The sequence below is a fragment of the Dasypus novemcinctus genome, chromosome 11 (genome assembly GCF_030445035.2).
Source record: "Dasypus novemcinctus isolate mDasNov1 chromosome 11, mDasNov1.1.hap2, whole genome shotgun sequence".
NCBI classification, from domain to species: domain Eukaryota; kingdom Metazoa; phylum Chordata; class Mammalia; order Cingulata; family Dasypodidae; genus Dasypus; species Dasypus novemcinctus.
In genome coordinates this window covers 37658768-37802946 of record NC_080683.1, presented here as the reverse complement: position 1 = coordinate 37802946, position 144179 = coordinate 37658768, and the positions used below count along the sequence as shown (strand labels likewise).

The window sequence follows — 144179 nt, the reverse complement described above, 5'->3', positions numbered from 1 at the left end:
GTTTTTTAAAATGTGTTGTTTTACCCATTATTTAAGACCATGTTAATTTTATTTGGCTACCTCACCTATATGTAAATAACTTCATAGTTAGAAAAAGCATAAGGTTATCCTTACATGCCTTTTTGAGATTATAAATTTTGTGACTGTACAGATTCATTTCCAAGAAGTATGGTGAAATAAGTTTTCCTTGACAAGTGAGAAATCTATTCATAATTTCTGGGTCTATATTCAAACCAAACATCTTAAATTGCTGACAATACTGTCAAACACTTCCTGCCATTCCATATGAATGATAGTTATGAGTTAGGATATTTATTAAATGTAATGAATAATTTATTAAATGTAATGAATAAGCAAAGAAATCTACTAAAGGTCAAACTAGATGAATGCCTTAAGTCATTCATGAATAAGGCAGATATGGAGAAAACTTGGAAATGATTACAAATAATTTAAACTGCCATGCCATTTTGAAACTAGTAATAGTCATTGTTTTCAACAATTATATTTCATTTTTACAACTGCAACACTGTTACTGTATTTTCAATTTATATGAAATGTATGGTCTGTTTTTGTATCAAATCCCTGGTAGTCCTTGAGGTTTGCTGAAATTTGGGAAATAATAGAATATATAGGTCAAGAATTGACTATGAAAAAAATGAAGGTTAAATCGACATAAACATATGAACAGGTTGAGAGAAACTTCAGTGAAGGGTGGGGATGTGGTTAAGATAAAGATTAAGTGAGAGGAGTGTTGGGACAATCCTAAAATGGCCAGGAGGCTTTATTGTCAATGATTGGGCTAATTTTCCAAAATCAATATGCATCATAGACATGGATGGAAATGTGATTGTTTTTAAGAGGTTTTCTTGTCAATTCAATATTCAATTCAATATGTTTTGGTCTGTGCTGGGAAAGTCACAGACTTGCCTAGCAGACACACCTAGAGGTCATCCCCCAGTCCTTGCCTGCCACCCCATCCTTTTCTATTGTGAAAAGATGTTTTAATATGCTTCCACTTCATAGCCCAGGGAGACACTAAGTCTAATTGAACTTCAGCAACTGGACCTTGAATTCAAAACCAAGAATAAGGAATTCTAGCTACTTAGTGTGGGAACTCTCATTGGCAGGCCCCCTCTTCCTTTGGTGTACAAATACTCAGCTCTCAGGCACAGCAGAAGCATCTTTCCTCTATGATGACACCAAGTGGAGCCTGAGCTTGTGTATCTGTCATGCACCATATAAGAACACACTCCACAGTCTGAACTAGGGATAAGGATTAGGATAGAGCAATGTAGGAGAGTTGTGTATATTTGGAAAAAACTTCAAGACTGAGATTGAGAATTGTTTAAGAACAAGAAGGAGTAGCTGGGTTAAAGGCCCAGGGGAGTTAAAGATATTCTCAAACATCCACCAGTTGTCAGGAGGAGGACAAAGTCAGACAGGTTCAGCATTTAGGAAAGTCTTTGAACACTCAAATTAAATTGTGATTTATCTGCCATATATAATTTTTTGTAGTTTTGTTCCTCATAGTCAATGGTTTTTAATATAGTGCAACAGAGGACAGATTGAATATCAACTATTAAGTCAAATGAACTGCCTATATCAACTGTTTTTTTTTGGTGTTCATGTTCCATTGACAGAAAATATGGACATATGTATTAAAGGTAACTCATTAAAAAACAACCCTATCAAGTATAGTTTAGTGGGTCTATGATCAGCAACATTTGATAAAATACTATATAAGCATCTATGTTGTATAACCATGAGTCAAGACTTTGAGTGTTATTATATACAAAGAAGAAAATTTGCTTCAAAAAGTATTTACTTAGTGAAAACTGTGAATATTTTTAAGTAATTTTAAAAAGGAGAAGCTGATTTTAGCTGACTGATAGGTTTTTTTTACTAGGTACCAAAATAGAGTCATATAGAAATAGGCGGAGTGGAAGTGTTTAGGGAAAAAAAAAATGTTGAATTATATCTCGATAAAGATGTTAACAAAATAGTGTCATACAATTGGTAATATTTATTCCTACAATGTCAGTTAATACCATTAAATAATTGTGTTGAATAGTATTTGGGTGTATTTTTTTTTTTTTGACTCACTATATACAAACAAGTTGTGAAGCAGTCAAATACATGACACTCAGCTGATTCTGTCATTAAGATATTAAATTAGAGATTTTGAAATAAATTCATAGTTATTAGTAATCTCAGATGATGCAAATTATCTAAAGGGTTATTATTGATATCCTGAGCTCAGGAGAATTTTTATTTTTTAATAGTTCATGACCAAAATTAATTCTATTAGGTTATAAATTCTTTGAGAGAAAGGATTGACTGTATAGCTCTCTTATCTACTTGAAGTCATCATGATAATGCCCTGCATATAGGCATTGGTAAAAAATTAAGGGAATAAAAAGTCATATTATCACCTTCATTGCCACTTTTGATACATGTACATTACTAAAAATTAATAGTAATAATGATAAAAATGTAACCATTTCTTCTGGGTCAACTTGTTGCGCACATTGGAAATCACTTCCTTAGGTATTTTACCCCTAAAATAAGGTATGAGAAAGATTCCGAAGAGAAAATATATGTTTATGTGTTTCCCTATACCTGATACTGAAACCAGTTTTATTATATTTTTAAAGGAGCCTCTGACTCACTCAGACAACTGAACCGCCTCAGATAAATTAATATTGCTTAGGGTCTCCTCATTTCTATAACATGTATTCGCTCACCTATTATACCTTTAGAGCTGCTGCTGCTTCTGTTGGAAATCCACCAAGTGGGAAATATTCAGCATGTATTGGAAATAACCCATACATTTTCTCTTCAAAACTGAAAGGATGGTAAAAGGATTTGGATAAAGATGCACCATGAGAGGAATGAGATAAGATGCATCAAAAATTCACTGTGCTAAGGTAACAAAACATCCAGTGTGTCAATAATTCAAGAAAGCAGAGTTTAGATGTGACCGAAATGATTGTGAATTTCCTATTAAAACCTGAAAAAGTTAGTTGGTAATGTTGTGAACTATGATTATACTGAAAAACAAATAGGAAAATCTGATTCTAGTTATTCAGGTATCATATGAGTTCAGAGTTAATGTCACATCTCAGTATTTGTCTGTATCCCCAATGTCTAGCTGACATTGTCCAACACAGAGCAGGTTTTCAGAAAATAATGCTGCAGCAATACAAGATTTAATCATGCCAGCATCACTCCCTAGTAGGTACTGGCATTTTGCAAGATGCTAGCAATATAAGTGTTAGTAAGATAAAATTTACTTTAAGAAGGACAGACTGGGCAATTTTCTAGGGCTCAAAACTGACATACATATTCACTGCCTTATTGATATGGAACCGTTAAGTTCCATGGAAATATCAGACTATCTAGCCTATCCCTATATTTAAAATTTCTAAGTAATTCAAGATAAGAACATTTAAGTAACTTAGTGTGCAGTCATCAGGATAGTCATGTGCTAGTTATTTTCCACATCTAAATAGTTCCACACTGAAAAATGAAGAGCACAAGTGGAAATAGTACTTGAAAGTGAAATGTACATCACTTTTGTCTCAGCAAAAGGAAAACTCACACCAAATTTGAATGGAAAGCCTGCAAATAGGTAACATCTATTTCAATACAAAACCAAACTTGATAATGATCGGCCTATGAGAGCTGCTAAATAATGACTTGGCAAGTGAAATAAAATGTGAAGTAATAAAAAATGTCAAAACTGAAAGTACTAGTAAAAGACCAGAGTAATCAGTAACAATGAGCACTTTAAAAATCTATCTATGATTTCAATATGAAATAAGCAGAAGATACTTGCAGTGTTACCATAAACAGCAATTAAATATTTTAAACTGTCCAAAATGGAAAGTCAACTAGTCACTGGATAGGTATTTCCAGGTATGGAGAACTCACTATTGCAATATATTCATCATATCAAACATGTATTGGTCTCTATTAAGTACCAGGATTTGTTCAAAGCTGTATAATTTCAGAATCATACAGGCTAGAAAACAGCTCTCTTGGAATTCACATAATAATGAGAAGAGACAAACATTAAGAACATAAAAATAAATAAGATAATTTTGGATTGTGTGCTATGAAATGATAGGGAGAAATCAGTGGTTAAGTTTAAGGCAGTGGTTCATATAGGGCTCTCTGAGAAAGTGACAGTTGAGCTGAGAACTAAAGAAGAAACCAGCCACGATCAATTTAGGTAAGAAAAGAGTCAAATTGAAAGTAAGTACAAATGCCTTGAAGCTGGAATATACCCAATATGTTCCAGGAATAACAACGAATACCTAGTATACCTAGAGCAAAATGGGCATAGAAAAATTTGTTGAACTTGAACTTGAGTTAGATTTAGACTGTAGCTAGATCCAGTGCCATGCTGAGCCTTATTGAAGACCAACGCAAAAAGGAAAAAATCGACAACACTGATTCAGTATTGAAATTTGGCATTTTGTTTATCATGTATATTTTTCATAAATTTTGATTTTTAAAAGTAACAAATACTCTATCTTGATTACTCTTTTTTTTTTTTTTTGGTGCACCTATAAATACTGTACCCAAGAAAAGTACCTCACTTAACTTTACCTAGTCCTGCCCCTACTTGATTCTTGTCAACATTCATAACTCTTTTCAGATGTTACCTCCTGAGTTTATTCTTCCCCAACAAGCCTATTCACAATTGCCACCCCACCTACAGTTCCTGAAATTGGTTATCTACTAACTAACTAGTTGAATTTTTGTTTCTAACAGATAGCATTTTATTTGCATTATATGACTCAAGATTTTTTATATTATTATGGAAGTTGTAATTTAGAGTGAAGATTTTTTTAAAATATATAATCATAGTATATTTACTTGCTTAAATTTAATTTCAAGAGGGTTTCCTAGATACAGGGAAATATATTTTTTGAAAAGGCTTTAGGATATTCTAATTTAACATGGTATATCAGCAGGGTCAAATACAGGTTTGAGGGAACTGAAGCTTTTACATCTTGTAGGCCTTCTTTCAGGAAAAAAAAATCAAATTATAAAAAAAAATTCATCATAAAAGTACGTATTTTTTTCATGAGGAGAAAAAAAAAAACAATTATTTTAGCTTTGGAGATATGGGTCTCTTCTGAAATTTCTTTAGGCCATTTTTCATAAGTTTTACAAAGCAATGTTTTCTCATTGCAATTTGCCTTCATCTCCCCACCTAGAATATTTTACATATTACAGTAACTAACTGCAGTGCTCACAAGGGCTTGTACAAGTGATGCCCTTGAAGCTTAGGCATTGTTAACTAGTTTGTCAGTAAATCTGTATCTGGGTCTCAAACAGGTCCCAGCACAAAACACAGATGAAAATAATTTAATATTACCATAACAGAGGTGTAGGCAGCCTGAGAGCCCCAGAAAAGACCATCAAGTCACCCAGGGATTTGGTGAAATAGGAAGCTATCACCATCACCACTGTCTAAGGGATGAGGAAGGGAAGAGTGCTACAGATACTTAACATGGGCTGGGGCAGAAGCTGAGAGCAGGAGGATCAGCCTCTCTGGTCCAAGTTGTTGCTTTCTCTCAGATTACCCCAAAAGAAATCAGAGGTCAAGGGAATCTGGGTGATGAAATGCAAAGAGATCAGTTTTCTTGCCCACAAAAGGGCAGAGAAGGGCAGAGAAGGGTGACAAATGGTTCTGGAAGGGCAAACAAAGAACATCCAACACACACATACATTGATTACTTTCTGGCCCATCAAAGTTGATTTCCATTTTTATTATATGAAGCATAGCTTTTAGTATTTTACCACTAATCTGGGAAGACATGCTCTGAACATAGATGATTTTAAAGTAAATTTTCAGAGAGAATCTAAAATCACTGGATCATATTTCCTGTCTTCTAGAAGACAATGGATTATGGGAGTTTGATTAAAGGCTTAGTATAGAATAAATGTAATTAGAAAACACTGTAATAAAATTTGAAAGAATGAATGTTTTTTACATGTAAACCACATTTTTTTTTCTACTCCTGCTATTTTTCAGAGGGAGTTGGTGATTGTTAGGGTTTGACTCATATACCCCACAAAAGATATACTTTGTGCCTTAATCCACATTCTTCTGGGTGTGAACCCATTTTTAAATAGGCCCTTTGAAGGTAGTATTATTTAAGATATGGACTCATTTGTGAATAGGTTATTGAAAATCTTATTTATGTGTGGTCAAACTGAATTAAGGTGGACCTTAATGTGTATGACTGGAACCTTTTAAAGAGAGGATATTCAGACGCAATCAGTCAGAAGGAGCTACAAGTCAAAAGAACCCAGAGAAAGAAAGAGTAAATTCACCATATAAAAGGACTGCCAGCACAAGAATGCTACTGACCCCAAGAGAAACCACGGGCTTGCTGACATCTTGGTCTGAGACTTTTAGCTTTCAAAACTGTGGGACAATATACGATTTTTTTCTTTTTTAAAAAATGTATGTAATTTTTAAAACAATACTTATATTAGATTTTAAAAAAAGGGGGAGGATTCCCGTATGCCCCACTCCCTACACCTCCCACATTTTTCCACATTAACAGCATCCTTCATTAGTGTGCTACATTCATTATAATTGATGAACACATTTTGGAGCATTGCCATTAAGCATTGATTATGGTTTACATTGTAGTTTATACTCTAACCCACAAAATTTTATAGGTTATGGCAAGATATGAATTGGCCTGTATCTGTCATTGCAATGTCATTCAGGACAATTCCCGAGTCCTGAAAATGCCCTCATATTACACCTGTTTTTCCTTCTCCCTGCCCTCATAACCTCCAGTGGCCACTGACTCCACATCAGTGATACAAGTTCTTCCCTTGTTAGAATCACAATAAGTCTATAGTAGAATACCAGTAAGTCTACTTTGGTCCATAGTTCATCCCCTGGTCCTGAAGATTCTGGGATAGTGATGGCCACTCTACCTGTAATTAAGAGGGAGCTTCAATTCCATGGGCAGATGGATGGGACTCTCTTGCCTGCAGTTGTAGATTCTCAGTTCCTTGGGATGGTCATTGTCCATCATCATCTCCTTGTTAGTTGTGCTGGTTGAGTCCAATGCACTGAGAGTAGGTGTTGCAACTCCATTAAGATTCAGGGCCAGCTGGCACATGGACAGCCCAAAAATCTAAGTCTCTTGGACAAACACCTATCAACTCTAGTATTAATTATAGTTTCAGATAGAAGGGTCAGAAGAGCCATGTGTAGTGTAACCACAACTGAGTCCAACGCTCACACTGGGGAGCATAAATTCTAAAGTAAGGCCCACTGACAAGGCACCAAACTCCTGGGCTATCTACCCTGGCTATAGTGTCTAGATGTCTCCAGAGCCCTCAGGAGTCATGCTAATTGAGGTAGTATTAACTTTGGCAGTCAGTGAAAGCCTACTGAGACATGAATAAGCTTAACTGCAGGAATGATGTTCCAACTCACTTTGAAGTCTCTTAGCCTTATAAACTCATTTGTCTTTACCTTTATCCCCTTTGGTCAAGGATTTTTTCCAGTTACATTGCTAGTTGGTGCTTGGTTGTAATCTCTCAGTGCCAGGGAGGTTCTTCCTCCAGAGTCATGTCCCACACTGGGGGAAAGGCAATGCATTTATATGTTGAATTTGGCTTAGAGAGAGGCCACACTTGAGCAACAAGAAGACTCTCAGGAGGTAACTCATAGGCAAGTTATAATAGTAGGCTAATTTTCAATTTCAAAAGTAAAGGTCCTGTATTTTAATCCAACCCATTGTATTGTATTTGTCATAGCAATCTGAATAAAGACAGATGTTACATGACACATTTTAATTTGACCTTTTTTCCCACAAAACAAGTTTAATAAAATTCTGTTTCTTTATTTCCTTATTTTCACTGTGATTCTAAAGAAAGATCCTCAACTACATGAAAGATGTAAATGATGGGTTGGGCTATTCAAGTCATTTAGTCATTGTTCCAGTTATTTTTTATTAACCTTTAAAAAGTTCTCATAAAAGCAGAGTATTAATCCCTACTCCACCAAAATTTACAATAGAAAAGCAAACATGCATTTTTCAAAAAAAAATTTCCAAAAGATGATAATAATTTGCCACATTATTGAATTTAACAAAATTCATTTTTCTTGGCTACAAAAGAAGGCCATTTAATAACTACATACAATATATATATAAGTAAGTGGAAATAGGTGGTGGGTTAGTTTGTTTTGATGTTGTTGTATTTTTTCTCCTTGATCACATGGAGTCAGCAGAGGATATTTCGGTATCTAGCCTCAATTGTAAGAATCAGCAAAAGTTAAAACAGTCAATTAACACATCCTAATCAAACGAAAATGAGCAATTAGAGCAGGGACTCTTAACCTTTTAGTTTGATGGACCCCTTCACCAGTCAGGTGAAAACCATGGACCCCTTACTAAGTCCACACTATTATTAATAAATATATCACACCTGCACAAAATTTCCCTACAAGAATAATGATTTTTTAAATTTCAATTCAAGCTCATGGACCCCTGGTTAAGAAGATCTGAGTTAGAGGGATAAGACTCAACTCTAGAGAGCATTTGATTCAAATTAGAAGGACATGGAAGTACAAGGAGATATATCTGGGGAAAATTAAGGGAAATTTTATACAACCATTTAAAATATGAGAGAGAAACAAGAGTAGATAAAGTAGAGAATGTCAATGAAAAAGTAAATTTAAAAATTTAGGGAGTTGGGGGAAGGATGGCATTGGATTAAGTACACACACACAATGTCTCCTACAAAAAAATGACTGAGTGGGGGCAAAATCCTGCCTGAGTGAGCTGTTTTAGGAACCCACAAAACAGGAGGCTACAGTGCATTGATCTGCAGAGAATGTGACAAAAAAAGTAATTGCTCAAGGTAAAACCATAAGTTTCTGGCACTTCAGGTGGGAGCTGTAGGATGGCTAAACTCCTCCCTCAAGGCAGGAAGCAGCAGCAATCCCCAACTCTCACCAGACACCCAGCTGGAGGAAACTAACTCCAAGAGTGGGAGGGTTCTGGTGAAGGGTGGAGAGAGGTACCCTGAGTGAGGGTTCATTTGTCTGGATCCCCTTTTTTGAGCTTTGAGGAGCATACCAGCTAGCTTGAGGAGAAATCAGGAAGAGGGGAGAGGTGAATCTGCTGAAGCAGCCTTATTTATTTAACCTCCCTGGGATGGGGAAAATCGGTCTGGAAGAAGGTGGAGTCAGGCAATTAACTAGTCCTATGTAACTCTCTTAAGGGAGCCAGGCACTGAGAAGTGCTTAACAAGCTTCCAAGAGCATATTTAGGATTCCTGGTAAGGTGTGGCTGCTCTCTTTCAAAGAGACTGAGAGTCATTTTTTTCTGTGGTGAGTTAAGTCACTAGGGTACCATCTGAATTTCAAAAGGGAAATCTCACATAATTGCTTCCTGCTACCCTGGGAGAGAAAGCAGTTAGAAAAAAAGCTGGGTGGGAAGGACACATTTGTAATCAGCAGTTTATCCAATTGCAAAGAGTCAATCCTGCCCCAAGGAAAGGGACTTTATCTGAAGAGATAATCAACCAAACAAGAAAGTTTAGTTCAGTGGAGGAGTTTCAGCCTTGAATATGCAAATTCTCTAGTTCAATTCCTGCCCCTTTTAGAGTAGTGACCCACTGGGATATTAAACATCTAGCTGATACTTCGGGACAGCAAAAACATAGACATTATCCTTGTATTAGCTTCCATTAGGTCTCTTATTTTTCCTAAAGAAAAAAATAAAGGCTTCTTCTTTTACATAACTTAACTTAGTGTACTTAATAAAACCCAATTCAAAATCTGTAGTGAGAAAACTGCAGGTTATTGATTGATAAACACCAACAGTCTGACAAGCACTCCAGGGGCTTAAAGGAAAGTCTGTTTATTCTTAGTATTTGGTTAACTCCCTTGCTTGTGGGTTTGTCTGTTTTTTTGTTTTTTTTTGTCTCTCCTTCCTCTTTATCCAACCCCCCCCCTTTTTTTAATTAGGAGCTGCCAGCTTGTTTCTTACTCACTGTATTTCCCCTTCCTCAATTTCCTCTTTTCTGTGTGTACTACTTTGTCTACCAATGCTATCTGTTTTCCTTTCTACATCTTTCTATCTTCCATCTTCTGTTGTTACTCTTACATTCCACCTCTTTTTGTTTAGCCCCAACTTTTCTGGCTTTTTTATTTCTAACACTTCTATTCTGTTTTCTATCTTTTATTAACACTTTCTGTTTTTGTCCTTTCTTTTCTTTTTCCCTCTCTCCTCATCATACTGGTCTTTTAATTCACACTATAGTCTTCTCCATATTCAGTTTCCCATTTCATTGTAGGTACTCCACTTTTTTATTCCTATAACTCTACACTGCTTTTATGAGTTTACTATTCATTCTCCTAGGTCTTATACATTTCTTCTGCTAACTTTTACTATCAATATTCCTATTATATTTTTTCTTTTCTTACCTCTTTTACTTTCCCAGGCCCTAATCATTTTCCTTCAAGGGAACTTAGACAACAACAAGGAAATAGAATCAGAAGAACAAAGTGTCAAAGAGAAAACTTAACACACCTACAAAAACATCAACTAAATAAAACCAGAGACTAGAGGAAGAAATTAATCAACTGAACAAACCAATCAGGATAAAATGATGACCAGACAGCAACAAAAAATTACAAACCATATCAATAACCTGGAAGACATGGCACTGTCCAATGACCAAACTAAAAACCAGGAAGAGAAGCAGAACATCAAACAACTAATCAAAGCTCTCCAAACAAATATCATGGACTACCTTAATGAAGTGAAGGAAGAGATTAAGGCTATTAAGAAAACAATTAGGGAACATACTGAAGAAATTGTAAACGTATGCAAAGAGAAAACAAATATTATGGTGATCAATGGCACAATCCAAGAAATCAAAAATACACTCTCAGCAAATAACAGCAGATTTGAAAAGGCAGAGGAAAGAATTAGTGATGTGGAAGACAATACAACTGAAATCAAACAGATAGTAGGACAGATAGATAAAAAGATTAAAAAATCCTGCAGGGACTTCGGCATTTGAATGACAGCACAAAATGCACAAACATATGCATTATAGATATTCCAGAAGGAGAAGAGAAGGAAAAGGGGATAAAAGGGCATTGGAGAAAATAATGGCCGAAAATTTCTCAAACCTGTAGAGGGAGTTGGATGCACATGTCCAGGAAATGCTGTGCACCCCAAACAGTATAAATTCCAGTATAAATGCCTACTCCAGGACATATACTTGTCAAATTACCCAATGCACACAACAAAGAGAAAATACTGAAGGCAGCAAGAGAAAAGAGAACCCATCACATACAAGGGAAGCTCAAAAAGATTGAGTGCTGCTTTCTCATCTAAAACCATGGAGGCAAGAAGACAGTGGTAAGACATATTCAAGGTACTAAAAGAAAAAAAATTTCCAGCCAAGAATACTCTAGCCAACACAGTTGGCATTCAAAAATGATGGCGCATTCAAAATATCCACAGATAAACAGAAACTATGAGAGTATGCCAATAATAAACCTACCCTTCAAGAAATACTAAAGGGAGTTCTGCAGACTGAAACAAAAAAAAAAAAAACAGGAGGGAAAGTTGGTGGAGATTGTAAGAAGAACTAAAAAGACAAAAATAAATAAAAACAATATATGACATACACAAATCCAAAGAAAATATGGCTAATGTACTTAATTCCTTGAGAGTAATAACACTGAATGTTAATGGATTAAACTCACCAGTCAAGAGACACAGATTAGTAGAATGGGTAAGGAAATATTACCCATCTATATTCTGTCTACAAGAAACCCATGTTAGACTCAGGGAATCAAGGACTGTGAAAATGAATAGCTGGAAAACAATTTTACAAGCCAACACTAACCAAAAAGGGCAGGAGTAGCTATACTAATATCAGACAAAATAGAGTTTAAATACAAAACTATTGTGAGAGACAAAAATGTATACATATATTAGTAAAAGGGGTAAACTTTCAAGAAGAAAGACAAATCATAAGCATTTATGAACCTAACCAGGATGCCTCAAAATCCATGAGGCAAACACTGGAAAAACTAAATGCAGAAATAGATGCCTCTGCAATTATAGTGGGGGAATTTAATACACCATTGTCACTATTAGACACAACATCTCAACAGCGAATCAATAAGGAAACAAAAACTTTGAATAATATATATATATATATATTATTTCTCTGTGGTAAGTGGGGATATCCTCTTTCTAATTTCTTATTTTGTGTGTTTGCATCTTCACTTTTCTTTTCTTTGTTAGCTAGCTAAGAGTTTGTCAATTTTATTGATCTTCTCAAAGAACCAGTTCTTTGTTTTATTTTTTTGCAGTGCTTTCTTATTTTCTATTTCATTTAGTTCTGTTCTTACCTTTGTTATTTCTTTCTTTCTTGTTCCTTTGGAATTAGTCTGTTGTTGTTTTTGTTTTTTTTTTACTAATTCCTCCACTTGCGCAGTTAGGTCTTTGATTTTAGTTCCTTCCTTTTTTTGAATATATGAATTTATGGCTATGAATTTCCCTCTCAGTATATCTTTTGCCAAATTCCATAAGTTTTGATATGTTCTGTTGTCATTTTCATTAGTTTCAAGGTAGATACTGATTTCCTTTGAGATTTCCTCCTTGACCCACTGTTTGTCTAAGAGTGTGTTGCTTAATTTCCATATCTTGGTGCCTAAACTGGTTGTCTGCCCTTTCAGAATTCCAGCTTTATTCCAAGAAATTATTTTGGAATAATAAAATAATTATTTTATTATTATTTTAATAAATAAAATATGGTCCAAGAAATTATTTTGTATGATTTCAAAACTCCAGCATCAAAAACTCCAGCTCTGTTCTTTGCCATGCCTTTTATCTGTGAGTCCCCACCCAGCAAGGGTCAGGGACACAACACCTTACTGACATAGCTCAATCAAAGCCCCAAACATAATTTAATCACGCCCAGGTACAGACCAGTTTACAAACAATCTAATATCTATTTTTTGGAATTCATAACTGTATCAAACTGCTACACCTTCTAAATATCATTAAGATGTCAATTCTACCCTAATTGATTACAGAATCAATGCAATCCCAATAAAAATCCATGAGCATTTTTAAACAAATGGCAAATACAATTATCAAATTTATCTGGAAGGGTAAGAGGCCTTGCATAGCCAGAAACATCTTAATAAGGAAACGTGAAGTGGGAGGACTCTCACTTCAGTACTTTAAAGCATATTAACTAGCTACAGTGGTAAAAAGTGTTGATGGAGAGGTGTTGGAGAATTCTGCACATGTGCATGATTGTTTTATAAGTTTACAACTTCTGTCATTAAAAAATATATATTAAAAAATGATAATAGTGTGGGTTGGGGAAAAACACACCAAATGTAAGATAAGGACTATGATTAATAGTAATATTTTGACAGTGTTCTTTCATAGTTTGTAACAAATGCCTCATGACAATGCAAGGTGTTGATGTATGGAGGGTTGATGCATGGAACTCCAGTGAAGGCAGAGGTAGATGAGAATTGTAGTTGATAGTACAGATGCAAGAATGTCCTGTGAGCTAGAGTAGATGTACATCACTATTGCAGGGTGGTGGGAATGTGGAGAAGCATGGGGAAAATAAAATAGGTATGAGCTGTGGACTGTGGTTAACAGCAATAATATAATACTCTTGCATGAATGCCAAAGTTGTACTATGGTGATAATGGGGGTTTTGAAAAAAAAGTGCCAAATGAATGCCTTGAACCATTGTTAGTTGTAATAATCTGATGATATTATCTCAAAATCTGTAACAAATATTCCACCACAGTGTGGTATGTTGGTGAAGTGGTGTTGTATGGGATTTCTACATATGTGCATGATTGTTTTATAAGTTCACAACCTCTGTAATAATAATATATTTTTTAAAATCAAGGTAAGTTGGGGGAAAAGTACACCAAATTTAAGATAGGGACTAAAGTAAGTGGCAATATTTTGATTATATGCTTGCACATTTTGCAACAAATGTTTCACAACAATGCAGGGTATTGATGGAGGGGTGATATATGGGACCCTTGTATGATGTTACACATGTTTATTTTGTATCACAACCTTTACTGCACACTTATTGTTTATGCATGTTCATGTATTAATGATATACTTCAATAAAAAATATATTAAAAATAACACAAAAAAGCAGGCTCACCTTTCTTCTAGTTTGCAATGATATATTCATCATTTCTATCTAAGACATCATTGGGAGAATATTTAGCATCCATATTTCTACCAACAATCTCTTCATAGCAATCTAGGTTTTTTCTATCAAGCACTTCACAATCATTCCAGCCTCTACCCATCAAAAGCAGTTTCCACATTTTTGGTATTTGCAATAGCAACACTCTATTTTCCTGTACCCCAATCTGTTTTAGTTTGCTAAGCTGCTGAAAGAAGATACCATGAAATGGGTTGACTTAACAGTTTGTCTTTGTTGTTTTACAATTTTGAGGCTGACAAACAAGTCTAAAATCAACATCTCAATAGGCAATATTTTCTGCCTGAAGACTAGCTGCTAGCAATCTTTTGCTCTCTGCCACATGGCAAGGCACAAAGAGGCATCTGGGGGTCTCTCCTTCCCTTTCGGTTTTCTTTGCTTTCAGTTTCTTGCTTCCATGGCTTTTTTTTCTCTGTATATATTCATTCTGTTTATAAAGGACCCAATAAGAAGGTTAAGACCCATCCTGAATGAGCTGAGCACATATTAACTCATATTGCCTCTCCAAAGTCCCTACTTAAACTGGATTCACACTCCCTGGAATGGATTAGCTTTAATATATTTTGGAGGTATATATACAGTTCTAAACCACCAAGCTATCTTAGAAGTTGCTTCTTTCTTCTGTCAATTACCAACATAACATAAGATCCAAGAATTAGGTAAAATATAGGTCAAAGGAAAATGAGAATTCTACCTCTATATCTTGAGCCAGTAAAAACTTAAGCATGTTGATTATAAAATTAATTACATTTTTATATGCTTATTTTTCTTAGAGGTTTATTTGGGGGATTCTGAAATAATTCTGTCATTTCTAAAAGTCTGAGTACAAGAACTTCTGTAAGTATTATAAAACAGATATGTTTCCATTAACTGAACCCAACAAATTACATGATTATGATCTTTGGTATTATATAGGAGCAAAATCTATTTTAAGTTTATCACATTAAAATTGATATACTAAGACAAAGCCTAATTAAATGTCACCATGTGATGATATTTAGATACATAGCATGTGGCATTTCAAAATTTTTTTACAATACTTTGAATGAATATACCTATTTCCTCCCTTCCTCCATCCCTTCCTTCCTCCCTTCCTCCCTTCTTTCCTTCCTTCCTTCCATCTTTCCTTCCATGTTTTGATAAATATTTTTATTTTCACTTACATATTTTAAGAAAATATAGTTTCTCGTCTATGGAATTTATTTTAATAATATATTAAAATAGTGTCTGAATAATAATTAAATTTAAAATTACCTTCATTGCCAGTCTTATTGTAATCTTGGTTGGAGGAGATATTTATTAAAACCGACTTCATTATACATCAAAAAATTACCTGATTTCATTTTGTCCTATAACATAGATTTTTGTATAACATGTGGCATACCACAGAACAGTAAGCTTTGACTAGATATGCCAGGAAACTAAAAAAGTATTCATATCTGACAAATACATGGAAAGATTTGCTAGTGTTTTAAATATTTTTTATGCTTACATTTTTTTTCAGTAGTCAAGATTTTTTAACCAATTTCAGAATGCCTTCTGGTGTCTTTTATAAAATTAATAAACACATGTACATTGAAGTAAATTTGCATAGATAATGAAAAGCATTATTTTAATGTATTAAAAATGCAGGATGTAAAGAAATTTTCAACTATTCTTTGATAAAATTTGATGACTAGGAAGTGGATGTGGCTCAATCACTTGGGCTCCTGCCTACTACATGGGAGGTCCAGGGTTTAGGTCCCAGTGTCTCCTAAAAGAAGACTAGCAGATGCTGTCTCACACCACAACAGAGCTAGATACCACCACAATGAGGTAGACACTGCCCCCATCTCAATAAACAGAGGCCATAAGCCAGCAGATGTCATGGTCCACAGGTAGTAGATGTGGCTCAGTCCTTTGGGCACTCACCTCTTATGTGGGAGGTCCTGTGTTCAGTTCCTGGTGCCTTCTGAAGAAGGCAAACAAACAATGAGCAGACAGACAAGTGAACCATCTGGGGGAAGGGGGGATAAATAAAGGAAAAAAATGTTGATGACTGCGGCGGCTTGCTCGGTTGGTAGAGGTGGGGTCTGGCTGCGGACGAGGGGTCGGTCCAGCTCAGGACGAGGGGTCGGTCCCGCTTGGGATGAGGGATTGGTCCTGCTTGGGACGAGGGGTCGGTCCGGCAGCAGACGAGGGGTCGGTCTCACAGGGGTTGCGTGGTTCGGCTGACGGGGTCGCCCAGCGAAGCCGGCGACGAGGGGGTCGCCCGGAGAAGCAGGCGATGAACTGGGGACAAGGGAGGCCAGGCCCTTGTCGGGGGCTCTCAGGACTGGAGGGCGCACGGCAGAAGAACTACTGCGGAGATGAGGTAAACATGTAGGTTCACTTTATTGAGGGAGAGGCAACAGTTTTATAGGGGCTGGGGAAGGCTGATTGGTCGAAGCCACACCCTGTTCTGATTGGTTGCCGGAGAAAGGTCAGTGGGCAGTACTGGATGGGGGAGGGGTGGTGATTAGGGATTGGCTGTTGCTGTTGCTGGGGGAAGTGGCAGGGTTTAGTGATTGGTGGCTGCTGTTGCTGGGGTAGAGGGCAGACTGGAGTTTCCCACCCACGCCTGGCTGTTGCTGCTGTCAGGGGGAGGGAAAAGGGCAGACTGGATTTTTCCGCCCATCCCTGGCTGTTGCTGCTGTCGGGGGGAGGGAAAAGGGCAGACTGGATTTTTCCGCCCTGCGCCTGCACAGGGAGAAAGAAGAAGGGTGCTGCCCCACAAGGCATCGTGTGGCGCCATCTGGGAGGAGGGGCAGCCGCGGAAGCATGGCTGCCGAGAAGGGGAGACCCGAGGGCACTCTGCGCCCATGCCGAGCTTCCTTCAGGGGTGGCGGTGGGCCCGACCAACCACCCTATTATGGGGGCAGTGGTATGGAATAGGCCTACCGTGGCCGCCACCCCTCACCAGGCCAGCAAACCACACTTCAGCCTGAGGGGTGACCGCAGATGACTAAAATGCCAAGCTGTGTTGATACTGATCATTTCAGAAGATAACTAGTCCTTTGAAGCCTCAAAAACATCATGATGCAAAACATGTAAATGAGTTATTTCTGTGTCTAGAATTACCAAAAAATTTGAAGTTTTAAAATATTTTTATACTTGAAAATAATTATTTTATTGTTTAATTGTAACTTTCTGATACAATTACATATATACATACAATCTGATGTATTTTAATGTAGACAGTTTCCTATACTGACCTTTACATATTAAGCAAGAATGCCAACATCCATACAATAATGTTTTGAGTACTTCAGATCACAATGCAATGCAGTTATTAGTAAAGTTTTCTATTTCTCTACTTTTACCTGTTTATTTCTGCCCATTGTGTGTCTTAGAATTTAAGCCCAAATTATAAGCTATAGAGGGTAGCTATAAGAAAGAACATGTTAGCTGTTCACCAAATTGTGTTTCCTCTTCTCCCTGGGCACAACATTTGATGCCATTTTTCAGTCTCCTATATGAAATCATCTCTGACTGTGAGTGGAAGTGAGGCATGATTCCTCTAGACCAAGGCTTTTAAGAAAATGAATGACCCAGGAAGCGGACTTGGCCCAAAATGGATAGGGTGTCTGTGTACCACATGGGAGGTCCACAATTCAAACCCTGGACCTCCTTTACCCATGTGGAGCTGGCCCATGTGCAGGGCTGATGCGCACAAAAAGTGCCGTGCCATGCGGGGGTGTCCCCTGCATAGGGGATCCCCATGCTGAAGGAGTGTGCCCCATAAGGAGAGCTGCCCTGTGCAAAAGAAAGTGCAGCCTGCTCAACAATGGTGCCGCACACATGGAGAGCTGACACAATAAGATGACGCAACAAAAAGAAACAGATTCTCGGTGCTGCTAATAAGGATAGAAGTAGTCACAGAAGAACACACAGCAAATGGACACAGAGAGCAGACCACTGGGGGGGGGGGGAAGGGGAGAGAAATAAATAAAAAATAAATCTTTAAAAAAAAAAGAAAATGAATGACCTCAACTAATAGCCGTTCCTTTTCTGTATGCTATATATGGAAGGCAAGGGAGCACCAGGTGACTGTGAATCTATAAGGTACAAAAATAGTCTGGGTCTTTGAATCCCCATGCACCAATGAAGAACATACTCTTTCATCGAGTACCTGAATGAGGAATAAATCTGTATTCTATGTGAACCATTTTACATTTGTGTATCTCTTTTTAAATTTTATAAATGTGAATTTTTTTTTAACCCTTTAATATACCCTGAGACAGACATAAACCTAAATTGGTCAATTTTGAATTATTTTGGCATTATTGAAAAAAATTATAAGTGAAATAATCTGAAAAGACTTTAGGATAATTGTTGATTTAATTTTCCATCTACATCCCCTCCTGATACTATTAGAAATAGGGAAATTTGAAACATTTTTTTCAAAAAAAGATGACATTTTTGAAGATCTATTTTTACAAAATAACTTAAAATGTAGAAAACTGAAAAAAGCATGTTATTAACACTAGTAAAGCAGTTTTCACCAAATTCTCCCTTGTGAGAAATTGTTCTTACCACTCTACATATACATTTATGACTTACAAATAATAAGTCTAAGAGCCCTGGTGAAATAACAGAAAAACAAACTCTTTTATTTAAGTGACAGATTAACAAGAAATGCATTACACAGGATGCATTATCATTTCTTGTGTTGGCTAGCTGAGGTTCACTTTTCTAAAATAAATATTCTTGGTAAACAAAAGAAAAGTGAACTTTAGCATTTGTGGCTGACAGGGAAGAAATTGACATAACAGGAACTGTTTTTCTGAAGACTCATAACTGATAATATAGCATAGGTAAATACTGCAAGAACATAATTGCTTCTGTTTATTGATAATCTTAGGAAAGTTAGAAAGGGAAAAGAACAATTAGAAAGAAAAATGTGAAATAAATAATTCGGTAGAGAAATATAAAATTTAAATATTATTTTTAATAAAAAGAAAGGGAGTAAGAGATTTTGATTGAACATTTTACAATTTAAACTACTAATGGTGCTTTGTCAATATAGCATTACTGAGCATTGAAATGTGAAAGCAGTACCTCTATACCTTTACTTTAAAATCAAAACTATCACATTTCACTTTGTTATAATTAAAAGAAAGTGAAATTAAAGGACTAGAAGACTTCTCAATTGACTTCCACAGATCCAATGATTGAAATGTAATCAACTGAAATTTTATAGCAAAAATTATATTTGTTTACAAAACTGTTTATCCAATCTGTAAATTGCAATACTTTTTGAATGTTAATTAAAAAAAAAAGAGTCAGAGAATTGAATATGGAATTGATTTGATATAAAAATAAACACAGAGACTGGGAAGATGGGATTGGTGTAGATAAACAGGGCTCAACTCTCAATGGAGAAAGCCAAAAACTGTTTGAGGGAACTGCTTTGGGGGTTAGTAGACCAGGATAGTGCTGCACAATTACCAGGAGGGCAAGTGACAGAGAGATGAAGAGCCCAAAACAACACATGCGAGTTACCAAATCCCCATGATGGCTGGGAAGGGCTCCACCTCCAAAACTTAACACATTAAGGCTGGATAAAACCCCTGGGCAACTGCATGTGACTGATAAGGGAACAGATGTCTTCCTCCTTGTCAGTTGTTACAAGGGAAGAGGGAGGGTGCATCCAGTGAGGAGAATGGTTCTTCAGTGAGCTCAGCCAGCAGAGCCACTTTGAATCTTGGCTATAGCCAGACCTGAAACAAGGGAAAGAGGAGGGTGAAGAAAACACCTCCCTGGAAAGTTACACCCACAACAGCAATCTGTTGGCCAACCAGAAATTGCAAGGAAAAAACTGCTTTTAGGTATCTCTTTAACCCCTACTCCTGGGAGAAAATATGCACCCCATTAGTGAGTCCTGGCCCTATTTTGATAACTTAAGCTGGGCAATTCAAAAGACTCAGAATAAGTTGAACTAAAAATCAAAGAAGAGCTGTGAAAAAAAAAAAAAGGCAAGAGAGAAATTAATCATCAGTGTAAATTTAACATCATATTCAGATGCTTAATCAGACAAAGGATTTAGGGCAAGTAATCAATGAAAATCACATAAATCTCCTAAATCAATTCAAATAATTGAAGGAAAATATGACTCAAAAGATGAAGGATATTAAGAAGACAATGAGTGAATATAAAGAACAATTTGAAAGACTCCAAGGAAAAGTAACTGTTTATGGGGATGAAAGACATGAAGGGTATGACTAAAAACACATTAGAGGAATATAACAGCAGATTTAAATTGCTCAATGACAGAATTAGTGATTTCAAAGACAGAACATTTGAACCAGAAAAGACAGAAAAAAGAAATGGAAAATTGGGACAGAGTCTCTGGGGATTGAATAACAACACAAACTGCAGAAACATACATTATCAGTGTCCCAGAAGGAGAAGAAAATGGAAAAGAGGCAGAAAGAATATATGAGGAAATAATGACTGAAAACTTCCCAACCCCTATGAAAAACATCAATATCCATACCCATGAAAGACAATGCACTCCAAATGTAATAAATCCAAATATACCTACAATGAGACATCTACTATTCAGAATAAAAGCTATCAAAGAGGGAGTATTCTGAAACAGCAAGAGGAAAGCAAAGGATCATATCCAAGGGAACCTTAGTTGTCTCCATTTCTCTCACCTCTTGTCCCCCAATTCCCACTCCCTCTTTCAGGTGCAGGTTTGTTTGACCTGTGGGCCGGACCAATTGGCGCCCGAACACAGGGACCTGAAAACGAGGGATCCAGTGAGGAACACCAACAGACAGTCCGGCCGGACCAAGTGTAACGCCCAGAAATCAAAAAGGAGAATCAGAGAGTAATAAGAGGACGCCGCAAGGGAACCTGCCTCCGGGTTGCGAAGCCTTGGTAAGTGATCGGCGAATATGGGACAAGCAATGAGTGAGCATGAACTTTTTATTAAGAGCCTCGGAGAGGCGTTAAAGGCAAGAGGAATAAATGTTAAATTTAAGGAGCTAATAGAATTCTTTAGATTTTTGAGAGAAGTCTGTCCGTGGCTTCCTCAGGAAGGGACCATAAATGAAAGGTGGTGGAGTAGAGCTGGGGACGCTCTACAAGACTTTTATAAAACCTTTGGATCAATGACCTTTTCGCGATCCACCACACCAACATATTGGTTGCACAAGTAGTTGCTAAAGGCGAGGAACTCCTAGCACAGGACAGGTCTAAATCCCCCCCAGCAAAAAGTCCTGCTAAATACCACCCCCCCATTCAGACTCGGTGTCTATTAAAATAGATAGGGATGATGAGAGTGCCCCTTCCCCTTGCTCTAAGGGAAGAGCTGGCCCTAATCAGAGGAGGAGAGTTATTAGTAATCCAAGCCCTAACACCCCGTGTACGGATTCGATAACTCCAACCCTGAGGCTGAAGAACACTCTGTTGGTTTCCGCCCACCCCCATATGCACCCCCCACTTCCGCCCCCGCTAGCCTAGACCCCAATGCAGATCTAAAGTTATGTCTCTCTCTTTTTAAAGAGAGAAAGGATCTACAATCTCAATACGCAACTCTGCAGCGTCAGCTCAACTTAACCCCTCCTCTAAAAAATCTCCTAACTGCCAACTTCCACAAACCACCCCTTTTTTCATTCCCTGTTATCGAGAGGCCTGGGAGCCCTAATGAGGCTGGTGAGGGGAGCGAGGTTGCTGTTGAACCTGAGCCTGAGCGCATCTATAACCCTTTCCCTTTCAAAACCTTGAAGGAGCTTAAGTCCACTGTCACCACCTATGGCCCTACTGCTCCATACACCCTCTCTCTGTTAGAACACATTGCTGATGGGTGGCTCACCCCCCATGACTGGCACACCCTTGCCCGCTCTGCTCTCAGTGCAGGAGATTATCTCCTCTGGAAGTCAGAATATTGTGAGTTTTGCAAGGAAACCGCACAGCGGAATCTCAGAACTGAGAATGGGTGGACCGAGGACATGCTTCTCGGTGCAGGAGATTTTAAGCAGAACTCAAATCAGTTGCATTATGATGCCAGACTTTTCGAACAAGTCCGAGCTTCAGCCCTTAAGGCCTGGAAAAGACTGCCTACCAAGGGACAATCCCTTACCTCCTTAACTTCTATCCATCAGGGCCCCGAGGAACTATTCTGGGACTTCATAGGTAGACTTTGCACCGCAGCTGAGAGAATGTTTGGTGATGCAAATACTGATGCTGACTATGTAAAACAACTTGCCTTTGAAAATGCTAATGAGCCTGCCAAGCGGCTATTCAGCCCTATAGAAAAAGGGAAAATCTCTCTGGCTACATTAAGCTTTGCTCAGATATAGGCCCCACAAAGCAGCAGGGCCTGGCTATAGCTGCCGCCATAAGGGAGGCCACCTCTGAACAGGCCCAAGCCTTCGCCGTGACCTTGAGAGAAGTGCTTCCCTCCCTGGTGCCCCGTGCACCTAGGGCCTGCTTCTCTTGTGGCAACCCTGGTCATCTAGCCAGAGATTGTCATCGCCGCCCCCCTGCTAGCCAAAAGCCATACCCCCTTCCCAACTCCTGCCTCCTGTTGCCTCAGGGGCAGACACTGGGCTAACAAATGCAAATCAAGAACCAATTCTTCAGGTCGCCCACTCCCTCCTTATCAGGGAAATGGGAGGAGGGGCCAGCCCAGGCCCCGACAAACAATCAGGCTTATGGGGCAATCAGCTTTGTTCCCCCCAGCTGCAATCCATTTCCAACCTCTGTAGAGCCACCTCAGGGAGCACAGGATTGGACCTCTGTACCTCCTCCCACACAGTACTAACACCACCTATGGGAGTTCAAGCCCTGCCTACAGGCGTGTTTGGCCCACTACCAAAAGGCACTTTTGGCCTCATCATTGGGCGAGGTAGCTCCCTTATTAGTAGCCTCCACATTTCCCCTGGAGTTGTGGATAGTGATTTCACCGGAGAAATAAAAATTATGGCTTCTGCTCCAAAAAGCATTATTTCCTTCCCTGCCGGACAGCAGGTCACTCAACTATTAATACTCCCCCTAATACCCACCAACAACACTGCCATTGATAGTGACCGCAGGGATAGAGCATTCGGCTCCTCTGATGCATACTGGGTACACCCCATCACCACCCACAAACCTACTATGTCTCTTTGGCTTGACAGTAAACAATTCGAAGGCCTAATAGATACAGGGGCAGACATTACCATCTTAAAAAAAGGCTGATTGGCCATCCACCTGGCCCCTTTCTCCCTCCTTAACCAACTTACAGGGCATTGGGCAAACCCGAAACCCTGAAAGAAGTTCCAAACTCTTGACTTGGAAAGATAGGGAGGGAAATCAAGGAACTATACAACCCTATGTCCTCCAAGGGCTCCCTGTCAATCTGTGGGGATGAGAATTACTTGCCCAAATGGGACTCTGTATGGGTAGCCCCAATGATATAGTCTCAGCTCAAATGCTTTCCCAGGGATTTAAGCCAGAAAAAGGCTTAGGAAAGCTTGAAACAGGCATTACTCAACCCATACCAGCCACAGGACACACCCACAAAAAAGGCCTGGGAAACTGGAGAAAGGGGAAGAAGAAGGCGGAAGCACAGGGGTGGAGTAGGCGTACTTACGAAAACCGCCATGTTGCTGAAGACCGCAAATGCACGTAGCTCCAGGCGGCTCCCCACACTCAGTAAGATTAAGTACAGACCTCTCATTAAAAACCATGGATGCAAGAAGAAAATGGTATGATGTATTTAAGGTACTGAAAGAGAAAACTTGCCTGTCAAGAATTCTGTATCTGGCAAAACCATCCTTCAAATATGAGGGTGACTTTATACTCTTAACATACAAACAAAAACTGTGAGAGTATGTTACCAAAAGATATAAGAGATACTAATGGTAGTACTGCAGTCTGAAGGAAAAAACAAGGTTCAGAGGCTTGGAAAAGAGTATAGAAATGAACATAATTATTATTAGGAAGGACAAATTAAAGGGTAAAAAGCCTGATGATAATAAGATATGAAAATTGAAAGCTGAAGGATGAAATGGATGAAATAAAGTATTTACAGTAATAAAATTGAATGTTAATGAATTGAGATCCCCAATCAAAAGATATGGACCAATAGATTGGATAAAAAAAAAGAACCATCTATGCTGTCAACAGAAGACTCACCTCAGACATAAGGAAGCAACCAGGTTCAAAGTGAGAGGTTGGGTAACCAATCTGAACAGAGACCCTTTGCTAATATAAGGAAAGGGGAGGAAGCAAGGTCTTAAAAGTGCTAATCTAGGGAACTATGTGTGCAACGCATCTGTACCATGCCTGTAATCCATGTCTCAGATTGAGTACTTATCTCTTCTCTTGTTTCTTAATAAATTCTTTGCTTGCTTGCCTAAAAAAAACAAAGGAAAGTTTGGAAAAAGGTATTCCATGTAAAGAATAATGAAAAAAGAGATGGAAAAGCAATATAAATTAATATTGGACAAAATATATTTTCAATGCAAAACTGTTATACAGGGTGAAGAATGTCATTATAGACTAAGAAAAGGGTAGCACACCAAGAAGAAATAACTGTAATAAATATTTATGCACCTAACCTGGGTACCCTAAGATATGTGAGGTGCTCACTAGTAAAACTGGAGGAAATAGATGTCTCTACATAACTGGAGACTTTAATACATCACTCTCAGAATTGGATACACTATCTGGACAGTGGATAATTAAGCAACAGAGAGCTTGAATAATTTCATAAATGAACTAGACCTAACAGACATCTATAGAGAATTGTACTCAAAACAGGATACGTATTCTTTTCAAGAGTTCATGGATCCTTCTCAAGGAGAAACCATATGTTGGGTAACAAGACAGGTTTGAGTAATTTTAAAAAGACTGAAATTATACAAAAACACTTCTCTGAGTGTCATGGAATGAAGCTGGAAATCAATAATGCATGGAAAAAATGGAAAGTTCTTAAATATATGGAGACTAAAAAACACACTCTTAAATAATCAATGAATCAAAGAAGAAATTTAAAGGGAATTCAGTAAATATCTTGAGATGGATGAAAATGAAAATTCAATATATGGGAGGGGATGAATGTACCTCAAGTGGTTGAGTACTTGCATCCCTTGTACAAAGTCCTGGGTTCAATCTCTGGTACCTCCTAAAAAAAGAAAACAACAACTGTGAAGCTATGAGACACTACAAGTGCAATACTGAGAGGCAAATTTATAGTCCTTAATGTGTACATTACAAAAGAAGAAAGAGATAAATTAAAGGTTTAACTGCACACTTGGAAGAGCTAGAAAAAGGATAGCAAACTAATCCCAAACCAGCAGAAGGAAAGAAATAGCAAAATCAGAGCCCAAATAAATGAAATCTAGGACAAAAAAAAAAAAAAAGAATGAATCAACAAAACCAAAGTTGGGGGAAACGGACTTTGGCCCAGTGGTTAGGGCGTCCATCTACCATATGGGAGGTCCGCGGTTCAAACCCCGGGCCTCCTCGACCCGTGTGGAGCTGGCCATGCGCAGTGCTGATGTGCGCAAGGAGTGCCGTGCCACGCAAGGGTGTCCCCTGTGTGGGGGAGCCCCCACGCGCAGGGAGTGCGCCCGTGAGGAGAGCCGCCCAGCGTGAAAAGAAAGTGCAGCCTGCCCAGGAATGGCGCTGCCCACACTTCCTGTGCCGCTGACGACAACAGAAGCGGACAAAGAAACAAAAAAAAAGCAGACAAAAAAAACCAAAGTTGGTTCTTTGAGAAGATCAATAAAGTCAACAAATCTTTAGCTGGATTGAACAACAGAAAAAGGGGAGAAGATGCAAATAAATAAAATTGGTAATTAGAGGGAGGGCATTACCACTAACCCCACAAAAATAAGAGAGATTATAAGAAGACACAAAGAACAGTATGCCAAAAATTAACTAGACAATATAGACTAGAACATAGTCTGTATTTGCTGAATATAGCCCAGTTCAGCAAAGTGGCAGGAGATAAGATTAATATGGAGAAATCAATAGAGTTTCTATATACTACTGATGAGCAATCTGAGGAGGAAATCAGGGAAAATTCATTGATAACAGCAATTAAAAGAATCAAATAAACTTTAGGAATAAAGCTACCCAACTACTCAGAAATCTAGAAAAAAAAATTACTAAAAGAAACCAAAGAAATTTTAAATAAATAGAAGGGCATTCCGTGTTCATGAACTGGAAGACTAAATATCATTAAGATGTCAAGTCTACCAAATTGATGTACAGGTTCAACACAATCCCAATAAATATCAATAGCCCTTAGCAGAAATGGAAAAGACAATAATCAAATTTATTTGGAAGGGTACAGGGCCCTGAATAGCCAAATTTATCTCTAAAAGGAATGAAGTTGGAGGACTCTTAACTTCCTGACCTTAAAGCAAGTTAGTTAGCCTCAGTGGTAAAAAAAAAAAAAAGCATGGTAGTGGCATAAAGACATATTGACCAATGGAACAGAATTGAAAATAATGCCTTCACATCTAGAGTCAAGTGGTTTTTGACCAGACTGTTAACCCCACCCAGCTGGGCCAGAACAGTCTATTCAACAGATATTCCCAGGAGAAATGTTTACCCATATCCCAAAAAAAGAAAGAGAATCCCTACATCACATTTTATACAAAAATTAACTCAAAATGGATAAAGGACTGAAACATAAAATATAAAAGCTATAACCATAAAACTCCTAGAAGAAAATTTGGAAATTATATTCAAGATCTTGTGGTAGATGTAGTTTCTTAAAACTTACATGAGTGACAAAAGAAAAATTAGATAAATGTGAGCTTCTCAAAATTTAAAAACTTTTGCACCTCAAAGGACTTTGTCAAAAGGGTGAAAAGGTAGCCAACTTAATGGGAGGAAATATTGGCAGCCACATATCTGATAAAGGTTTAATATTCATGATATGTGAAGAGATACTACAACTTAACAATAAAAAGACAAACTACCCAATGGGGGAGAGTATAAACTACAATGTAAACTATAATCCATGCAGTGTAGCAGTGCTCCAAAATGTATTCACCAAATGCAATGAATGTGCCACAATGATGAAAAAGGTTGATGATGTGGGGGGAGTGGGGGGGCGGTTGGGATGTGGAATACATAGGAACCTCTTATATTTTTTAATGTAACATTCTTTTTGTGATCTGTGTATCTTTAAAAAAAAGACAAAAATTAAAATTAAAAAGGGCAAAAGTCTTGAATAGATATTTGTGCAAAGCAGAAACACAAATGGCAAAAAAAAAAAAAACACATGAAAAAAATGTTCCCTATCACTAGTGATTAGGGAGATGTAAATCAAACTACAATGAGATATCATTTCACACTTATTAGGATGACCACTATTAAAACGTCAGAAAACTATAAGTTTTGAAGAGGATGTGGAAAGATAAGAATGTTTATTCACTATTGTTGGGAATGAAGAATGGAACAGACTTAGTGGGGTACTGTTCGGCAGTTCCTAAGGAAGTTGAATATACACTTACCATATGACCCAGTAGAACTGAGAGCTGTGATATGAACAGACATCTGCACACCAATGTTTATAATGGTGTTATTCATAATTGCCAAAAGATAAAAGCAACCCAAGTGTCCATCAACCAATCAATGGATAAACAAACTGGTGTACACACAAGATGGAATATTCTGAAACTGTAAGAAGAAATGAAGCTGTGAAGCCTGAACAACATGAATGGACCTGGAGAACATGTCAAGTGATGCAAGCCAGACACAAAAGGACAAATACCTATGATTGTTCTACTATGAACTAAATATATTGTTTAAACTCATGTAGTTGATAATTAGAATATAGATCACCATTAAATAGAATGAAGGTAGAGAATGGAAAGCTGAAGCTTAATCTGTATAGAACTGGTGAAAATCTTGTTTGTAAATCTTTGGAAATTAATAGAAATGTTGAAAACACATGATAGTGTTTGTACCTAGGAGAATATTATATAGGTATGATAGTGGTTGAAAAGGAAAGTCTAAAGTCATGTATATTGCTGGAAGGAAAGCTAAAAAATGTGGCATGGAATTGTATAACATAGTGAAACCTCATGTGAAATATGAATATGGGTAATATTGCATATATATAAAAGACTTTTCAAAATATAAGTATAAATAAACTAGAGAGACAGAAACAGAACAGTAGCTATGTATGGCAGGGAAAGCACAGAAAGACTGAGAGGTGATGAGCTTTTGTTTTTCTGTTTATTATTGTTATTATCATTATTATTATTATTTTTTAAAGATTTATTTCTTTATTTATTTAATTTCCCCCCTTCCCCCGCTGGTTGTCTGTTCTCTGTGTCTATTTGCTGCGTCTTATTTCTTTGTCCACTTCTGTTGTCGTCAGCTGCACGGGAAGTGTGGGCGGCGCCATTCCTGGGCAGGCTGCACTCTCTTTCCCGCTGGGCGGCTCTCCTTACCAGGTGCACTCCTTGCGCGTGGGGCTCCGACACGCGGGGGACACCCCTGCGTGGCGCGGTACTCCTTGTGAGCATCAGCACTGCGCATGGGCCAGCTCCACACGGGTCAAGGAGGCCCGGGCTTTGAACTGTGGACCTCCCATGTGGTAGACGGACGCCCTAACCACTGGGCCAAGTCGGTTTCCCCATTATTATTATTGTAATAATGAAAATTCTCTAAAATGATTAATTGATGAATGCAGAACTATGTGATTTATACCAAATACCATTGTACACCTTTGATGTATTTATGGTATTAATATGTATCAATAAAATTGATTTGTTAAAAAAATTAAAAAGTAAATAAATAAACAGAAAATTTCATCATCAGTGACATGTCATAGGCAGTACTTTTAAGCTAGCATGACAATTACATAGAAGCTATAAATTTAAAATAGTTTAACCCAAAATTTCTAACATATCTTTATATATGTTTATTTTATTTACAAAAAGTGAATATGGTAATTGAGATTTTGTAATATCCAAATAATAAAAATTCCTGTTAAGCATAATTTTTCCTAGAAAATCTGATGCACAGTTAGATTCATTTATGTTGACTGTATTAACTAGATTGAATATTCATATTCTGTAGGCTGTAGATTTAACCTTGGAATCAAAGTGGAGTCACTCTTTGTACTTTCAAATGTTTTGTGTGGCTCTATTTCTGATACACAAAAACATAACTAGGCAAACATATATTAAATACCATTTTACAAGGTAAATTGAAATAAAGAGCTTTCCAGTGAAAACATCTATATCCTTATGGTGGTAATACTACTATCCTAATTTTAGTTATTCTCCAGAGGATCTCATTCTATGCTTACTTCAAAATCCAAGCAAATTATTTCAAGACCCGGAGGCATGTCCATGTGCAAGGAGAAGAGCATGAAATAAGTTCTTACATTTCATTGTAATTTTAAAAATCAGATATGGCATCACCTTAGTACCTGTTTCTCAATTTGGAATGTCGTAGGATAAGAAAAATCAGGAAAGGGAAAAGATGGTGTTCTTAGAGTGGATAAACAAATACATTATATTTAAAAATTGATGAGCTAATATTCAATTTAGTCAAAATATTTTGTGGCTAGCAGTAAGTCTGAAAGTCAGTTCAGAGTAGTAACCTACTACATACAAGCTGTATTTTTCAAAACTTATTCACATGCTGTTTGGTTTCAACAATCATTTGTAGATTTAGGTAAATTTTATTTGTTTAATAACCTTGATCTCAAGACAGCTTACAGTTTAAAGTTGCAGGAGGAATTATAGATACAAAAATAGAGAAATGCTTTGTTTTCACCATTCTCCTATCCCCAACTTTAATTTGTAACATTAGAAAAGTTATAGATAAATGTGAGATTCATTTTCTAAAACAAATGAAATATATATGTGTGTGTTCCTTCAGGGGTTCAGAGGCTTACCTTAGTGGCAGTGGGGAGGAGGCTTACAAGGCAACCATAAAAACCAGGTGTTATGGTGATCTCCACATGCGATTTTCATCACCCAGTTTCAAGTTACAAAGGAGTCATGTATTTGTACTGGTCCTAAGTCAGAACCTCAGGATAAAGGGGTTTAAATCTTTCCTCTTCCCTATACCACTCAAAGGAAAGTATGTGTATGCACACGCATACATGAATATGAGAATTCACCTGTGCATGCACACACACATTAGCTTATAGAGGATCTTTAGGCAAATTTGAAAACTCTGATCCTTCTGAGTAGATACAGCCCTGCTGGATAACGCCTTAAGGAACAGCTTAATTCCTTTGTAAAGAACAAAAGTACCCTCGGCCACATTAACATAGTGCTGCACTATATTTCAGCCTTATATCATTCTTCAGGTGGGGGCCTTTACAAGGTGCATAAATACACCATCATTACTGGCAGACACACATACAACAGTGCAATAATTTTACAGTTTCTTATTTCAGGATAAATGATAGAGTAGCAAATACAATTCCAGGAGGGAATGGGGTAGAGAACTGTGAAGTCAGGCCATGTGTGTACTCCAGCTAACTCGCATTTTTCACACAGGAGAAAATTATTACCCAAACACATTAATAGTATTCATATATGTATATTTCCACAGCTAGCAGTGAGGCCTTGCCTGCTCTTTTTCAAAGTTCACCTCCCCATGTACTCTTGACTCTAAAATGGTACTCTTTTTGTTAATTGTCCATCCAGTTCTTCTCATTATTCCCCACCATAGTTGTTGTTTTTTTTCCCCCTATTTTAACTTCCCTATGTTAAGTAGAGGAGAATTTTGATCATGATGTTGGAGAGAATAGAATCATCAAGGTGATCTGTTCCTAGTTGGCATTTGCTTTTTATTTGGTAGAGAGAGTCACTCTAAGATATAGATATTGCTGTAACTATTGATATAGCTGTAGCTGTGATTATAGCTATAGACATCTTATTTAGAGAATTTGAACTGTTAAGGAATTAATTTGCCAATGCTATCATTATGCTAAAACTGTCTCTATCCTTAACTTGTGTTTCTCAATAAAGGTCTACTTTTTAATAGCCTTCAGAGGAACTAGGCTGTTGCATGTTCTCATTTGGTTATTGTTTGCTTTGGGATGAAGTATTCACTTCAATTTTGTAATGGACCCCTTGACTATCTTAAGAGGGATATTCTCGTTCAAGCCAGTTCCACTGAGTGCTGCATTCATGTGGGCACTAACTAGCCATAGGGGAGGTGGCCTATTTAGAATACTGACCAACCTTAAGGTAAATAACTAAATGGACAAAGCTTCCATTGCTTGTTACCTGTACATATTAGGATTTTTTACCTCAAAAACTGAGCATTCTCCCTGAGATTATTTCACTTTTTACATCAGACAATTTCAATAATATGTGATAATGTTTGCCAGTACCAGAGCTGGATTCTTGCACCTTGGAAAACATTCCTCTTCCAAGGATACTATTTCCCTCTTCAGCATATATTGGATCCTCAGCTTTCATTTAGTTTTCTTTCAACTCTCAACTCTAGGAAGGGAATTGGTTCAGAAGTACATTTGTGTCATGAATGTTTCTGGAGTATAATCACAACCTCATAATTAAAAAATTTAAAGCCCTATTTTATACCAAAGTTTGTACAGACATCCAAAGTTAAGTTTATAATGTATATCTCCTTTCCTTAATTCCCCATTACATGATGCAATAAGGCATACAGAGTGGCCATTTAATCTCAGACCACCACCTAGGCATCTGCAGCCTGTCACACATGCACTGAGCACAGAGAATCCAAAAGGTGAAGATACCAAGGGACTTCCAAATATCTGGTCTGGCTGGGTTCTAATTGGAGTTTACTTACCACATAGGAATAAGTTTAAGAATGGAATGGAAATCGTGTAGTCTAGCTGGCAAAGAGAAATAAATAAGCAATAAAAGTGTCCATGAGTGTCTTAGTTTCCTGGTTACTATGATAAATACCACACAAAAGCTTGTCTTAAATAATTTATTGAATCATCATTTTGAATGTAGTGGAAGCCCAAACTTGGGGTATCATCAAGGCAATGATTTCTCTCCAAGGTCTATCCCATCCTGGTGCTGGCTGTGAGCAATCCTCAGAGTTCCTTGGCAATGTCCTCTCTTTTCTCTTCTGGGTTTCTTTTAGTTCCAACTTCCAACTCCTTCCTATGTTTCTCTCTCTCTCTCTCTCTCTCTCTCTCTCTCTCTCTCTCTCTCTCTCTCTCTCTCTCTCTCTCTCTCTCTCTCTCTCTCTAAATTTCTTCTGTAATCCAGACTAAGGCCCAATCTCATTCAGCTGGGCCACACCTTATCTAGAATAACATCTTCAAGAGATCCTGTATACAATGGATTCACAACCATAGGGATGTAGATCAAGATTAAGGACATGTATTTTGAGGGGTATATAAGCAACCTACAACAATGGGTATCCACTACCCTATTGCGAGGTCTTGACTGAAAATAGGTGTTGAAATTATAAACAAAGAGTTGTACCACTCAGTGGTTCCCTGTGACATCCATCAATACCAGGAAGCACATTGAATGAGTTATAATCAAATAACACACACTATCATACAATAGAAATGCATACTTTACATTTATCAGAGATAAACCTTTAATAACTGAATATTTGGTTTATGAATGGTATAACAGATCAATTAAAATTATCAAGTGCAGTATTTCCTATAATTCTTTTCTGTCCTGCTGCCTAAATGGGGATGATCTATAATATAAAAGGGTCACTGGGTCAGCAAAATTCAATATAGAGGTGGTGGAAAACCTATCCCTGAGGTTAGCATGACTTCTCATAGTTTCCTCCAATATAATCTCTTTGCTTGGAGAGCTATGGTGTGATAGATTCTCTTGTATTGGAAAGATCGTCCCTCTATGCAGCATCTTAGATATGAGTTGATAAAATCCATTAGAGTTAGTCAAAGTTGTGACAATCTGATTGTATTACACATTGAACCATGAAACATAGATCCTTAAAATAAACTAGATGAAGGGATTGCTTTAGGAACTTTTCTGAGACTGCAGTTATCTCTTGTTGAAAAAATAGTTGTCAATAATCCCTTGATACTTGATGGGTTGAAACCTCTCAGTGGACAGCTTTTGACCAGTCTTTGGAGGTGGCATTATACCTCAAGTCAATGATTTCAAAATTGTGGTACAAATATCCCTGGAAATCTCTAAGATCAACATTATTTTAATAAAAATACCAAAAGTATATTTTCCTTTCTCATATGTTGATATTTAGACTGATTGTGTAAAAGCAATTTTGGTAAAACTGCTGGCAATACTAGAGAGGGTGGGAATGCCAATATTTTATTGTAGATAATTAAACTATATTGAAGTAATTTAATATAACTTGAAGATTGATCATGATAAGTTAAAGGTGTTGTGATGGTTAAGTTCATATGTTAACTTGGCCAGGTTTTGGTATCCAGTTATTTGGTCAAACAAGCATTGGCCTGATTGTTATTTTGAGGACATTTCTGAGACTTAAATCATCAGTTAGTTGATTGCATTTATGGCTGATAACATCTACAGTCAACTGAGGAGATTGCCTCCAACAATGAGAGAAGTGTCGGCAAATCAGTTGAAAGCTTTGAAAGGAGTAGAGATTATTTTAGCAGTCAGAGGAGAAGATTTCCATCTCGATTTCAGCCAGCCAGCTTTTCCTGGGCATTTCAACAAAAACTGTCTGTCATCAGATTTCTCAGCTTGCTGCCTGCCCAATGGACTTCGTACTTGCCCATCCCCACAGTCACATGACACAGTTCTTACAAAAATCTCATATTTATGGATATCTCCTATCTGTTCTGTTTCCTTAGAGAACCCTGAAAAACTTAGATGTCTTACTATGAACCCTAACACAACTGCTAAAATAAATTAATAAATTCAAAGAGTTAAAGCTAATAAGTTAACAAACCAGAGAAAATAGAGCCCTAAAAAATAATCCAAAAGAGGTAGCAAAAGAAGAACCAGGAGAGAATAAAGATTTGACGGAACATACAAAACACATAGGAAGATGATAAATTTAAACCTAACTGTGTCAATTAGCAACTGATAGTCTAAACAGCTCAATTTAGAGCAGAGATTTTCAGATCAGGTAATAGCAGGAGCAAACTATGGACTGTCTATATGAAATGCACTTTAAATCTAAAGGCACAAATAAGTTTAAGGTAAAAGTACCATAAATAATTACCAGGGCAACATTATTCAAAAGAAAGCTGGATTAGCTATATTAATATAAGTAAATTTTAGATCAAAAGATATTATCAGGGTTTAAAAACATTCATTTCATAATGATAAATTAGTAAATTCATAAAGAGGACACAAAGGCCAAAATTGTTTATGTGCCAATTAATAAGCCTTCAAAATAAATAATACAAAAACTTGTAGTAGTTCAAGGGAAAATAGGCAAATCTTTGATTATAGTTGGAGATCTGTAATGAACTCTTGCAAAAAATGCAGTACAAAAAGACAGAAAATCACAAAGGTAATGTAGATTTGACAAAACTATCACCCACTATACCTAATTAAACATTTATAGAATATTATACTCCAAAACTTCAGATTAAACATTCTTTTCAAGTACATACAGTACATCTACCAGATAAATCGGGTATTGGTTTATCAAAGAAGTCAATAAATTATAAATTATTTGATTAATACAAAATATGTCCTATGTGCAGAGTATGAACAAATTAGAAATCGATAACAGAAAGATATCTGGAATACCTCCAAATACTGGAAGCAAAATAATACATTTCTAAATAAATCTTTTGGATAAAGGTGAAAGCTAAAGGGAAATTAATTTTTTTTTTTAAGCTGGATAATAGTTACCTGGATGCTTGCCATAGATGTGAGACCTCTGGGTCACAGATAATGGACTTTATTACTCATTGCACAGAAAGCAGATGACCTTCATGTTTGCTCCTGTTCTTCAGATGGAAGCCTGCCCTAACTCTTGTTATATTAGCTGGGTATTTACCACTTGCACAGGTTGCTACTAGGAAAAAGATATTGAAAATAGCATTTCTAATGCCTCAAAAATGACATTCCCATTGGAACCTCCCAAAATTTTAAAAGTGATACTGCTTCCCATTGTTAATTGCATTCATATAAAATAAAACCTATAGCAGGAAAAACATTCTATATCAGACTACAGAAGGATAGCTCCCACTTTTATGTTGTGCCTTACTACTTTTCTTCCAAATCAGAAGACCTAGTCTGAGAAATAAGGGAAAAGTGGTGGGAAACAATTTCCACCGGATCTCTTGCATTTCTGCTTATCTTACAGGCAGGACACTGACTGCTTTTTGTTCCTAACTATCTTTACAAGATTGTAATCATTGCAGATACTTTTCAAGATAAAGGTAGTATTTTCCTCCAGAGGAAAGGACAGGTATGCTTACTGTCTATTATAAAAGATAGGGATTCCCTGATCTCAGGGAATTCACTTTATGTGCAGATGTTATTTGGTCCTTGTTGGAGAAAATACAGTGCTTACTGGGACACAGAGACTGAAATGACTATAGACAAAGAAAGATTTACTGAGTAGCTCTCCCAATGGAGGGAGCCTGAAAAGAGACTTCAGCATCCCCACCAGCATGGCAGAGGTCTGAAGAGAGACTTCATCCCACTCCTGGAAGGGGGGGTGGGGGGGACTTGAATTTATGCAGAACTTTCCTAGACCGGGGAATGATAGTTGGTGGGAGGGGGTTGAGGGTCCAAGTGAAGTGCAGGGACCAATAGGAAGTCGTGGAGATGAAAACTTTCCCTGAGAGTGACTGAGAAGATAGTGGGTTAGGGAGTTATGGTTTCTTGGAATGCTGCAGGAGCAGATGTTTCTTTGTTGTGCAGGAATTTTATCTCCCTCTGATATGCAGGTAGGGAAGGTATCCATTTCTGTTTACTCCTATCTCTATGTGGTTTCTTTATTTAACCTGTGGGGAAGTGCAGTGCCCTTGGACATGTAGGCTTATGGTGGGTGGGGTTAGCCTTTCCCCAGTGCATATCAGGGGAAACTGAGCTACAGCTTGTTAATTATTGTAAACCTCTAACAGTCCTCTTCATATTATTTGGTGGGAATTGGGGCTTGGGAAACAAGCATGAATAGCTGATATTCTAGCTATGGCTGTTGCTATTAATATGATGCTGCTCTTTGTCTTTGACCTAGAAGTCCCTGACTTCTCCCAGCAATCCCTGAAACCGTGGCAGACTTTCTTATTAGCTTGCAGGGAAGAAAATACTTGTGACCTTTGACAGAACTCTGTGCAGAGTAAGAAGACCCATGAAGTTAGGGCTCCAATTGAAATATATATATGAGTTAAAAATTTTTTTCACCTTAGGTATTAGCAAAAGACTAACTCCAAAATAAAATTTTTAGCTTTCTTCACTTTGAAAATTTTGTCATTGCCAGAAAAACAGGTTGAAGGGGAAAATCTAAGCCTAGGGAAGAAGGTCTTAAATGGTTTTAACCTATTAAGCATTCTCTGCGTTCAAGTAACCACAGCAAAAAGAAGCAGACCTTATGTGATTTTACTAACCGCAACTGGGAAATACTTCTTTTTTTTTTAATCTTTTATTTATTTATTTATTTTTAAATTACATTATGAAAAATATGAGGTCCCATTCAACCCCACCGCCCCCGCCCCCCACTCCCCCCACAGCAACACTCTCTCCCATCATCATGACACATCCATTGCACCTGGTAAGTTCATCTCTGAGCATCACTGCACCCCATAGTCAATGGTCCACATCATAGCCCAGACTCTCTCACGTTCCATCCAGTGGGCCCTGGGGGATCTATAATGTCCCGTAATTGTCCGTGAAGCACTATCCAGGACAACTCCACGTCCCGAAAACGCCTCCACATCTCATCTCTTCCTCCCGTTCCCCACACCCAGCAGCCACCATGGCTACCGTTCCCACACCCATTCCACATTTTCTCTGTGGACATTGGATTGGTTGTGTCCATTGCACATCTATGTCAAGTGAGGGCTTAGATTCCATATGGGTACTGGATGCACTCCTCCCGCTTCCAGTTGTAGACACTCTAGGCTCCATGTTGTGGTGGTTGGGGAAATACTTCTAAATGCTCATCTCAGAAGTATCCCTGAAAGAAAATGAAAACTAAAAAGTTCCTCCCAGTAGGAAAAACCTAGGATAGTAATTTGTTTATTGGTAAAATCACTTGGCAAATGGTGAAATGAGTTAACAAAAGATGCCCATTGTATTTTCTCTTGTTATAATAGTATTTCCTTTGTTTTCATTCATTGAACAGTACTATTCAGCATATGCTCTGGAGCAACAGCCAATTTGGGGTGTCTTTATCCTCCTTTATATCTTTGTATGTGGAATGTGTTGGAGTTGTATACATTTACATTTGGACTGTTGTTAAATTAGCTTCTGAAGGGCTATACCTGTACATGTTCTAGACCTCACTAGGGGAATAATGAGTACCACAGAGAACATAGATCAGAAGAAAGGAGTTCCATTTATCAAATCTGGATGACAGTAGTTTTAGCAGATTTATGAGAGGACCTTGATTTGGGGAAACAACGATTATATGACTGGAAAGCTGGGAGCCTCTATTGAACTGGGTAATGATATTTATACACCTGGTATTTTCTAGAAATGGTCTCATACCATATTTCCTCACTTGTCCATGATTGAGTTAAAAATAATGACATCATTCACTTCAGCCATAGTGCTTATCCAAATAGATACAATTGTGTATTCTTCAATTGGGTACCTGTCACATGTTTGATGAATCAAAATTCTTTCCTAGGGATTTTGGAACTAGAGCTAGTGGTTCTAGATTATAAATTATAAACTCTTGACAGTAGCTATTTAGCCTGTCTTGTGGATGATGGAAGTCAAAGAAACTTGGTTGGAGTTAAAAGACGAGAAGAATGAAGAGAAGAAGAAAATTAAGAGACAGAAGGATTCTGATTGGGTTTATATCCTGGATTGAGGAGTTTTTGATGCCCATCTGCATTTTTGTCCACTGAATTTATAATGCCATATTTTACACTACTACCTCCACTTTTTCCCCTTAAATTGAGTTTGTATTTTATCATTAACTTCCACGTTATTATGTATTATCTCATTTAAGCCTAATGCAGTCCCATTAGTCCCATTATTATTTTTCACATACATAGAAACCTATGCAAAATATTGAAGTTTGTCAATCTCCTTATACTTGTTTTATAGAACTATGCTGTAATTATTCAGAACAGAAATAAAAAGAGAGTAAAAGCACATTGCTAAATAGTTCATTTGTCACTAAAAGTTTGAAACATGAAGTCTCAACTGATCCTTTTTGGATGAGAACCTTGAGACTTCTATAAAATTTTCATAAAGTTAATATTATTAGGACAAAAGTCTTTTGCCATTGACCAAAGAGGAATATAGAAATACAAAATGAAGGTCTTCAATGAAGGTTGAACATTCAGGGAAAAAAGAGAGTGCTATGGGCACATTGTGGGAAGAAACTGTAGACAGATAAGTGGGGAAGGTGGTAAAATAAGGAGGATCAGGGAAAAGTATGTAGAATAATAGAGATGGACAATAGAACTTTACAAACCTCTAAAATGTCCACCTATTCACTAATGGAAGACTATTACATTTCATAGGCTAGAATCTTTATTCAGGATAGATTTACATAGTCAATGGAATAACTTATTTTCAGACATTTCTCCTATTCTGCTCTGCCCCACCTCTTTAATGTTTATTCTAATGCCTACTATCATAAATTTTCCATCTAAATGAAGAAGTGGAAATATTCCAGCTTTACAGAGGTTATTAAAACTAAAAACAAAAAACAAAAAACCAAAGTGGTAGGATAAAGACAGCATTTTGGGGTTGGGGCAAGATGGTGACTGAGTGAACTTGCCTGGTAGTGTCTCTGCAGGGGGCGGCTGGGCAATGTTGAAGGCTCTTTGGGACCGCGCTGTTTCGGGGATTTTTGCTGGTTGGAAGGTGTCTGGACGTCGATTTGGTGGGAAGGTAACAGAGAGGATACGTCTATAATATATAAATGGAGGTCCCAGCTGGGCGCGGAAAGTTCCCTCCTTGGGTGGGCGGAGCCGTGGTATCGGGCGCTGCTGCAGCTCGGGGAGCCGCCGCCGCCAGGGTTTTTTTTTTTTTTTTCCTTTTTCTGGAGGCTCTGCGGTGCTGAGGAATTCGTGGGTCCTGGGTGGGCTGGTGAGGGGTTGATGGGACAGGACTCCTTTGCAGATCAATTTGGGGAGACAGACGGTGTTTTATTGTGAAGCGGGCGACGTTTTGGTTGCGGACAGGGGTGGTAGCACTTCCGCCTGGAGCCCCATCCCCACAGGTCCGGCTGCTGATCTGCAATGGAATTGGATTTTTGGCAATACGGGGACACAATTGGGAGATTGTTGCAGAGTGCAGTGAGGGAGGGGGACACGTCTAGAAGCCGATTGGGGAATATTTTGCGAAGTTTGGGACTTCCGGTTTTGGAGTCTGTTTTTGGCGTTTCCAGCTGAAGCCCAGCCCACCCGGTGGGGTTTGGGATCTGGGTCATTGAACTGGCTGTGGTGTAGAGGCACCTTCAAGTGACCATTGTGTGGGAGCACAGGGAGGGAGCTGTCCAAAGGCTGAAACCCTGAGGAGTAGGTGAATTGCAGGGTTCAGACATTAAATATAGAGTTTGCGTATCTGGCTTCCCCCATGGGGCTGGCACCCAGCTACGGGGATCCCTGAGGGCTGTGTTGCACTGCGGGGCTCCTAAGCTTCCTGTTGACCAGATTTGAGGTTGCCAGGTCTGGGTCCCCTGGACTCTGGTGGTCCACACCCCAGACTCACACCTCTTGAGTCTTCAGTGTCTCAGACTTTCCACCCCTGAATCCATCACGCCCTGGGGTCTACTTGGGGTCCTTGAGTGCCCTGGACCTTAACGTTTGTGTTTTATCTTTATTGGTTCATATTGTTTTGTTTTTATTTTCATTTTATCTTATTTTTTACACTTTTTGATGCCCTAATTGCTAATATTGCATTATCCCCTAGTCTTTTCTCCCAGCGTGTCCCCCAAAGTCCTTTTTTTATACAGTTATTTAGGGGTTTTTTCGTTGTTGTTTTAGATAGTGTTGCAATTGTGGCTTGTATATACCTGTATCTCTCTTCCCCCTACCTGTTCCCCACCGTTTGCCCACCCTCTTTTTCTTTCTTCCTTTCTTCTCATCTTTCTTTTTTTCTTTATTATTATTAGTTTTTCTTTTTTGGTTTTCTCTCTCTCTCTTGTCCTTCATTTTCCACTTATTTTATTTTAATTCAAGTATACAATAGGTGCTACAGGGAACACCTCACATTTGCTGGGTTTTCCCTTCCTCCACTGCCTCATTTCTGTGTGAACTGACTTAGGCTACCTACACTATCCCCCTTCCCCTGCATCTTGATATCCGCTATCATCTACTGTCTCTCCTATATTCCACCACCCACCTCCCGTTCTTTGATCCACAAAGTGTCTAACTCTTAATTTCTAATACCTTTGTTTTGTTTTCTGTCTGGTATCCACTCTTGAAACTATTAACTTTCTTTTCTTTTTCCCTCTCTCACGAAAACAATAGCTTTGTAGCTCATACCATATTCCTCCCATATTCAGTCATCTACCTCATAATAGGTATTCTATCTACAGCTATAACTCTACACAATCTACATGAATCTAACCTCCATCCTCCCAGATCTCATATTCTTGCTTTGTTAACATATATCACCAATACTACTCTACACTTTTTCCTTGCTTACACAATTGCCTTTCCCCGGCACTAATACTTTCCTTTAAAGTGAACTTAACCAGCAACAAGAAATTAGAATAAGAAGAACAAAGTGACAAAAAGAAGATATAACACTTATGCAAAAATAACAGCTAATTAATCTCCAAGACTAGACAAAGAAGCTAAGGAACTGATTAAACCCGTCAAGATAAAAGGATGACCAGAAAGCAATAAAAATCGAAAAACCAAATCAGTAATCAGGAAAACATGGCTGAATCCAATTAACAAACTAAAAATCAGGAAGGGGAGCAGAACTTCGCACAAGCAATGAAAGATCTCAGAACATTTATGACCAACAAATTTGATGAAGTAATGAAAGAGGTTAACAACATGAAGACAACACTGGGAGGGGAAATTGCAGACATACGCAAAAACATAACAGACATGATTGGAATGAACACCACAGTTCAAGAAATCAAAAATACACTTGCAGCAAATATCAACAGACTAGAAGAGGCAGAGCAGAGAATTAGTGATGTGGAAGACAGTACATCAGAAATCAAACAGATAGTAGAAGGGGTCAATAAAAAGATAGAAAAAATCCAGCTAGGATTTAGGGACCTGAATGACAATGCAAAACACTCAAATATACGTATTATAGGTATTCCAGAAGGAGAAGAGAAGGGAAAAGGGTCAGAAGGAGTGTTGCAGGAAATAATGGCAGAAAACTTCCCAAATCTACTGAAAGAGACAAACATACATATCTAAGAAGCACAGTGCACTCCACTGGTCATAAACCCCAACAGGCCCACCCCAAGACATATACTCATCAAATTATCCAATGCTCAACACAAAGAGAAAATCCTAAAAGCAGCAAGAGAAAAGAAAACCATCACATACAAGGGAAGCTCCATAAGATTAAGTGCTGGTTTCTCATCTGAAACCATGGAGGCAAGGAGGCAGTGGTATGATATAGTCAAGGTACTAAAGGAAAAAAATTTCCAACCAAGAATACTATTTCCAGCTAAACTAACATTCAAACATGATGGAGAGTTCAAAATATTCGCAGATAAACAGAAACTGAAAGAGTATACCAACAAGAAACCTCCCCTTCAAGAAGTTCTAAAGGGAGTTCTGCAGGAAGAAAGGAAAAAACAGGACAGGCAGAGTTGGAGGAGAGTATAAGAGCAACAAAAAAAGACAAACTAGAAGGGGGAAAAAAATACAAACAAAATATGACAAACACAAATCCAATAAAAATATGGCTAACACAAATAATTCCTTGAAAGTAATAACACTGAATGTCAACGGATTAAACTCACCTATCAAAAGATTCAGACTGAGACATTGGATAAGGAAATATGACCCATCTGTATGCTGTCTACAAGAGACACATCTTAGACCCAGAGACGCATGGAGATTGAAAGTGAATGGCTGGAAAACAATCATACAAGCAGACAATAACCAAAAAAAGGCAGGAGTAGCTATATTAATATCAGACAAAATAGACTTTAAATGTGAAACAATTGTGAGAGACAAAGAAGGATACTACATTTTAGTGAAAGGGAAAATCGGTCAAGAAGATCGAACAATCATAAATATTTATGCTCCTAACAAGGGTGACTCTCTAAGTACGTGAGACAAACGCTAGAAAAACTAACTGAAACAATAGATGCATCTACAATCATAGTGGGGGATTTTAATACACCACTATCTACCTTGGACAGAACATCTCAAAAGAGAATCACTAAAGAAACAAAACATTTGAACAGTTTATTAGAGGAGCTGGAACTAATAGACATATATAGATCATTATACCCAAACACAGCAGGATATACATTTTTCTCAAGCGCACATGGATCATTCTCCAAGATAGACCATATGCTAGGCCACAAAGAAAGGCTGAATGAATTCAGAAAGATTGAAATCATACAAAACATTATCTCTGACCACAGTGGAGTCAAGCTGGAAATTTGCAAGGGACAGAGGCCCAGGTTTCACACCAAGATTTGGAAATTAAACAGCACACTCTTAGAAAAACAGTGGGTCAAAGAGGAAATCTCAAAAGAAATCAATGACTACCTTGAAACAAATAATAATGATAACACAACATACCAAAATTTATGGGATACAGCAAAAGCAGTACTGAGAGGGAAATTTATAGCCATAAATTCATATATCAAAAAAGAAGAAAGAGCAAAAATTGAAGAACTAACTGCACATTTGAAGGAATTAGAAAAACAACAACAAAGTAACCCAACAGGAAGAAGAAGGAAGGAAATAACAAAGATAAGAGCAGAACTAAATGAAATAGAAAATAAGAAAGCACTTGAAAAGATAAACAAGACCAAGAGCTGGTTTTTTGAGAAGATCAACAAAATTGGCAAACCTTTAGCGAGACTAACAAAGAAAAAAAGAGAGAAGATGCAAATACACAAAATAAGAAATGAGAAAGGCGATATCACCACTGACCCCACAGAAATAAAGACTATCATAAGAGGATACTTTGAAAAACTATATTCCAACAAAAATGACAATTTAGAGGAAATGGACAAATTCCTAGAAACACATAAGCAACCCATATTGACGAAAGAAGAAATTGATGATCTTAACAAACCAATCACAAGCAGAGAGATAGAATCAGTCGTTAAAAATCTCCCAACTAAGAAGAGCCCAGGGCCAGACGGCTTCACAGGTGAATTCTACAAAACATTCCGGAAAGAACTAACACCAATCCTGCTGAAACTATTCCAAAAAATCGAAACAGATGGAACATTGCCGAACTCCTTCTATGACGCCAACATTACCCTAGTACCAAAGCCAAACAAAGACACTACAAAAAAGGAAAATTACAGACCAATTTCTCTAATGAACCTAGATGCAAAAATACTTAACAAAATACTTGCTAACCGTATTCAACAACACATTAAACGAATTATACACCACGACCAAGTGGGATTTATTCCAGGTATGCAAGGATGGTTCAACATAAGAAAATCAAACAACGTAATACACCATATAAACAGATTGAAGGAAAAAAATCACATGATTATATCTATAGATGCAGAAAAAGCATTTGACAAAATACAGCACCCTTTCTTGATAAAAACACTCCAAAAGATTGGAATACAAGGAAATTTTTTGAACATGATAAAGAGTATATACGAAAAACCTACAGCCAACATTGTTTACAATGGAGAAATCCTAATATCCTTCCCTCTAAACTCAGGAACAAGACAAGGATGCCCATTGTCTCCCTTCCTATTTAACATTGTCTTAGAAGTACTTGCTCGAGCACTGAGGCAAGAACCAGAAATAAAAGGCATTCAAATTGGAAAGGAAGAAGTCAAAATTTCATTATTTGCAGATGACATGATCCTATACATAGAAAACCCTGAGAGATCTACAACAAAGCTTCTAGAACTCATAAATGAGTTTAGTAAAGATGCAGGTTATAAGATCAATGCGCAAAAATCAGTAGCATTTCTGTACACCAATAATGAGCAAGATCAGGAGGAAATCAAGAAACAAATACCATTCACAATAGAAAATAAAAAAATCAAATACTTAGGAATAAATTTAACTAAAGAGGTAAAAAACTTATACACCGAGAACTATACAAGACTGTTCAAGGAAATCAAAGAAGACCTAAATAAATGGAAGAATATTCCTTGTTCATGGATAGGAAGACTGAATATTATCAAGATGTCTATCCTACCAAAACTGATCTACACATTCAATGCAATCCCAATATAAATCAACACAGCCTTCTTTAAGGAACTAGAAAAACTAACTATGAAATTTATTTGGAAAGGAAAGAGACCCCGAATAGCCAAAGACATACTGAAAAAGAAAAACGAAATTGGAGGAATCACACTACCTGACTTCAAAACATATTACAAAGCTACAGTAGTGAAAACAGCATGGTATTGGCATAAGGAGAGACACACAGACCAATGGAATCGAATTGAAAGCTCTGATATAGAACCTCACATATATAGCCATATAATATTCAATAAAGCCACCAAACCCTCTCAATTGGGAGAGAGTGGCCTATTCAACAAATGGTGCCTGGAGAACTGGATAGCCATATGTAGAAGAATGAAAGAGGATTACCATCTCACACCTTATACAAAGATCAACTCAAGATGGATCAAAGACCTAAATATAAGAGCCAAGACCATAAAAACCTTGGAAAGCAGTGTAGGGAAACATCTACAGGACCTTGTAATAGGAAATGGCTTCATGAATATCACACCAAAAGCACGAGCAGCAAAAGAACTAATAGATAAATGGGACTTCCTCAAAATTAAAGCCTTCTGCACCTCAAAGGAGTTTGTTAAGAAAGTAAAAAGGGAGCCCACACAGTGGGAGAAAATATTTGGCAACCATATATCTGATAAGAAACTTATAACTTGCATATATAAAGAACTCATATATCTTGAAAATAAAAAGATAAACAACCCATTTAAAAAATGGGAAAAAGATTTAAACAGACACTTCTCCAAAGAAGAAATACAAATGGCTAAAAAGCACATGAAAAAATGCTCCAAATCTCTAGCTATCAGAGAAATGCAAATCAAAACTACAATGAGATACCATCTTACTCCCATAAGATTGGCAGCTATAAAAAAACAGAAGAATACAAATGCTGGAGAGGATGTGAAGAAAGGGGAACACTCATCCACTGCTGGTGGGAATGCAGAAGGATCCAACCATTCTGGAGGACAGTTTGGTGGTTTCTCAAAAAGCTAACCATAGATTTGCCATATGATCCAGCAATACCACTGCTGGGTATATACCCAGTGGAACTGAAAACAAGGACACAAACCGATATATGTACACCAATGTTCATAGCAGCATTGTTCACTATTGCCAAAAGTTGGAATCAACCCAAATGCCCATCAACAGATAAGTGGATCAATAAAATGTGGTATATACACACAATGGAATACTACACGGCTCTAAGAACAAATACACTACAAACACACGTGATAACATGGATGAATCTTGAGAACCTTATGTTGAGTGAAGCAACCCAGGCATTGAAGGACAAATACTACATGACCTCAATGATATGAAATAAACAAGCTGCCTCAGAGAGCTAGAGACTGAACGATAGGCTTACAGGAAATCGGGGGGTGGAGGAAGGATGTGAGCTGACGTCTGCAGGGGTGGAATTTATGATGAGCTGGCGGTAAGTATGAACACAAAGAAGAGATAAAATGGGGGCAAGGGGTTGCCTTTGGGTGGGGCTTTGCGGGTTTGAGGGGGGCTGGGGATGGGCAGATGGGTAATATTGCCCAAAAAGTGGGGGGAGGGAGTGGTAGCATATGAACACAGGAGAGTGTCAGGTGTTGGTTGAGAGTAAAATGCTGAGAAAATCGTATCAAAATATAATTAAGAGGGTTACCTGTTTAGGATGCTCGGAAGGGATGGTCCGATGTGGGACGGGCTCCTGGGGAATGTCTGAATGCTCATTTTGCCAGAGTGGGTGATACCATTGGGTAGAGACCCAAGTAGTGAGAGTGGGGGTGGACCCACATCCTGGGGAGGACTAATGCCATCAAATAGAGGGAACTGTATCTCTCGAGAGAAGGGATGGCTCCCAGGGCATTGGGGCAGCTGAGCAAGTTAGGACCTGAACACTGTTGCAAGTATCTCTGGATGTGGCTCCTCGGGAAACGGAGGTTGGCTGTCACTGTGGGCACCAAGGGGATGGGAAAATGGATGTTAAATGTGTGAAACCAAGGTAAATGTGGGGTAAGAGAGGAGTTTCGTGAGAGTACACAAGGATGGATATAAAATATGTAATATTACATCATAAACATATGGGGGATGACAGAATGATAATGTAAACCATAATGTAAAACATAGGATAACTAAAAATGTTAGAAAACTGCGTGTCCTAAAGTATGCACCACAGTGTAAGCACAGATGTCACCTGGTTTGAAAGCTATTGTCTCAGACTCTGTACATCACTTTAAGTAAATATGTTGTGAATAGGTTGTAAGAGTATCGCTGTGGAAGGGAAAAGGTTTTGTGGTGGATGTGTGGGAGTGCTGTATATTGCATACATGAATTGCTGTGGTCTAGGGCTCTTGTGAAGAGTAGTTCAATAATTAGGGGGGAAAAAAAAGGAAAAGAAAAAGATAGGATGTAGAATTTTTCCAACATGTATTCTATATCTAACCTTTAAACCCATCGCTATATCCCATTTTGCTAGTAAGAGATCCTGACATGATATTGGGGCTTCAATATTCAGGAAGTTCTGGATCCCAGAGAGGTCCAACAATGGCAGCGGTGGAATACTGGTATAGAATACTATTGACAGGGGATATATGGCTGACAGGGAGCTATACAGGGCATATGTCCAGGGTGCATGGTAATGTTTGGATATACTCATAGTGGCAACAATTAAAAACTAAAGCTGGGGGGGTACTGGGTCCCTGGCCGGGGGTGCTGTGCCGTGGTCCCTAGGGGAGCAACGGCAGTCCCCCAAGTGCAGCGGCAAGGAACGAGAAGGAATGAGGGTCCAACAGTGAGCCCCTGATACTAATGACTATGCTTGTGACCCTATATGCCTGAAATAAGAACAAGGCCTAGAGCAGCACTGTGCCTGGGAATTTCCTCCTGACAGCCTTCATGTTACTCAAATGTGGCCAGTCTCGAAGCCTAACTCAGCATCTAAATGCAATGCCTTCCCCCCAGCATGGGACATGACACCCGGGGATGAGCCTCCCTGGCACCGAGGGATCGCTATCAACTAACAACTGATAATGCAACTGGAAAATGACCTTGAATTGAAGGTTCGATGTGGATCAGTAGAATATCCCTGTGTACATAGAATAATATGATTTTAAAATGCTGCTTGATCTAATGTAAGGGGGAAATAGAAAGGAGAAATGAGTTTATATGGCTATGAGTCTCTAAAAAAAAAAGAGTCTGGAGGCTGTCAGGATTGCCCTTATGCACAACTGAGCAGAGTCTAAGAGACAGATAAAGTAGATACAATCCCCAGGTATTGGTTCCTTTGAGGGCTAAAGGGACCCACGGGTTCTATGGTCATGGCAGATAGGGTTCACTGCCATGTCAGATGGCCCTTCTTTGGAGCTGGTGTTTCTGCGTGATGAAACTGGACCCAGAGAGGATCTCTTTTCATAAGACTATCATGCTACTTTACTGGAATTGTAGTTGGTATTGGGGTTTAAGATATATTTAGGGGATTGAATCTTTTTACTGACAATATGATAGCCAGGCCCTGAGGCTCAACAGACTCCAGCTCCTACAATCTGATTTATTGGACTCACCTCACTCAGCTAAGATGGAGTTGGAGAAGAACAACCACCACACCATGGAGCCTATAGTGCCTACAACTGAAAGCAGGAGGATTGCATCCAGTAACCATGTGGAATCTGAGCCTCCTCTTGACATAGAAGTGCAATGGACACAACCAATCCAAGGACCACAGAGAAAAGGTGGCATTGGAGTGGGAAAAGTGGACATGGTGGCTGATGGGTATGGGGAATGGCAGGAAGAGATGAGATGTGGAGGCACCTTTGGGACTTGGAGCTGCCCTGGATGGTGCTTCAGGGGCAATCACCGGACATTGTAAATCCTCCCAGGGCTCACTGGATGGAATGGGGGAGAGTGTGGGCCATGATGTGGACCAATGACCATGAGGGGCAGAGATACCCAGAGATGTACTTACCAAATGCAATGGATGTGTCATGATGATGGGAGTGAGTGTTGCTGGGGGGGGGAGGGGTGCGGTGGGGGTGGTGGGGTTGAATGGGACCTCATATTTTTTTAATGTAATATTTTTACAAAATCAATAAAAAAATAAATAAAGACAGCATTTTAAAAAGGAATGTCATGTGCAAAGCACTAGAAAGACATATGTAACCATATTATTTCTGTAGAAAAAAGCCTTAGTTATATTATTGAAATTTATTATATATGGTTCATGTTGATTTATTGTAGCAATCAACTGTTGCTCAGATAATGTGACAATTAATTTATATTTTCTTAAAACCCATTAACTGACAGTAGAAGACATTTATCAGAAGCATATTGGGTGAGATCTTAAGGATCGATTGTGAGCTTAAGTATTTATTATGAAAAGTGTGTATATAGCTATTTGTATATATATTTATATAAAACATAAGATGATTGCATGTAGGTCTACCTTAGTACCCGTGAAAATATTTTAAATTATTTTTTAAAAGATTCATTCATGACGTTCTCCCTTAGGCTCACATATTTAGGGAGAGCTTGCATAGCTGGAAAATGAAAGAACAGGATAAGTAGCAAAGAGGATTACATTCAATATGCATGTAAGTCAGATAGATTTATTTTAAGAATCTACTCTCATAAGTAATATTCCTTGACATCACTATCATTCTACTCTCCTGAGCTCTGTACATTAGAATCAACTTTGTCTTTTTTTTTCATTTGTGCTTTCCCCTATTTGCTATTTCCTATTTCCCATCTCCCTTCACTTCACAACTTTCACCAGTACGATTAGATTACCTAGTCATTTTTCTTCTAACCACATGTCTCCACAATTGTTCCCATAGTCCAGGCTCTCAATACTATACAAATAGGCAATTATTTTCATTCCAACTAGTACCCATGTTGCCAAACGCTCTTCTTTTAAAAATCTGGCCTTCGGATAACCTTTTCAGTTGTATCCCCTATGGTTTCTTCCTCAGTAAATCTGAAAACTTGATATACATGGCAAATTATTTAACCTTTCTATATTTCAACTTCTTCTCCATAAAATAAATATTATTATAACATTAATTTCATGGGTGAACTATAAGGATAAATGATTTAATATGTATTAAAACCTGAATAGAGACCCAGAAATCATATATGATAAATATTCAAAGTTATTAATCATAATTTCATGTCTATTCATTATTTGTAAATACCAAAAGCATGTTTACACATTTCCTTATCCATTCCTGCGTTCCCAAGTTTTCTGAAGTGACCAAAGATTATTTTCACTTTCACTTGTTATAATTATTATTTTTAGATCTTGTTCATTTATAAAATAAATACTATTATTTTATTTATTCCTTTTATTTATTCATTTTATAGATGAATAAACTGGACAAACAGAAGGTTAGAATTGCCAAATTATTAGTTCAAAGATACATGTGAAGGAATTCACTCAATGAGGACTGGAAGTTTACAAGGTCTTTATCTAAAGCCTAAGTTTTTCTTTCTTTGTCATTTGGCTTTACCAAAGTTGGGCAGGAGAGAAAAATAAAACAAATGTAAGCTTAAAACTAGGGCTAAAAAATATTCCATCTGTGAAATTTAAAATTTGTATATTTTATTCTCAGATGTATCTTTTTAAATCACTGTTAAAATACTTCCAGATTTTTTTTTAAAGAAAGTCTTGTGATATCATGTTGCCACTACCATCTCAAGACCTTTCAGCAGTACCACCTCCCTTTTCTAATTTTTTCAAATTAGATTATTTGAAAAATAATTATAATTTACTCTAATGAAAATGCTATGAGCTATTTCAACCCTCATGGTCAAACCCAACCTCAGATAAAACTTTTATTTTCTCTGGGCCTGCAAATAAAGAGCTTATGAATGCTGGCAAAAATTCATATACTTGGCCAAAATGGTTTCATTCTAAAATTTATGATATCATACTTAAAGGAACACTCCACTTTGCTAACACTGCCACTATATTTTTCTTTCAGTATTCTAACGAATCTGCAAACTTGATTCTAATTTAACTCCTTCCCTTTTTGCTGTTCTGCTTCAGATTATGGCAGTTGTTGAGAATATACTTCCCATGGCTGTGGCAGCTCTGCTCTACATATTTCTCCTTTCCCTTAGACCAATGGGCTAGTTCGGTGTTCTCTTCTCAAGATGTTGGTGAAGACTCAAGAGGGCAAAGAGAAAAACACAAGTCCCCTTATGGTCCAGGTTCAGAAACAGCCTACTACTCTCCTTTTGCCCAAATTCGATTGACCATTACAAGCCATGTAACCAAGCCCAAAGTAAAGTGTCAGGGCGCACAGTCACCCCACACCTGAGCCACTACAAGGTTTAATGCAAGAAAGGGTGAAGACAGGGGGTCAATAGTTCAACGTATTGAATATGGGTATTTAACAGGATTAATTTTAGACCTACTGGAAAAAGTTTGTTTCGGAGGCTACAGGAAAAAATTCAGTCAAGAAAATTACAGTATTTCATAGTACGTTTTCAAGAGATTAGCACATTTTTAATCATCATTTAAATGCTATACCCCATATCTAACTCATGGTATTTTTTTACTTTTTATATTCACATTTTTTATGAGATGAATGAATTAGGCTTTAGACTATTTTCCAGATTTGATTCCCTATCTCAATAATCTATAAGCAAATCTTGGTAAGAAAAACATAGCAATACTCATATTCAGGCATTGAATAATGTAACACTAACTTCATTGCATTACGCCGTTAGTGCACCTATTTAACATAACTGTGGGGCATTAAGTATTTCAGTCTGAAGCAGTAGATGGCGAAAAAGATTTCGTCACAAGTTCTCTACCAAAACAAGCACGATGGCCTAATTTTTCTTCTTTGGTTAATCCTGATGAAACCACCTTCCGTTCCATTGTTTTTTATCTGTGAATAGTCATTTCTTACTACAAAGTCAGATTTAAAGGCTAATATAGCTAAGGTTACTCCTTAAATGTTACTCCTCCTTCCCAATGCTCAGGAGCAAAGTCTCAACAAAATCTCTATAGTATATGTAACAAAGGATACAGAAAAGGATGAATACTAAGGAAAGTTATTGTTGTTACTTTTTATTCCGTAATGATTTTATTTACTTATTTTATTTAAAAACTGTTGAAAAAAATAAGCCACCTGTATTGTTACTGCCTATACTGACCTTTTATTTTCGTAACTTTTATCCATTAAGAAATCTAAACTGAAAAAAATATTTTAAATTTTAAAGTCACAACAAGAATTCTCTTTGTCCCCAATTTATTTTCTCTATATTATAAAGAGAACCTGGACTAAAACTCACATCTGTCTAATTTTAATCTGCTGAGGGTTTGAAGCAATTAAACAGTTGAGGCTGTCATAGAAGTAGACAAAGAGAAAAATAACAGATTAAAAGAGGATATTGCTGAAGCAGAAGAAAATATTTTAGCAAAAGTCTACTTTTAGAACATGGAATAATTACATCATACTCTGCTAAGATAGAATAGAGACATGGAAAATAAAGAAAAAATGCAATTATTTTATATGTTCTGAATTTTGCTAACATGTCACTGATAAAATTTGACCAAATGCCAAAAAAAGTTAGCATCTGGGTAGATCATTTTTATAACAATCCCACAAATATATGCTGGGTCATTTGCACCATCTGCTGTATAAGCTTCTGCAAAGTAAAGGACAATAGACACTTCTGGACATCTGTGTTAAAATGCAATTCAAGAGGATATACCTTATCAAAGAGAAAGGGACCTAAATAAATAAAGTGGAAAGAAGGTTATAGTTCAGAACAGGATAGAAAAAAACTAAAGCTGAATCATTTTACCATACCTTGTTTTCAATGTATTGAGAAATATTTATATAGAAACCTAACATTCTTTCCTGATAGCAAGTGAAATAAATTTTCAGTGAACTATTCTTGGGAATAAAAAATATATTTAAAAATATATTGCTGGGCCACATTCATTAATTACATGTATTATTAATATTTCTACATTGCAGGGAATGAAAACTGATAAAAAATTTGTTAATTTAAATATTTGTAGAAAACAAAATTGAAGATGTTTATAAAATATGTGCTATATTCTGTAAACAGGTATTTTGTTACCAAGTTATTTGTGGCATGAGTCTAAGGATGATTTTGATCAATGTGTGGCAAATAATAACATTCTAGTTTTAGATGACTGTCTCCCTTCTAATGAACTGAATGCTGTTTTTTAGGAATAAGTCTATTTCTATTTTGGTAATGATACATACTTTTCCTTCAAAAGGAAGAAGAAGACTCATTCTTTCTTCTTACTATCCAAGAAAGTGCTTTTTCTTTAACTAGTCCTTAGCTAGGCTCAGTCTGTGACTGTGAAACTCATTATCTGGAAGAGTTACAGGATATCTGAGAAAACTGGTCAATTCTTACTCTGGTCTTATAATTTCCAGTGTTCTCACATTTAACTGGAAATTAATTTCTTCAATCATTTATTTAGCTTTTTTAATTTAAGAAAATAAAGTAAATGTGAATTTCTTTTGCCATATAATAAAAAGCCTAAAACAATTGCAATAATCCATATCAAAGAATTCTTGCTTTCAGCATCCAGTTATTTGTATTGCCTGCTTTAATTATTCTATAAACTAGTTCCAACATTGTTTATTTTTAACTCTGAATATTTGTACAGGAAAACATGCATGTATTCTCAGAAAAAAATTTAGATTATGAAATTTTCACACATTTGGAAATAGTTCAGTAGGAATAAAGAACAGAAGGGCACTGAACTGTTGAACAATTAGTATTTGCAAGTCAGAAACATTTATTGAACAGATAGTGTTACCAAATTTTGTTTAGATTCTTGACTTTGCTGGAGAAATGAATTTCAAGAGCACACTGGGTGAGTTAGGCCAGTAATTTATTCAGGTAGGGAGGGAAGAAAAATGGGAGAAAATAACAGATCAGGGGTCCCAGGAAGAGAAGAAGGGGTTTAAAAGTGGTAAAGGGGGCTGATTTACAGACTACAATTCCCCATTATAGATTATAAATGCCCAGGTTTACTTGCGTGGCCACGTGGCAGAGGAAAAATGGTGAGAGCTGTGCACAGAGAGTAGGAACAGGTCCAGAGGCAAGAGAGCGGAGCGAGACCATGCTCAGGCCTCACAGTCTGCTTTCTAAACTATTAATTATTCCATCCCTTCGCTAATGGCAGGGAAGGCATTCCAGCTGTTTGCTGTTTTGATTGATTACTCCATCCATCAATCCCCCAGTAAGGACCCAATGATAAAGTCCTTGGGGAATATCTGGGGCTTTTCCTTATTCCCAGAAGAAGTCTTTGTTGTGGATAGCAGAATCCTGGGGGTGGGGGTTTTCCAGCAACCATCTTGGGGGTTACTGATGTCCATGTGGACTCTCTGCCAGGTTTCAGACCTGTCAATTTATTCCCTATGTTACTAGCCTGCTTCAATAGTATGTTCGAAGCTCTGTGATCTCTCAGAATAAGCATTATCTCTCCTCTTCAGTATCTCACAATGTAGTAACATGATCCATCCATAACTTTGAAAATTTTTTTTAAAAAACCACAGAAGGCCAAGATTTGAGCTTTAATGAGATAAGAAGTAAAGAGAATTATAGGCAAAGCCTCTGTAATGGCCGTCGTAGCAGTGTAGTGTGATGTAAAAAGCACGGAGTTCAAATCCAAGCTCTCCCATTATATACTGATGTGACCATCTTAAGAAACTAAGGTTTTTGAACCTCTGTATCCTTATTTGTAAAATGACTCAAATAGTTCTTACGTTATAAGCTAGGGGGCAGTATAAGTGTGTTAATATATATAATCCAAATATTTTTTACCTCAACAGCCCTTTTCATATAATACCAGACCGATGTAATTCCTACTTGCCAAACTCTGAAATGGTTACCTTTTTTATTGGGTGACCAACTCAGTTTTCCAGAAATCTCCCATTTAATTTTGAAAGTCCCATGTCCAGAGAACCTCTTCAGTCCCGGGAAAAATAAAATGACTGGTCACTGTATTTTTTATGGCACTAAAATTCTGGCCCTTAATCAATGATGTTTCTGGTATTCACACACTTGTATAGTCCTCACTGAATCTGGATTAGCAATTGTCGTGGTTCACCAATAGAAATCAGGTAAAGAAATGATCTGAGGGTTTTAACTGAAGCCTTTAGAGATTGACAACATTTGGATATGTGTTTTCTAGAAACAATCACCTGCCATTCAAGAAGTCTAGTTACCCTGCTAGAGAAACTATATGGGGAGACATGATCAGGAGAGGCATTGAGACTATAAGAAAATTCCAGTCAATTCAGTATTCCAGTTGAGGTTTCCAAATGATTCTGTGCTGAGCCACAATCGGACAGCAAGCACCTAAGAAATCTCAAGAGAGATCAACAGAAAGACTGCTCAGATGAGTCCAATCAACTCCCAGAACTGTTAGAAATAATGGTTGTTTTAAGCCACTAAATTGAGGGATTTTTTTATTATGCAGCAACAGATAACTGAAACACTCAACAGAAGTTTGTCTTTCACTTTCCCACAAGCAAACCACCTATGGCAATTCTCCTGTAGCACTGGCTGTTATTTTTTCTTTTGTACTGGCTTCCCCACTGACCGGAAACCAAATCCCTATAGCCAGTATTAAAAAAACAAAACAAAACAAAACTTTGTTGTCTATTGATGTCATTGCAGAAGACATGTTGTTGACACAGACCAACTTGAAAACAAAATATAAGATAGCCTGGGTTTGAGGTGCCAAAACAGACACAGAATTCTAAGCAGTGCCAGGAAGAACAGTCATGGGGTACAGGAATATCTGGGAACTGGAAGCTTTGTGGCTTGGCTTAGGTTAAATATTTTCAGCATGTTATTAATCAATTCACCTACCTGCCTCATAGGAGCTCAATCCACCATGTCCAATGGGAAATGGATTCCACACCATACATATTATTCTTATTCCTCCAAATTTGTCCATCCATTAAGCCTTCTAAACTCTACATGAGTAACAAAAATAAGTAACAAAATAAATCTCCTAAGCCTAATGAAGAAAGAAAATAATATGAACATGTAACTATAGCTGAATAAGGATCCCTTAGCCAAATACATGTTCATCCTCATGCCCCAAACCTGTTTCCACATATGGCATGAGGGACTTTGCATATGTGATTAAGTCAAGGCTCTTGAAATAGAAAAATAATGCTGGATTAAACAGGTGCTCCCAATGGAGTCACAATTGTTCTTATAAAAAAGAGGCAAGAGTCAAAGTCAGAGAAGAAAGTGATATGAAAATGGGTTGTAGTGATGCACTTTGAAGATGGAGGAAGGGGTCATAATCCAAGAAATAGAGGCAACCATTAGAAGCTAAAAATAAATCCTCTTGGAGCTTTCAGAAGAAACCAGCCATTCTGACACTTTGACTTTAGGCCAGTGAAACTTATTTTGAACTTCTGACTTTCAGAACAGAAAGAAAATAAATTCGTGTTGCTTTAAGCCACTAAGTCTGGGGTATTTTTTTACAACAGCAACAGGAGACTTGTCTTCAGGTGCCATCACCTGAAGACAAGGTGATGACCACACCAGCAGCAGAAAGTCAAAAAGTATTATGCAGGAAAGTACCTAAACTAGTACATAGGGTAAAAAGTCAAATTTGCTATGTACGCAGTGCATCATGGGAATACAACAGAAATTTCAGCAAATAATCCCTATTACTTAAACAGCACAAAGACCTAAAAGAGCAGGGATAGAGATCCATTCATGACTTGTCTTCTGGGGAGGTCAAACTAATTATTTTAGTGTCAGTAGATGGCAACTCCACAAGCCTCACTTCACGTCAGAGTGGAGAAACATACTGTCTGAGGGTAGGGTATTTATATAACTCAAGGTGAGGGGGCCCTACCACTGAGAATTTCTACCCTGATAAGCAGCTGGGGCTGCTTGTTCCTGGTTTCTGGGTGTTTTAGTTTCCTATGATATTCAAGCAAGACCATGAAATAGGATGGCTTAAACAATGGAGATTCATTTTCTCACAGTTTTGAAGCTAAACGAAAGTCCAAATAAAGGCATCACCAAGGTGGTCCTTTCTTCCCAACTACTGGTATTCTAGGGCCAGCTGCCAGTGATCCTTGGTTCTTAGTTTGTCACATGGCAAGGAGCATGGCAATATCTCCTTTCTCTGCTATTGGACCCTGAACTAAGCTTGGACACATGCTATTTAATATTGTCCTGCAGATTTTCTAAATACAGAAGTTTGTCTAAATGACAAATATGATATGTGTATCTTTCAAAGTCCTTCCAAATAGAAATGGAAAGAGCATAGTGTCTTGGTTAAGATCACATCTTTGGAGTCTTTCTTAGCTTTGCCAAGCTACTATGATAAATGCCACACAATGAGTTGACTTAAGCAACTGGAATTTATTGGATCATCATTTTGAAGCTAAGAGAAGTCTAAAATCAAGGTGCTAGACATGCAATGCTTTCTCCCCAAGGTTTGTAACATTCTGGAATTGGCTGAAAGTGATCACTGGAGTTCTTTGGCTTGCATCCTTGCTCTGCATCACATGGAGAGAGCTTCTCAATTTTCTTCCTTTTTCCATTGACTCTGGCTTCCAGCTCATGTTCATGATTTTTTCTCACTATTTCTGAATTTCTTCTCTTATGAAGGACCCCAGCAATTTGCATCAACGGACACATCTTAACTAAAAATAATATCTTCAAGAGGTCCTATTTACAATGGATTCATATCATAGGAATGTGGATTAAAATTAAGAACATGTTTAAATTGGGGTACATAATTCAATCTACCACAAAGTCAGATGCTAGGGTTCAGTCCCCACTCTGCCTTGTATGGACTGTGTGATCTTCAACTTTCTATTAACCAATGCTTTGTTCCTTCCCTTGTAACACTACAAGGGCCAATGATAGTATCTGTTGCATAGGGTTATCATCAGAATTGAATGAATTAATATTTGTAAAGTGTTAAGAACTGTTTTTGGCACCTAGGAAGTGCTAAAAGTATTTTGAAAATAAAGACTAAGAAAGTAAATGATGATCATGTAGAAATTAAGAAAAGAGATCAAAATTATAGAAGTCATAAGTCAAAACAAAAATTAGGCTATGTTTTAATCATTTGCTGTAAGAAATAGAAAACATTTTTAACTAGTTCAGGCAAAAGGGGGATTTATTGAAATAATATAGCATATTGCACAAAATCAAAGGATAAAAAAATACAGTCATCAGGGACTGAAATAAGGACTAGAAGATTGGAAGTCAAAATTGTCTTTCTAAAATTTTATGGACTTTTGTCTTTACTTCTTTCAGCTGGTTTTATATTTCTTTCCAGGCAGACAAGCTTTGCTATGGTGTCTCTTATATAAAAATTACTACACGTAACTGGCTCTATGGTACCCAAAAAAACTAAAGTGACTATTTTGCAGGTAAAAAATTGTATTTGATATCATTGGCTTGACTCTCTAAACTGGAAGGAATTTTTAAATTGGTTTTCTATGGATTTAGACATATTTAATAATCTTCAATTGTTATCAATTAATTTATTTGAATGATGATATAGAAGGAATGAAGTTTAGCTAACTATATTTATTTATTTATTTTTTAATTTTTTTATTTTTTATTGACTTTGTAATAATATTACATTAAAATATATATATGTGAGGTCCCATTCAACCCCATCCCCCCACCACCCCTCTCCCCCCCCCAACAACGCTCGTTCCCATCATCATGACACATCCATTGGATTTGGTAAGAACATCTTTGGGCACCTCTGCACCTCATATACATTGGTTCACATCATAGCCCATACTCTCCTCCATTCCATCCAGTGGGCCCTGTGAGGATTTACAATGTCCGGTGATTGCCTCTGAAGTACCATCCAGGGCAGCTCCATGTCCCAAAGACGCCTCCACCTCTCATCTCTTCCTGCCTTTCCCCATACCCTTCGTCCACTATGTCCACTTTTCCCATTCCAATGCCATCTCTTCTATGTGGACATTGGATTGGTTGTGTCCATTGCACCTCTATGTCAAGAGGAGGCTCAAATTCCACCTGGATGCTGGATGCAATCCTCCCATTTTCAGTTGTAATCACTCTAGGCTCCATGGTGTGGTGGTTGTCCTTCTTCAACTCCATCTTAGCTGAGTGTGGTAAGTCCAATAAATCAGATTGTAGGTGCTGGAGTCTGTTGAGGCTCAGGATCTGGCTATCACATTGTCAGTCCAGAGATTCAAATCCCCTAAATATATCTTAAACCCCAACATTAACTGCACCTCCAGCACATTGGCATGAAAGTCTTATGAAGGGAGATCCCATCTGAGTCCAGATTCATCACACATAAACACCATTTCCAAAGAGGGGCCATCTGCCCTGGTAGTTAACCCCATCGGCCATGACCATAACTCCCATGGGTCTCTTTAGCCCTCAAAGGAACCAATATCTGGGGGTTGTATCTGCTTTATCTGTCTCTCTGACTCTGCTCAGTTGTGCATGAGGGCAAACCTTCTGCCAGCCTCCAGACTCTTTTTTAGAAACTCGTAGCCATATAAACTCATTTCTCCTTTCCATTTCCCCCTTACTTTAGGTCAAACAGCATTTTAAAGTCATGGTATTTTATGTAGACATGGATATTCTGCTGATCCGCATTGAACCTTCCGTATAAGGTCATTTTCCAGTTGCATCATCAGTTGGTAGTTGATAGTGGTCCCTCGTTGCCAGGGAGGCTCATCCCCGGGTGTCATGTCCCACGCTGGGGGGAAGGCATTGCATTTACATGCTGAGTTTGGCTTCGAGACTGGCCACATTTGAGTAACATGAAGGCTGACAGGAGGAAATTCCCAGGCACAAAGTTGTTCTAGGCCTTGTTCTTATTTTGGGTTTATCAGCTCACAAGCATAGTCATTAGCATCAGGGGCTCACTGTTGAACCCTCACTCCCTCCGGGTCCCCGCCACTGTACCTGGGAGACTGTCGCTGCTCCCCTAGGGACCACGACAGAGCACCACTGGCCAGGAACCCAGTACCCCCCCTACTGTGGTTTTTAATTGTTGCCACTATGAGTATATCCAAACATTACCATGCACCCTGGACATATGTTCTGTACAGCTCCCTGTCAGCCATATATCACCTGTCCTTGGTACCCCATACCAGTATCCCTCCATTGCCATTGCTGAAACACTCTGTGATCCAGAACTCCCCGAAATTTGAAGCCCAATATAATTTCATGGTCCCTTACTAGGGAATGGCATATAGCGATGAGTTTAAAGGATAGATAAAGAACTTGGATAAAGTTAGATAAAGAACTTAGATAAAGAATGTTGACTTGAAAAAATTCCACATCCTATCTTTTTCTTTCCCCCCCCCCCTAATTATTCAGCTTTTCTTCACAGGAGTCCTAGACCACAGCAATGTATATATATAATATACAGCACTCCCACACATCCACCAGAAAACCTTTTCCCTTCCACAGTGATACTCTTACGCCCTATTCATATCATATTTACTTAAAGTGATGTACAGAGTCTGAGACATTAGCTTTCTAACAAGGTGACATCTGTGCTTACATTGTGGTGCATACTTTAGGATACACAGTTCTTTACATTTTTAGTTATCCTATGTTTTACATTATGGTTTACATTATCAGTCTGTCATCTCCTATATGTTATAGTGTAATATTACATGTTTTATATCCATCCTTGTGTACTCTCAAGAAACTCCTCTCTTACCCCCCATTTACTTTGGTTCCACACATTTAACGTCCATTTTCCCTTCCACCTTGGTGTCCTCAGTGATAGCCAACCTCCGTTTCCTGAGGAGCCACTTCCAGAGATAGATGGAATAGTGTTCAGGTCCTAACTTACTCAAATGCCCCAATGCCCTGGGAGCCACCCTTTCTCTCGAGGGATACAGTTCCCTCTATTTGATGGCATTAGTCCTCCCCAGGATGTGGGTCCACCCCCACTCTCACTACTTGGGTTTCTACCCCATGGTGTCACCCACTCTGGCAGAATGAGCATTTAGACATTCCCCAGGAGCCCGTCCTGCATCAGACCCTCCCCTCCGAGCATTCTAAACAGGTAACCCTCTTTATTATATTTTGATATGATTTTCTCGGCATTTTACTCTCCACCAATACCTGACCCTCTCCTGGTTCGTATGCTACCCCTCCCTCCCCCCACTTTTGGGCAACGTTACCCATCCGTCCCTCCCCAGTCACCCTCAAACCTGCAAAGCCCCAAGGAAAGGCAACCCCTTGCCCCCCTTTTATCTCTTCTTTGTGTTCATACTTAACACCATCTCGTCTTAAATTCGACCCCTGCAGACATCGGCTCATATCCTTCCTCCACCCTCCGATTTCCTGTAAGCTTATCGTTCAGTCTCTTGCTATCTAGGGCAGCTTGTTTATTTCATATCATTGAGGTCATGTAGTATTTGTCCTTCAATGTCTGGGTTGCTTCACTCAACATAAGGTTCTCAAGATTCATCCATGTTATCACATGTGTTTGTAATGTGTTTGTTCTTACAGCCGAGTAGTATTCCATTGTGTGTATATACCACATTTTATTGATCCACTCATCTGTTGATGGGTATTTGGGTTGATTCCAACTTTTGGCAATAGTGAACAATGCTGCTATGAACATTGGTGTACATATATCGGTTTGTGTTCTTGTTTTCAGTTCTGCTGGGTATATACCCAGCAGTGGTATTGCTGGGTTATATGGCAAATCTATGGCTAGTTTTTTGAGAAACTGCCATACTGTCCTCCAGAATGGTTGGATCCTTCTGCATTCCCACCAGCAGTGGATGAGTGTTCCCCTTCCTTCATAACCTCTCCAGCACTTGTATTCTTCTGTTTTTTTCATAGCTGCCAATCTTATGGGTGTAAGATGGTATCTCATTGTAGTTTTGATTTGCATTTCCCTGATAGCTAGAGATTTGGAACATTTTTTCATGTGCTTTCTTGCCATTTGTATTTCTTCTGCGGAGAAGTGTCTGTTTAAGTCTTTTTCCCATTTTTTAAATGGGTTGTTTATCTTTTTATTTTCAAGATATAGGAGTTCTTTATATATGCAAGTTATAAGTTTCTTATCAGATATATGGTTGCCAAATATTTTCTCCCACTGTGTGGGCTCCCTTTTTACTTTCTTGACAAACTCCTTTGAGGTGCAGAAGGCTTTAATTTTGAGGAAGTCCCATTTATCAATTAGTTCTTTTGCTGCTTGTGCTTTTGGTGAGGTATTCATAAATCCATTTCCTATTACAAGGTCCTGTAGATGTTTCCCTACACTGCTTTCTAAGGTTTTTATGGTCTTGGCTCTTATATTTAGGTCTTTGATCCATCTTGAGTTGATCTTTGTATAAGGTGTGAGATGGTAATCCTCTTTCATTCTTCTACATATGGCTATCCAGTTCTCCAGGCACCATTTGTTGAATAGGCCACTCTCTCCCAGTTGAGAGGGTTTGGTGGCTTTATCGAATATTATGTGGTTGTATATGTGAGGTTCTATATCAGAGCTTTCAATTCGATTCCATTGGTCTATGTGTCTCTCCTTATGCCAATACCATGCTGTTTTCACCACCGTGGCTTTATAGTATGTTCTGAAGTCAGGTAGTGTGATTCCTCCAATTTCGTTTTTCTTTTTCAGTATGTCTTTGGCTATTCGGGGTCTCTTTCCTTTCCAAATAAATTTCATAGTTAGTTTTTCTAGTTCCTTAAAGAAGACTGCATTGATTTTTATTGGGATTGCATTGAATGTTTAGATCAGTTTTGGTAGGATAGACATCTTAATAATGTTCAGTCTTCCTATCCATGAACAAGGAATAGTCTTCCACTTATTTAGGTCTTCTTTGATTTCCTTGAACAATCTTGTATAGTTCTCGGTGTATAAGTTCTTTATCTCTTTAGTTAAATTTATTCCTAAGTATTTGATTTTTTTATTTACTATTGTGAATGGTATTTGTTTCTTGATTTCCTCCTGATCTTGCTCATTATTGGTGTACAGAAATGCTACTGATTTTTGCGCATTGATCTTATAACCTGTGACTTTACTAAACTCATTTATGAGTTCTAGAATCTTCGTTGTAGATCTCTCAGGGTTTTCTATGTATAGGATCATGTCATCTGCAAATAATGAAATTTTGACTTCTTCCTTTCCAATTTGAATGACTTTTATTTCTTGTTCTTGCCTCAGTGCTCGAGCAAGTACTTCTAAGACAATGTTAAATAGGAGCGGAGACAGTGGGCATCCTTGTCTTGTTCCTGAGTTTAGAGGGAAGGAGTCTAGGATTTCTCCATTGTAAACAATATTGGCTTTAGGTTTTTCATATATACTCTTTATCATGTTCAAAAAATTCCCTTGTATTCCAACCTTTTGGAGTGTTTTTATCAAGAAAGTGTGCTGTATTTTGTCAAATGCTTCTTCTGCATCAATAGATATAATCATGTGATTTTTTTCCTTCAATCTGTTTATATGGTGTATTACGTTGATTGATTTTCTTATGTTGAACCATCCTTGCATACCTGGGATGAATCCCACTTGGTCGTGGTGTATAATACGTTTAATGTGTTGTTGAATACGATTAGCAAGTATTTTGTTAAGTATTTTTGCGTCTAGGTTCATTAGAGAAATTGGTCTGTAATTTTCCTTTCTTGTGATGTCTTTGTTTGGCTTTGGTACTAGGGTAATGTTGGCATCATAGAAGGAGTTGGGTAACGTTCTTTCTGTTTCGATGTTTTGGAATAGTTTCAGCAGGATTGGTGTCAGTTCTTTCTGGAATGTTTTGTAGAATTCACCTGTGAAGCCATCTGGCCCTGGGCTCTTCTTAGTTGGGAGATTTTTAATAACTGATTCTATCTCTCTGCTTGTGATTGGTTTGTTAAGATCATCAATTTCTTCTTTTGTCAATATGGGCTGTTTATGTGTTTCTAGGAATTTGTCCATTTCCTCTAGATTGTCATTTTTGTTGGAATATAGTTTTTCAAAATATCCTCTTATGATAGTCTTTATTTCTGTGGGGTCAGTGGTGATATCGCCTTTCTCATTTCTTATTTTGTGTATTTGCATCTTCTCTCTTTTTTTCTTTGTTAATGTTGCTAAAGTTTGTCAATTTTGTTAATCTTCTCAAAAAACCAGCTCTTGGTCTTGTTTATCTGTTCAAGTGCTTTCTTATTTTCTATTTCATTTAGTTCTGCTCTTATCTTTGTTATTTCCTTCCTTCTTCTTCCTGTTGGGTTGCTTTGTTGTTGTTTTTCTAATTCCTTCAAATGTGCAATTAGTTCTTCAATTTTTGCTCTTTCTTCTTTTTTGATATATGAATTTATGGCTATAAACTTCCCTCTCAGTACTGCTTTTGCTGCATCCCATAAATTTTGGTATGTTGTGTTATCATTATCATTTGTTTCAAGGTAGTCATTGATTTCTTTTGAGATTTCCTCTTTGACCCACTGTTTTTCTAAGAGTGTGCTGTTTAATTTCCAAATCGTGGTGTGAAATCTGGGCTTCTGTCCCTTGCAAATCTCCAGCTTGACTCCACTGTGGTCAGAGATAATGTTTTGTATGATTTCAATCTTTCTGAATTCGTTCAGCCTTTCTTTGTGGCCTAGCATATGATCTATCTTGGAGAATGATCCATGTGCGCTTGAGAAAAATGTATATCCTGCTGTGTTTGGGTGTAGCGATCTATATATGTCTATTAGATCGAGCTCCTCTAATATACTATTCAGATGTTTTGTTTCTTTGGTGATTCTCTTTTGAGATGTTCTGTCCAGAGTTGATAGTGGTGTATTAAAATCCCCCACTATAATTGTAGATGTATCTATTCTTTCACTTAGTTTTTCCAGCGTTTGCCTGACGTATTTAGGGGCATAGATATTTATGATTGTTCGATCTTCTTGACAGATTTTCCCTTGGACTAAAATGTAGTATCCTTCTTTGTCTCTCACAATTGTTTCACATTTAAAGTCTATTTTGTCTGATATTAATATAGCTACTCCTGCCTTTTTTTGGTTATTGTTAGCTTGTATGATTGTTTTCCAGCCTTTCACTTTCAATCTTCATGCGTCTCTGGGTCTAAGATGTGTCTCTTGTAGACAGCATATGGATGGGTCATATTTCCTTATCCAATGTCCCAGTCTGAATCTTTTGATAGGTGAGTTTAATCCGTTGACATTCAGTGTTATTACTATCAAGGAATTATTTGTTTTAGCCATACTTTGATTGGATTTGTGTTTGTCATATTTTGTTTGTATATTTTTTTTTGTCTTTTTTGTTGTTGTTGTTGGTCTTATACTCTCCTCCAACTTTGCCTTTCCTGTTTTTTCCTTTCTTCCTGCAGCACTCCCTTTAGAATTTCTTGAAGGGGAGGTTTCTTGTTGGTATACTCTTTCAGTTTCTGTTTGTCTGCGAATATTTTGAACTCTCCATCATATTTGAATGCTAGTTTAGCTGGATAAAGTATTCTTGGTTGGAAATTTCTTTCCTTTAGTACCTTGACTATATCATACCACTGTCTTCTTGCCTCCATGGTTTCAGAAGAGAAATCAGCACTTAATCTAATTGAGCTTCCCTTGTATGTGATGGTTTTCTTTTCTCTTGCTGCTTTTAGGATTTTCTCTTTGTCTTGAGCATTGGATAATTTGACAAGTATATGTCTTGGGGTGGGCCTGTTGGGGTTTATGACTTGTGGAGTGCGCTGTGCTTCTTGGATATGTACATCTGTCTCTTTCAGTATATTTGGGAAGTTTTCAGCCATTATTTCCTGCAACACTCTTTCTGACCCCTTTCCCTTCTCTTCACCTTCTGGAATGCCTATAATACGTATGTTTGAGTGTTTTGCATTGTCATTCAGGTCCCTAAATCCTAATTGGATTTTTTCTATCTTCTTATTGACCCCTTCTACTATCTGTTTGATTTCTGATGTACTGTCTTCCACATCACTAATTCTCTGCTCTGTCTCTTCTAGTCTGCTGATATTTGCTGCAAGTGTATTTTTGATTTCTTGAACTGTGGTGTTCATTCCCATCATATCTGTTATGTTTTTGCATATGTCTGCAATTTCCCCTCCAAGTGATGTCTTCATGTTGTTAACCTCTTTCATTACTGCATCAAATTTGTCGGTGATAAATGTTCTGAGATCTTTCATTGCTTGTGCCAAGTTTTGCTCCCCTTCGTGATTATTGGTTTGTTGATTGGATTCAGCCATGTTTTCCTGGTTATTGGTTTGGTTTGTAGATTTTTGTTGCTTTCTGGTCATCTCTTTATTTTGACAAATTTAATCAGTTCCTTAGCTTCTTTGTCTGCTCTTGGAGGTTAATTAGTTGTTATTTTTGCATAGGTGTTATATCTTCTCTTTGTCAGATTTTTCTTCTTATTCTAGTTACTTGTTCTTGGTTAAGTTCACTTTAGAGGAAAGTATTAGTGTTGGGGAAAGGCAATTGTGTAAGCAAGGGAAAAGTGTAAAGTTGTATTGGTGATGTATGTTAACAAAGCAAGAATATGAGATCTGGAAGGATGGAGGTTAGATTCATGTAGATTGTATAGAGTTATAGCTGTAGGTAGAGTACCTTTTATGAAGTAGATGACTGAATTTGGGAGGAATATGGTATGAACTACAAAGCTATTGTTTTCATGAGAGAGGGAGAAAGAAAGGAGAGGTAATAGTTTCAAGAGTGGATAATAGACAGAAAACAGAACAAAGGTATTAGAAATTAAGAGTTAAACACTTTGTGGATCAAAGAACGGGAGGTGGGGGGTGGAATATAGGAGAGACAGTAGATGATAGTGGATATCAAGATACAGGGGAAGGGGGATAGTGTAGGTAGCCTAAATCAGTTCACACAGAAATGAGGCAGTGGAGGATCGGAAAACCCAGCAAATGTGAGGTGTTCCCTGTAGCACCTATTGTATACTTGAATTAAAATAAAAATAAGTGGAAGATGAGGGACAAGAGGGAAAGAGAAAACCGAAAAAAAAAAAAGAAAAAAAAAACTTTAAGTCAGGCCACACTTTTCCTTGGAATGACCTTCATCCAGCCAGAGATTCTAAACCTCTTGCTTTAGGTTTCCCTCCCCATCTTACAGCCCTTCCAGCAGGCAGTTACAGATCTGTCTAGCTAACTATATTTAAATAAGTATAAGATATTCACATTTCAAAAATAATCTTTACAAAATTAAACATTCAATTATGTGAACTAACAAAAAGGAGCAGAGGCGTCAATGAAAAAATCCCTAATACAAAAATATTAAGTAGTTTTTTTAGTCTATGTAATATATAAGAATGATTGATGTTCTTGGAGCATTTACTGTTTGTTAAAGTAAAAGACCTTTTGAACATTCCTTGTTTCTTCTTCTTATCTTGCTAATATCATTCTATCTTTTTTTACAATCTGAATTGACTGAAAAAAAATCTCATTCTCATTCTTGGTCTCAGTGTAGATCTTATACTATGACTATAATTATGTTTTACCTGAGTTGGGAAGAAAATGTTCTTATTACTGTATTCAAAATGTACTTTTATAAAAAATAGTATGACAAACATATTATTCATCAGTAAACATTTATTTAATGCTAATCTGTTTCGAACACTAATCCGTAAAGTTTAATAAGTCTGATTTTTGCTCTCAAACATTTCACAGACTTGTGAAAAAGCCAAAATAATGAATAAGCTCTTAGAAATCTCATAGTGGTCTCAGATGGAGGTAAGTAATGTCTGCTAATGGTAGAGCACTTAGGAGGCCTCCATATTCCCACTTGCTGACAAAAGAAGTACCCAGATTACAGTGGGTAGGAGTGGGATAGGGTGTAAAAGCAAAGAAAAAGGTAAAAGCATAGTGTATGCAGTTGATAGTTCAGTGTGTCTAAAATATTGAATACAAGCAATGAGAAGTGATAGGAATACTCCTAGGAAATAGGCAGTGTCAGTCAAGGACGGACTTGCTCAACACTCTCAGGTTTTAGGTAATAGACAATAAAGCTTTGATTGAACTACACTCTACCCCCTCCCACCAAAAAAAAAATTCTTGAGTACTAATTCCCAGTTCCATGAATATGACCCCATTTGGGATCAGGATCTTTGGAGACGTTGTTTAGTTAACATGAGTCCAAATTAGATTAGGGAGTCCATTCCAGAAGGGGAGAATTGGACAAAGTCAGACAGATGGAGAAGATGTCCCTGTGGTGGAGACAGAGACTGAGTTATGCTACAGCCATAGACCGTAAGGATCTCAGGCAAGCCACCACCCAAACCCTCACGCTTCAGCAGAAGCATGAGTCCATGGATATCTTGATTTCAGAATTCTAGCTCCAGAACTGTATGAGAATAAATCTCTATTGTTTTATGCCACATAGTTTGTAGTGCGTTTTTATGGCATTCATAAGAATCTAAGACAAACTTAAAGAAGAAAACTGAAAAGTCAGATTCGATATTATAAATGATAACCTGAGAGTGTCTGGTTCAATAATAAAGAGCCTTATATGAAAAGCAGCTTCTCTTTGACAATTGATTAGAAATTGAAGGTAGGAGAGAGAGAGGCATGCAGTGTCAGGAAACAAGTTTTGGGGGCAGCTGATAGCGTGTTATTATTCACCGAGGTGAGGTATGCAGGATGGGAAGCAGGTTTGAAGGAAGAGTTTTTTTTTCAGCTTGGACATACAGCATTTAACATAATGAGTGATGTACTTGGTAGAGAGACATCTAGAACTTAGGAGCAATGCCTTTTCTTACAAAGATTTCTTGCTTTCTCCTTCCTGTGTGACTTCATAGTTTCTTGTGTCCAAATGAATGAAAAAGGAAAATACCAGCCAATTGGGGTATATGGCAGTATCACCTGTCATCTTTCCAAAATTACCACTGTGAAAATGCTTTATCTTCCTATATATAGAAAATTTGTTGAGAATGCACCTATTTCTTACTGATGCCCTGAAATACCTTTGTATCCTCACTGTTTTTCCCTGTAGTTTACATAGGTGTAGGTTATATTTTCAGGCATTCATTTAGCAATGAAGATAAATCACCTGACTTCACATGCTTTTCTATATTACCCTCAAACCTTCGAATTTCAGATTAAGACAGTTGTGTAGAAGTAAATATTTTGTTTGTTTTTTTATTTGTTTTAGCAGTAAATTTTTAACATTCATCTCTCCAGGGGAAAAATTCTGGGTGTAGTGTTTGCCAATTTCTATGGTGCAAATTCTCTCACCATTAGTGATTTCAAGCTTCCAGTGAGACCTCACTACACACAGATTTGGGAAGAAATATGCACTATCACCTCTTCTGAGTCACTGTACTCTACCAGCACATCAAATATTGTTTTAGGCCCACAATATTCCCTTCAACTCAAAGTCAGTTTATATTGCAAAATGACATATAAGGAAGACTTCTCTTTTTTTGCATATAAGCAACATGAATTTCTCAGGGCAGAAGTTAAAAATGAACCAGAGCCATACAGAAAGAGTAACAGAAATTTGTAAATATGCATATTTATCAATTTATATGTTTCATTTTACTTTTAAAGCATGGATGGTTGTTTTATATTATCAAAATATTCTATATATTTATATAAAATATTTACTGCTGATAACAAATCACACTTAAACTTTTGAGTCAGTAATATAGTCTATAAACCTTCAAGAAATAAATCACCTTCCAGTCAATAAGATATAGCTGACATTAGCTAAATTGAATAGATGGATATAAAATCTCTGAGTCTTCTTCAACTATCTTTTTTAGCTTTTAAAAAAGCAGATCTACCACTGTAATGGAAGAAAAGATATTGTTTAGAATTCTAATGCCACTTATATGTAAATAAAACTTCATGATCTACAAAGTCCTTTCACTTATGATATTTCATTATGATGTAACCAAACAGTCATGCAGTATAATTAACATTGAACTGTGCCAACACTTATGCCAAAGATCATTTTTTAACATCCTCAAAAGTATTATTTTTTACTCAGAGAGGTTTCTTCCAAGGATTTGATAATGTTTTATGCAGTCCTTATCATTAATTCTCTCAAAATGCTTGGAGTTTGGAAGAAAATTTTAATATTACTGCATATTTAGAATAACAAGCTCAAAGAAGAGTTGTGACTAACAGTGGGTTTATTTTATGATACTCAAAATGGAATACTCAATCCAACACCCAGGATTTAGGGTCCTTAGCTAGTGCCAGGGACAGATGGAACTAATAGACGAGGAAAGCAAAATAAGTGTATGTCCTCTAAAGTAAGCATATTGTATCAATCTGTCATTATTGATGAGGAGTAAATATTCATTGTCCCAGTATGGAGTGATAGGAAGTTGTTGTGTTTTTTTTTTCTTTAATTACATATGATCTGTTCATTAAAAAGCTGAAATTTATTTCATGAAATTGAAAATTCAAGGCCATTCTTTGACTTTAGCAGGTAATAATATTCACTGTAAAAAGAGTGGAATTTCTCTGCTTCTGTATGCTCTTTTCTTTGTAGTTAAAAGCACATTTATAGACTAATTACAACAAGAAGCAATACCCTTTTGTGTTAAATATAATTTTCTTTATCTCTCTAATCCAACTCTCACCTATCAATCATCTATCAATAGATCATCAGTTGATGAAAAACAAGTCTAGAATGAATTTTCCCTTAATATCATTGAACAGGCAGGAAAAAGAAGCAAGTATGTAAACCAAAATCCCAGTTCTGGTGTCTGTTACAATATGTGAATTATGCTGTCTAGCCACACTCAAACATCCCACCATTTCCTTTTAACCAGCAACCAAAAATATAACTATGGAGAAAAGGAAGAAAATGTCTTTACTGGTAGCACTCAAACTCTCTAAAATTGTGCCTTGTATGTGGCCGATATTCATTAACAGCATGTGTTTGAAAATTATATCACTAAGTGCTTTAGCTATATTTTGATCCTAAATTATAGAAGTATTAATTAGAAGATATGTAAGAATACTTATTCCAAATTAGATTTCTTATTTTTCAAAAATGAGATATTGAGTGTATACTGCCTCCTAGTACTGTTGAATATTTGCTCGTATTTCTTATGTGAAAGGGATATAAATGAACATACTCTTTTGGAAATGTCATTACTGAAGAAAGTTCATTCATCTTAATAAGTCTACTAATTATTTTCACTTAGAGTTGACTTCCCTTTGATATAATAAGGAGAAATAACAAAATGATATATACTTACATGTAAAAGTAGGTAACTATACTTGTGAATTAACAGTTTGTGGTGACAATTGCTACAATGAACACACAATAAGTCTTCAGAATTTGTCATGTTCCACGAAGTGAATAATCTGCTTTTGATTCCTCCCTAAATATTCATTTATATGAATGGTAGAAATGGCTATAATCATAGCAAGGAAGTCATCAATAAGCATTTTAAGAGTCTTGATCTAGTAGAATATATCCTGTTAACTTCCAAATCACAACTTTACATGATGTTTTTGATTAAAGTTTTTCTTAAATTTGAAAAACAAGCTGAAGTGTTCATTAATTGTTTAATGGCTTCAGATGTGACAATATCCATTACATGGGCAAAAAATATTTTATTAATTCTTTTTTGGTATTTTAGATAATTGTATCTGTTTGTGCCCTTTTATTAATAGATATATCTTAAGTAATATTTTAATGGAGAATAATAGGAAGGGAATAAATATATGTTTGTTGATCAATCCACAGATTAATATGACAAAGAAACTCCAGAATCAAGTCAACTGGATGGGTAGGTGAATGGATAGTTTTATGGAATAATTTTTTATTATTTATTTATTTATTTTCTCTTTGTCTTTATTTATTTATTTTTAATGTTATGTTCAAAAAATAGGAGGTCCCCATATACCCCCCACCCCTCTCACCACACTCCTCCCATAACAACAACCTCCTCCAAAATCATGGGACTTTCATTGCACTTGGGGAATACATCTCTGAGCACTGCTGCACCACATGGTCAATGGTCTACATTATAGTTTACACTCTGCCCCAGTCCACCCAGTGTGCCATGGGAGGACATACAATGTCCAGTAACTGTCCCTGAAGTGCCACCTAGGGCAACTCCAAGTCCTGAAAATGCCCCCACATTACATCTCTTCTTCCCACTCCCCACCCTCAGCAGCTACCATGGCCAATTTCTCCATCTCAGTGCTACATTTACTTCCATTACTAATCACAATAGTTCCAGAATAGAGTATCAGTAAGTCCACTCTAATCCATACCCTATTCCTCCATCCTGTGGACCCTGGGATGGTTATGTCCACTCCAACTCTGTATCGAGAGGGTGCTTAGGTTCCACTTGGATGATGGATGCAATACTCCTGTTTTCATTTGTAGGCACTCTTGGCTCCCTGGTGTGGCAGTTGACCTTCTTCACCACCCTCTTAGCTGGCTGGGTTAAGTCCAATAAACCAGAGGGTAGGAGTTGCAAGTCTGCTGAGGCTCAGGGCCTGGCTATCACATGGACAGTCCAGAGATTCAGGTCCTCTGAATATACACTAAACCCCAGTGCCAACCAGAGGTCTGGTAAAAGTGACAGGAGAGGTTTGTGAACAAAGATCACACCTGAGTCCAACTCCATCACACTCAGGAACACAAACTCCAAAGTAGGGCCAACTGACATGGCACTGAAATCCATCTGTAATGACCATATAACTTGTGGGTCTCTGTAGCCCTCAGAAGAACCAGTACCTGTGGCTGTATCTACTTTAGCTGTCTCTGGGACTCTGTTGAGGTGTGCGTAAGGGCAACCCCTCTGATGACCTCCTGGCTCTTTTTTGGAGACTCATAGCCATATAAACTCATTTGTCCTTTCCATTTCCCCCTTTTATTCAAGGTCAAAAAGCATTTTTAACTTACATGTAGGCTGAGATATTCTGCTGGTCTGAGTTGACCTTTTTATTCAAGAGCATTCTCTAGCCACATCATCAGCTGGTATTTGGTAGTAATCCCTCAGTGCCAGGGAGGCTCATCTCTGGGAGTCATGTCCCACGCTGGGGGGAAGGCAATGCATTTATATGCTGAGTTTGGCTTTGAGACTGGCCACATTTGAGCAACATAGAGGCTCCCAGGAGGTAACTCTTAGGCACTCTGCAATTTTAGCCCTAGTAGATTTATGGAATTAAATGATTAGAAACATAATATAATTCCATGGGTCTGAATCTGCTTCCCTGTATGGTGAGGACAACTCTATTGAATACGGGCCCTGTGTTTGAAAGGAAAAGAAATCAGGCTGCATTGCACTTAGCTTAGCCTATTATGAACATATTTGTACATTTATTTTTGGCAACAAACATTAAAGCTCAGAATCTTAGACGCACTTCTTTATCATCACAACTTTTGATAGAGTTAACTCTGTGTTGTAAGCATTAATTTTTCATATCTACTGTAAACATTTATTATATGATGATGTAATTTGTCTCAATTCTTTGCAAATACCTTTTCACCTTTGTATTATCAGGGTCTGTTATACCACTTGACACATACTAGACTATTTATATACATATTTCCATCTATCTCCATATCTCTATATCTATTAGGTATTCCAGAAGAAATAGTTGTATTTTTATAGGCAGGAGTATTATAGAACAATACATTAAGAAAACCAAAAATGTCTTCAAATAAAACTAGCATTACAGTACTGTAATGAAAAACCAAAACTAATTCATTGTATTGTATAATACTCATAAACCTTTGAGATATCATTATCTTCATTTTACACATGAATAGGCTAGGATTTGGGAGGGTTAGCTAAATTATGTATGATAGATAACCAGGAAGAGAGTCTTAATTTCCACTAAGGTCTTTTGATTTCCAAATGCTTCCTTTTTCAAATATGTCCAAATAACTTTTAAAAGATTTGCCCATTTGGATAATTCATTCTAATATGTAAATTAAATTACCAATCAAATAAAACATTGAGCCTTATCTCTGACCTAAATCTATTTGACCACAATCTGATCAGTTAATGAATTTCCTTATTTTTATCAGATCATTAATGTAAAAAGCCAGTTGGTAGTATAAGTAAATAACCAGGACTAGGGTTTTATTAGAGCATTATCTTCATCTATAGAGAATATATCTATATTTCTTTGCTCTACAGTAACAGGTCTTTTCCTAAATGACTTTTGCTATTTGTAAGTGTTTAAGTTAAAATAACTTTTTACTTATTTATCCTCATTTTTCATGATAATTATCCAGAAGCAGCAAGTTTAAGGTAGGTGAGTCCATCATGAGGCCATCCTGCAAAGCTGCTGAGAGCATTTGTAAAACTTGAATATAGTTTTAATACTATAATTTTATAAAATAAAGAAACCACAAAAAGCTAATTAAAAAATGTTATTATAGATTCCTAATAAATAAGTATATTTGTCTTAAAATAACTATTAAAGTCCCATTGAAAATAGTCTTTTTTTTTAGTGAGGTCTCGAAAGTAAATCTGTGGGGAAGAATTATTCACTTTTGAATGCCATTTTTAAAATTCACAAATTAGTATTAAGGTAATTCTCTTCCTTTGGTCTGGAATGCTATTTCATATGGGTGGAGTTATATTGTCATAGAATAAAAAGTCCTGAAACTAGAAATCCTTTCTAGTTAGTGCTTTTCCACATAAGCTGCCATTTGTAATCATTTTCACACTTGAAGTTTTGCATCCTGCCTTGCCTGAAAGTCTTCATTCAGAATTTCCCTGGCTTTTTTCCAGGGTGCAAGAAAATCTAATTCTTGTTCTACTTTAAATGCTTCCCCTTATATCCATGCATGCTAGTAATAGTCAATAGACCTGAATTTAACTTTAAAGTCCAAAGCTGGTCTCTCTGTCAGTTGGATCCATTATATTTGAGGAACGCAGATCAACATAGCAGACACTCAGCTGATGCTTTTTCATTCTGCTAATACTCAGCTTTTAACTGACATCAGCCTCATGTGGCAAAATTGCTTCCAACCTCATTTAAACAGCTGCACACTGAAACAGGGCTAAATGATGGGTTTTAGTAAGTTGGTGAAGCATGAGTATGGAGATGCATAAATTAACCTGGCCAAAAGCCAGGTTTCAAGAAATGTATTGTTATTTCGAGTCCCAAATGTATATTTCGCTTCTCAGGCTGAAAGAAAATAGTTTAGAAATGGAACCTCGTGAAGAATGCATTTCTGTCTAACCCTGTGGCTTGAGCCAACATGCACTGACCTTTAACCTCAGGACTCTCAGCTACTGGCTTGACCTTCTCAGTCCCAAGTATCTGAAAGAACTCTGTTACACCATTCTTATTTTCAGACACCCAGGACAGCTCAACAGCCATTGCTGTTTCCTTTTCATTTATGTACAACCCTTTATCTTTTTCTTTATTCTTTTTTCCTTTCATTAATGCCAACCCACATAGACTGCATTACCCTTGGTAAAAATTGCCATTTCTAATGTGAATACTAGCAGACTTCTTTGTTCTCAAAATCTCACAAAAAGTCATTAATATCGGAACATAAGTCAAATCGGAGGATACGAAGAATACCACTGAAAAGTCAATTTAGAACTTCTTTACAGTTTTGCTTTTGAAACACTCTTATGTCTCAAACACAAACTTGCCTCTCATTCTTGGTAGCCTAGAAAATGAATTTGACTGTAAAATAATCACATCGTGTTAAGATGACTTCGTCAGTAAAAGTTTAGGAGGATGTTCTATATGTCACACATTTATGTTTTTCCCCTTTAAAAAATCTGTTAAACAAAACCACGAGTTTCCTTCAAGAGCTCTCTGCAGTGCTAAATGCTCCATCTAGTGGCACAATGGAGCCCTGGCAAAACTTATTACACTTGAAATTTATGATGTTTATTTGTCTTATTTATTCAGTGTGGTTTGCTGGTGAGAAAAAGACATGGAGACATAGTACATAGTTGCAAAACATACAAAGTTTACGTGTCTTTACTTATTAGCATTTTGGTTAAAATAACCTACCATTTTATATATTTTTTAAAAAATCAATTGCACTATACATTTATGTATAATGCTTTTAAGGAGCATTATATTTCTGCAAGCAAGTTGAAATAACTCTTACAACCAAAGTAGTGGATATTGTATAACACCTACATAGATTTTAAACTCTAAAAATGAATTTTAAAATATTTTAAGAATGACAGATAATTTAAAAAAATATGCTATATACCTTTAGTCCTTTTTATTTACACTGAACTTTTTCATAAAATTTAAAAATGACTTAAAACTGGTCACTAGTTTAATATTGCTCATGACTCTTACATATAATTATCTAAAACAGGGGTCAGCAAAACTTTTACCACAAAGGGCCAGACAGTGAATATTTTGGTTTTGTGGTCTATGTCAGGTTTCTAATTAATATTTTGTTTGTTGCTGTTTTATTCCTAGGTTTGAGGGTGTACGTGTATGGGTTACAACTCTATAAAAATGTTTAAAGAAAAGATTCTTAGTTCTTGAACTTTCAAAAACAGGCAATGGGTCATCTTTGGCTGGGCAGGCTGTAGTTGGCCAACGCCTGATCTAAATGACTAGGTTTAGAATAAGGGCACTTTAGTGATGCTTCAAACAAATAAGGATAAAGTGATGACATCTTCTCATTTGGTTATGGTTTGAATAATCATTATCAGGATGAAAGAAAGTCTTAAAGTTACATTCAACAAAGTACTTTAATTTTCATGAGAGTACAAAGGTGTTACGTTGGGTATCATGATAGAAAGCTGTCAAACTTCAAAGGAAACTATACTAGAACTCACTAAGGTTTTTTAGGGAGAAAAAAAATGTGGTCAACCAACAGCACAAGTTTTTGTTTAGGAAGTCATTACAGCTTTGTGAGAGGCATCCTCTCTTAAATAGAGTTTGTTCACACAATTCTTCGTGACTTACACAAAGGAAATACTGTAGTAGGCAAGAGTGTTGTCCCCCAGTAATTTCTATGTTTTCTGGGTCATTGGGGATTGTATTTGCTTGATCTTGAGGTCGGTCATGGCTTTGTGAACTACTTTGCCCAATAAACATGAACAGAAGTAAAATAGACCATTTATGCCTAAGAGTATTTAATTACCTGGGCTGTAAAAATCAGGGGAGCTGCTTCTTGATTCTTCAGTAGTGGTTCACCATGACTGAGGATGTCACACCTGAGTTAGTTCTCCAGGCTAGTGGCAGATTTTGAGTGAGAGTATACTGTATCTTTGTTGTTTAATGCCACTGACATTTTGGATTTTTCTTGTTACTATTAGATTTATATATTCCAGGTTAATATAGTCTTTTATAATCTGACTGATAGGAATGCTCTGATCCAATTTTTAAAAGATGATCTGGGTACTAAAATTGGAATGATATAGAGAAGATCCTGTGTCCAAGGATAACATGCAAATTCCTGAAGCATTCCATATTTTTTAATTGGAGAAGAGTGGGAGGAGGGAGGAGCGCATATGAGAATCCCTTATATTTTGGATGTAAAATATCTGTAATCTAAAGCTTCTTTAAAAATAAAGACAAAGATTTAAAAAAAGACAATTTGAGAATGATCAAGTTGATCAAGGCACTTACTAGTTGATACCATCACTATTATCATTTTGATTACTATTTGATACTTAACTGAATGGTTGGTCTTTCTGTCCACATCTCTTATTTTTGGATCAGAGAAGATGTGCTTACAAATACAAACAAAGAATCACTTAAATCTCAAATTATATTAGGTAGGACTGAACTGAGAATAAAACTTGAAAATGCACAGAAGGTTCAGAACTTTATCTATTTTAGGGAACAAACTTCCCTATTGAAAGGAGCAAAACCATGCAGTTTTGGTAGAAGTTATGGCCATCTAGAGAAACTGTAGTGGAAAATAAAATAATAATTCATTAATAAGTGAGGTACATAATTTACAAAAAAAATAGAAAGGAATGGGGTTCTCCATGATTTTTAATTTTGACTGCTCAGCATAGTCAAGTAATTTCCTTTTCTAATAAAATATTTACAGATATTATTATACATAATACTAACAAGAAGCTTATAAAATTTGGAGAATAAGACATAGTTAAAATTTAAGCACACTTGCCAAGGCACACTATTATAAATATCTTCTTTTTATGGAAAAATATAAATGTAAAATGTTATGTTTAATGTACATGAGATAGGAGGATTTACCCATATTATTTTTAGAATATATATTTTTATAGTAAAAAGTCAAAGATGGGAAAGAAAACTTAGTCATAAACTTAATTTTGACATTCTTTAGATTGGGCTTTTGTAACTAAAAGATACACATACAATCTCTATTTATTGAAGATGAATCAATTTATAATTTGTAAGAGTAAAGAAGTACAAACAATATATGACAAACCTACTGTATTTATATAAATTATGTAATTCAACAACTATAGAAAAGATATAGTTTAAAAGCATGGAAAATTTTAACTTTGTAAAATGAGAAATATATTTTAAATAGCAAATACATTACAGATAAATAATGTACCATATATGGTAACATAAAAATATATGATGTGGGAGCAAATGTGGCTCAGTGGTTGAGCACCAGTTTCCCACAGAGAAGGTCTAGGTTCAATCCAAGACCCCAGTACATTAAAAAAAAAAAAAAAAGTATTACTCTTTAATAAAATAATCTGAAGAGTGAATACAATGAAGATAAAACTTAATATAAAAATTTTGTCCATTCTTAAACATACACTTTTATTCACATAAAAAAAAAAATTATTCTGATGTCTTTGCCTAAATAGAAACTGCACCAAAGGTTGTTTTTTTTGTTTTGTTTTTTGAGTTTTCTTTTTTTTCATAAATGAAATTGTTGGCTTGTTTTCTATAATAATCAACAGGAGCCATTTGAGATGAGGTGCAACTGGTGGGGATTATGGATATAATTTACTTCCTTAGGACAGAGCATTTCTGCTTATAGCTAAATGGCCCCCTGCAGATACTGAAATCAGAACTTTGACTTCATTAACTCTGCACACAGATCAACATAATTAACTGATTCAGAATTACCAAATAAGAATAACTGTCACATTATTTTTAAAATAGTATGGAAAAATAAAACAAACTACAGACAGCAGAGTTGGCATTTTGCCTGAATTTTGTATACCAACACATCATTTGACAAACAGCTGATCTAGAGCAAAGTAGTAGACATCTTCCCCAATGTCAACTGTCACAGAATTAGGGAAGAGTTTCATTTTGGTAATTTTTCCATGATTACTTACATTTCATGTCAACTAAATTGTCCATAAATTAATACATTGAAATTCATTTCTATTTTCTATTTGTCTAACATAACCATTAGAGAGCACAATTAAAAAAAAAACAAAAAACCCAACTTTCAGGATTTAGTAGCAAGTAGTTGCTATAATTTATCACTCATGAGTGATGTCTGTTTTCTGCCATGAATTGGACTTGTTTTGACTAAGCAGAAATCTCATTCACCTTGTACCAGGACATAGTTTTGTTTCCAGAGTATGTATTGTCACAAAAGAATAATGATTCTGTAATTTTATGTAGATATGAATTAGTTCCCAGACACATAAAATAAGTCAACACAGTGAATCCACTAAAGGCTGTATGCTTTGAAATTGAAATTTTACAAACTGTTGTTCAGATAGAAGTATGGTTTAGAAGGACTTCTCTTCAATTGGTCTTCTCAATAATTTGTGTATATAAGGCAGATAGATGTCAAGCTGTCTGACAAATGTACTGAAGAATTCAAACTTTTCCAGCTGTTGAACCCAAAATTCTTTGCATACAATAGATTCAAAAGTGGCTGATGTTTTACCTGAGGCAGTTATGTGCATTCCCTTAGGATTTTACTGAATATGTGATGATGAGAATTGGAAGACAGAAGTGTTGGCATTGTTTTTGAAGGAAACATCAGATGATTTCTTACAATACTTTATTTAATCATAAAGGATCAGGTCAATTTTTTTCATTAGATATTATAAAAAGTTAGAAATAAGGCATTATTTTCTTTTTTTTTTAATGTTACATTAAAAAAATATGAGGTCCCCATATACCCCCATACTTTCCAGTTAATCAGGGGAACAATACAGATGACCACCATAGCACATTATGCTTAATGTTCTTCAATGGGTCAGTATACCAGACAAGCCCAAGTGTCTGAGCACATCATTCAAGGTTCATTGTGACTTGACACATACTTATCTCTGCTTTTTCAAGCCGAGATTTATGCTTTAAAATACTTAATAGCTTATATTATCTCATACACATCTTACGGTTTCACATATCTGTATATATAAAGTGTATCTCCTCTGCCTGAAGCACCCTTCCTACCTGTGGTGGTTTGCTATCATTTATTAATTCCAAAAAGAGATATAGATTATGTTTGTCAACTGGTCTGTTCCTCTGGGGATGATACCCTTTGATTGTATTAGATTCAGCTGAGATATCTTTGATTAAATCATGTTAAGATTAGGGCCTTGATTCAACCAGGCCATTAGAGTGCCTCAGTTTAAGTCCTCACACCCTTGGTGGGCTTTACAAACAAGCTCAATCAAGAGCAAGAGAAGAGAGTGCCATAGAAAGGGCAGAGGCCCTGAGAAAAGAAATGAGCCATTTGCCTGATAGTTTACATCTGACTTTATGATGAGAACAGAGCAGTGAGCCCAGAAAGTGTTGTAGAAGTTGAGAGAGGTTCAGTTATTTGTGTATAGAAAGACCAGGACTCAGGAATGATTTTGAAAAGGAAAAATGATTTATTGACCACCGGCCTGACTCAGGAGCTTTCTGATTTAAACCTGAGCCTCAAACAAGATTTTCAAGTTCCTTTTATACAAGGTGAGGAGTCAAATGGTGCTTTTATCAAAGAAAACTACTTTCTTTGTTAGTTAAGTGTTTGCCTGAGTACCAGGTAGGTTTTGAATTAACATATTGCCCACATTTCAGGTGAGCTTGAATTAGCATCTTGCCCACATTCTGTCTGGATGCAACTTTGAATACACATTCAGTCTTACATACTTTCTGAACATCCAAACCCCTATCACTTAACTGGATTTCTAGAGACTAGGCACACTTGGATACAGATTAGATGATTTTGAATTTATGCACAGGCTGTATCATATTTCCCATTCGAGGCTAAGTCCAACTTCCCTTAAGCTTTGGCATCACCACCATCAGAGTTTCCCTGGACTGACTGATATGTATATAGAGTTTGCATTGCTAAATTGCCTCCCAGGACTAGAGTCATTGCCATGGTCACCAAGGGCAGGACTGCAGCCTTTCGCTGTCCCACACCCACAAGGCAGGACACAAAGGGATGAACAGTCTCCCACCCACAGCCCACATCAAAAGAAAGAAGCCTTGGAAGGAAAGATGAGGCCTGTGTCAGCCTACACCTGAGATGAGAAGAAGCTGGACCCACAGAGCCTTAAGAGGTAAGAGGAAGGCTGGACACTTGCAGATGTCGCCCACTATCTTACTTCAATACGTGGCAACAAAGTTTGGTGAGGAAGTAACTTTGAGTTGGACTTTTTATGGCCTTGTAGTTGTGAGCTTCCACCTCAAATAAATACCCTTTGTAAAAGCAAACAGATTGCATGTACATTGCATCAGCACCCCCTTGGCTGATAATTACACTATAATTCCTGGACAAACCCTTCCTGATTCCTTAAGAATCATTCTCGTTTGGTCTGCACTGAGGAAATTTAGAAATTGTCTCAGTGTTTCTCCCCTTTGTTCTGGTAGACCTTTCTGCATAATACTAAATTAATGTATTACAATGAAATTTATATATATGTTTGTTTCTCTTCCTAGATTACAGAACTAATTTATTCATCTCCACTCCTCTGGCTTCAAGCATAGTAACTGGCACATGGTTGAGGGTTTCTGAATTTTGGCTGAATTGATTTTGAAAATTGGATAACTTTATATAGGGAAATAAAGGTCACCATAGATAGTTTATCTGAATACTTCTTCATGAACAAAATGTAACTGTACAAATCCCCTTTGCATATTATAAAAACAAACAAAAACAAAAAAAACCAACTATGTATTGATCATTCTTTAAGCATGTTTGTTATTATTTGAACTTCAGGAAGGACTGAGTGATTGTAGGAGAAAAGGAAGTTTGAACAAGCCATACTGACTTCCTGTACAAATAAAATTTTATTGGTATTCAAATGTCTTAGTTTGGTAAGGTTTCTATAACAAAGTACTACAAACAAGGTAGCTTAAAACAACAGAAATTTATTGTCTCACAATTCTGGAGACTAGAAGCCTGAAATAAGGTATTGGCAGAGCCATGCATCCTCAGAAGTAAGAGGGTTCTTGTGGTGGCTGAACAGCATTCCATGGCATAACTCAAACTCTACTTCCATCACAATTCTGCCTTTTCTCTCTATGTGTCTCTTACTGACTGTGTCAAAAGTTCCTCCCTTTCTAAGGACACTAATCATATTAAGTTTGGTCCCACTCTATTCCAATTTGGTTTCCTATTAAATAATAACATCTTCAAAGATCCTTTTCTCAGATAAGATCACATTCCTGTACTGGAGATTAAGACTTGAACATGTCTTTTTTAGGGACATAATTCAACTCATAGCACAGAACAAACTACTAAGATTTAGAAGTGGGCATGTAGTACAAAAAGGCCTTTTCTTTTATGGCTGGACCTGTTTTGGAAGTCAATAGACTATCAATTATAAACAATCATTTTTATTTAATAAAATATAAAATGATAGAAAGGATGAATGTTCTTCAAACTCTGATCCAGACCAACCTGAGTATTACATTCACTAGAAAATATCATGATTGAATAATGTCTTATAATTTTGTATATGAAAATAGTTGTTAGAAATTGAATTTTTTAATCAAAAAAATGAAAACTTGGGTAAAACATTAATGCCTTTAATTATTTTAAGTGCAGTGATCCAAATAATTTTCAAACTTATAATTAGAAAATAAATAAAAACAGTTAAAAACTACAAAGGAAAAGATACTTTAGGATATGCACTAACTTTCAAAATTACTTTACTCTGAAGAAATCTCCCTATGAAAGTGGTGAATTCACAGTCACTGGAGATATTCAACATTAGCTGGACAAGAGCTGTCACAGATTCCATAGAAAGGACTCAAGCATCTACAGATAGTTGAAGAACCTGGCATTTACGGAAAATACCCTCCGACTATAGGGTGTTTTTCAAGTTTTTCTTCCCCATTTTGTGATCCAAAGGAGTAGTGTGATGATGGCAGGTTGTTTGTTGAAGGATAATACTTTTGTGGTCCATACAAAGAACTACTAATGTAAAATGTCTCTCTGGATGTTATTATAGTATCTTTTTTTTAAAAAAGCACATCTAGTTTGGCACTTAATAGTCCACATATTATGGAAAAATAGGAGGGTTGTCATGACAACTAGATGGAAAATTTAGTCAATGTAGTTCATTCCATATAATGCAGAATTCTCTTCCTTCCTACTTGTTTAAAAAATAATTCCATGCAAAATCCATGCTCTGCACTGAAATAACCTGCAATATGTGTGATAATATATACTCCAGTGTTAAATAACACATTAAAGATAATTTTTATTTGTCTTTTCAGATGCTGGCCATTTTGGCCTGCTGTGGAGCCATTACATTTGGGCATAGTGGGAGCATAGACTCAGGTACAACAGAAACTTTCATGGAATAACTTTTATTACTTACAAAGAACAAAGGGACTGAAAGAGCAGGGGAGGAGATTCCCATCATGGCAGGTTCCCAGGGAGGCCAACTGGTCAAACCAGAATCAGTGTTTGGTGGCTCCCCATGTCCACTTTGCTTTAGAGAAGAGAAACAAATCTGTGCCACCCGAAGACTGGTTATTTATATACCCCAGAGGCAGGTCTGATAAGCAGCTGGAACTGCTTTTTCCTGGGTTTCACGTTTAAGGTTTGGTCAGACCCTTTCATTAGATATTGCATCTCTCCCAGACCACAGAATGGAAACAGATGGAAACATCTGCACACAATAGAAAAGGAGGTGAGGAAGGGTTATGTGAGGGTTAGGAGATGGTCCCTGACTTCCCCAGCATGTGGCTCTACTTTGTCAGTGTCATGGCCATTGAATGCATTGTGTGTCCCCCCCGGTTTAAACTGAACACAGGAGGAATTCTTTCCTGACTATAAAAATTAGCATAAGCCCATAGAAAAGATTCATTGGAACATTTGAAATGTCAAAGTGAGGTATATCATTCAATTCACAAACAATCAGTACAATTTGAGCATACTGAGGCACCAGGGAAAGGAATGGAAATCTGGAATATTGCACTAGAGCAAGAAGGGTCATAGAGAATATCTGGTTATGAAAATTACTTAATGAAATGAATAATTTGAAAGTCAGACTAAAATTATTTCATTCTACTCCATTCTGTAGGGGAAACAATGTAGCAAATAGAACCTGTTGCCTTATGTTAATATAAGTGAATCTATGAATGGAGCAAACACTATTTTGCACATTTCTTGATACCATTAAATATTTCCAACAATACAGACAAACAGAGACCTTGAAAATGGCCAAATATGATTTATCCCAGTCCCTTAGTCAGTGCAATATAGAAAATCGTGAAGGGAGTAGGTATAGCTTAGTGATGATCACCTGATTCTCACATACAAGGTACTAGGTTCAGTTCTCAGTGCCTCTAAAAAAAAATAAAAAAGTAAGTCAGTGAAACAGGAAATGTAAATGTGCTCACATATATCTGTCTTTCCTTAGAGAAAGAAGCCAGAACTGTGTTTATGCAATTATATGATTCTTCTCTTCAATATTTATATTTAGTAATTCATGAAAATTTGAGTGGTATAAGGCTCTCCATAATCTACACCAAACTTTTCAACTACTCTGCCATTGTACTATCTTTTCTGTCTACTCTGGACTAGAGAAAAATAAATAAAATGAAATAAATTGGCATATGAAAAGAAAAAAGGTAAATATTTTAATGAAATATTTAAATATTTCAATTTCAATGGCAGATTATTAAATAGCATAAGTACTTAAAATTTCAGTTTATTTTAATTTACTCTGTAGTACATTTGCTGAATTGTATTAGAATTGAAAAGTTAAGAGAAAATATCATTTATTTTCCATAGAGAATTTTTTTAAAAGAGGTAATATTGTTGTAGCAGAGAGAGGTCTGGTGTACATGGTATTGAAGGACAAGATGCAAGAAGCTGAGAAGGAAGATTTATTATGACCAGCTGGACTCAGCAGACTCATGTCCTAATAAAAAGTGAACTCCGAATAGGATATTTGGGTCCCTGTTATACAGAGGATGTAGGAATGGGGAGCCAAACAGTGCTTATGTGCAAAAGCACCTTTTTGTTAGTTCCTTCAAGTGTTCTATCTGAATATCAGATAGGTTATGTCCTCCAGGTAAGTTTGAATTAACACATATCCCCCACATTCAAGGTAAGTTTTAACATGTACCCCCACATTCCAGGTAAGCTTGAATTAACACATTTAGTTTGCAGCCTTCCTGAATATCCAAAGCCTATAGAGTTTATACCTTTCAATTGGCTTTCCAGGGAGCTAGGCATACTTGGATATAGCAAAAGTTTGAATTTATGCACAGGTCATTTTATTTCTCCCCTTTGATGCATGCTTAAGGTTATTAAGATTTGGCATTACTATTGTCAGTCTCTCTGGACTAACTGGTATGTATATAGAACCATGAGATGGGCACCTGTCTGCATTTTTATTATACCATTTATTATGGCATGTATCCTGAAAGGAAGGAGGCAAGGAAGTATGGTACATCCTCCTATGAGGAAGACAATTATTCCCACTATAAGCTTGAAATTGTCTGCTATTAACTGCCAGCTTCCAAAGGGATTACTTAAATTCTAACCACCCCAGGTCTGCACTGAAACATGAGCAATTTTTACTGTTTTACTTGTAATTTCATGATAACCTTTCCAGTGCTGTCTAGTTTAAGGCAGCAATTAGAGAGATTGAATTTTCCTCAACCTCCCTTCCCCCTTCAGCTGCCAGGAGATAGTCTGGGGCAAGACAGTTTTGATAGATAGCATTTCTGAATTTAGTTTGCTGTTGGGCTAGTAAGTTTAGAGCATGGGCAGTTTCATTAGTTATTATTTCTACCATGGCTTGTAAGTGGATGATTCGGTTTAGCATATAGATGGGGGTTTGATAACCCCACATGCCATCCTCTGCCCAAGTTGCTGGCCCATAGTACTGGATTATATGCTCAGGGAGCCATTCTTCATCTCCCCAGGTAATGACAGCCCTTTTTTCTCTTATGTTTTGATATACTGGCAGGCTTAGCTCTTTCCCTTCTGTTAAGGGAATGAGGAAGGAGGGTTTTATTGTACCAAGCATACAAGTATCACACCAGTTTCAGGGAAGTTCTTGGAATGTGACTTTTCCACAAATCCAGTACAGACAATTTGGGGCAGTAAAGGTGCCCTTTGCATTGGAATTCCACACTGTGATTAATTTGGGGAAAGTATGATTTATGAGAATGAGGTCAGATTCATTCCATGTTCCCCAAGGCTCTGTTGTATTGGTGGTGTAATTTTGGAGTTTTCCCCCTGTACCTGTTAGGTTTCCAACAGATATAGAGGAGTTTAGGCAAGCCCTTGAAGGACAATATTTTCCTATGACAGAAGTTTGCAAGGGCCACTTACTATCTCAGGGGACAGCCGGGAGGCCAGTTTCCTTATATGGTTGGCTGTAATTGTATTCTATAGTTTCCCAGGGCCATTGGTCTCCCATATTAGTACCTCCACATACACAACATGAAGAGACATTTAAGGCTGCCCCTACTACTTCAGCTAGGTTTATAAAGAGGCTTTTTGCTGTTTGCGGAATGTAACAGGGCTTTTCCACTTCTTCATAGAAGGAGTGAACACAGAGTGGGCTTTGCTTGTGTGTGGGTGTTCCTGATACCCAACCCAGATGTAGGCTCTTGGGTCCATTCCTCTACCATCAATGCAGAGGCCCATTTGGATTCCCTGATTCTGCCAGGATTCAGGGGTAAGGATGGTGAGGTTTAAAGGGTTACATTGACCATGTGGACAGTTAGCCAGGGCCATTCCTTTGGTGAGGATGGTGTTTGTTTAGTTGTGTCTGTGTTCCAGGTGACCCAGGTGACCCAGGTGATGCAGGACCAGTAGGGACAGTAGAATGCACATACTTATTTGCACCAGAAGCCCCCTCCTTAGGCTTCACTGCGGCCACCCCTCGGGCTGAAGTGTGGTTTGCTGGCCTGGAGGGGGGCGGCGGCCGCGGTAGGCCTATTCCAAACTGCTGCCGACATAATAGGGTGGTTGGTCGGGCCCACCGCCACCCCTGAAGGAAGCTTGGCATGGGCACAGAGTGCCCTCGGGTCTCCCCTTCTCGGCAGCCATGCTTCCGTGGCCGCCCCTCCTCCCGGATAACGCCACACGATGCCTTCTTTCTCCCTGCGCAGGCGCAGGGCGGAAAATTCCAGTCTGCCCTTTTCCCCACCCCCGACAGCAGCAACAGCCAGGCGTGGGCGGGAAACTCCAGTCTGCCCTCTACCCCAGCAACAGCAGCCACCAATCCCTAAACCCTGCCACTTCCCCCAGCAACAGCGACAGCCAATCCCTAACCACCACCCCTCCCCCTTCCAATACCTCCCACTGACCTTTCTCCGGCAACCAATCAGAACAGGGCATGGCTTCGACCAATCAGCCTTCCCCAGCCCCTATAAAACTGTTGCCTCTCCCTCAATAAAGTTGGACTTGCGTGTTTACCTTGTCTCCGCAGTAGTTCTTCTGCCATGCGCCCTCCAGTCCTGAGCCTGGCCTCCCTTGTCCCCAGTTCGTCACCTGCTTCTCCAGGTGACCCCTTCGTCGCCGGCTCCGCCGGGCGACCCCGTCAGCCGAACCGCGCAACCCCTGTGAGACCGACCCTTCGTCTGCTGCCAGACCGACCCCTCGTCCCAAGTGGGACCGACCCCTCGTCCCAAGCGGGACTGACCCCTCGTCCAAAGCTGGACCGACCCCTCATCCGCAGCCAGACCCCACCTCTACTGACCGAGCAAGCCGCCGCAGCTGACGCCCAACGTGGGGCAAAGCAACCCCACCACAGCCTCACTCCATAACCTGGTGGCGACCCCCCTCCTCCCTTCTCACCGTGGGGCTTCTCTCGTGCAACATTGCTGCTACCTGAGCCTTGGCTACCTCATATGATCCACGGCGATCTGGGAGAATTGCTGGATGGCTTTCTCCTTCCATGTCGGGAGCTTATACCGACCCGCTTTGATTAAGAGGAGCCTTGGATTTCTCGGGAGCGCGCGCTTGCACGTCTGAAGTAACCCTACCACAGCCCTACGCCCTCCTCTCTTCTCACCCCTATCTTTTCACTCTGCATTGCTGCTCCTGAACCTTGGCGACCTCATACGATCCACGGCAGTCTGGGAGAATCACTGGATGGCTTTCTCCTTCCATGTTAGGGGCTTATACTGACCTGCTATGATTAAGAGGCACCAATAAAACTCTCAGGAGCGCGTGCCTGAGCACCTCCACTCCTGCCTTCACCTCTGCCTCCTCCCCTCTGCGCTTAATCCCCTTTGCCTTGCTCCACTGCTCATCGTTCCGCCTTCCCCTCGTCGGGGCCTTCCTTTGGCCCGCGACCACCGTCGGAGTCCCATCGGCTCCGACCCCTCGTCTCACCGCGCACCTCGGCTCCCATTGCCGCGCTCTCAAGGTAAGGGCCCCTTTTCTTATCGGCTCCAAAAGGCCATTAGCAATGGGTAACATCCTTTCTGCTAAGCAAGCCCTGCAAGTTCGGGCTCTTGCCGGTCTCCTAGACACTCACCGGTGTAAGATCTCTTTGAAACAGCTCCAAGTTTATTGGGACCTTCTTCTCCCCTTTAATCCTTGGCTTACCACATGTCAGCTCTGGGACCCGGATACCTATACTCACCTTATAGATAGGGTCACTTCTGCTGTGGAGCAGGAAGGTAAAAGATTCCCTCCTGGCTTATTACCAGTGCTTTTTACCATCCACTCCTGCCTTCAATGTGCCCCTACCATCGACTCCTTCCGGCTGTGCCACCGCCGCCACCGTGATTGTCAGGACGGCGACTTTAACCGGGACCCTGATCAGGATCCTGATGCCGGCTCCGACTCCAACTCTGAGTCGCTTGTCGAGCACCTTAATAACGCGCTCGAAAATTGTCTCCCTAAACAGTGTAATCTTGCAGTGCCGAGTGCAGGTGAAGATGGCGAACTTCCGCCTTCTTCCTCGCTCGAAAAGGAGAAGCACTCCCAAGATGGCGGGCTTCCGCCTTCTTCGCCATCCGAAAAGGGGAGGCACTCTCAAGATGGCGGACTTCCGCCTTCTTCTTCGCTCATAAAGGGGATGTCCCTTTGCCCCTCCCCCCCGACAACTTCCTGCCTGGGTGGGCTGGAAGCTCCCTCCCCGCCATTTTGTAGCACCGCTGGGGACGGCCTGCAGCCATTTTGTAACACCGCATGGGCAATGGCTCCTCTCGCGCCCTCCGCGCCAGCGGCCCCCCCCGGCTCTGCCTCCCCCTGGCAGCCCCCTCCATCCGATCCGTGGCAAGCTGCCACACGCGCGGCCCCCTCTAGCCTATTTTTGGACCCGTATTCCTCCCCTGCCAAGCGCAAGTTCTGTGAGTCCCATGCCGGGGCTGCTGCCCTGGACTTTGCCCGCCGTTTCCGCCTCTACCTGGCCTCCCACCCCCAATATGTGGGGCCGGGGGCTGAGGCTGCCTTCTCCCGCCATTTTGCTGAGCTCTTCCTGCAGCACTTTGAAGCTGAGGTGGCCCAGGCCTCTGGCTCCCTCTCACCACCCGTCTTGGCTCCCCTGAGTCCTGGAGCGGAGATCCCACCACATGACCTGTCCCTTGAGAGCTGCAGGGTGGGTGGGCCCCTGGCTGTGCTGGGCCCTTCTCGGCCATCTGAGGACCTGGCCAGCCCCCTCCCTTCCTCCGTCTCTTCCTCTTCTACGACCTCCTCAAAGCCGAAGCTAAAGAAACGCTTCTCCCTCCACTCAGTGGATCACTCCGTCCGCAGTTCAGTCCGTGGAATCCTGCAGTGGCGGGGGACCGTTGACCCACCCTCTCCAGCTGGGCCCCTGGAGACCTCCTCAGGCCCCCCAGTCTTAGGAGGAAACAGCAACTCCAACTCCTCTGGTGGGGCTGGGACCATTGGTAGGGGACTGGTTGGTGATGAGACGTCCCTTGGGGAAAGATGGACTCACCGGGTTTTGAGAGGCTGAGACTGAGTCGGAGAGGGAGGGCCTTGAAAGATGGAACAGGGATGGTGCAGAGGGAAGAGCTGCTGAGTTTCATGGGGGCTGAAGAGGCAGCCCTTGACCCAGCTGGAGTGAGCCGGAGAGGAGGGGCAACCAGGCCTACCTCAGGGGGAGGAGGGCAACCTCAGTGGCAGAAGTGCCGCTTACTGCTTCGGAGTGAAGGAAGAGGAGGAGGAGGAGGAAGTCGCCTGGAGTTCTTTGTACCACCCAAAGCTTCTCGGCCCTGACTCAGCATTCCCTGCTCCACTATAAAAGACGTCCAAATGACCACAGCCCTGGAGATGCCTGACCGGGAGAACACATTCGTGGTTAAGGTGGAAGGCCCCTCAGAGTATATCCTGGAGACAGCCGATGCACTACATGTGAAGGCCTGGGTGTCTAATATCCAAAAATGCCTGTCTGCCTCCATTGCTGCCTCCCATTTTGACTCAATGGAACTGCTTCCCCCAGAATTACCCCCTCGCATCCCTATTAAAGAGGGACCTCCAGCAGAGACAGTTCATCCCCTCTCAGCTCCCTACCTTCCCCTGGACACTCCAGAAACGGCCACAGGGTCATTTCTTTTCCAGGGAGAGTCAGAAAGAGGTGAGGGGGACCAGCCCCTCTCAGGATATCATGGGATGCTCTCTCGACTCAAGGCTGTCCAGTTAGTGCTGGCAGGAGGTACTGGCTCCCACGGCGTTTTCCTGGTACGTCAGAGTGAGACGAGGCAGGGCAAATATGTCCTCACTTTCAACTTCCAGGGCAAGGCCAAGCACCTGCGTTTGTCATTGAATGAGGGCCAGTGCCGAGTCCAGCACCTGTGGTTCCAGTCCATTTTCGATATGCTCAAGCATTTCCAGGTGCACCCCATCCCTCTGGAGTCTGGAGGCTCCAGTGATGTTGTCCTTGTCAACTATGTCGTGTCCTCCCAGCAGCAGCAGGGTGAGCAGAGCAGGTCTGCAGGGGAGGAGGTGCCTGTACACCCTGGAAGTGAGGCCGAGAGCAGGCCGAGAGCCCTGCAGAGGTGTGCGAGGGAGATGCGTCAAACTCGCCACCTCTGCAGCGGATGTCCCGCAGGGAACAGCACCAGATGCGAGTGATCCAGCACCAACTGAGCCAGCTCACCCTCCACCCCGAGAGACAACCATCCAACCCTGAAGTCCGTTCGCTGCTCGCACTCTACCGTCAGTGCAGACACTGCAACCCTCACCATGCTGCCGAGCCAATTAACATAGTCTCTCTCCTTCTCCTTAGGCTCTCCCTCACCACCTCTGGCCAAGCTAACCCCTCTCACCAGCCCTTCAATTGGACACCCCCCCCACTTCATCTTCTCGGCCTCCTCCTACCCGACCTCTTCCTGCTCACTCTTCCTGCAGGTGCCCCAAGTCTTCTGTAACCGCGGCCCCCCATGTCGCCATCGCTCTCAAGCAGCTCCAGCCCCGCTAAACGGCCTGCAACCTGCTTTCCCCAGCCCGCGGCCTGCTTTCTAGCATCCAATAATGCTTCTGCTCTTGCCTCCCCATACTTCTGTGGAGCTTCCTCCTGTCTCGACCTCACTCCTCTTCTCAGCCATCCAAAGCGTCCTTTCTCGTCCCCCGCCCCCCTCCCTTTTTTTTTTTCTTGAACCCCCATTGCATTGCAGATTGGGCCGCCCCATGTCGGCCCGCCCCGTTAACATCGGCCTCTCTCGCGCCCGTGGAGACTTTGGCCTTCTTGTTGTCCTCACCTACGTCTCCACCACTCCCGACGCTGCCGCCACCACCGCCGCTGATGCCCTGACGTGACTTGTCCTCACAGCTGCGATTCTCCAGACCATCACACAGTCTGCCTCTGCCGCTCTTCGCTGCCAAGAAGAGATCAACTACCTGTAACGCGCTGTCATCTTGGACTTTTAACAAGCAGATGGACCTTATAGCCACCGAGATCAACGAGAATTGGACATTGGCCACCCTTGCTTGCAATGCCCCCCAAATTGTACATTTATATCCCCGGCATACTCACCTCCCTCTTCAGCCCCGCTTCCCTCATTGCTTACTGCCTCTTGGGCCTCGGTTACTTGTTGCTGCTGCCATCCTGGCCCTTATTTGAAGAGAAGGGGGAAATGCGGCCACCCCTCGGGCTGAAGTGTGGTTTGCTGGCCTGGAGGGGGGCGGCGGCCGCGGTAGGCCTATTCCAAACCGCTGCTCCCATAATAGGGTGGTTGGTCGGGCCCACCGCCACCCCTGAAGGAAGCTCGGCATGGGCGCAGAGTGTCCTCGGGTCTCCCCTTCTCGGCAGCCATGCTTCCGTGGCCGCCCCTCCTCCTGGATAGCGCCACATGATGCCTTCTTTCTCCCTGCGCAGGCGCAGGGCGGAAAATTCCAGTCTGCCCTTTTCCCCACCCCCGACAGCAGCAACAGCCAGGCGTGGGCGGGAAACTCCAGTCTGCCCTCTACCCCAGCAACAGCAGCCACCAATCCCTAAACCCTGCCACTTCCCCCAGCAACAGCGACAGCCAATCCCTAACCACCACCCCTCCCCCTTCCAATACCTCCCACTGACCTTTCTCCAGCAACCAATCAGAACAGGGCGTGGCTTCAACCAATCAGCCTTCCCCAGCCCCTATAAAACTGTTGCCTCTCCCTCAATAAAGTTGGACTTGCGTGTTTACCTTGTCTCCATGGTAGTTCTTCTGCCATGCGCCCTCCAGTCCTGAGAGCCCCCGACAAGGGCCTGGCCTCCCTTGTCCCAGTTCGTCGCCTGCTTCTCCGGGCGACCCCTTCGTCACCGGCTTCGCTGGGCGACCCCGTCAGCCGAACCATGCAACCCCTGTGAGACCGACCCTTCGTCTGCTGCCGGACCGACACCTCGTCCCAAGCGGGACCGACCCCTCGTCCCAAGCGGGACCGACCCCTCGTCCAAAGCTGGACCAACCCCTCGTCCGCAGCCAGACCCCACCTCTACCAACCGAGCAAGCCGCCGCACTGCACTTTTCATTTCTGTAGTGCACATATACTTATTGTTATGAGTATATTTCTGCTCCCAGCTGAGTCCTCCAAATTTAGTGTTCTATGGTATCCCAGAATCTATAACTTGATATGTGTCAAATAGGAGGGACACTCATTAGTTCTAGTGACTGGAGTGAAGTTACATAGCTCCCCATTTTGATTAAATGCTCTTATTTCCCATTTATGGGATATTGATGGGGGCTTGGGCTCATAGCGTTTATTTGGCTGGATACGTTACAGACATTATAGGAGATTCCCTGAAACTGGCAGGTGGTTATATGGCCCCTGCAGGTGTAATGGCTATGATATATTAATGTGGTATTGATATGGGCCACCATATGCACTTCTTGAATACATGGCTTGCACTCTATGGTGCCAACCTGGGACCAGGGGAGGGTCAGGGCTAGGAGTAGGGAAAATAACCAAGGGGCATAGTAACTGGGATTAAACTGGATTCCTATTCTTCAGCTCTGTGTAGGTTAATTATCTTCCGGGGTGTGATTGAAGAAGAGCTCAGGGTTCCATCCTCAACCTTTGGCCATGAATGGACCAGTCAGCTTCTGGGGTGTGACTAGAGCAGAGTTTGGTGTTTTGTTCTTTTGCAAGATGAGTTTGGTTGAGGTGTGGGTATCTGGAATACAGGTCCAGATCTCTGGGGCAGCTTGCTTGACCCAGGTATGGTGTATCCACATGGTGATTTCAGCTATTTTAACTGCACTGGGGGTATTACAGGACAAGATAGGGTCCTCACCATCGAGGTATTAGTGGAGCTAACTTCCAGTCTTTGAACCAGACTGCATCTCCCAGCTTGTATGGGTGTATGGAGCTGCTTAAGCTAATGGGGGTCCTTTCTTGGACCCAGTGATGCAGGTTTTGTAGGGTTTTTCCTAAGCTGATCATTTACTGGGCTATTGATAAGTTTCCTCTTTCTCTGAGATCACTGTCTATGTTTTGGATTAAGGGGGTGGCCTCCCAAAGATGATTTCATAAGGGGTTAGGCTTAGCTTTTGGCTTGGGCTAGCCCAAACTTGGAGGAGAGCTCTCAGAAGTACTTGCACCCATGTTATCCTAGTTTCTTGTCAAATTTTGGCAACGTAAGTTTTTATTGTATAGTTCACTCAGTCTACTTTTCCTGAGCTTTGAGGACAGTAAGCGGTGTGCAGTTTCCATCAGATGCACAGTGCTTTGGCAATCTTTTGAGTGATTTCAGAGATGAAGGTGGTTCCATTGTCAGAGCCAATTGAGAGAGGTAGCCCATACCAAGGAATGATTTCCCTGAGGAGAACACTGGCCACTTCTTCAGTTTTTTTCAGTTCCAGTGGGGAAGGCTTCCACCCAGTAGGAAAAGGTACAAGTGAGGACTAGGAGATATTTACAGCTTCTGGATCATGGCATTTCAGTGAAATCAACTACTATATCTTTGAGAGGCATATTGCTGATCCATTGGACTCCTGGGGCTCCCATGGGTTCCTGGCAAGGGTTATTCTTTGCACATGTCACGCACTGCTGGCATATGGCATGGGCAACAGTGGCTAGATTTGGAATGGAGAAGAATCTTTCTAAACTTCTTTAAGATGGGTTTTCCCAAGTGTGTGTTTTCATGGTAGTCTTGAACTATGGTTGTGGCTAATATTTGAGGCACAACTATTCTGTGATTGGGCAATGTCCACCACCCATTTGCTCCTTGTGTCTCACTCTCAGAGAGTATCTACTCTGTCTTGGCTTGAGTATATTGTGGTTCCTGGTGATTCAGAGGCTGCGGGATGAGAGCAGGCAGTGCATAATGGGGTTTCTGATAATTAAGAGGTTGAGGAATGAGGGCAGAAGCTAAGTTTTCAGATAGGGATCCTTTCTGTGCTGCTCTTTTTGCTTTAGCATCTGCCCTCTGATTTCCTTGAGCAATGGGGCTGTGGCTTGTCTGGTGTCCCTTGCAGGGCATCATGACCACTTTGATAGGCTCCCAAACTGCTTTTAGTAATTCCAGAATCTGTATGCCATATTTAATGCTCTTTCCTCCTGAGTTAATGAGTCCTTTTTGTTTATATAAGCCTCCATGCACTTCAGGGTAAGGAAGGCATATTTGGAGTCTGTGTAGATGTTAACCTTGGCCCCAGTCACAAGTTATAGGACTCAGGTGAGGGCAATGAGTTCATCTTTTTGTGCTGATGTGTTATCTGGGAGGCCTTCACTGTGGTTTCAGAGGTTACTATGGTGTATCCTGCTTGCCAGTCACCGCCCTGAATAAAGCTACTCCCATCCATGAAGAACTCCATGTCAGGATTTGGTAGTGGCTGGTCTTAGAGGTCTGGCCAGCTGGAATGTACTTCTTGCAATGTTTCCAGGAAGTTATGGGTTGGAATTCCTGGCTCCATGGGTAGCAGGATTTAGGGTTTTTTACAAGTTCATGTTGGATGGATGGATTTTCACATAATAGAGTTTGATATTTAACCAGACAGGTGTTAATAAGCCAGTGTGTTCCTTTGACTTCTAAGATTGTAATTACTGCATGTGAAACTGAAAAATTATAGGCTGCCCAAGAGTTAATTTTATGGCTTCTAGTGTTAGCATAGCTGCAGCTGCTATAGCTTGCAGGCATGAGGGCCATCCACGGGCTACAGTGTCCAGTTGTTTGGATAGATAAGCTGCAGGTCTTTGACAGGAACCCAGGTATTGAGTGAGTACTCCTACTGCAATGTTTTGGCAATTATGAATGTATAGGTAGGACATTTTTCTGAGGTCTGGAAGCCCAAGGTTTGGTGCTGCCATCAGAGCCTGCTTGAGAGCAGTGAAAGCTTATTTCTGTGGGCTTTCCCAGCAGGATGTCACAATTTCCCCCCTTTGTGGCTTCATATAAAGGGCATGTGAGGACTACAAAATTGGGGATCCAAATACGGTAGAATCCAGATTCTCCGAGGAATTCTCACAAATTTCCATTAGTGCTGGGTTCAGGGAGGCTACAGATTGCTTCCTTTCTTTCAAATTCCAATTCACAGAGCCCCTGTGCTATTTTATAACCTAGATATTTGACCTGACATAGGCAGATTTGGGCTTTTTTCTTGGACACCTGATAGCCTTTTTGTTGCAGATGTTTTAAGAGGGCATGGATTCTACTAGCACAGTCTTGGTAGGTGGGATTTCCAAGGATGAGGTCATCTACATATTGGAGGAGAAAATAACTATGGTTTCCTGGTTTAATGGATTTGAGGTTACTGGACAGGGCTTATCCAAAAATAGTGGGTGCATTTTTAAATCTCTGAGGGAACAGCATCCAGGTTAGCTGTTGCTTTTTGCTGGAGGTCAGATTGTCCTATGTAAAGGCAAAAACCAGTTGGCTCTGGGGCACAATCTGAATGCAGAAGAAGGTATCTTTAAGACCCAGACATGAAAAATAGATTGCCGATGAGGGTCTCGAGCTGAAGAGAGTGTATGGATTAGGTACCACCACATGGAGGATTACTACTGCTGAGTTAACTGCTTGCAAGTCCTGGACTGGGCAGTAATCCCCATCAGCCTTTTTAACTGGGAAGAGTGGACTATTCCATGGCTTTAGTATGCCTTTATCCAGCTATCTCTGAATATGTAGCTGGACTTTTTCTTGCACTTCACATGGAACTGGATATTGCTTTATGCTCACTGGGCTGGTGGTGGGCTTTATTTCAATAATAATTGGAGGAATGTCATGTGCCATCCCCATTGGATTGCCCTCTGCCCATACTTTGGGAACATCTTTGAAGAGGATCCATACAGCTATAGATTGGCTGGATTCACTGAGGCAGAACAGTCTCCATTCCTCCTGCAGAGGAAGGTTTAGCACTATTTTTGGAGGGTTTGGTGGCCCCAGTGTTAATGTGGATTGCCCCATGGTATTAAGGGTAATTTGAGCCTGTAGTTTAAGCAGCAGGTGTCGACCCAGGAGGGGGACTGGGCATTTGGGGAGATACAGGAATTAGTGAGTGACCCCTTACCCCCAATGTTACAGGTCCTGGCTTGGAGGAAAGGCCGCTGTGTGCTTTTACCAGTTGCTCCTATGATAGTGTCTTGTCTTTTTGATAATGGCCTGACTGGCTTGGTCATTACAGAGTGTTGAGCCCCAGTATTGACCATCATATGTATGGTGCAGCCCCCAATTTGGACTCTGACCATAGGCTTCTTGGGGCTGAGAGAATAGGAGCCTGGTCTGTCCTAATAATCTCCATCAGAGTCTGCTATTCCTGCAAGTCCAATGAACTGATTTGCAGGCTTTCCTTCTGAATTTTTGTGAACCCTGGGTTTAGTTTGTGACTTTCCACGAGCTCTCCTGGCTAATACTTTGGCTGCTTTCTTTGTGGCCTGTTGGGTCACTCCTGTTTCCAGTGCCCCTCCTCCTTGCAGTATATGCACTGATTTTGCCCTAGGGGTGGGCCCCTCCCCCTCCTTGGGGCAGGGATTTCCTGTTTACTTTCCTTGACCCAGGATTGCCATTTTCAACTATTGTTGCTGCTAGAAGGTCTGCTTTTTTTTTTCATTTTCTGGTTTTCCTCTCTTCTGTATTCTATATTGCAGTTGACATAAACCTTGGTGGCTATATCCATGAGCTGAGAAATATTCATACCAGTGAACCCTTCTAACTTTTGTAGCTTTCTTTGGATGTCAGCCTGTGATTGGGCAACAAATGCTACATTGACCATTGTTTGGCTTTTGGGAGTGTCTGGGTTAAAGGGAGTGTATACAAAAATTGCCTCGCACAGTCTCTCATAGAATAGAGCAGGACTTTCATCGAGAGTTTGTAAGATTTGAGTGTTTTTTGTCATGTTTGCTGCTTTTTGGCTCCCAACTCTGAACCCAACTAAGGTCCTATGGAAAGTTTCTAGTAAGTTGAACCCGGTTGTGCTATTGGGATCCCATTGGGGTTTCTCATCTAGGAACTATGTGCAAGCATATTGGTCACTGTCCAGGGTTCCCTCTAATGGGTGCTCTTTGAGCCAAGTTAGAGCTCCTTGTGTGACTCACATTCTGTCCTCAAAGTTGAGTAAGATCATGATGGGTTTTTTACAATCAGCACAGGTGAGTTCGTGGGTCTGTATGATGGACTGGAAGAGATCTCTCATGCCCTGAGGCTTCTCCAAATATAGTGGGGTGTGACTTCTCCAGTTAAAGAGGTCGGTTGTAGTGAAGGGCTGGTACACAAACATTTGATTTCCTCCTTGAATCTGGCCACCTGCATCATAATAAATTGGAACTCAGGCTTCATGGAGAGGTAACTGTAGGGCACCCCTTCTCCCTGCTCCACCTGCCTCTGGGGCTTCCCATGATCTGAGTTGTCATTTTTCAGGGACTCCTTCCTGACTGATGGTCATCATTATGCTGGCAGGGGCAAATGGCTGTAGGGGCAGCCGGGATGCATTTCCCAGTGAGGATGACAGCAAAGACAGTTAATGGGACAATGTGGATGCACTTCCCAGCATGGATGGCAATGGGGGAACACGCTTAGCGAAATTGCCTCATCCCCATTTCTCAGCACTGGCATGGTAGGAGCAATCACATAGGGTGGCAGGAGGTAATTTTTAACTGGCCCTTCTAGAATGAGTGGGTCAGCACTGGATTTGGAGGCTCACTTCCTCTGGACCCTTTGCATAGTGCTTGTTTGGCCTGGTTTCTGGGACAACACTTCTGGGCTTTTGTATCAGGTAAATCCTGACTTCTTTAGTCATACATTTCCCTAACCAGGGTGGACTTCTACTCACAGCATCCTGCCAGACATAGATGTAGGGGAACTGGTCAGGGTGCCCTGGTTTTCTGGTTACTACATAGTGGACTTTATGGATGATCCAGGGGTCAAAAGTGCCCTCCTGGGGCCAGCCTACACCAAAAGTCAGCCTTTCTAATTCACAAAGCATTCTAAGCTTCCCTGACTGGAACTTTATGCCATATACATTTCCGTGGAACGCTCGGGGAAAAATTTTCAGCATACAGCCTAATGTGGTCCTACTTTGTGTGTTTCTCATGTTTCTACCGTGTTGGCACTGCACAACACTCACTCAGCCTTTCTCTTCATCCATTTCTGGCCGTGTCCCTAGTGGGAGTTTACAGTGCCTCTTAGCCTTAGCAGGTTAGTATAAACCCCAGACTCAGAAAAGGGTCCCTTTGCAGGGAGGTCCTTCAGACCACCCTTGAGTAGATATGGTCACCACAGAACCACAGATCGGGACTCTGCACTCACCCCACAGAAGTGTGTTTCTGCGTCTCACTCAGTCTCCACAACCACATGCACACAACCACCCTGTTTTCTTTCTTGGACCTAAAGAAGATGGCTTCCTCCTGTCTCCTCAGGAGCACTGGGGTCTTCTTCAAGAGCTTATTGGGCTCCCCTCCTTATTTTTCAGAATTAGGCTTTTCCTGCACTATGCCCTCAGGGGTCTTACCTGTCTGGTGTGTGGAGCTCCTTGCTTCATTCTCAGGGTCTCTTGAAACCTCTGGTGCCTCAGTTTCTCAGGGAGGGCTCTGGTGAAGTCCACAACCTTTTTCTGGACTAAGGGGAGTCAATGGGTGCCCAGGACTGGGGTTTGCCTGGGCCCTCCCATCCTCCGCAGAGACATCTGGGAAAGGCAATCAACTGTTGCCACCTCTGACCTTCTCAATGTATCCCAGATGAGCCCCCAGAGATGTTGTAGCAGGGAGAAGTTGTGTGTATGTGGTATCAAAGGCCAGGACACGAGAAGCTGAGAAGGAAGCCTTATTATGACTGGCCAGACTCAATGGACTCCTGTCTTAATAAAAACTGAGCACCAAATAGGATTTTTGGGTCTCTTTTGTACAGAGGATGTAGGAGTGGGAACTCAAATGGTGCTTATATGCAAAAGAACCTTTTTGTTAATTTCTTCAAGTGTTTTATCTGAGTATCAGATAAGTTATATCCTCCAGGCAAGCTTGAATTAACACATATCCCCCACATTCCAGGTAAACTTTAACATGTACCCCCCACATTCAGGGTAAACTTGAATTAATACATTTAGTTTGCATCCTCCCTGAATATCCAAAGCCTATTGAGTTTATACCTCTCAATTGGCTTTCCAGGGAACTAGGCATACTTGGATAAAGAAAAAGTTTGAATTTATGCACAGGCCATATTAATATAATATAGTGGTTAAATGCTAGACTCTTAAGCCAAACTGGCTGGGTTTAAATGTGGGATTAATTGCCTACATACATTATTACCTTTTTCAAGTTGTATTTGTTTGCATCTCAGTTTCTTTTCTGACAATATATTAAAGTCTCCTTCAGAATGTTGTTTTGAAGACTAAGTGAACTTATGTATTTAAAGCAGTTAGAAAAATGTTTGAATATATTAACATAAGGTTTGGTTCTGGTATTTTTATTACATGTCTTTGCATCAGCTCTCTATGCCCTAAAGACTGGGCTTGGAAATGCTATCATCTACAAATCCTATGGCTTATTTTTCTCTCAACAAATTTCCAAAGCACAGAGTCTACATTTAATTCAATAACTCATTGACTTCATCAGAAACAGGCTCTTCCATAATTCTGCTCTTCATCTGCAGAATGCTGGCATTCAGTAGCTCATGTCTGCTCTTTATGGTTACAAGAAGGTTTCCAGGTATCACTACACTCTCCAGTATCCAAACAAGAAGGAAGTGATCCTACAGAAACAATTCATTCTTCAGGCCATTCTTGTATTAATAAAGGGAAAAAATATTCTAGAAGAAATTTCTGTAGATCAAATTGTCTGGTGGAATATAATTATCCACATAGTTTTAAAACAATGATGACTAAGGGTCCTAAATTTCTTAACATCAAGGGAAGTCCACCTACCTTACTAAAAATAGTAAAGGCTCTTTTAATGAGAAACAAATTGAGAAAATGGCTACTGTGTGGGCAAATAATATCTACCACACCGAGAATGGGTAGGTTGACCTACAGCGTCTTGCCTCCACTATTTGCAATTCTCTATCCCATGTGATTTTGTATAAGCCACTTTTTTTTTAGTTTATATACATTGAAGCCCTCAGTCCACACAGTCAGGAATAAATTTTAAAAGATGATTTCATTATAAACATAAATCACTACCTTTTAAATTGTAAAGGAAGATATATAAGTTTAATGTGAAAACCATACCTCAGGAAAATCTTGCCAAAAAAATGGAAAAAAAAAAAAGCACCTTGAAAAGAGACTATAAACTAAGTTAAAGATGGTCATTCATTTTACCTATTTCTCTCAATCCATTTTATGTAGTGTTGTATTTGTTTAGATATTCTGGTAATGTTCTCCTTTAGTCTAAATATACATTCTTATTGAAATTTTCTAATTGCATTAAAATAATGAGGTACAATGAGGTCATGTAGCTGGCAGAAAGAAAGTCAATGCCAATAGTTCTCAACTGATATATATTTACAAACTGCTGGGGATGTTGCTAAAGACATATCTCTGAATAAAGTGCTTTTTTGCTGCAGCTGAATACATACTCACTTATACCATTATCTCTCACATATTATATTTAGATTAAAAAGAATATAGACACTTAAAACTGTAAATATAATAAAGTTAATCAAGTAGAAATATGTAGAATATCTCTATAATTACATAGGGGGATTTATAAAAATTCATGATACACTTGTTCTTAAGAAACTTTCAAAATTGTAAAAGTTTCAGTATCATATATTAGGTTGGTGCAAAATAAATTGCAGTTTTGGGCCATGAATTTTAGATCATATAACTAGGCTCAAACACATCTTTATTAATCAAAATAGGAATCATTACAATCAACACATTTTTGCCAGTGAGAAATGTTTGTTTATTCCCGTAGCATAACAATCCATGCTTTGAGATTTGATGAACGCTTAGAAAGCATTTTCTTCATCCTGGAAGCATTTTCCCTGCAAAAAGTTGGTGAGTTGCTTGAAGAAGTGGTAGTTGGTTGGTGAGAGGTCAAATGAATATGGTGGGTGGGCAAAACTTTGTAGCCCAATTTAACTTTTGAAGCATTGATTGTGTGACATGTGGTCAGGTATTGTTGTGGAGAAATGGGTCCTTTCTGTTGACCAATGGCAGTTGCAGGCATTGCAGTTTTGGTGCATCTCATTGATTCACTGAGCATACTTCTCAGATGTAATGGTTTCACCAGAATTCAGAAAGTTGTAGTGGATCAGACCAGCTGCAGACCACCAAACATGACCATTACCTTTTTTTGCTGGTTGTTATATAAATTCACTTTTCACTGCATGTCACAATCCAATCAAGAAATGGTTCATTGTTGTTGTATAGAATAAGAGAAGATGACACTTCCAAATGACGATTTTTTAAATTTTCAGTCAGCTCTAAGACACCCACTTATCAAGCTTTTTCACCTTTCCAATTTGCTTCAAATGTTGAATGAACATAAAACTGTCAATGTTGAATTCTTCAGCAACTTCTCATGTAGTTGTAAGAGGATCAGCTTTGATGATTGCTCTCAGTTGTTTCTTGTCAACTTCCAATGGCCGTCCACTATGCTCCTCATCTTCAGGGCTCTTGTCTTCTTTGCAAACCTTCTTGAACCATCACTGCACTGTATGTTCATTAGCAGTTCCTGGGCTAAATGCATTGTTGATGTTGTAAGTTGTCTTTGCTGCTTTAAGACCATTTTGAACTCAAATAAGAAAATCACTCGAATTTGTTTTATGTCTAACATCATATCCATAGTCTAAAATAAATATAAAATAAACAGCAAGTAAAAAGTCATTAGCAAAAATACAGTGAGAAATGCACATTAAAATGATGTATAAACATAACAACATTTATTTAAGGGTGCAATGCTAATATCAAATGGCAAATTCCAACAATGCAAAATTGCAAATAATTTGAGATAAAAAATATATAATACTAAAATTGAAATATTTGGAATTAAATGATAATGAAACTCTTACTTTCAAGAAGTGTGAATTACAGCTAAAATAGAATCTGGAAGGAAATCTTTTTGTCCTAAATGCATGGGTTAGAAGAGAAGAAATTTTAAAAAAGAAAGAAAAGTATAACACCTATTAGCTTAAATTCAAATCAAGACATTAAAAAATGAGGAACAAAGTTAAACATGAAAAATAAATATAAAATAACAAGTGACAAAATAAAAAATAAAGAAATAGTGCTTTAAACACAATTCAATTCTTGGAAAAGACTAATCAAAGCAAAAGAAAAGAGGAGGTAGAAGAGTGCCACAGAAAAATAATTTGAGGAATACAAAAAAAGGAACCTAAATTTAAATGCAATATTAGACTAAATAAATCTGAGAGATACTTAAATTGTTTTTATTACTTGCATGTTAAAGTATGTTAATATATAAATAAAACTTTGAAGTATATTCCTTTGCATTATCTAATAAACTAACAACTGCATTAAAACTGATTGTCAGCAATAGAATTGGAAGAACTGGGAGTGGATATGGCTCAACTGATAGAGCACCCACCTACAATATGGAGGGTCCAGGGTTCTATACCCAAGGCCTCCTGACCCATGTGGTGAGCTGGCTCAAGCGCAGTGCTGCTGTGTGCAAGGAATGCCATGCCACACAGGGATGCCCCCACATATGGGAGCCCGACATGCAAGGATCGCACCCAGCAAGGAGAATCACCCTGTGTGAAAAAAGCAAAGCCCAACCAGGAGTGACGCTGCGCACATGGAAAGCTGATGCAGCAAGATAACGCAACAACAACAAAAAAATGCAGTTTCCCAGTGCCATCGGATAATACAAGCAGACACAGAAGAACACACAGTGAATGGACACAGAGAGCAGACAACTGGGGAAGGGGAGAGAAATAAATAAAATAAATCTTAAAAAAGTAACTGGTAGAATAAAGTGATTGATTAATTTTTAAAAGTTGTTACTAGGATCTTATTAGTAGCTAACAGATGCATCAGAGTGAGTAATTGTTTGACCTATGAACTACCTCAAACTTCCTCATGAACTTCTTGTTGAATTTATGCTACAAATCAATAAGTAAATAATTTCTCTTAACATCAATAATACTGTTCATGTTGTTCAAGTTCCTACTGAATTACATTAAAAATTTTTCTAGTACTTATTTTGTTATATTCAGCCTCTTTGTTATCAATTAAACCACAAAAATCAATTATTAGATTGTCATATATTATTGGTTTTGATGTTTTAATATTTTTGTTCATCTTCATTTTAAGAACATTGAAAAAGGATTTGGCCAATATTCATGATTAAATAAATTTAAGGGATTTAAAATGTTCATTTTAATTTTAAATGCTATCATAAAAAAGCAAATAAATTTTTATATTTTTAATTTTTGTGCTATGGAATGCTAGTTTATTTTTAATATTGTATTCTATTTTTTATTTCTATATCTTCATGTGAGGCAGAATCTTGACTTTAATTTTTTTATTTTAAAGAAACTTTAGATTACATAACTGTTACATTAAAAATACAGGGGATTTCCACAAACCCCACTCTCTCCTCCTCCCATACTTTCCCACATTAATGACATCCTTCATTAGTGTGCTTTGTTAAAATTGATGAACACATTGAAGCATTGCCACTAACCGTTGATTATAGTTTACATTATACTTTACACTTTGTCCTGTGCAATTTAAAAAACATCTACATCATGAAATGGATGTGACTCAAGCAATTGGGTTTCCATCTACCGTATAGAAGATCAAGGGTTCAATTCCTGGGTCCTCCTGGTGAAAAGCAAGCTGGTCTGTGCGGTGAGCTGATCTGAGTGGAGAGCTGGCCCATGCGGAAGGCCAGCGCATGTGGACTGCTGGTCTGCGCAGGAGTGCCAGCCAATGCAGGAGAGCTGGCACAGCAAGATAACACAACAAAAAAATACATAGATGAGAGACAAAAAGAGATGCAGCAGATGAAGAAGCTGAGATGGCACAAGAGATTGAGCACATCTCCCACTCCAAAAGCTCCCAAAATCAGTTCCTGGTGCCACCTAAAGAGAAGATAAGCAGGAACAGAAGAATGCACAGTAAATGGACACAGATAGCAGATGGGGGTGGGTGGGTAAATAAATAAATAAATAAATAAATAAATAAAAACCACCTACATTGCAGAGATGATTAAGGTAAATATCTTTAGATGGAAAGAGTACCCTGGATTAGTTGGATGGGACTGATTTATTATTATGGGTTCTCAAAAATCAAATAGGGAACCTGAAAAGAAGAGCCAGGAGATGTGACTGTGGAAGAATGTCAGATAAAGCCAAGATTCCTGGCTGGATTGAAAATGGAGGAAGGGGGAGCATGAGCCAAGCTAGGCAGAAAGACTCTAGAAGCCAGAAAAGGAAAATAAATGGATTTTGTCTTAGATCTTCCAGAAGGTCTGCAGGCCTACCACTGCTTTGATTTTAGCCCAGTGAAACCCAAGTAGAACTTCTGACCTACAGAACTGTAATTTTTCAGCAATAGAAAACTAACATACTTCCCTTTCATAATTTCCTCATTTAGTATTATATGTTCAGTATTTTTAATCATTCATTAATTAAGTTAGATTCAATATGTGAAAATTTATTTACCTGTTAAATTAAAGAAGGTTTTGGAAACTCTGTTAGAACATTATCAATCAATCTTTTATATTTTTATTTTGCAAACATTCAAGAATTAACTTTTCACAGATTCCTTTAAAGGGAATATGTAAGTATGGATAAATTTCCAAACTGCTTTTGATGTTACAGCACTACAGGGTACTGCACATCAGAGTACTAAAGTTCTTTCTATTAGATTACTTCAGTTCTCAGATTTCCATATATTTTTAAACCACCTATTTTTTGTTTGAAGTAGAGTAATATGAGAAACCCATTATGTAATTTGCTCTATTTCTATTTTTATTGTATTATCCAGAGATAATTTTGATATATATAAAACCAGATTGAAGCATATAGACAATGCATTTTAAATTCCAGTTGAATCTTCAGACTTCTTCCCATTACTGTTTTGATATCTGCTGCATAAGGTCCAACAGATTTTTTATGTTTATACACACACACACACACACACACACACACACATATATTTTGAGGTATTAGGACCGAAGATTAAACACTGGACCTGGTATGTGGGAGACCAGTGCTCAGTCACAGAGTCACATCAGTTCCCCTGAGTTGGTTTTGTCATTTGTTTGCTTGTTGCTTATTTCTGTTTTTTTAAAGAGGCACCATGAACTGAACCTGAAACCTTCCATGTGGGAGGCTTGAGCCACAGCTGTTCTTTTTCTCTTGCTTTCTTTTTGAAACTATTTTTTCCAAAGCACTAACAATAAAATTTGACGGCTATTTCTAATTTTTATTTACTTTGTTTATACTCCTTGATGAAATATTTTCATAAGCTTTTATTGATTCAAATGCTTTATAAGTATGTGATATATTTTTCCATTTAAGCTATGTGATATAAAAAAGTCTTTTCACCATTCTGTTCAAATATGTGACTATTTACCATTCAATTTATTACATAATTCTTTGGGAGCTATAAACTTAGACTGTTATTAACAGTATATCAGCAACATTTTTGTAATAAACATGTTGTTTTTCAACTTACTTCTTTTGCTCTGACCCAGACACAATATCAAAGGATGTACCAGGCCATTCTGAGTTTGGCACAGTCTCATGAAAGAAATTCTAGTCTGAAGTTCTTGTTTCTTTCCACTATTGCTTTCTAAGATTTTCTATATTTATAAATATATAAATATTTGTTGTATTTAAATAAGAAATTTATGCAATCTTTGTTATCTTTTCGGTCTGGACTTCAGTCCTATAGTAAATTCTTGATGTCACTAAACACCATTTGCTTTGGAAATATTACAACACATAAACCATAAAAAGTAAAGAACTAAACATTAGAAACAGTAGTAATTAGGCTGGAAGATAATAATAAACTGGTGGATTTCGTAGGCAAAGAGTTCATTAAATAAGTACAACACAACTGCGGCATCTATCTTGATCAATGAAACTGAAAAATAGTGATGTGCAGTAAGTTGAACTACAATTCTCTAATACTAGGTTTATTTCTTATGGAAACACTATATATATAAAGCAAATGAAATTAGGAAGGCCTATTTAACTTGTTTTGAGGCAAGGTCATTATTGTGGATGATAGCCACTCCAACAGCCTGGGTATCAGAATGAGGGCAGTGGAAATGTGGAGCACAACCCCAGATGACTCATAATGCATAAAATGTGAGTTAAAAACTCTTTTATGTGAGTCACTGAGATTTTTTAGTTTTATTGGCCATAGCAAACCATAGCCTACCCCGACTGATGCATAATACAAAACGTTTCTCAGATGTGCCTACAACAGGAGACACTTTCATCAACAACCTTTAACCACCTATGACAATTACGTTGAAGTATAATCATATAGACATATGCATATATATATACACATATACTATGATCAGATATATACACAACAGCAATGTTTATACCTGTGTACTAAGATATATATTAAAGTTGCTCTTATTAGCTTTATTTATAAAAGTCAAACACTGGAAAAACTTCTGCATTAATCGTCAAACTGGTAAAAGAATCATAACGTGTGTATGTGTATGTTTTATTGGTTACTCTCTGAATTCTGCAAACAGAAGGAAAAAACAAAGCCTTGGCTGACTCATGTAAGAACAGGTCATATGCCCACACCTAGATGATTGTCTGGCTTGGAAATAGAGTCTCTGGATAAGAAGCCACTTTCCCTCTCAACTTTATATTAGGGAAGTGGGCATTTGAAATGTGTTAGAACAACAGCTATTGAACCAGTCCATGATCAAACCACTCATACCAATGTATTGATAGTTGCTGTTAGAAAACATTTTAGGTAGCTAAGTCATTAGTTCTGGGCTTGATATGACTTCCCCATTCTAGAAAACAACAAGTAATCATTTATAAATTCAACAAATATTTTATGAATAATTATTATATGCCAAGAATGTATTAAGCTAAGTATATCAAGATGAATAACATATAATCATGATGTTGAGGGACTTACAATCTAGGCCAGAGGTCAGCAAACTTCCTGGAAATGACCAGACAGTAAATATTTCAAACATTGCAGTCCCCTTATGGTTTTCTCACAAGTCCTTAGTTTTATGTTTGTCATTTGTTTTATTGTTTTGTGTTTTTATAACCTTCTAAAAATGTAAGAGCTATTTAACCAGAGGGCCCCCCACATACACACACACACACAAAGATCAGGTAAGAGAGAATGGTTCTAATTTGTTGACATCTAGATGAGTTAACAAAATCAGAAACTAGGCAAAATGCCAAGAAATGTAGAGTCCTACACTGTTGGCTAAGTATTCCTCATGACTCAAAAACAAACAGGACCAAGATGGCAGGATGAGATGTTCCAGGTTGCTATTCCTCCAAAGAATCTTTGAACAACTAGCAAAAACTTTCAAAAAATGTCTTCCTTAAAATTCCAGAAAAAAAGTTATACACTGTTACAGAATCTGGGCAAATGCTAAATCAACTCATGTTGAGTGAAATAAACCAGATGCTGAAGGCCAAATATTGTATGATCACACTGATATGAAATAATTATTAACAAACAAATTCATAATATCATAAACTAGACAATAGGTGACTAGGGGCAAGGGTAGGGTAAGGAATGGAGAGTTAATGTTTTGTTGGTACAGAATTTCTGTTCAGGATGTTGAAAGTTTTGGTAATGAAAGTTGGTGACAGTAGCGTAACATTTTAATTGCAATTAACAGCACTGAATTATATATTTGAATGTGTTAAAAGGTGAAATTTTTAGAATATATTTGTGTTACTAGAATAAAAAATTTAAAAAAAATTGTAGGGCCCTACAATACACACAGAATGCTAATGTAAACCATAGACTATAGTTAATAGTGCAACTATAATAATATTGTTTAATTAATTGTAACAAATGTACTGCACTACTGCAAAATGTTAATAAGAGAGAGGGTACTGTGGAACTCTGTAATTTCTGCACAATTTTCCTCTAAATCTAAAACTTCTTTTAAAAAAATGAAAGAGAAGCTTGTGTCATCCTTGCTGGAAACTTACCCACACCCTTCCCCGATGGTGTGTGGCCAGCCTGCACTCACATTGTATGTTCTTGTCCTAGTCCTGCAGGGAGCAGAGTAACACTTATGCACATACTTGGTTGTCTATAGGTCAGTGCCAATATATCTGTTAGCAGCCTAATAGAATGAACCAGAAAATTCATCTGGCCTCACCTTCCCAGAACTTGCCCGGCAGGCAGAAGCAGCTGGAAGACAGATAAAGCAGTGAAAGAAACAATTAAGATAAAGTCTTCTGCTTTAAGTAATACAAGAGAACAACCTATAGGAAAAGAAAGTCTATTACATAGGAACTAGAAGGGTCATTAGAATTCATGTAAATGGGGAATTCTTAAGGTCAGGAGCAAGCACAGGCCCAAGACAAGGAGAAGGTTCAAAAAAAAATTGGATAAAACTCTGCTTCACAATCACCTTGGGCTGATTTTTTTTTTTTTTAATAAGAGACTTAAATTCTGAAGAAGCACATCAGCCAAGACAGATTCAATTTGTAAAGACTGTGAAAGGTGATTTTGTTGTTGTTGCTGTTAGCTCCTATCACTTAAGGAAATATCAGTCAATAGCTGGACGTAAATTTAAGAACCATAGAGCAGGGATTAAATTCCAGAGTTCACACTTCAAAATATTACCATAAACAGATTGCAGCAAATGATACAGGACAAAGAAATAGGAAATGTTGGCCCATTCAAAGGAATAAGATAAATACTCAGAAATCATTGTGGAGGGGACCAGAATTTTGGACATACTCATTAATAAAAGATCCTCAATATGCCCAAGGAGATAAAAGAAACACAGAGAAAGAATTAAATGATATAAGGAAAACAATGAATGAACAATATGGGAATCTCTTTGAGATATCCATTAAGAAACACACAGAAATATTGGTTTAAGAGACCAAAATAATGAAATAAAAATTCCCTAGAGGTTTTCAACAGCAAATTAGAACTGAAAGATGAAAAATTCTATTTTCTCAAAGACAAGATACTTGAAATGATTCAGACTGAGGAGCAGAAATAAAAAAGAATTTTTAAAAAATGTACAAAGCCTGAGAGACTACTGAAACACCATCAAGTGTACCAGGGAGAAGAAAAAAAGAAGGGGTAGAAGGAATATTCAGAGAAATCCCAAATTTAACAAAAGATATGAACATGCACACTCAACAAATCTAACAAATCACAAACAAGATAAACTCAAAGGAAACATTGCCGAGAAATACAGTAATCTAACTGTACAATGCCAAGGCCAAGGAGAGAGTTCTAAAAGGAACAATAGCAAAACAATGTGTTAAATACAAAGGAGTCTTAAGAAGATTAAGTGCTAGATTTCTTATCAGAAATCATTCAGGCAAGAAAGTGGTGGGATGAAATCATGTGTTGGGAAAAAACAACTGCCAAATAAGAATTTTATATCCAATGAGATTGTCTTTCAAAAATGAGGGCAAGATGAAAACATTCCTTGATAAACAAAAAATGACAGAGTTTGTCACCTTACCTGTCATGCTAAATGCAAAATGGAGTCCTTCAGGCTGAAAGGAAAGGACATGTGACAATGATTTGAAATGGCATAAAGAATAAAGACTTCCAATAAAGGTAATAATATGGGTCATTATAAATGCCAGTACTATTTAGTTTTTGGAATGTGACTCCATCCTTTATTTCTTGCAGTTTCTAAAATGCTAATGCATGAAAATTAATAATATGTCTCTGGCTGTTGACATTTATAAAGAAATAATATATAACACATACTACAAAAAGATGGGGAATGGAGGAATATAAGAAATATATACATATATATTCCTGAAGTTAATTTGGTATCAAATAAAACTTGATTGATATAGACTTAAGATGACCAAATTAAGCCCTATCACACCCACAAGGAAAAAATGTGAAAAATATATACAGAAAGAAACAAGAAGATATCAAATATAGCATAGCTCCAAAAAATCAAATAAACGTGAAAGTACATGCTAGTGCAAGAATTGAGGGACAAAAAAAATATAAGGCTTAAAAGAACTAATAGTAAAACAGCAAAAGACAATCTTGCATTAATAATAGGTATTTCAAATGTAAATGGATTAAACTCTCAGTCAAAGGGCAGAGACTGGCAAAATGGATAAAAATATATAAAGCAACTTTGTGCTATGCGTCTACTCATCGTAAATTTAAAGACACCAGAAGATTGAAAGGATGGGAAAATATGCCATATAAATATAAACCAAAAGCTATATCAATATCAGATAAAATGGACTTTAAGTCAGAAATAGTTATAAGGGACAAAGAAGGTCATTATACACTGATAAAGGGGTCAATTTCATAAGAAGCTTTAACAATTATAAATATAATGCACCTAACTGTGAGCCCCCAAAATATATGAAACAAATATTGACAGATTTAAAGGGAGAAATAGGCAGTTCTATATTAATAATAGAAGACTTTAATGTACCACTTTCAATAATACATAGAATATGACAGAAGTTAAATAAGGATGAGAACGCTTAAATGATACTACAAGCCAACTAGAACAATCAGTCGTATATAGAAGACTTCAACCTACAATAGCAGTCTATGCATTCTTCTCTACTACATATTCTTCAGGATTGCCCCTTACATTGTTTTTAAGCTGTATGTACCCAGGAAAAATATGTCCTTGGAAATTAAGAGAGAGAGAAAGAAATCCATGGAAGCAAGAAGCTGAAACCTGGAAGGGAAGGGGAAGAACAGCAGATAGCACAATGTTCTTGCCATGTGGCAGAGAAGCCAAGGATCAATAGCAGCTGGTCTTCAGGAATAATGCATTGGCTTATTGATGCCTTGATTTGGTTTTTTTCATACTAATGCCTCAAATCTGTAAGCTAATACATTGTCATCACTTAAGCCAACCCATTTCATGGAATTTGCTTGAAGCAGCCTAGGAAACTCAAATGACCATATATTAGGTTGCAGAACAAATGTTAGTAAATGTAAATATACTGGAATCATGCAGTGTATTTCTCTGACAACAACGGAAAGAAGCAAGAAATCAATAAGAGAGGGAGAAGTGGAAAATTCACAAATGGATAAAAAAAAAGAAAACATTAAGGAAATTAGGAAATACCTTGAGGCAAATGAAAATGAAAGCAAAACATACCAAAACTTAGGAGGTATAACAAAGGTGGTGATGAGAGGGAAATTCATAGCACAAATGCTTACATTAGAAAAGAAGAAATATCTCACATCAGAGTTCAACTTCACAACTGGTGGATCTAGGAAAAGATGAGCAAACTAAACCCAAAGCAAGCAGAAAGAAGGGAATTATAAAGATTAGAGTAGAGATAAATGAAATAGAGAATGACAACAACAAAAAATAATACATAGACTCCACAAAACCAACTTGGTTCTTTGGAAAGGTCAGTAAAATCAAAAACCATTTTCCTAGACAGGTAAAGAAAGAAAGGGAGGACACAAATAGCTAGAATAAAAATTTAAAGTGTGGATACTACTATTAAGCCCACAGAAATAAAAATATTTTTAAAATTTACTATGAACAACTGTAATCCAAAAACTTTGATAACCTAGATGAAATGTATAAAAACCTAAAATTCACAATATACCTACACTGACTTAAGAAATAGTTCTCAACAGACAAGAAAAACATAAGTTAAGAGACTGAGTCTAATAAAATCCTCCCAACAGAGAAAAGCCCAGGACCAGATGGCTTAAATGGAGAATTTTACTAAATATATCAAGAAGAATTTAACAATAATCCTGCTCAAAATCTTACAAAAAACAGAAGAGGGGGGAACACTCCCTAACTCTTCCATGAGGCCAACATCACCCTAATGTTAAAAACAGATAAAGTTACCACAAGTAAAAAAAAATCTATGAAAAAATATATATAGACTAATATCCTTTATGAATAAAGATACTTGTTCTCTTTGTAACATACATTGTTTTTCAAATCAAGATTAAATCAATCCTATCAACACTTGAAACTCAGAGAAAAACAATGTGTATCTTAATTGTGTGTCAATTTTATTCAGCTATTATTCAAATATTTTCTTAAGAATGACTCTGACTTTTTGCCTTTTTCAAAGGTTTTGTCGTAAATGCGTATAAGCCAACTAGGCTGAATCCTCTTTTTGCATGTGTGTTCTCTGATCTCATGCATTTAAAAAATATATATTACAGAAGTTATGAATTTACAAAACAATAATGCATTGCATGGTGGATTTCAATATATCACTTCAATGCCAACACCTTGCATTGCTGTGGAACATTTGTTACAAATAATGAAAGAATATCATTAAAATATTTTGGATAGACAACCAGCAAGATGGTGGTGGAATAAGTTGCTCCTAGAGTCAGCTCCTGCTACAGGGCAGTTAGCAAACACTCAGAGCTCTCTGGAGCTAGCTGAAGTACCTGTTTGGGGACTCCAGGAGACCAGAAGAATATCCTGCCCATCTGAGGAGAAGACCCGTAAGTAGAGCGTTCCATACCATGGAAGCCAGTGCGCATCCTCCACTGGAGGCACAAGCCGCCTTGGGAGCTGTTCTGAGGCTGGAATCGAAAGCTCCACTTCCCCAAAATGGGGGAGGAGAAAACGGTTGGACACCAATTTCAGCTCCTGATGAGGAAACTCAGTGGACTACAGTATAATCTTGAGAACAGCTAAAGCATGAGCTCGTCCAAGTCATAAAGAGGCCAAGATCTGCAATATTAACTCCACGCCTGGCACGAGGAGAAATGAGGTGGACTGAAAATCCCAGTGCTGGTGGAGATCTGGTTCTTCCCAACCAGATCATATTTCAGGTCTAGCCTAGGCCCCAGTGCCACCTCCTGCAGGAAGGAAGCCACGGGGACCTGCGCCAGCCTCTCCAGGAAATTACGGCCAAGCTGTGGAGGCCAGTGGTTATCTTACTCTGACAGCATGAGCAGCACCAGGAGCTGTTCTGTGATGGGAATTGGAAGCTCCATTTCCTGGAAACAGGGGAGGAGGAAATGGTTGGCTGCCAATTTTGGCTACTGATTGGTAGCCTTGGCTGGCTAAGAGAAAACTGTGGGAACAGGGGTGTGTGAACCAGCCCAAGTCAGAAAGAGGCCAGTAACCAGTAGCCACCATTCTGACTCTGCCCCCAACCTGAAGGGAAGCTGGGCTGACTGAAACTCTCAGTGTCAGTATCGGGCAGGAACCAGTTTCTTTCATGCAGATCAGCCTGCAACCTGCCTAGGCTTCAGCCCTGCCTCTGGAGGGGAGGAAGCTGAGGAGCCCTGCACCACTCTATATAGGTAACTGCAGATAACTTTGGCTGCCATAGACCGAAAATCAGAAGTCTACCAGGGCAACTGCGGTCATCTTGGATCTGCACTGCATAGATTGCTGCCCACACCTGCAGCTCCATCCCTGCCCCAGGCAGGGGGAAAAAGGATGTGAAGCTTCATCAGTCTCTCTGGGCAACTACAGTCTAGGCCTGCATGTGGATTATTCCACATAGCTGTGACTCTGTCTCTACCCCTGGTAAAGGAGAAAGTTGGAAGAAGCTTCATTGGTCCCAGTGCAGTGAAGGCAGCTTGAGCCTCCACAGCTTACAGCACCAAATACATGCTTGGCTCCTACTGCACAACCAGCAAGAGAGAAATGATAGAAGTCCTAAACTAAAGAATAAAACTGTACCCAGAATAAATACTCTAGTAAGCCAGATGCCAAGACATCTGGCCTAGACATCTGGCCCAGTTAAAGGAACAAGATAAGCCTCCAGATGACATAGAGGAGTTGAGACAACTAATTATAGATGTTCAAACAAATTTCTTTAATAAATTCAATGAGATAGCTAAAGAGATTAAGGCTAATAAGATATTGGATGAACACAAAGAGGAATTTGAAAGTATACATAGAAAAATAGCAGCAATTATGGGAATGAAAGGTGCAATCAATGAAATTAAAAGAACACTGGAAACCTTTAATAGCAAATTTGAGGAGGTAGAAGAAAGAATTGGTGAGCTTGAAGAAATGGCCTCTAAGAGTGAACATACGAAAGAACAGATGGATAAAAGAACGGAAAAAATTGAACAAGGTTTCAGGGAGCTAAATGACAGGAGGATAGAAGGGAAAAGGGGCAGAAGGAATATTTAAAGAAATAATGGTAGAAAATTTCCAACCCTGTCAAAGGACATAGATATCCCTGTCCAAGAAGCACAACATACTCCCATCTGAAAAAATCCAAATAGAACAACTCCAAGACACATACTCATCAGAATGTCAAAGGCCAAAGACAAAGAGAGAATTCTGAGAGCAGCAAGAGAAAAGCAATGCATAACATATAAGGGATATCCAATAAGATTAAGTGCTGCTTTCTCACCAGAACCATGGAGGCAAGAAGACAGTGGTCTGATATATTTAACATACTACAAGAGGAAAACTTCCAGCTAAGAATTTTATATCCAGCAAGACTGTCTTTCAAAAATGAGGGCAAAATTAGAATATTCACAGATTAGCAGAAACTGAGATAATTTCTAAGCAAGAGACCAGATTTTCAGGAAATGCTAAAGGGTGTGCTAGAGCCTTAAAAGAAAAGACAGGAGAGAGAGGCCTGGAAGAGAGTCTAGAAATGAAGGTTATATCAATAAAAGTAAATAAAAGTGTCAAAAGAGTGGTGAAAATAAAATATGACAGATAAAACTCAAAAAGGAATAAACTTAACCAATGATGTAAAGCACTTGTATTCAGAAAGCTGCAACTCAATGTTAAAAAAAATTTAAAAAGCCCTTAAGAACTGGAAGGACATTCCATGCTCATGGATTGGAAGACTAAATATCATTAAGATGTCAATTCTACTCAAATTAATATACAGATTTAATGCAATCCTGATAAAAATTCCACCAGCATTAAAGAAAAAATTGAAAACATGAACATTAAATTTATTTGGAAGGGTAAGGAGTCCTGAATAGCCAGAAACATTATAAAAAGGAAAAGTGAACCCTCATGTCCAGACTCTAAATCATAATGCCTACCTACAGTGGTAAAAACAACATGATAATGGCCTAAAGACAGACACAATAGACAAATGGAACCAAATTTATGGTTCAGAAACAGACCCTCACTGGTATGTATGATCGAGTGATTTTTGACTATCCTGTCAAACTCACACAGCTCAGGCAGAACCATCCATTCAACAAATGGTGCTGAAAAATTGGGCATGCATCTCTGAAAGAAGGAAAAAGGACCCCTATCTCACACCTTTTCCAAAAATTAACTCAAATTGGATCAAAAAAAATAAAATAAGAGCAAGAACATAAAACTTCTAGAAGAAATTATTGGAAAATATCTTCAAAGAACTGGTGGTAGGTGGTGGATTCTTAAAGGAGATAAGAGGAGGACTGAGTAGATTACTGAGGTTTAATGTATGCAGAAGTTTTAATTAGCTTTACTGTAAAATTGTGGAAATGTACAGAGTGGATGGTAGCACACAGTGAGTAAAAGCTTGTTTATAAATGGGCATGTGACTGAAAGTGGTAATCTAGTTATGTAAATGCCAATTGACAGAATGCCTGAGAATAATCTAGGAACTGGATATCACAGTAAACCAAGACGTGGGTAAGAATTGTGGTTGATGGTACAGATGCAAGAGTGTCCTTTGTTTGCTAGAACAAATGTATGTCACTACTGCAGGGTGATGGGAATGTGGAGAAACATGGGAAAAATACAGCTGGAGTGACCTACGGACTGTGGTTAGTAGTAATACTATAATATTCTTGCATCTGTACAAAAGATGTACTGTGTTGATACTGAGGCAGTATGGAAAATGTGAGCCAAATGTACACTATGGACATGGTAATAATCAGAAGATATTATTTTATCTGTAGCAAATGACACATCACATTGTGGTGTGTCGATGGAAGGGTGTTGCTTGGGAATTCTGCACATTTGCATGATTGTTTTATATGTTTACAACTTCTGTCATAAAAATATATTTAAAAAATAATAAAAGGGTGGGTTGGGGGAAAGCACATCAAATGTAAGTTAAGGACTATTATTAGAAGAAAGATTTTGACAGTGTTCTTTCATGGTTTGTAACAAATGTCTCTTGACAATGCAAGGTGTTGGTGGAGGGTTGATGTATGGGAACCCTGTATGAAGTTATGCACGTTTGCTTTGCAGTTTCACAAGTTTTACTATACACTTAATTGTTTATATATGTTTATATATAAATGATATAAAGATAATAACAATAGGATTGGTTAGGGGAAAACTACTTTGTTTAGTAGTGATATTTTGACAATGCTCTTTAATCATTAGTTTAAAAAGCTTAAAAACAATGCAAGTTACTGGTGGTACGGTAAGATGCTATATATGTTTGTTTGATGTTGTATATGTTTGGTTTATAAGTCCACAACTATTATATGCTTGTTATTTATGTATGTTTCTGGCGAGGTTTAATTTTAATTTTAATCAGTAAAATTAATTCTGTTTTCCCCACATATCACCATATTCTTAACACCTTGTATTAGTGACATACATTTGTTGTAATGTAATAGAAGAATATTCTTCCATTTGCCCTATTAACCAAAATTCTCATCCATCTCTGAATAGACTATGTTATACAGTGCCTAGTTTGGTAGTATGCACGACCCTTAGATGGTAGTGCTCATCTCAGTAACTTGGGACTCTATATCACCAGTTGCCCAGGACAAAATAATCTTAGTGGCATTCCAGTCTCCTTTATTTTTCTCATACCACACATCAAATCCATGGATAAATCCTATACAAATTATCATCAAAATATAGTCTGAGTCTGATCAGCTCTCACCATCACCACCATTAATACTAAGACCCATTTTTTTCTATCTTTTTATGTTTTCAAAATAGATGCATAAATGAACATAATCCACAGTCTTAACCAAAATGTCCTAATTATTCTTCTGGAAGAGGGTAAAAGACTTTAGGGCACATGTTTATAAGCCAGATAAATTACATATTTTTTTTTATATTATTAATACTAGCTTATAAATTCAACTTCTTTGGCAGATTTTTCATTAAGAATGCTACCCAAATCATCAAATGTAAGAAAACTCTAAATAAAGTGAATTGTCATAAATAGAGCTCTGTAATGAGAATGAAGTTTGACAATTGGCTAGAGATTTTATCATGAGAATTATGAGTCTTCTAGAATTCTCTATTCATTTCCATAGAATTCATCCTTTTTTACTGAAAAAGTTCTTGGACTTGTTTTCCCTTGGGATTGGAAAAGAGACTTTACTTACTAGGAAACTCTTTTACTCTGTGGTAGGAGATTACCAAACTAATTGTTCAAAATACAATGAATTTTTTTTTCGAAGAGTTGTCTGAAATTTTTATTAATGGTAAGACTGAAACAATTTTCCTCAGTGATTATCTTGACATAGGTCATAAAGTAGTAGGGGAAACTCTTACTCTTTATATTCACATATTTGTGGGAGTTTCTTTTCTTAAATATTGTAATCTGAAGTCAGAGAAGGCAAATTAACGATATGTGAGGGATACTGTTTGTGGGAGGGGATGTGGGAGAAAGGAGGTAGGGTATGTGTGAATCCCTGTATTCTTGATATGGCATTTATGCAGTCTGAAGTTTCTTTAAAAATAAAAAATTACCTCAAAAAGCAAAACAAAACAAAACAAAACAAAACCGTATGTAAAATTCAAAGTCTGCTTGTGATTAAGAGCTGAGAATATGAGAATTGTTGAATTGCTGAGTTTGGGATTGGTATCTTCTGACAAATTTTCTAACTTTTTCCAAAGGGAAAAGTTGAGTCTTTTCTGCTGATAGATCTATTACTAGACAAACATGTGAATAGCAGTATCCTATGGGGGCCTTCCTATCTGCCAGTTTGCAGTTGAAAAAGGTCAGGTGAGCATTTAAAAATGATTCTATAAATAATTACTTGCTAGGGTTTTTCATACATAATCACACTTTAGCATGAAGCTATTTTAAAATCCAGTTGAGTAATGCAAAAAGAAAAATATAATTACTTATCAATAATTGATGTTTCTCATAAGACATCAAGGAAATACTAATTATTGACTGGAACCATGTTATAGAATTTAATAAATTTCTAGCTATCATTTAATTATATAAATGGAACAATATATTCATTTACCAAATGAGACTAAGCACTTAGTATTTATATAATTTCTTGATTAAATATTCTCCACCACAAAGAAAATAGCATGCACTTCTACATGTCCTTAGAAATATAGAAAGCATTATGTTCTGAGAAGAACATTAACTTAGAATCCAGGAAAAGTTTGGTTTGAGTTCAATCTTTACCACTTAGTAGCTGTGGAATCTCATGCAAATCCTTCATTGTCATTGAACCTCACTGTTGAAAGTTGGTGAAATGACAATAATAACTCCTTACCATATTGCAGTGAAGAAATAATGATCTAATGAGTGAAATTACCCTAGCACAGTGCCCAGCTAATAGTAGAATTTCAATAAATGTTGGACTTTTCTAATTCATGGATGACTTGCAAATGCTCTATGAGAGAAAAAGAATAAATATAATTTCAAACCTTTTATTGTTTATCACTTGATTTGATATAATGACAAATGGAAGATATGGACCAATAATTTCTAAACTGTTTTATTCAGAATGGTGTCCCATGAGCTGTTGATAGGCACTCTGAGGGGCCTCCATGATCAGATAATTTCATGAAGCACAGAATATTTTATCTGACCACCTTTTAAAGAGCCAGCATGCATATTAGTAAAATCATAGGCTTTAAAATATCCTGCAGTTTAAAAGAACTACATAGAATTGTTCAACTTTATATGATGATGTGTGTTCCCTTAGAAGTGTTCGTTGGTTTTTTACACTATGCTGAGGAAAAGTGTGGATAAATGGTCCATACAGTTTGTGCTTAGGGAAGGTTTGGGAGTCAGTGGCCAAATCCAGAAAACAAAGGAGAATCATATTAACAGAGGAAATAAAGATAAAATTGAAGAGTCAACAACTTGCTATCTGGAAACAAATATTGTGAATTACTTATGCATTGGTTTTCTATGTTGCATAACAATTTATCACATAATAGGCAGCTTAAACCCACCCAAATTTATTATCTTGCAATTTCTATGATTCAGGAGTCTTGGCATGGCTCAGCTGGGTCCTCCAATTAGGGTGTCACAAGGCTCGAATCAAGGTATTGGATGGTGCTAGATTCTCATCAAAGTGTAGGCCAGAGAAGGATCCATAGCTTAGTTTCCCAGCTTGCGAGTGGAATTGAGTTCCTTACAGCTTTGTGATTCATGCCAACAACACAGAGACAGAGAAACTCTAGCAAGACCAAAACTGTATTCTTATGTGATAACCACATCTAATCACTTACAACTCATCATGTTTGCCACATTCCATTGGTTAGAAGCAAGTCACATGTCCCATTCCCACTCAATCAGAGAGGATCACATAAATTGGTTAATACCAAGAGTCGAGGTTCTTGGAGCCCACCTTAGAGCCTGTCTGGCATACTTAATAATTTATGTATGATTCAGAGAAGGAAACTTTTATGATAAATTAAATTTTCTTTTTAGAAGTGTTATATGGTCAACGTTCATTTTTATATTGAAACCTATAGAGCTAGAACTTTCCTACTGTACATCAGAATATATACTATTCATTTACATCATCGCACAGCATCTTAGGAAATAGGAAAATTAGGTGGTATTTCATTCTCATTTTAGCACAAAAAAAGCTATCTAGGTTCAGAAAATGTAAATGTTTGCTGAAGAAGGTTATAAATGAAGCAGACACTTTACCCAACAGGTCTTTTGGCTATGAATGTAATGATGTATCTCACCTGGGAGAACTTTAAGCAAATACATCTCATCTATTTTTTTTTTTAATTTTCTAAAAAATATTTCAATTTAGCTTAAGATTTCTTAATGAACTACTAGCAATCTAAAAGAAATCTTCAGTTTATTCTTCAGAATATATTTATATATAACAACTTGATTGCTGAGTATTTTTGACCAGAGAATGTTCAACTTTTCAGTTTTCCTTTTTGAAAATAAGGTGAAAGATTAGGGATATAAACAAAATAATTCTAGTTCCCATAATAATTATGTAAATATCTTGCATTTCTTAATTGAATTTGTTTGGGGACTATTTATATAGCTAACTCCTTTATGTGATCTCATTCCTTGGGGTACATTGAGTTAGAAAGATATTATGGAAAAATAATCATTTAAACATTCAATGGAAAAGCTGATAAACATGTTTTTAGACAATAAAATGTATTTTGTATCCACAATATCGATTTATGAGTTTCTTCTAGAAATTTTTTTGTTGATTTTATTTTTCTTTTATGTATTTTAACAATTCTTGTTTTCTTGGCAGTTAGAAACAATTTTTTAAAGAAATGTGTTGAGTTTTCTAGTTAAAAAAAGTTACATTGAGGACTTTGAGAAGAAACTATTGTCAGTTTTCATTATTCATGGCTTTCATATTTCTGAATTCACCTACTCACTAAAATTTATTTGTAACCCCCAGGTTAATACTCATGGTGCTTCTGTACCAGTCCTGGACAATTGAAGAGGGTCGAAAAATTTGTTTAACCCAATGTGCCTGTGTTCAGTTGAGGTTAAACAAAGTGAAATTCTGCCTTTTTTCAGCTGTCATACTACAAACAATTGTCCTTTATGTTATATATTTAGGGTCACATGAAATGTTTTGACTAGACCATTACTGAAACCTAATCCAATATTTTCTCTAGGAGCAATGGCTTGCTATTCACAAAATCATGTTTGTAGCTCTTTATAGAACACAACTTCTAAAAATAAGGAAAAGAGTATGTGTCTTAAAATCAGACCAACTGTCCTGAAGTGCTTCTAAGGGCAGCTGAGCTTGATTCAGAAGGCAAGGTTTAAATACACACGGTCCTCACCACTCTCCTTCCCTACCTCTTCAAATCCTACCTCTCTCAGGGAAAATACTGACCACTGGATTCTATTAAAAAAATTTTAAGAGTCTGTAGCTTGGAACAATTAAACCCACATTTTAACACTTTATATGTAAACAAACACATAAGCAAAGGTTGATTATGTTATGTAAGTATTTCAATCTTGGTCCCTTTTATATTTTGGGCAAGATAATTCTGTTGTGTAGGACTGTCCTGCACTTTGTAGAATACTGAGCAGGATCTGTGTGGCCCTACCCACAAGATACCTGTAGCATCCCTTAGTTATGACATCAGTAATGTTTCTAGGCACTATCAAAAATGTCCCCTTCGGGGATAAACCACCTCCAATTGAGAACCACTGAGCTTTAGAGTACATGTTCCTAAATATCTAAATTATAGATATGTCTAAGCAAAATAAAAATAAAAGGAAAAGAGTTAATGAAAGGAAAAATAACTATTTCATTGAAATGTTTGAGATACAATTAATAAATAACACACATGAAGATGTCTAATGCAGTACAGGTCAAATAATAAAGATTCAATCTATATTATTTCAGTTATACAAGTATACCATTATACAGATGAATAATATCTGGGAATATTTAAGTTACCCATTAAAATATAAAATGCAAGAGAATTATGGATTATCATGAAGAAAAAATAAACTGATTCAGGGGTTCCCAATAAAAGTTCATTATCCAAGCAGAGAAGATGTCGATGGTTCATATTTCAGGATGAAATGAAAAAATCCATAGACACCTATTTTATTGTTGTTTTCAATTTTACTTAATTTCCAAACAAGACTAATACTTTCTCCTTGGCTTGTTTAATTTAAATGTATGAGCACTTTGCTTCATGATAAAATTTTAAAAAGCTAGCCTATTTAGACACCATGGTGTTTTGCATCAACAGGAGAGAAGAAATCCCCCTTAATATGATTAATATTTTTTTCCTTTCAACACATTTGATTAATCTATCCAAACCTTCACTTAAAAAATGACTAAAATTGATCATAAAGTAATGTATGTATCAATAAAAAGTATAAATTTCATTTATAAATAGTAAACTGATATATATCAGAGCCATTTTGAATAATGGATATAAATCGGATCATATATACATATTGTATATATCAGTAATAATGATATTAATTAGAGCCAAACTTTAATCACAACTAAAGATGAAACCAAAGGCATGTTAAAATATACATATTCTCATTATGTTTATTTCCCAAACTCAAGCCTCCTTAAAAACCTAGAAAAGTATTTATTATTAATACTAATTTAATTATACAGATACTTTTATGTACTTTCAGAAATGTAGAAATGTATCAGATAAATTATTTCAGGGAATTAATCATTAATAATTTCCAAAAATTAGTATTCTGACAAAGTAAATGCTATATTTTGTGTTTCAATCAATGTCGAGACTTCATGCTTCAATGATGAAATATTTTTAAAATATTGGCATTCACCTTCTCTGGAATATTTTCTTCTTTAATAAAGTCATTTTTTTGTCTCTAGTTTTTAAAGTAAATAATTATTTCAATCAAAATAATATAATAATGTAATTTAGTAAGTCAGATATTTTTCCAGACATTTTTAAAATCTAAAACAATGTCTTGCCTCATACCTTCACTTTCCAAATATCCACAATTTAAAAATTTTCTCATTCTTTTTTTCCATCTTTAAAATCCTTTTACTCTCCCTCCATGCTCTTGTCCTTTCTTTTTCTGTTTTTCTGCTTTAAATACCTTTTGTTTGACATTTAACTGGGGTTTAACGGAGGGAGAAAGGAGACGTTCTCAATGTGTTTTCCCATCAACAGTAAAGTGATCATGTTTTAATTCTTAATTGTGTTTAACACACACCCGGGTGCCTAAACAGTTATTTTCATTAGTAACTGATATTTTATACTATTCCCATATGCACATGTTTATTAGTTAGTTGCTGATTGGAATAAAATATATCACACTCTCAATTAAATTGTAGAGTTAATCTGCTTTTCCATTTACAAGCCACTTTAATACTACATCACACAAATAATATTGTCATAGGACTAATTAGAATTGTTCACCAGAATTTATGTAATTATTGGTAAAAGTTGCAGAGGATTTCCATGGAGGTTTAAGAATTTCTTTGCCCATTCTTGATCTAAAAAGATGCCTAGAGTTTCTTTAGTTACCATTCTCCATGAAGGCATAGAAATCTTTCTATATTTCTTCAAATATTCTCTAAGAATTATTCCTTTGTGTAAAATAATTCTCAAAAATATTTTGATGACTGTGATTTATAGAAAGATACATAAAAGCAATGCATTAGAAGAAATTATTTTAATGAATAATTAACTCTAAAGATGCATCTAAAAAGGATGCTAAATATTGTATATCAAAGATATTTCTCTGAGGACCACTCTGCTATTCAGCAGAATAATTAATAAAAATTTGATTTATAAATGTAACAGTTGTAAAATGCAAGTTAGATGTCTGATTTTAATTTCTATTTATATGTAAACTAATACTCACTTTAAAGTTTTCTCATTATCCTGCATATTTCTAGACAAGATATAAAACATACTTGTACAAATTAAAGCAAAACTGTTTTTGAGACACTCTTCTCCTGTGTACAAACTGAAAGAAGCATCATTCTACTTTCAGATGTAACAAACCACTATTTCTCCTTTCACACTAGTTATTTGCACATATCCATAATAATAATCATGGATATTCATTATATTATTTTTACATCATTGTATGTAAAATGCAATACATACATGTTTATTATGATCATCATCTTTGCCTTTCCAGATTTGTTACAACAATGTAGGGATAGATGAATCCCCAAGCTGAAATAACATGGTATGAGAGGAAGACCACATGGCTCAGTGGATTGAATTTGATTCTAGTTCTGAGGCTGCTGCCTTTTCTCTCCTCTGAGACTGCTCTAATCATGTACAAAAAAAAAAAAAAGAAGCAAACAAACAGAAAAAAACAACAACAACAGAAAAGAGTGAGTTAACATGAGCTCCAGGGTGTCATCTACTTCTAAATAATGTTACAGTACTGAATCAGACTACAACAGATCTTTGCTCAAAGATAAATTTCCCTTTAAATCTGAATTTGTCAGAAGTATGGTGAGAAGAAAATGGAGACAGTAAAGATTATAGGTAGGGAGGTGTATTATTGTCGATTACAATCTGGTTATAACTAGGTTGCTTGCAAGGAAAATAGGAAGAAAGAAATAGAAATGATAAACATGAAGAAAGTATCAACTCGTTGTTAAAAGAAGGTTGTCTTTGCCAATATGATTCACACTCTAAAGATGAGTAAATGATAATGTTTGTCACATTTCTTTGTGCTATAATTTGAATCATCCATAAGGATTCATTATCCTAAAACATTTCAAATATACAGCTCTGAGCTTGTTAACAATATTTGTTCTAAGACTCTCAAAATAATTTTTAGAATATTTCTTCTTGTTTTTGGAAATAGTACTAAACTTGAGTGCTTCATTGTAAGTGGTCTTGAACATTGTGTCATGTTTTTTCATACCCAATGATCTCTAATCAATTTAAAGTTTCATTCCAAAAATTATTTACTATTATAAAGATACCTACATAGATTTCTTTTTCAAGTTCAGCTTTAAGAGATGATTTATGTCTGCCTTTCCAAACATGGTGTGGCTTTGGGCCCAGCAATTTACCTCCCATAATCTTAATTTCCTCCCCTTGAAAATGGGAGTAGCAAAAATCTACTTCTTGGGATTACTGTGTACATTGAATAAGAGATTTATTTAAAACATTCAACATGTCACTTTGGCACATAACAAATACTTATTAAATTAATGCTTTATTACTATTGTTAATCTGCATTGCTTATTTCCATTGCAGGAAGGTTTTAAACAGAATATTGACAGAAATCTAAGAATGTTATTAAGAATTTTCATGGGCAAGTTGTCTTCAATAGTTAGATGGAATTAAAAAATAATATGAGGCTGTTCATTACTATTGTGCTTATTGTATTTTATCCAGAGGCACTTTTGTTTGTAGCATTTTCTAAGATTTTTTAATCACTTAACATTGTGAAGAAGGGAAGGGACGTATGACGGTTTGAATTTGGTAAATCCCCAAAATAGATTATGCTCTTAAACTAATCTATTCTGTAGGTGTGTGGCAGTTGGAGATTATTTATGAATCCCCAAAACAGAAAGATTATGTTTGTAAACTTGTCTATTCTGGGTATATCCTTTGATTATATTGGATTCAGTTGAGAAGCCCTTGATTAAACAGCTTATTCAGATTAGGGCTTTGATTTACCCAGGTCGGAAAGGCACAACTCAAATTGAATTCCTGCCCCCTTTGTGGGTTGATACAAATGGACACTCACTGAAGAAGACATGAGAGAAGAGGAAAGAACTTTGTCTTTTTTGATTCTGTGCCCCAGGGAGAGATGAGTCAATGGCCTGATAGTTTTCAGCTGATATGGAAAGCCTGGAAAGACAAGAGTCCTATGCCAAGAGAGAAAGGAAGCCCAGAAAGGAGATACCAGGCAGAGATCAATGACCCTATTGCTTCAACATGTAGCAAGTGACTGGTGAGTACCCTTGAATTGGACTATCTACGGCCTTTTGACTATAAGCTTTTACCTTAAATAAATACCCCTTGTAAAAACCAACAAATTTTTGGTACTTTTGCCTCAGCACCAATTTGGCAGACAAATACTGTGTGGTTGCATTAAATTGACTATAGATTGATTAATTAGATGACTTTTGATTGGACTCTGTCAGTGAGGTGTGACTTAGGTTGAGTCTTTGCCCTCTTGCTGGGTCTTAAATAGAGGCAAACACAGAGAAAGACACAGAGAAAGGAAGCCACCATTTTTGATCCTAATATGTGAGAGAGTATTCCAGGATTGCCAGCAGTCCCCAAGCACAAAGTTCCCAAGAGACTAGGCCCATGGAGCAGTTCAAGGTTGAGGAGATGGGCCCTGCCATATACCTGATTGCCATGTGGCAGGACACCTGGATTACCAGTAGCTTATTTGTGAGAAAGCATCTCCGATGGTGCTTTGATTTGGACATTTCATGACCTTGGAACTGTAAACTTTTACCCTAAATAAAATCTCCATTATGGAATCCAACCCATTTCTGGTACTCTGTATCAGTAGCCCTGTGGAAAACTAAGAGGGGAGGTCGTGTTAGAGGAATTGAATTCTATGGGACTATACTTTGGAAAATGCAGCTTCATATGCATATCTACCATTTAGTCTCATGTATATTTTCAAGAGTTCAATTTGTACTGCTTAAACTCAGAATCCCAAAGGGGTTATCATTTTATTTTATCATAAGAATTCAAGTCATATTTGTTAGTTTTTTATGGGACCATTTTAGTTATTTTGGTGCGTTATATGAAAAGTGAGATTCTTATATATTTCTCTCAGGATTAAATTATTTCCACAACTGATTTTCATTTGATTTTGAAACATAAATGTATATTTTAAGACAGTTGAAATGATCCAATATTACTTTATAAAAATTTTGATTCCCAACTAGAAATGTATATTGAGAATTATTTTCTTACAAAGAATAATCCTTAAAGAAAGGCATTTGCTCACTAAGAAACGTTTGATCATATGAATAACACTCAACTTTTCAGACTTATTTTTCAAACTGCAACACTATACATCTTTTATATGGGCACTGAGAGTAATGCAATAAAATCACACCATTAAATCCAAGATCTAATAATAAATTCTGAAGTGCTTAATTTGTCAAATAAAATCAGCCATTTAACCTATAAAAACACAACTAAACAAAGATGAATTAATTTTGTTGAGAAGAAGTTTCTTGGGGGGTATGAAAGTGACTACGGTGTTAAATCAGCACTTAGAATATGAATCACTTCTTGGAGTCTTCCACAAAACAAAGTATAAGTCCACCCATAAGGAAGTTGTACAATTTGTCAAGTGTTGATATAATGCCTCATACTTGATACAAAAATGTTCCACAGAGTGAAGATTTTTAGCAATGCTATGTTGGTATTAAAAAAAAAAAAAAAGAGAGGAGGAAAAAAATGCTGTTTTTAATCCAATATTCCTTAACATTTATAAATCCAAGTGTCCTTGACAATTCATCTAATCTCTTTAAGTTTAATTTCTGATTTTTAAGCTAGGAGAATTAATAACATACTCATAGAGTGGTTAGGAGATTTCAATGAGATAATCCAGGAAAATGTATTAAAAATATTTTAATCCTGTGTTAATTCAAAAATTCTTTTGTTGGCCATGTATCAGATTTTGTTTAAGTGGACGGGGAATTTGTAAGTCAAGAGGAAGTTTTGTTTATGATTACCTTTTTACAAAAAAAAATTTTTGAATATATATTCAAGTATTAGTAAGCTAACTAATTGTTTTATCACCAATTTTTCCCCAAATATCTTTGGATTAGTGAACTATTTCTTTTAGTATTAAGACTTGAGTGCTTTACCATTTGTCAGAGATTACTTGATTAAGACAAAGCCTAAAAGATTAGATTTAAAAACAAATGTTGGTAAGCAGATATAGCTCAGGCAGGTTAGTACCTGCTTCCCATGTACAAGGTTTGGATTCAATCCCTGGTACAAACAAACAAACAAAAAACAAAGAAAACCAACTCCCATTGGGGAGTGTAGCTTAGTGACTAAGCACCTGCTTTTCATGTACAAGGTCATGGGTTCTACTCTCAGAACCTCCTCAAAAAACAAACCAAAAATAAAAAGCAAATTTATCTTATATTTTCCAGTTAATAAATTTTCTGTTTTTGTTGATTCTATATCATAAAAATTCACAGATCACTGTCCATTTTTATGAATTTATTTCTATAGATACTATAACCAATGCCACTATAGCAGTTTGATATGGGTATGAAGTCCAAAAATAGATACTGGGTTATGTTTGTAATCTGATCTGTACCTGGAGAAGATTGAGTTATGATTAGAGCACCTTGGTGGGTGGGGACTCACAGATAGAAGGCAGGGCAAAGAACTGAGTTGAGGGTTTCTGATGTTGGAATTTTGATGTTGGAGTTTGATGCTGAAGACTTAAGCTTCAGAGCCCCAGGAATTAAACTCACAGAGGAAAAAGAAGCCAGCCCCAGGAAGAAAGGAACCTTGGACTCAGAGAAAAGCAAGCCCCAGGAATGTAGGAACCCAGGAAGCCTGAACCCTCGCAAACGTCAGCAGCCATCTTGCTTCAAATAGACTTTGGTGAGGGAAGTAAATTATGCATTATGGCCTGGTATCTGTAAGCTCCTACTCCAAATAAATACCCTTTATAAAGACCAACCAATTTTTGGTATTTTGCATCAGCACCCCTTTGGCTGACTAATATAGCCACCAAATGAAATATATAGATTTTAATGAAAATTACCTATAAATGTTCCAGATTCAATAAGTACTCTTTCAAAAGAGAAAATAATGTGAATTTACCATTCTAAAAATATCATGTGTTGATTATCTATTGTTTATTGATTTAAAGTGATGTTAGAGAGATAAAAAATTATCTTTGATTTGTTCAATACTTTTATATCTTGTTTATCCAACAAATGAGTTAAGAGAGGTCCAGTATTTTGGGGAGAAGCAGGACACTAAGGAGAATTATTTTGAAAACCCATTTTCTTCAAGTGTTATGTTCTGATATTTAAAAATATTTGGAAATTTTTATTGAGAAGAGAGAAAATAAACTACTATGATGACTGCATTTAGCATCTAATCTTTAATTCTATTCTTCCTGTTCTAGGTACCTCCTAATGGAGCCGTACTTTTAATACAAATTATTTTTAACATACTAGTATTTAAATCAGCATTTTTCAATTTGTGTTCCAAGTGCTTACCACTGCAGTTATTCATGACTGTGTCCTTAATGAAAAAGGCACCCATATCAAGTTTTACATAATCTAGTTCTTTTATTTCCACATTTAGTGGAGCATGCATATCCTTGAGATCAGAAAGAATCATAAATCCTGACTAAAGCCAAAGTTTATTTGAAGCCAAAAAATATCTCACAAGAGAATCTACATAATTTATTTATAACCCCACATCCCTCCATATTTTTTGTTTGTTTTGTTTTTTTCAGTCATAATTTACTTTGGTTCAAAACTATTTTAAAAATCAGGTCCATTGTTCCCTTTAATACACATATATTTTTGAGAAATAGAAGACTTTTATAATTTCAATAGAGTTGAAACTGTAATAGAGGTTCTCACTGACTATAACTTTTCTATTAGTCAATATAATCTTCCCAAGACTGAATCTCTTACTCAGAAGCAAAATCAATAAAAGGTCAAAACCACTATTTGCACTTAAGCAATGACCATTCCTTAAAATAAACGATAAGTAAATAAAACAAACAAGAATAAAGGAACCCGAACACTGTGGTTCAGTAGATGAGTCTTGCAGGCCTGAGGAAATGGAAAGAAATGCAAATATGATTCACTGAAGGCTATCAGCATAAACACTCTTGTTCAAATTCTATGCTAATTTGATACATTGGGAAAGCACCTGTAGGTTAAAATCTGTGTCTTCTAATAGGTCTAGTTGTTCCCTGCTTCAGACTCTTAAAAAAATCAATTTATATTTCTGTACTGTTTATGAGTGAGTGGGTATGTGTATGATTCTAGTCTCTCTTCCTGGTATTACATTTTCCCTTCAGTACTCTTTCTCTGTCTCAGAACTCTTATGTTTAACTATCTATTTCTATCATCACTTCCTCAGGAGCTACTTCTCCACCTTCCCTATGGATATTTCATCTCTTATAATATCTTCCTTAGCATCTATTCACAACTACTACATTACTTAGCCCATTGAAGCAAATGTCCTGTTTTCTATTTCCCACTCACACCCCTCAATCCTGCTTGCACTGAAAATACAGATTGTGTTTTAATTATTTTCATATCCATTCCATTTAACACAGGTTCTGACACACAATTACCATTCAGACTATATTTGCTGCAAAAGAAACTATGTCTTCATATATCCCTTGAGTCATAGTTAAATGCTATTTTTATTTTAAGTGAAATTCTTCAAAGGGAATTCTTTTTTCAACCAGTTTGATGACATTCTCCACATCTTTTTTTATTCATTGAATAGCTGCAGAAATGTCAACTGCAGTCTAGATTGGGTCTTGCTCCCAAAAGCATCAGTAATCAAACTCTTCATGTTCTCACATGGGGAAAAAAACAAAAACAAAAAAACCCTTCAAGTCCATGTCACGTAATAAACAACCCAAAAGTGAAAAGAAGGTAGAAAATGCCAAATACTTACTCATCATCATTTTAATGAAAAGGTTATAGGGACAAGGAGTGTAATCAGATTAATCCAAATATGAATCTTTTGGTAAAGAATCTTTAAATATGTTCTGTAAATGACAATGAAAACCTCAAACTTCAAACTTCAAACAAATGCCTGGTATTTTGTGAACAATTACACTAGCTTTCTTCTTAGTATTCTTTACTTTTAGCCACTTACATGACCTCATCCAAATATACTAACATGAATCATCAGACTTGAAAACTGTTCATTCTCTATTTTTCTCTGTAATCTCATAGACTAATAAACCTTTCTGGCATTCCTAAAGAATTCCAACCAGGATATCAGTCCTTACTATGAAAATATGAATGTAGAAAGAATAATTTGATAGTAACTATACAATTTAAGACCTTCTTTAAGTTTTGGAGTGTTTAATTTTTCTGTCCTTAATCTGTCATCATTATACTTCTGGATTCAATTTGTTATGAGGACTTCTTTAAAACTTTTTAAATAGATGACATTTTTTAGTCAATGTAGTTACTTCTGAGGCTCTAATGAAAAGTGAATTATGTTTCCGTAATTGGCGTTAGAGAAGGGCACTTTGATTTCCGCCCCCTTCACTTCATTCCCTGAATAATTACTGACCTCAAATGCACTCTTTTTCAATTAAAATTTGAAAGTACCCAAAACTTTATGGTTGTGTTAGCTTTGTTTAATGCTTTCTCAAGTTTGCATCATCAGCAAACTAAATATATTTACAATTGATGCATTCTAACGTTAATTAAATAATAAAGAAAGGAACATTTAGCATAGGAAACATGAACATTAATTAATGTTTCTTTAGGCCAACATTATTTTTTATGCATTCAGTTCAATATTTATTTTATTAGATAATTTTCTCTACTCTTAGAGATTCACCAGTCATAATGCATTGTGGAAATTTAATCTAGAATATGTGGAGTAAGAATTTCATTTAGTTGAATTAATTTTCTACCATCATTCTGAAGATGCCTTAAAAATTAATCCAAGATTACCAGAAATATAGTACCTCTTTATTATTGTGGCAGTGATATACTGCCTATTTATGTAATGCTTAAATCATTTGAAACATTTTTTACTCTAGAGATTTCATGAGATTTCCTTTAGTAAGTTATTGAACAATATTTATAGAGGGCCCACTCAACAGAGCACAACACTGGGTGAAATTCTATACTGAGTTAAGGAGAAGATAAAATAAGTTGGCAGAATCAGAAAAGAAAATGAAAAAAATCCATGGAAATCTTCATTTTGTCTGCTGGTTTACAACCTGCAGAAAAATGAAGAAAAACTGTATGGCTAAATGATTTTTCTCCATTTATAAAAGAAACTCTCTTTCTCTCCCCTCCTCCCCTTACATGGTGCATTTCCTTAGAGACATAGTGAATCTGAGTTTTTACTCTAATTTTTATAATTGAAGCAAAACCCTCCAAGGATTAAGCTCAGTCTCAGGTTTTAAAAAAGAAAAGATTTTCCAGGATATTTCAAGAGTCCAGGCCCAATAACTTCTAGATATGGAAAAACATACCTCCTGAAATAGCTCAGGGGTTTTTGAGACTTACAGGACAATATCACAAAAGGAACCTTGTTTATATATTTTGAAGATAACTTATTTTTCTTTCCTCTTTGTTGTATAAAACATGTGACCTTTTGACCTAACTTCATAGTCACTATCAGGATAGACAGCAGTGTCTTAAATTTGTTAATTCTAGCCCTGTAATAAACTCTTTCGTCTCTCTTTCTCATTGGTATGAAGGGGTCATTTGTGAACAGAATTATTTTATTTACCAGCAATATACATTCACACTCATACACATGGGTGCATACACACACAAAGAATGATGCAGGGCAACTTTAATATTCTAGTATTATAGAATTGAATGTGTAATTGCCAAAGGAACGCAGATTCAATTTATTTAGGTGTTGATCATAAAGATCAAGAATTCCCGTATTATGTGCTATGTTATGTTGAGTTAATGCATTTACATAGTAAAAAATTGCTTCTTTTTCTTTATTTTTTACAATATGTATCAGCATATTCATGTCTTTGCAATTTAAAAAATTGTCTTTTTTAAAAAGTATTTATGTATCTATGGAACCACACACACATTTTTGAGCAAGTCACCAATTTAACATAGAAATATTTTCCTATGGATACCTTCAAAACAGATCTTGCCAGATTTACCTGCAGAGAACTTTAGAGAATTTGAAAATTAGAAGAAAAAGATGACAACAAATAGACTACAAATTGCCTACAGCAAATTGTAGGCAGACATGAAACTTTTGCCTTGGTTGAGAGAGTAGAGAAAAATATGTGTGTGTAGGCTGTCATAACAAATAGACCAATCCAGGAAGTAATCAAACTAAATTAACCTGTGAGTAAAATATGGGTAGCAGGAAATCAAAGATGCCATGAAGGAAAGAGTGAGTGAAATAAGTTATAAATTGATTGTGAGAGAGAAAGAGAGAGAGAGAGATTGAGAGAGAGAGAGGAAAATGCCAGAATAATCAGCAATGCTGATAGAAATGCCACGAGTCACTTAGAGAACTTCCATGATTGATTTGAACAATATTAATATATAATGCACTTTATTTACACATTCATGGCCAGCATAGTATCATGTTTTGTTCAATCTTAGCCTAATTGTATATAATAAGTAAATTTGGTGGTATTAGAGAGCTATGGGCTCAGCTATTTAATACAGAACAAAAGGAAAATTATATTAAGAGCCCTGTTTGTGCTTGGCACTTTGCTTCTTTTCGTGCCTTATTTCATGCAAATAGGGAGGAGGTGGATTAGTCCTTGTCCTGAAGACATACAGCTCTTAGTGATAGACTAGCTAATATAACACAGATCTCAAACTTTTTAGGTCTTTGAGGTTTATGTTACATCTGCAGTGACTCCCAAAACGTATCAAATTGCAACTAGGACAACATCTGATGAAAAAAAAGCCTGGATGGAGGATAGAAAATTAAAGAACATTTATCAATATATTTAAATAGGTTATTATTTATAAAGTGTTTTACTCACTTCTTTAAAAAAAAATCCAATAAACACCAGCTAAAATGAATTGTTCATAACAAATTCCTTGCTTCTAAATAGGATGAAATGTACTTGAGAAAATTTCCAAAAATTTGCCTCAGAAAAATTCACAATTTTAATTTACTTTTCAATTAACTATCACTGAATTTTACAAAAGTACAACTTTACCATAAGTCTGTACTATTACATTCAAATTACTTTAAATGCATATAAACATGCTTTACTGTAGTATAACTTAATGTGTGTGTCTTTATTTTTACATTTGTTCTTAATGCATTTTTGTAAAAATGAAATTAGATACTAGTTAGAATTATTTGTTATTTGAATTAACCAAAGTAGAAATGATGTGGGGCTTTTAATGTTTTCAATTGTCCATTAACATGCAATAAAAATTTTATGTTTCCACTTACATAAAAGCAAGGTGGGTGCTAATACATTTAAAAGCTTATTGGTCAATATTAAGATCCATTTTACAATAAATTTGAAAAATAATTGCTCAGTAATGGATGTCATCATTCTTTTGTGAAGTGTGCCTCTTAACAAAGTCTTAAAATAAATGAATTTTTCATGTTTGCATTCCCACTCATTTTGCAATTTACTTTTTTTGCTTCCTTTTCGTGCTCAGTTCACAAAGTGCTCTCTTTCTGCTCTAATGCCTCCTGCCAACAAAATAATTCATTACACATTGAGTTGATGTTTATTCTTCTCTTCTTCTTCAGAACACTTCTACATTAAAACCTGCCCATCAGTAGAGTGGGCATGGTGTAATTCAAAGGAAAAAATCAAAACAAAATTTTCAAATGGCAAAACTTAAGCTATCAGTAATAGACTATTGGAAAATAATTTTGAGATAGATTCCAGTCTTCCCAATTTATTTTAACTTAATTGATGCATAGAACCACCATATCTACCAGAATTTATAATAGTCTCTTGTGGATTTGGGAGGAAATTGAATCTACAGTCAAATCAAACCACCCTTAAAGTGGCCTGATCTTTACTTTGAAGTGTTTGGAAAGTTCCTACCTGCTTGAAATTTTCGTTCCTGGTAGATATGCATCATTACCCTTGATTATCTCTTCCAAAATTCTTTGATTAGAATTACTCCTCAAGGCTAAATCACTAATACCTATACCCAAGTTTTTAACAGCTTCTGAAAACAAGGAAAGAAGGAAAGCTGCAATCTGCTTGCTCATGGTAGAGGAATTGTGCCAGAACCTTGCTGAATAATTGCCTGGCTAGTGAGGATATGGACAGAAATATTCTTCAAATATCTCTCTGTAAGTGCCCTTAAGACTAATTTACATCTCACAGACAGCCTTAATGTGGACTGCTTAATTAGAAATCTAATTTCTTCTTCCTATGTATGTTTCTACAAACAAGTCATAGTAATGGTCTAAAGCAATTAATGTGAAACTGTACTGCAGAGACACTCATTAAATACTTGAAAACCATGTACAAAATTTTCACAGAGGTCAGAATGATTAAAAGAATAAGTAGAGGTTCATGACAGAGTTAATCTCATTTTTTTAAGGATAAAAGTTTAAAGTGCTATGTAAAAAAGTGGTCATTTGAGTGTGATGCTAACTGCAGAAGACATCCCCTACAGAGTTCTGGCAGAATGCCTAGTATTTCAGAAGATTTTTAGCTTTGATTCAAACTTTGAAGGAAAAAAATAAAAGAGTTCTTAATTTTCTCAACTGAGTTTCTTAACTATGGTTATTATCTTAAGAATGATTTACTCTTATCAGAGAATATATTTTAGCAACAAATTGATCTGAAGAGATGTTCTTTCTATCTTAATTCAATATGGCATATTCACTGGTTGTACAATCATTCAAAAATCAATTCAGGAGACTTCAGAACTTATGTTTAATGCTTAGCTAAAAATAATAACATAAAAAACAGAAAGAAAGATAAGGATTTTAACATTCCAATATCTATAATAATACTGAGCTATTTAATGCAGGAAGGTTCAAAAACAGGCAAGAAACAAAATTTAATGGCAACCTACCTACTTAAATACATGTAAATAAAACCCCCAATATAACATTTATAGCAGTTTGGTATTATTCATGAATTCCAAAATTAGATATTGGATTATGTTTATAAACTGGTCTCTTCCTCTGGGTCTATTAGATTGTATTATATTCAGAGGTTTTACTTTTACTTGATTAAATTATGAATAAGGCTTTGATTGGGCCATGCCCTTGGTGGACAGGGACATGGTAGAGGAGAGAGTTGGAGTTTTGATGCTGGAGCCCTGGGATGTAAATACACAGAAAAGAAGTAGACAGAGAAGCAGATGTGTGAGAAAGCTCATCAGACACAGCAAAGGCCCCAGGAAGAGAGATGAGCCACACCTGATAGATTTTAGCTGGCCTTGTAGCAAAAGCAGAGCAGCTGAGCCTGGAGAGAAGCAAGCCCCAGGGAGAGAGATAAGCCCTCTAACCTATAGCTGAAAAAGGAAGGAGCTGGGCTCATGGAGCCTTAGGAGGAAGAAGAAGCCTGAACCCTCTCAGAGATGGGCAGCTAACTTGCTCCAACATGTGGCAACAGACTTTGGTGAGGGAAGTAACTTACACTTTATGGCCTTGTGATTATAAGCTTCTACCTGAAACAAATACCCTTTATGGAACCCAGCAGATTTCTGGTACTTGGCATGAGCACCCCTTTGGCTGACTAATATAACATTTGAGTAATAATAGTAAAATATTTGAAAATAAAATAAAGACACTTATTCATAATCCCTCAGTAATGAATTGGAAAGTGCCCTTCAAAATGTAGATATGGGAAAGACTATAAATAAAATTATTCTAATTGTTGTCTTCAAATGAATTATAGGCTGAAAATGGAAGATATATTTACAAATAGTGAAGAATTTTGAGAAGACTCTAAAATTGTAGCATAATAAATTTCAGTTTTCTTTTTCCTTTAATTTTATTTATTTATTTTTACCACATTATAAAGATGACTGGTAGGTACAGTCATCTGTACTTCTTTTACTTTTAAGTAAAAGAAAAACATTAGAAACATGGAATACTTTGCTACTACTCACAAACATGCATACTCTGTCACTCACATGCACACATAACTTCTTTAAAATGTTGGTTTGGTTTGTTTTCTTTATAAAGTGATTTGTAAACTGTCTTGGACACTATCTTGGTGTCAGTTTTAAATAATATGTATTGACTGTACACCCTTAAGTATACCACCCGGAGAGAAGGGAATTTAGTATTCTACATACATTTAGAAGCAACAATGTTAACAAATAAGGGTAGAGGTACATGTAATGCTTTGTAGAATTAGGTTTAAAATAAGGAAAATTTTATGTTCCCCTCATATGACTCCAACTTGGGGCTACAGATATCAGTCTTGCAACATTTCTCAAAAGTAGAAACTCAGGGTTCCCAGCAAATGAGAATAAAGGATTCAGGGCTGGCTTTTATTCAAGACCCTATTGATTACAATAGCTCCTAAACAAACATGGACAGGGGAAGGGAATAGGCTCAGCAGATTGGTTCAAGAGTAGGAAGCCTTTAGGGTAACTTTTCTGGTTTTGAAGACAGAATAACAGAATTGCTTTATTGCTTGTGAGTTTCAGAAAGTTTATTACAAGTTTGTTAGTAAGAGTCCAGCATGGGAAAACTTTTACTTCTGAACATTAAAGGCCTATCTGTAATTTCAGCCCAAATCCATTTGACAGCATGCTTGCTCATGTTCTGTTGAACCTTATTATTTGGTTTCCATTCTGGAGTAGGGCAACTCACAGCAGGTTTGTAAGAGATATGCCTCCTTTGACTAAGTTAAACTTTTAACTGTTTCAAAATGTATAGTATTTTATAGGGAAAAGTGAGGCAGAGTGAGTCTCTGGTCTGAATTGCTATGACCTCCAGATGGGCATATTTCACAGGAAGGCAATAATAGAATGTGAAGTTAAGTAGGTCTTCCAGTTTACCTCAGAACAAACGTAGAACCTTCCCCCCACGTACACACATTTACTTACTCACATGGAACTCCTTCACCGCTAGATTACCTATGCTTAAATTCATCCCAAGTCATCATGGCAGAGTGAAATGCATATTACTATCTATGACTTTAGGCTACTACCTTCTTCACAGGTGCCTGTGGTGTTATTTCTAATAAAAACAATCAAAATTTATCTGTATGTATACATGCCTATTCATTTATGATTTACTGGATTTGGTTAAAAAGCTTAAGAGAGACAGGTGGAGAAGCACAGATTGTGTGATTAACCTTGGCTATTGCATTCTTGAACCACTTAAGGACAAGCCTTTCTAGCTATGCTTATAAAGGCAGGTAATAGATTTAGATTTTATTTGGTCTACAGTTCAAAAATCATTTTTTGCCTTCTAGGTATGCTGTAATAACATATTTCTTTCTTTTGATTTTGTTCTTTCCTAGCTAGAGCTGAGATAAATCACATGCCTCTTTAAGAGCTGACTAATTCTTCCAGAAATATATTATCCATTAATGAACTGGTGTTCTGGTAGTCTGCATGAAAGTGCTACCCTCAAAATTAACATTTTGAAATGGCTGCATCATTAATTATTTTTGCATATTTTCAAGGCAACTGGTCAGCCCATTTTGTATTTATATAAAATAAATTAGTTTAATAGTGGCAAAATATTTCAACTTCATCTGTTTCGGGAACTACTTATAATTCTACATCTGGAGTTATTGATAAAGAGAGGATGGACACGAATGGCATATATGTATATAAGCAGAATATATTTCTGTTCTGGTACATTTCTTGGTTAATTTGGGAGCACGGATTGTCCATTTTACTAAGCCTTGATTTAGTCTTTTTATAAGTGTTGATTGAAAGCTATGATTATGAAATTATATAAGCAAAACTGAAGGGTTTATATTTTCAATTCTGACTATCCTATTTGGAAACTAGAAACAATAGTATGTTTCAAGTTCTCTAAAATTGTATCTCTTTGGAGTTGGCATAATTATTTATAATGGAGAAATCCTCATAGTTCATTACTTCAAGTTGTTCCCATTTACCAATTCCCTTTCCTTTATATTATCTCTCTCTTTATTACCAACACTTAAATATGTAAACTTGAGCCTAGTCAGAGTCCAATCTCTGTTCTTGCTGCCATAATCACATCCACTTAAATTTGACTGATTGTGAAATCATTCTTGAATATAATTATTTAAAAAGCAAAACTTCTTGGGCCAAATTGACCTTCGACATTCCACTCTTGCTTCTCTATAAACTGACTTGTACTATATAGATAACCTAACATTCTGCATTCAATTTCTTTTTTCCTTGACCCATTTTCTGCATTGCTAAGCCCATGACATATTATTAGTCTAATTGATATGCAAATGAAAAACAAATATTCTAGCTGTAATGAAATACACATACTTCTCAAACACACTTTTTAGTGGTGTTCCCACTGTAATAGAACATGTTCGTTTCTCAAAATCTCACAGTGTTATAACTAAAAATAATAAGGCTTATTGAAAAAAATCAGATTTGGGTTGGACAATTCAAAACATATGTAAATAGGAACCAGATTACTAGCCAAAACAACAAGAATTCTAATAAAATATTAGTTTAAAAGACTTGTTACAATTCCTAATAAAGAATGCAACAGTAAATACAGAAATTTCCTATTAAAAAAAGGCATAGATAGCTTGATTGAAAGAGATATTAAGAAGTTCATTTTGCCGAATTATAGAGACAACAGCTATTTATCTTTTATTTTTTATTTTGTTTTGATTTGTTGCATTGGTTTATAATCCTGAACCCCTAATAGCAGACAGACGAAGTCAGAATGCCTGAGCTGACAGTGACTCTGAGAGTAATAAAGAATGGCACCATTTATTATTAGTCTTATAGCTGCCATCATTAAAGATCTAAAGCACCTGCTTTTCTGCTGGCAAAGAGGGTACCCATATATACTTCATGCTCAAGCCTGAATGCTTAAAGACCTAATGATGAAAAATCAAAACAAAATATAGTATTCATCATCTGGGCCTTTCTGACCTAACCTTTAGCAAAACATTCAATAATAATTCTTAGGAAGTTTTTTAATTAGAAAAATTTAATTCAGAGGTATGTTGCCACTAAGCAATCAAATAAATAATTTATCCTGAATGAAAGTAAGAGAGGATTACAAGAGTTGAATTTCACATTTAAAGATTCTCTTTAGCAGTGCATAATACAGGAGCTATCCTGGTGATAAGTAGGTGAGAGAATACTTCCTTCCACTGAGTGTACCTTTGGGTAATTATGTACCTAAACTTCATTCATGAAGTCAAAGACAAACATGCCCTCTCTTTCCTGTAATGCAGGGTTCTTAACCTTTTTTTGTTTCACAGACCCCTTTGCCAAGCAGGTGAAAACCTTACTCAGTTCACACTATACTGTGTATTATTTAATGAATATATCACACCTGCACCAACATGTACCCACAAGAATAATGTTTTTTGAATTTCAATAGATGCTCAGGGTCCCTTGGATAAGAATCCCTGATTTAAAGTACCACAGATTGTAGCTAAACACATGCTAGCCAAGCTAAAGACTGCATTACCAAGACTCTTTCGTAGCTAGTCATAAGCAAGATATGAAGTTTTAAGTATGTGAGTGGAAATGATGTGTGCCACCTCAGAGTGTTAATCTTAAAGGAAATGAATGAATATTTTCTGCTCTGTTCTACTCTTCCCACTTGCTTAACTACACATATCATACTTTGGTTTACATAGACCAGGCAATGGAAACCTCATGTGGAGTATGAAACCAATATAAAGAGGAAAAAAAAAGATTCTGGATCATTAACACTGAGATCTGCCATTTTATCTTTGAATTAACTTGCTCTCTTCTAGCTTGTTTCAAGTAATTTGTTGTTGTTGTGTTTTTTGCCTTTGTTACTACAGCCAAAATAGAACTTTAATAAATATGAGTAATAAATATGGCTTTCCTTTGTTCAGAATTTTGCTTTCCTTGCAAGACTCTAGTCTAAATTGTATTCAGACCTTTATGGTGCAAGAAGAAAATATATTTTGTATCAAAAAAGTATCCCAGTGAAAAGAGATTTTGGTGTTCATGTACTGTTTATCATTCCATTTACAAAACCATTTTCAAATGCACAGTGTATTCCAGGATTCAGGAAAATATTTATGGACTGATATTACAGTCTTGTGCAATATCTTAATTCCTACAAAAATAAAATATAATAATATAAAAAAGGCAGGAAATTAAAAAGAATTGAAATAGTAAGCATGATAAAAAATATATCTTTACCTGATAACTTCCCTAAATAAAGTAACATGAGAAAAAGTATCTATGACAGTCTGAAAGGAAAAGTCTTGCAGACTATTAAATAATGTCAGCTAATAAAAATGTGAGTTATTAAATTGACTAACAAAAGTATGAGATTAATAAGGGCACATCATTTTTAAATTCCTACCTATATTTTTTGTCTCATTTAACAGATTTGGTGTTCCTGAAATTAGGTAAGTATATTAATAATATAGGAACTAATTTTTTTTAATTGTTTTCTTGTCACACATCCATACTCTTAAAAGCATACCTAAAACTGGGCAGGTTGGAGAATTGAGGTAAAAATCTCAGAGAGATTCTGGACCACTAAAGGAAGAGGAAAAAATAACAAAAGAAAATAGAGGATGATTTAATAAAGTATGCTATATTAAATGGTAATTGTGAATGAAAATTATCCATTTAACTTTTTATGTGGGTCTGTTAATGGGAAAAATGTTTATATTATTCTCCTAAAAAATGAACTTTAAAGACTTCATATGTCTAAGTAAAAGTAAATTATATCTGTTTGTTAGTATTGAGATATGATAAAATAAGAACTTTCATATTTTTGATGTGTATTGGAGCCCTTTTACATTAAAGAAAAATGTATTAATCATTAAGCCTTTGACTTCTTTTTCCAGTTGGCAAATAGATTTATAACTGATATCTCTAAATATATTGGTTTTATTTCTTCTGGAAAAGCTTGACTTTTGACTTTTCTAAATTTCAATAACCAAACAGGAAAATAAACCCAGATATAATAATAATAACTATGGCAAAGATTTTAAAGAATGGCATCAACATTCAAAAAAGATTATTATGACTGTAAACCAAATTGTTTTTCCTTGAACCAGTATAGTTAAATAGGTAATATTAACTCAACTTAAGGGAATTTTTAGTAAACCTGTTTTGGTAAAATTGAATTCTGTATCCCCAAAAAGATATGTTCTTAATCTTCATCCACATACCTGAGGGTGTGAACCCATTTGTAAACAGGACCTTTTAAAGATGGTATCTTTACTTAAGGTGTGGCCCAGCTTTGTCAAGGTGGGCCTTAATTTATATTACTGGGGTCCTTTATTAGCAGAAGAAATTCAGACTCAGTCAATTAGAGAAGACTACAGAGGAAGAAGATGGAAAGCATCAGAAAACCAAATGATGGGAAGCAGATGTGGCTCAAGCAATTGGGCTCCTATCTACCATATAGAAGGTCCAGGGTTTGATACCCAAGGCTGGTCCACATGGAGTGCTGGTCCACGTGGAGTGCTGGCCCATGCGGAGTGCTGTCCTGTGCAGGAGTGCTGGCCCATGTGGTGAACTGGTGCAGCAAGATGATGCAACAAAAAGAGACACAGAGGAGAAACAATAAGAGATGCAGCAGATCAGGGAATTGAGGTGGCACAAGAGAATGATCACCTCTCTCCCACTCTGGGAGGTCCCAGGATCAGTTCCTGGACCCACCTAATGAGAGTACAAGCAGACACAGAAGAACACAAAGCAAATGGACACAGAAAGCAGACAATGGAGGGAGTGGGGAGAAATAAATAAATAAATCTTAAAAAAAAAAAAAAAAAGCAGACACAAGAGATTGTCATGGGAAGCAGATTTGGCCCAGTGGTTAGGTGGTCCTTCTACCATATGGGAGGTCCATGGTTCAAACCCCGGGCCTCCTTGACCCGTATGGAGTTGGCCCACGCACAGTGCTGATGTGCGCAAGGAGTGCCATGGCACGCAGGGGTGTCCTCTGCTTACGGAAGCCCTATGCTCAAGGAGTGCGCCCTGTAAGGAGAGCTGCTCAGCATGAAAGAAAGTGCAGTCTGCCCAGGAATGGCACCACCCACACAGAGAGCTGACACAACAAGATGATGCAACAAAAAGAAACACAGATTCCTGTGCCGCTGACAACAACAGAAGCGGACAAAGAAGACTCAGCAAATAGACACAGTGAACAGACAACCAGGGTGGTGGGGCAGGGTGGGAAGGGGAGAGAAATAAATAAATAAATAAATCTTTAAAAAAAGAGAGAGAGATTGTCATGGGACAGGAGTAAGAGATACAAGACAAGGATTCCCAAAGATTGTAACAAATCAGATCCAGAAGACTAGACTTTGGGGAGAAAGCTTTCTGATGCCTTGATTTTAGGCTTCTAGCCTTCCAAAACATGAACTAGCAAATCTCTATTGTTAAGCCAAACCATTGTGTGGTATTTGTCATAGCAGCCTGGCAATCTAATACAGCCAGACCCCAATTCACATGTGGGCTTTCAGTGCAGAATTGTGTACAACGTTTTCTGTATTCCAAATTGAAGCACCTTGCACATCCAGCTCCTCTGGAATTATGGAAAACAAGGCATGGAACAGAATACACAAATCCCTACTTTGAAACACCTACAATAATCCAAATGAGTCCTCAAAAAATGTTTCTTTTCTTTGAGTTCTAAACTTGTTTTTAATTTCCTAACTTTGTGGAGCGAATTGCTACAACAGTCATTTTGAGAACACAGATTCATGGACACAACAGCAACTTTATGCAAATAACTTCTTTGTCAGCTGCATAGGATAAAGAGTCCAATAAAGTCCCAGAGACAGATAAAGTAGATACAACCCCAGGTATTGGTTCTTCTGAGGGCTGCAGAGACCCACAGGTTCTAT

The 144179-nt window shown here is 37.4% G+C and overlaps 1 protein-coding gene across 1 annotated transcript; it reads left to right on the top strand.

Moving 5' to 3' along the window:
* Positions 1-22938: 22938 nt before the first annotated feature.
* On the top strand, positions 22939-91039 carry LOC101426461 (SH2B adapter protein 1-like). The gene is given in 6 exon segments (XM_071218375.1): positions 22939-23397; positions 83257-83320; positions 86789-86938; positions 88669-88869; positions 89245-89906; positions 89909-91039. Coding segments are annotated over 6 exon segments (2667 nt in total).
* The last annotated feature ends 53140 nt before the right edge of the window (positions 91040-144179 follow it).